This window comes from Geotrypetes seraphini, chromosome 8 (genome assembly GCF_902459505.1).
Source record: "Geotrypetes seraphini chromosome 8, aGeoSer1.1, whole genome shotgun sequence".
Taxonomy (NCBI): Eukaryota; Metazoa; Chordata; class Amphibia; order Gymnophiona; family Dermophiidae; genus Geotrypetes; species Geotrypetes seraphini.
The window spans coordinates 132,527,134-132,639,829 of NC_047091.1; the positions used below are offsets into that span (position 1 = coordinate 132,527,134).

General features: G+C 43.9%; 4 protein-coding genes across 5 annotated transcripts; all 4 read right to left on the reverse strand.

Annotated features, from left to right (window-relative positions):
- Positions 1-4,417: 4,417 nt before the first annotated feature.
- On the reverse strand, positions 4,418-11,325 carry DDT (D-dopachrome tautomerase). Of its 2 annotated transcripts, XR_004540266.1 has the most exons (4): positions 11,034-11,325; positions 9,421-9,596; positions 4,878-5,588; positions 4,418-4,715 (listed from the first exon to the last, which is right to left on the reverse strand). XR_004540266.1 is itself a non-coding variant. In XM_033953776.1 (3 exons), exons 1-3 carry the CDS (start codon positions 11,139-11,141, stop codon positions 5,516-5,518), a joined length of 357 nt encoding a protein of 118 aa, XP_033809667.1. In that variant the 5' UTR covers positions 11,142-11,325; the 3' UTR covers positions 4,418-5,515. The 2 variants fall into 2 exon arrangements, 1 of the variants encoding a protein (XP_033809667.1); XM_033953776.1 differs by having other exon boundaries at positions 4,418-5,588.
- Positions 11,326-25,899: 14,574 nt separating this feature from the next.
- LOC117364422 (glutathione S-transferase theta-1-like) lies at positions 25,900-45,067 on the reverse strand. The gene is made up of 5 exons (XM_033953576.1): positions 44,895-45,067; positions 39,681-39,768; positions 32,199-32,349; positions 29,497-29,670; positions 25,900-27,409 (listed from the first exon to the last, which is right to left on the reverse strand). The coding sequence occupies exons 1-5, from the start codon at positions 45,007-45,009 to the stop codon at positions 27,215-27,217; spliced, it is 723 nt and encodes a 240-aa protein (XP_033809467.1). The 5' UTR covers positions 45,010-45,067; the 3' UTR covers positions 25,900-27,214.
- Positions 45,068-58,608: 13,541 nt separating this feature from the next.
- Positions 58,609-89,799, reverse strand: DDX51 (DEAD-box helicase 51). The gene is made up of 14 exons (XM_033953548.1): positions 89,259-89,799; positions 86,760-86,910; positions 82,360-82,505; positions 79,426-79,497; positions 74,711-74,817; positions 73,926-74,034; positions 68,024-68,166; positions 67,602-67,800; positions 65,401-65,516; positions 61,350-61,466; positions 60,998-61,099; positions 59,860-59,923; positions 59,338-59,472; positions 58,609-58,934 (listed from the first exon to the last, which is right to left on the reverse strand). Exons 1-14 carry the CDS (start codon positions 89,604-89,606, stop codon positions 58,908-58,910), a joined length of 1,836 nt encoding a protein of 611 aa, XP_033809439.1. The 5' UTR covers positions 89,607-89,799; the 3' UTR covers positions 58,609-58,907.
- An 8,183-nt stretch (positions 89,800-97,982) lies between these two features.
- Positions 97,983-111,925, reverse strand: MIF (macrophage migration inhibitory factor). The gene is made up of 3 exons (XM_033955042.1): positions 111,642-111,925; positions 110,960-111,132; positions 97,983-98,203 (listed from the first exon to the last, which is right to left on the reverse strand). The coding sequence occupies exons 1-3, from the start codon at positions 111,747-111,749 to the stop codon at positions 98,137-98,139; spliced, it is 348 nt and encodes a 115-aa protein (XP_033810933.1). The 5' UTR covers positions 111,750-111,925; the 3' UTR covers positions 97,983-98,136.
- Between the last annotated feature and the right edge of the window lie 771 nt (positions 111,926-112,696).

Consider the following 112,696-nt stretch of genomic DNA (forward strand, 5'->3'; position numbering starts at 1 on the left):
GCCAGTCTGCCTGCCTCCTACCCCAGAGCCAGCCTGCCTGCCTACCTCCCCCAGAGTCAGCCTTCCTGCCTCCCCCAAAGCCAGTCAGTCTGCCTGCCTTCCTCCCCCAGAGCCAGCCAGCCTACCTGCCTCCCCCAGAGCCTGCCTTCCTGCCTACCTCCCCCAAAGCCTGCCTGCCAACCTACCTCCCTCCCCCAGAGCTAGCCAGCCTGCCTGCCTCCCCCAAAGCCTGCCTACCTCCCTCCCTCCCCCAGAGACAGCCAGCCAGCCTGCCAGCTTGCCTACCTCCCTCCCTCCCCCAGAGCCAGCCAGCCTGCCTACCTCCTCCCCCCCTACCGCGGAAAACAAAAGGGTCCACCACCGCTGCTCCTCTGCTGCAAACTGCTGGAACCCGGAAGCCTTCTTTCCGACATCAATTCTGACGTCAGAGAGGACATTACGGGCCAGCCAGGCAGCGATTGGCTGGCCCGGAACATCCTCTCCGACGTCAGAATTGACGTCAGAAAGAAGGCTTCCGGGTTCCAGCAGTTTGCAGCAGAGGAGCAGCGGCGGTGGACCTAAATTGGGCCTGGAGGGAGGCTTTTGTGGGGGGTTTTTTTTTGGTGCGGCAGGGGAGGGACAGGAAGCAATCGCCTGTCCCGTTGTCCCCGCGCACAGATTCAGGACGCTGTCTCTGAAAATGGGACATTTTGGGCGTCCCAAAGCTGTGTGTGGGGACAACGGGACAGGGGATCTGAAAACGGGACTGTCCAGTTCAAAATGGGACGTATGGTCACCTTATCCAACAATCATTTGGTTCCTGGTAGTCAGCTATGCTCGTACCAGGGATTTTCATGATTAGATAGATGTTCCAAAGTGTCATGAAACTCGACTGGAGCAATAAAGATTCCAAGCTTTTTCAGATGTGGTTCCTGAGCTATAGAATGCCCCCAAAACAGGGGTATATATAATGTGACTATTTTTTTTTTTTTCTCATCAAAAGGGGACATCTATTAATTGTCAGTCCCGCCCCCCAATCCCACCCTAGCCCCACCCCTAATTTCTTCCATTCATTTTCATGTACACATAATATCTTATTAATTCATAATGGTAACCATAAAATTTTAAAAAGCTACAAAGCACACTATAGGCATAGAAAATGTTAATTATCATTTATATTGGGGGAGTTTCAAAGATGTCAAGGCAGATGACTTTAAAATATGCAGTCACCTCAGTAACTATAGAAAAATAGACAAATATAGTGCAAAATATAGACAGCAGATATAAATCCTCAAAAGTGACACATTTTAATCACTAAATTGAAAATAAAATCATTTTTCCTACCTTTGCTGTCTGGTGATTTCATGAGTCTCTGGTTGCATTTCCTTCTGTCTGTGTATCCTTTCTTTCATTTCTTTCTTTCTGCACTCAGGCCCAACAATTATCCCTTTCTATTCCCTCCCTCCTTCCTTCCCATGTCCTTAGTGCCCCCAGTACCTCCTTCCTATGTCCTTAGTGTCCCATCCTATGTCTTAGTGCCCTCAGTGCCTCCTTCCTATGTCCTTAGTGCCCCAGTGCCTCCTTCCTATGTCCTTAGTGTCCCATCCTATGTCCTTAGTGCCCTCAGTGCCTCCTTCCTATGTCCTTAGTGCCCCACAGTGCCTCCTTCCTATGTCCTCCTCACTGCCTTCCAGACTTTGTCCCACCCCCACCCCTGAAGCCAGCCTGCCTGCCTACCTCCTCCCGTACAATAGAACCCGGCATTTTTCTATCCCTCCCTCCCATCCCCCTGTGCAGTAGAACCCTTGAGCAGCATCTTTCCATCACTCCCCCCCCCCACTACTGCCGCCGTGCAGCCGACCCCACTGACCCTCCCACTGCTGATCCCATCCGACCCTTCCACTGCGAGATGACCGACAAACCTCCCGGCTCCAGCAGCATCCGCAGCACTCTAAACACACTGCTTCGGGGCCTTCTACTGCCCATGATTCCTTCTGCCGTGTCACTGATGATGGGTCAGATGAGAGGGTCAATGGGGGTTCGGGTGCGCCGGGGGAGGGCGACGATAACGATGAACATGATGAGCACACTGGCGAGCCAAGGGAGCCTTTTTTCACGTGGCATGGAGGGACAGGAAGCAATCGCCTATCCCATTGTTCCCGCGCACAGCTTCAGGACGCTGTCCCTGAAAACGGGACATTTCAGCATCCTGAAGCTGTGTGTGGGGACAACGGGACAGGGGATCTAAAAACAGGACGGTCCCATTCAAAACGGGACATATGGTCAGCTTAGATATACATAACATGACCATTTATTTTTTCATCAAAACGGGACATCTATTGTCAGCCCCGCCCTCAATCCCACCCCCAATTTCTTCCATTCATTTTTCATGTACACATAATATCTTATTAATTCATAATGGTAACCATAAAATTAAAAAAACCCACAAAGCACACTGTACGCATAAAAAATGTTAATTATCATTTATATTGGGGGGGGGTTCAAAGATGTCAAGGCAGATGACTTTAAAATATGCAATGTCACCTCAGTAACTATAGAAAAATAGACAAATATAGTGCAAAATATAGACAGCAGATATAAATTCTCAAAACTGACGCATTTTGATCACTAAATTGAAAATAAAATCATTTTCCTACTTTTGTTGACTGGTGATTTCATGAGTCTCTGGTTGCACTTCCTTCTGACTGTGCATCCAATATTTCATTCTTTCGCATCCAACATTTCTTTCACAATCCAGCCCTATCCCCTTTGAGTCCAGGTCTCTCTCTCTTTCCCCTCTGTTACCCTCCCCAGATCCAGTGTCAGTTCTCCTTTGTACCTTTGTTCCATGTCTCCCTCCTCTGTTATGATCTTACATCTCTCTGCTCTCCCTCTCTGTCTATACCTCCCATAGTCCTGCATCTGCCTCCTGTCTTTCCCCGTTTAATAATGTATAGTAACTTAAACTCTAGCACTGAAACCTTAATCTACAAAGCAAAAGATACAGAAATGTACTAAAAGCTGAAAGTAGAGATAAAAGCAAAAGCATATAGCAATCGATAAAGCATCACATAAAAGGAGGGGAGCAGTCACTGTGTTCTTAAAGTGCTTCTATTGGCAGCTCTCGTGTCCACAAACAGAGCTCATTGTAGTCTTACATCAAAGGAAGGGGGACAGTTTTCTAATGCCTGCCAGTAGCTGCAGAGTCCATGGGTACTTTTAAATATTCAGCGGACCTCAAAAGTACTTTTTCTTTGAAAGCTGCACAGCAAAAAGTACCTGCAGGGTTATAGTGGGACTTTTTTCAGGCGCTCCACATTTGGCAAATACATCCAGATGTCTCTCCTTAATGTAATTGATTATGCCAAATAACAATTACTTAATAAAATACATTCAGGGCTCCTTTTACGAAGGTGCACTAGCGTTTTTAGCGTGTGCTAGCTGAAAAGCTACCTCTTGCTCAAGAGGAGGTGGTAGCGGTTAGCACGTGCTATTCTGCGCATTAAGGCCCTAACGCGCCTTCGTAAAAGGAGCCCTCAGTTTACTTAAAAAATTATAGTCTACCATTCCTACAATTCCTTCTTTAGAAAATTACTCAAAACCCACCTATTCCAAGACCAGGACCCTTAATACCCCTTCATTAATCTCCACCTCTCCCCTACTGAACCCCCCCCCTCGACTCCCCCCTCTCCCCCTTACTTCTCTTCACTGTTCGCAACTCTGATCAATCTTGTATGGAACCACTTGTAACTCTGTTTAATTAATGTGAACCGCCTAGAACTCATCGGGATATGGCGGTATACAAAAATAAAGTTATTATATTATTATTCTTGAACCTGTGGATTGTGTCTCTTCTTCTCTGCCTCCCTTCTCTCTGGGCTGGCCTGTAACTCCTCAGTTTTATTCTCTGCACACAATATGATATGAGATTGTTCTGCTTGTTTTTATTTTTCCTTTTAATTTCAGTTTTTTTTTAAATCTGATCATGAGGTTTTTCGGTGCTAAGAGGATCTCTAGCTACAAGAGAACACAGACTCTGCGGGCAGTAGTCTGTAGCCAAAAGGTAGCCTGCTTTGCAGGGCACCTGCATAGCCAACCTGCATTAACAGTCCAGGAGCTCAGGGACCAATCACTTGGAAGCAAGGCTTACTCCAGATTTTTTCCAAAGAGAGCTTGAGTGCAGGCTGAGTGGCCCCGTGGTGGTTTTTCACCAGGATCGAGTGCTGTGTTCCTCCCCCTGACTTCGTGCACAAGTTTCTGTGGGGGTTTGAGGTCTCAGTACAAGATTGATGGTTCACCTAGGGCACGTAATACACTTTCGGTGACCCTGTTTCTCAGTCTAAAATGTAACTGTGGTTAATACAACTTGTCAACTTCTAGAACCAGAAAATTGAATGCAATAGTTAAAGAAAGAGGCATAAAAATAAAAACACTAGCATTCTGTTTAATGTCTCAACTTTATTCTCTGTTTCATAATGTAAAATAAAATCCATAAGACCAGTATCTTGCAAGGAACTGAAAGAATATTTTTTTTTAATGTACAGTACACAGGCTATTCAAAACAGAAGGAAAAGGCTGTTTAACAAGTGAGGGGTTGGTCATCAGGGCATCAGGTAGGCAGACGAAAAGGAGACGTCAAGAAGGATTGAGATGCAGGGGCTCCTACACCACCCCTGCTGATGCTATCCAAAACATTAATTTATTGTGCATCCTCTAAATCAGGGGTGTCAGAGTCCCTCCTCGAGGGCCGCAATCCAGTCAGGTTTTCCCCAATTAATATGCATGAGATCTATTAGCATACAACAAAAGCAGTGCATGCAAATAGATCTCATGCATATTCATTGGGGAAATCCTGAAAACCCGACTGGATTGTGGCCCTCGAGGAGGGACTTTGGCACCCCTGCTCTAAATAAAGGTATGAGCCTATACATCAGCAAATAATAAATTTGCTATATGAGCCTATAAATCAGTAAATAATCTTAAAATTTATTAGTTGTCAAAAGTGAGAACTGGCCCTAAAAATTCAGATCTCAGTAAACAGTAAAACAAATTAGATACTGCACCAGCAGTAGCTAGAACAAGTCTGAAGAGTATTTATCAATAGTTTGCTCTCCTAGAAGAGAGAAATTCTTCCACTATAAAGTATTTCTTCTCACGTAATGATTTCCCACTTTTATTTGATCTTGAACTAAGGTATTGCACAGTTAATAAAATCATTACAAAGAAGATGTGCAGACTGAAGATTTCAGCCAGGGAGGAAGTACTGGGAAGCCAATCATGCGTGACCTTCCCAAAGTCCAGAGAATCAATGAGAACCTGAGATGGAACAGGATTCCATCCCTAGTGCTGACTCATTGAATAGCCTAGTAGATAAACCTCAATTTATTTTACTAATTTAATTTTGGAAGAAGCAAAAAGAAACAGAAGGAAAAAAAACAGAGAATTACAGATATGGACTGAAGATGGGATCTATTAAATTATTCTTGGTCTGAGTGAGCTCTTCCCCACATCTGGGCTTATCTGTCTCTTCAGAAGGTTATAAGAATGTTGCAACGGTTCCTTTCTTACCAATCTGCCAGGACTCCAGAGGATAAAAACGAATAATAATCCTTCAGAAAAAGAAATGAGATTGTGTTTTTATTATATTTTGGAACGGCAGCACATTATCCCCCTCCTTTACAAAGCCACGGTGGTAACAGCTCGGACGCTCATAGGAATTCTGTGAGTGTCAGAGCTGTTACCACGGCAACCGGCGCTAAAAACACTAGCATGGCTTTGTAAAGGAGGGGGTATGTTAAATCACTTTAGAGTCAAAATAAAACTAATCAATTCATTCTATGTTCCCAACACTCAAGAAATATTGCTTAACGCCAACAACTAATTTTTCTAACTGACTGGATAAAAAGCACAGATGTTCCAAAAAATATATAAGATATAAAAGGTTACATTAAAAAATTTCAATATGAACTGGTGAGGATGCAGGCAAATCATGGGTTAAATAAAGCTCGTATGAAACAAGTCATCACCAAGATCCAAGAAGAGCTGTTGGTGTAAACAGTGCTCTCAAACTCAAACCCTTTGCAGGGCCACATTTTGGATTTGAAGGTACTTACATCATGCAAAGTTGTCATTTCTTTAATAAGACATTAACTATTTTTTCTGCAGCCCTCCAAGTACCTACAAATCCAAAATGTGGATTATCTGAAATCTGAAATTATCAGAAGCTTCTGATAATTTCAGCTATACACAGCTGAAAGCAGTGCAACATGCAGAAAGTGAAAACTATCAAAGTATCAACTGCAAGAGGCAAAATTTTGGACCAACTATTTTGAGGCCCTCGGTATTATAAATAATTATTCTTTAATCTAATCTAATCTAATCTAAACCTTAAGTTTATATACCGCATCATCTCCATGAGTATGGAGCTCGACACGGTTTACAAGAACTTAAAATAGTAGGTAGAGAGGAAGAAAAAAAGATTACATGAACTTATGTGAAGAAGGGGGGGGAAAAGGGGGGAAGGATAGAGTTACAATTTGCTGAAAAGCCAGGTTTTCAGTTGTTTGCGGAATAACTGAAGGGAGCTCAGGTTCCGCAATGGGGAGGTGAGGTCGTTCCAAAGACCTGTGATTTTGAAGAGAAGGGATTTTCCCAGTTTGCCTGCATAGTGGATGCCGCGTAGGGAGGGGAAGGCTAGTTTATACCTTTGGGCGGTTCTGGAGGAGTTGGGACTGGAGGAGTTGTAAGATAGTGGGATAAGGGGAGGAAGGATGCCGTGAATGATCTTAAAAGCCAGGCAGAAACATTTGAAATGGATTCTGGGGATTATTGGGAGCCAGTGAAGTTTGGCAAGGAGTGGGGAGGCATGGTCAGATTTGCGTTTTGAGAAGATCAGTTTGGCTGCAGTATTCTGGATTAGCTGGAGTCTTAGAAGACTTTTTTTTGATAGATTTAAGTAGATGGCGTTGCAGTAATCTAGTTTGGAGAGGATGATGGATTGGACAAGGATGGCAAACGTGTGCCTTAAGTGTCCAGTAGCCGCATCCGCAACCGCTTTCAGCTCTAACCTCCTCCAGACACACGCACAAGCTGCACTGCCTCCAATGGTTACCTTACGCTCTGGAACGTTGCCCACCTCACTGCTGTAACCTCATGCAAGAGCTTTCCTGCATTTGTACGCGATTGTGAGGTGGAGTGGAGAGGACAATCGCATATAGACACAGGAAAGCGCTTGCGTGAGGTTACAGTGAGGCGGGCAACGTTCCAGAACGCGACAGCCAGACACTTAAGGCACAAGTTTTCCATAAAGAATCATTATTTATAATACCGAGGGCCTCAAAATAGTATCTGGCGGGCCGCGAGTTTGAGACCACTGGTGTAAAGCGATATTGTATGAGTGTTGGGCACATAGAGTAAATTAATTATGTTAGAAATATAACTGCCCCATTCTACAATTATGTGTCTAATGTTGGGTGCTGTTTATAGAATTTGAGAGAGAATGAGGCTCAATTTCAAAGCACTTAGACACACAAAATTCCATGTTACTATGGTACTTTGGGACTCATTTTCAAAGTACTGTACTTATACACAGGGCCTGATTCGCAAAATGGTGTTCCGACTATAGGCAGTGGTAGGCATCCTACCACTGTCTAACAGACCAATTGGGACACACTATTTTTTTTAACTTGATGCGGCGAACAACGCCTACAAAACAGGCTCCTATAACATGCCGATCACCGGTATTGCGTCTATTTTTGTACAGATGCCTTAAATGTAGGTCAGCAAAAACAGGCCTACATTTAAGGCATCTGACTTGCACCTACGGAAGCACCTAGGCACGCCTATGAATGCTTAAGGCTTATGCCGGAAGTAGCTTTAAGTGTCCACAGGCGTGCCTAGGTACTTCCATAGATGCAAGTCAGATGCCTTAAATCAGGGGTCTCAAAGTCCCTCCTTGAGGGCCACAATCTAGTTGGGTTTTCAGGATTTCCCCAATGAATATGCATTGAAAGCAGTACATGCACATAGATCTCATGCATATTCATTGGGGAAATCCTGAAAACCCGACTGGATTGCGGCCCTCAAGGAGGGACTTTGAGACCCTTGCCTTAAATGTAGGCCTGTATAACGCTGACCTACATATAAAGCATCTGTACAAAAATAGACGCAATTCTGGACGCAGCGCTTACCGGTGATTGACATGTGGTAGGAGTCTATTTTGTAGGTGCTTACTGCAGCAGATGCCATTTCCAGAATCAGGCCCACAATGTCTAGTTATATTCTTGGCATCACTTCATATTCTATTGCAAAATTGATCTGCATCTGTTTCATTACCAAAGACTCTGTAATGCAGAAAAAATACTGCTATGAACACATCCTCCAATACATACAAAATCCCATATCTTGAGATTTTAGTTAAATATGGTAAGAGAGGAGGAAGATGTGCGCTTAGACCAGGGATCTCAAAATCCCTCCTTGAGGGCTGCAATCCAGTCGGGTTTTCAGGATTTCCCCAATGAATATGCATTGAAAGTAATGCATGCACATAGATCTCATGTATATTCATTGGGGAAATCCTGAAAACCCGACTGGATTGCAGCCCTCAAGGAGGGACTTTGAGACCCCTGGCTTAGACCATTGTCTCTGGGTTGGAAAGCAGTTTTCATTGGAAAGATGTGACTTAGAAAATTCAACTCATGAACTTGAAGGTGTGTGGGGCATAAACACTGATCATAAAGTTCTCTGTTCTTCTAGAATTTGTTTCTTTTTAGACATGCAACAGAGCTCATTCAGTGCATTTATTATAATACATGCACAGTTTTACGTGTCAATAACACACAGATGCACTTAGTGTGCTATGTTGCTGTGTGATGTGATTGTATTACACTAAACTCTGGAGCACAAATACCATAAAAACAAATAGCTGTCTTGTGAATGACATGGTAGATCCTGCCCAACATGGTTTGGATAATTTCCTAAACGAGAAGTCCATAGGCCTTTATTGAGATGGCTTGGGGAAATCTACAGCGTCTTCCTAGGATAAGCAGCATAAAATTTGTTTTACTACTTGGGATCTAGCTAGGTACTTTGAACCTGGGTTGGCCACTATTGGAAACAGGATGCTGGGCTTGATGGACCTTTGGTCTGTCCTAGTATGGCAATTCTTATGTGAACCAAGTTTAGGACAATCAAGCCATTGTGACATCACTGATGAGACTGGCTCCTAGGCATTGGTGGAATGAGGCTTTATGACATCACAATCTCAGCTTTGGAATGTTGCTGCTCTTTGGGCATCTGACAGGTCCTTGGGACCTGGGTTGGCCACTGTTGGAAAGAGGATACTGGGCTTAATGGATCTTTAGCCTGTCCCTGTAATAGATGTTTCTGTCACTGCTGGAGTTGTAGTTGGTTGAGTAGCATAGTTCACATGTTACCACTGACCTTTCGTTGCTGAGATTAAGCCCTGGTTCCAGAAACTCAAAGAACTTGGCACTATGGTTTTTGTTCTGCTCTGCTGTTCCTACCACACCCATAGATGAGACAAGCAGCTGTGCACACGGTTCTGCAGAGCCTCCAATCAACATCGTCAGGCCGCTCTTCACCGTCACATTCACTCTCTGCCATACGGTCATGGGGACACAGCAAGATATATACAAAGGGAAGAAAAAGGAGATCTTGTTATTGTCCAGCCGGAAAGCGTCAACCGTTCTCCCTTCTCATTACCTTTGCCTGGGAAATAGAGAATGGCACGGGAACAAATTTATCCCCGTCCCCGTGAGTTTTATCACTGTGGCTGTCCCTGCCCCATTCCTGTAAGCTCTGCCTTAACCGCACAAACCTCAAACACTTATAATTTTAAAGTGTTTGAGGCTTGTGCAGATGAGGATGGAGCTTGCGGGAATGGGGCAGGGACAGAAAAAAAAACAAACTCGCAGGGATGGAAAAATGAGTTCCCGCGGTGACAGGGAAAAATTTGTCCCCATGTCATTCTCCACTGGGAAATAGCCACAGGATCCTTAAGGCTGTGGCACCTACTAACTAAAATAAGCACAGTTACAGTAGAAAGTACAGTGCTAACATATTTCAGTATATCAATAGGGAAAAAGATTTCATTAGTAACTATAGTCCTCAAGAGCTGCACTGCCTCTATTATATTCAAATAGATCTCATGCATATTCATTGGGGGAAATCCTGAAACCCCCACCCCTGCACTAGCCCCCTCTGTCTGACATTATCCTATTGGCAGTGCCCATCCAAATTTTGCTATAGTCTGTCATGCTGGGTCAAACCAAAAGTCCATCAATCCCAGTGTCCTATTTCTCACAGCAGCCAATCCAGATCTCTAGGAAGCACCTGGCAGATCCAAAGAAAGATCCATTCCTTGCAGCTTATTCCCAGGGATTTCCTCAAGTCTACTTGGCTAATACTTGTTTATGGATTCTTCCGCTCTAGGAATTTGTTCAGACCTGTTTTTAACCGAGGTTTGCCAAATGGTTTGATCACATCCTATGCAGGCATAGGAGTCAACTTTTCTAAATTATTAGGGGTGCTAAACTCAACACAAGTTGATGTTCCCTGGTCACAGTAAAGAGGTTTGGTCAATATCAGGGGTGCTCAAGCACAGAGATGACACTTATGAATGCAAACATGCTAGTTTCATCTCTCATTTATTTATGTTCCTTTTAAATTTTAGCCCTAATTGTTTTCAGTAATAGCTTTATGAATTACAGTCATATTTACACTAAAAAAAAAAGTTCTTGGAACATCTTACATATCTTGTAAGCTGCATACAAGGAGCAGGGACTGACTGTATGTGCTACAATAGTAAGTGATAAATGCTACTGCAGCAACCACTGATAGCTAAATGGTATGCCTCGTCCTGCCAGCTTTCCATAGGGAGAAGGACTCCCCCTAATGGAATAGTTTCACTTGCACTAGCCACCAGGTGCTTAAAAAAAATTATTTAAACTGTACTAAGAATCCACAACACGCAGCTTTAGCTCCCAGAGCTCTCCTCCTTCAATCTCCAGTAGCAGAAGCATCTCCTGACTCACCTCCTCAGGTTTTCCTAGGATTGAAGCTGCAGCAGTGGACAGCCTTTTTGCAAAGCCCTCGGGGATCTGGTTGCAAGGCAGGTTTGTCTCAAGGTCTACAAAGGGCATCTTTAGTCAATGCTGCTTTTGATCAAGATCCGGACAGAACAGAGGGCAGGAGGGGAAAGCCCAGAATAAGGACAGAAGGGTGTAGGGGGAAGTAGAGTGCCCTGAATGAGTGGACAGGGGGAAAGCAAGCCAAAGTTCAACTGCGGACGGAAGCTAAAAACATTCCCGGTTGAGCCGAGTGACGTCACAGGAGGGAGAGAGGGAGGGGTAAGTGTTCTTTCACTCTTATTGGCAGAGCTGGGAAACACCCCCAATGTGTGCTCTTAAAGTGAACAGAAAGGACTTTTAGCTTACGCCTTTTTTCAGTGACAGCTCAAGTGAGTTACATTCAAGTGCACAAGGTATTTTCCAGCTGGAGGGATCACAATTTAAGTTTGTACTTGAGGCAATGGATGATTAAGTCACTTACTCAAGATTACAAGGATCCATAGTGGGATCTGAGCTGGGCTTCACTGGTTCTCAGCTTCTCCACTTTATTGGCACGGCTGTTTTATATGTGATGCCAAAAGTAATACAGAGTGATTAAGATAAAAGGAAAAGTCATGTGCAAAATAGAAATAAAGATAAAATAAAGTTACTGGAGACAAACACAATTTTCAGATTCTGTTGTTGGGCCATATTTCTACCGGTCAGATTATGGTTCTAGCCTGGTGGGAGAATGCAACATATTTAACTGCTCTTGCTTTTGGTTCTTCTGTTTCCCCTGGAACTGTAGTTTTTATTACTTATTTTATGGGAAGTTTAGATTTTCTTTCTCAGCTTTGGGAGATGTGTATCCCCTGTTCATATCTTTGTATTTTGCACAATACAGCAGAAAATGTGTTTCTCTTTCTGCAGTGTTGCAGAAAAATGTGTGTGTATAGTAACAAAGTGTATGTAGAGGATTTGAAATGTGATCGAGGGAGCTGATAACTAGTGCTTACCAGTGTGGGGAGTTTGTCACTTTGTTATGGTGGTTATGTTGGTTTATATTTAAGATGTAATAAATATTTTTGAATTGTACAGTATCTACATAACAACATAGTAAGACAGTGATGGCAGATAATCAGTGGCATATTAACGGTGAGGGCGCCCAGGGCAATGGTGCCCCTCCCCCGTTGTATGCACTCCCCCTTCCCTTTCCCTACACCCCGTACCGTCAGTGACATCAGAGAGCACCAAAAAGGTACAGGGGAAGGCAAGGGGCGTGTGAGGCAAGGAGAGAAGTGGGGAGCAAGCAGGCGGGCAGGAAGATTGCGCCCACGGCAGACCGCACCCCCCTTTCTACGCTGCCACTGCAGATAATGATCAGCATGGTCCATCTAATCTGCCCAGTAAGGTGGCTAGAGTAAGGGTTACTAGATGTCTGGGGAAACCCAGACATGTCCTCTTTTTAGAGGACCGTCCCGGTGTCCAGACAGACTTTCAAAATAGAGAGTTGTGCGGGGACAGAAATCCCACCCATCCCCGCCCGTCCCCATCAGAATCCTCTCCGTCCCCACACGTCCCCGCCAGGATCCTCTCCGTCCCCGCCAGGATCCTCACCGTCCCCACCCATCCCCGCAAGGAATTACCTCCATCCCCACACATCCCCATAAAAAGCAGTAATTACTTCTGACAGGATCATCAATTCCACAGTTTCTTTTGTGTTTGCGCTGCTGTTTTCCTTGTGGAATCTCTTTGGTGGAACCCTTTTTTTGTTTTCTGTTCAGGTAATTAACTTATAAACCCCCTCTTTTACTAAGGCTGATGTGTCTATTATATTATATGGACAAACCCTGCTTCCAAAGCCTTCCATCCCCGTGGGAGTCCCGTTGGCTAGAGGGGGGTCCCTGTGGGAATCCCACGGGTTACGGGGGTATTCCCGCGGGACCCCCGCAGGACCCGCGGGATTCCCGCGATCCCCATTACCGTGCAGACCTCTATTTCAAAACCCAGCAGTTTGTCCAGGTTTTGGAAGTCCCTGAGCTTTAGGTTGTGTCTGGAGGGCCTCCGAGCATGCTTGGATGCGAGGCGATGCAATGATGTCACACATATATGCACATGATGCCATTCTGTTGCATTTGTGCATGCTCAGAAGTCCTCCAGACACAGTCCAGACTCAGGGAAGGAAAAGAGTTGAGGTTTGTTTGGGGGCAGAATGGGGTAGGGACACATTATTTATTTATTCAATTTTCTATACCATTCTCCCATGGGAGCTCAGAATGGTTTACATGAATTTATTCAGGTACTCAAGCATTTTTCCCTGTCTGTCCTGGCGGGCTCACAGGACATCATCTAATGTACCTGGGCAATGGGGGGATTAAGTGACTTCCCAGGGCCACAAGGAGCAGCGTGGGTTTGAAACCACAACCTCAGGGTGCTGAGGCTGTAGCTTTAACCACTGCGCCACACTCTCCCCTATGTCCTCTTTTTTTTCCTTGAACAAATCTAGTAACCCTAGCTAGAATTATACATTCCACTGCACACAGGTTTGCTTTTATTTAGAGTTTACCCAATGGTGTAATAAGGGGGGGGGGGAGGTGGACCACCTTGGGCTCTGTCTTCCTGGGGAACGCTGGCGCTTCTCCTCCTCTCCACACCCCCACAAGACCAGGAAGTAACATCAGAGGGAGAGCTGAGGCCAACGTGTTGAAGATGCTGCTTATGCTGGGGAAGTTAAAGAAGTATGGGAGAAGGGAGGGGACGTGCAAGGCAGGGAGGGCGAAGAAGAGGGCCACTACCCTGGGTGCCTCCCACCCTCACTACACCACTGGTTGTACCTGCTGCTCCATGCAGGCTACCCCCCAGCCCCCACCACTTGCATGTTTGTTTAGGGTTTTACCTACTACTCCATGCAGATTAAAGAATGACATGGGAAAAAATTTATCACCGTTCCCGCCCCGTCCCCAAGACCTCGTCCCTGTCCCTGCCCCATCCCCGTGAGCTCAGTCCCCGTCCCTGGCACCTGCCCCATCCCTGCGAGCTCAGTCCCTGTCACCGCCCCGCAAGCTGTCAGATCCAATCCGCACAAGCCTCGAATAGTTATGATTTTATACTGAACTTATTTTATTAAAGTATAAAAAGAGACTATTCTGTACAATTGTCATTTTATAAACACAAATAATACAGAGCAAAGATCAACAAAACCCCTGTCTTCCCTCCCTTTCACAAATATCCCCTCCACTATTGTGAAAACTGAACAAACCAAATTACTATAGAATGCTACATAGAAAAATCAAGCTAACAGAATACGTCATACATGGCAGGAATAGTGTTAGGGGAGGGCAACTACCCCCTGGTCAGAGAGAGCCCTAAGCCAGCTGGAAGCTAAAGAAGCACAGCCTGGATTTTGCGGTCCCCAGTTATGTCTAATACCAGCTCTAGCAGGATACATATTTCAAATCTGAAATATTCTAATCACAAAATATAAAATACATTTATTTTTTCTACCTTTTGTTGTCTGGTAATTTTATTCTTCAAATCACATTGGTCTCAGGCTTTGGTTTTGGGTTCTTTCTGTCTTCATTGTGGCATGGCTGGCTCCTGAAGGTAAAATAGGCCCAAGAGGAGCTGGGGAGGAGATGCCGAGTCTGACACGGGCACAATTGTTTTACCACAGGAGCAAGAGTTTTCACCGCTTCCATGGGGCGGTGAAAGGTCTTGTCCCCATTCCTGCAGTAAACCAGTTGCAAATGATCCCATTACTGCGGATTTACTGCGGTGACCATGGTTTACCGCGGTAAACAGTCCCTGTATCATTCTCTAATGCAGATTACTGTCCTCAATGCCCTTGTGTACGGTTGTATCTGCTACTCATTGCAGGCTGCCCGCCTCCATGCCTTTACCTGGCCATCAGTACAAGTTTCCACCCTCCCACCTGCTGTTTAGGGTTGTACCTTATACTCTGTGCAGGATACCTTCCTCCATGCCTTTGTTTAGGGTTATAGCTGCCATTCTTTGAAGTGTGAAAGTCCATTTAATTTTTGCTTTGATTCCTTCCTTCACTTTGGCCTAGATTCACTAAGCTCACCTTTGCTGGGCGATCCGTTACCGAGTCTTCCTGGGCGACCGATTCACAAAGCTTCTTCATGCAAATTGCAGCGATCGGAGGCATGCCCCACAGTGACCCAACAGATTGCTGTAGAGCGATCCAGATGCAAGCGCAGACCATCTTCTTAGCCTGTAGATGTGGTCCTCACATGCGCTGGCTCTCCACACAACAAGCAAGGTCATAACAAGGGGGGGCTGGAACGGAACACACTACAGTGAACACCAACGAAGGTTGCCGGTTACACGCGAGCCCGTAGTTTTAACCCACGGGTTTAAAGCGGGGCTAAACTACAGCGTGTTCTGTTCTGTTCCAGTCAATAAACAGTCTGGAACAGAACAGAACACGTCATAACGCAGCCTCGCTTTAAACCCGCAGGTTAAAAACCACGGGCTCACACTGCAGGGAAACACAGCAGAGAGCAGCTTCTGGGGTTCATTGTGCCGCAGACTGCCTTTAAACGAACTCGAGTCAAGAGCAGGGACGTAAGCGACTGGTCCTCAGCAGTCACTTCTTTTTGGATCGGCCAGCCCAGTCGGTATTCCTTCTTGAGTTTAGTGAATCGCTGCCTTCCTACTTTGCATGCCATTTCCCCTCATTTGCATGTGCAGATTGGATCGGGTGCGGATCGGATCAGCCAGAAGGTTAGTGAATCGGGTCAGGGTCGTAAACTGGTCAGGACACAATCGGTAAAGTTAGTGAATCTAGCCCTTAGAGGGCATTCCTGGCATTTACCATCCTTTTCTTTAAAATTGTTTCCTGATGTTTGACAGTAAGCAAAATAAAGGCCCCCTTTTAAGAAGCCACATTAAGCCTTTTTTTATCATCAATTCTATGAGTGTCGGAGCTTTTACTGCTGTGGCTGGCGATAAAAAAGCCTAATGTAACTTCATAAAAGGGGAGGGGGGGGATTAAGTATAAAAGAGCTGGCAGAGAGGGAGGAGGTGGATGAACTGGAACAACAGTGGGGTAAACTAGAAGGAAATACTGTATATTAAGAACAGATGGAATAAATCACAAGATATGATCAAAATCTAATGTGGGCACTGAAACCATTAGTGCCCCATAGCAATAAAAGAAAAAAAAAAAAAAAAAAAAAAAAAAAAAAAAAGCTGTCATGCATGTTTAGCGTGAAAACCCCCAAAATAATGCTAGGTCCAGGGCAGTATTAGAAGGATTGGTTGAGAGAAGGGATGTTTTACAACACCCTTTTTTCTCCCACCGACCCAACCATTCTGTCCCTGACCTTAATAAAAAAAATGGCCCTAGTGGACCCCCTCCTGACCCCCTAAACAAAGCCCTGGTAGTTCAGTGGGACCCCTAGCCAGGCCAGGCCAGATTCTACCCTCTTCCCCCAAAGTTCACTCTGGTGGCCCACCCCCCACCCCCACCTGGTGCATTCTGGGATGCACTGGATGGGACATAACTACCAACTAAGGAGAAAACGCCTTTTTCTGGTAGATACTGCTGAGTGCAAACCATAATACACTGGGCTGGGCAGGGTTCTGCCACTTTGATGATGCCCAGGAGAGAAGAGAGAGTATCCGTCCTTCCCTCCTCCTCTGAAGGTATGTCAGGGTTGGGGTTGGAGGGATAGGGGTTGGCTAAGGCCACCAGGGTGGACTTTGAGGGGTTTCTGATCTGGCTAGGCCAAGGGTTTAAGTAGACCACAAGGGCTTTGTCTATGAGGCTCTTTAGGAGGCAGGGTCTACTGGATCACCAGGGCCTTTTGTGAGGGGGCCAGAAGCAGTTCATCAAAACACCAGGGCTTTTTTTTTTTTTTTTTAAAGGTGGAGGGGTCACCTGATGCTCAGGGGGAGTTTGGGCCAGAGCCAGTTTTTATTTATTTGTTTAAATTAACAGGAGGGTTTGGAGTGAGGGATACCATGGCATGCTTTTTTATGTCAACTTTCCTGTTTCCTGAATCAATCAGCACTCATACACTGACAGGAAAATTAGTGGAGAATAGTGAGCAGCTAATTTATACCATGATTATAATGCCGCATTCATTTGCATGCTCATTATTGAGCACGCAGTGGTAATTTTGTTGCACTAGGTTCACGACAGAATTTGATTCTACCACCAACCTTTGAGATTGGTCTGTAAGAAACCCTGCTAGCTTCACTGAACAACCTGTTCAATACATCTTTGGAATGGGAATGGTCACATTGGACTGGAAAAACACGGATGTTATCCCTTTTCAAAAGGCAGTAACAGAGACAGGTTGGAAACTACAGGCTAATAAGCCTTACTTCAGTGACAGAAGAATTAGCAAAAGGAAGGATAGTGAAATATCTAAAGTCTGGAGAGTTGCATAACTTTACCAAAGGCAGATTGTATCAAATGAATCTGATTGGATGTTTATAATTGAGGGCCAGGAGTACTAGGGTCAAAGACATAAGCATGGATTTCAGCAGTCTTCGGTTCAGTTCCTCTTTGCATACTCATAGCAAGGTGGTAGACTGGATTAGGAATTGGTAAACGTCTCTATCATATCTCCCTTCTCCTGCCTTTTCTCAAAAGTATACATATTGAGATTTTTAAGTCTGTCCCCATGCTCCTTATGACAAAGACCACTGACCATTCCTCTGGACCAACTCCATCCTGTTTATATCTTTTTGAAGGTGCGGTCTCCAGAATTGTACACAATATACTAAATGAGGTCTCACCAGAGTCTTATACGGGGGCATCAATACCTCCTTTTCCTACTGGCCATACCTTTCCCTATGCACTCTAACATCCTTCTAGCTTTTGCCATCACCTTTCAACATTTTTGGCCACCTCAAGATCCATCACCTTAAATTGTACTGTTCCCTTGAGATTTGCAGCCCAAATGCAAGACCTTGCATTATGCCAGTCTGTAATATTTCTCTGCTAACACTATAAGCTGACCAATACTTGTGATTGAAAATAATCACTCTAGGTTTCTTTCTGATATAATCTAGCATCTGCACACCACAAGGTTGATGAAAACACTGCATCTTTATCATACTCTGATAAACAAACAATGGTGGAATATTAAAAAGTCCAAATAAACTTTAATGTAACATAAAGGAGTCCATCTAAAAATATGTTATTCTCTGGAAAAAAAACACACAGGCTCTGTTCAAGCAATCATTTTCTCTCGACATAGCCGTGTTTCGGGTGATGGGCCTTCATCAGGAGAAGAAAAACAATCTTACAAATTAAAAACATAAAAGGTAAAAGAACATCGAAACACAGTAAACTTAGCATGGAAAAAAATACACATACATTGTACAAAAATTGCGATATCAACTATAAAAACATAAATATAGTATTGTTACAATGGGTGAGAAAAATAACATGCACATTACGGGCTCCTTTTACTAAGCTGTGCTAGCGGTTTTAGTGCGCGCTACATTACCATGCGCGCTAGATGCTTAGTAAAAGGAGCCCTAAGTATTTTGAACAAACAGCACCATCTACTGTACAAATATAGAAATAACAGTTGTCACTAAAACTGTCGTAATAAACAGTGTTCCAATAGCATTAATAATCTGACGTATATGACAAAAAGAAACAATCAATGAATGAATCCAAAGTGAATTATAATGAATTCTCTAATGCTTTTATGAATTTGCAGAACACCCATGAAAAAAACTTAGGAAAAAGAATAAAAATGTGTATATGCCATTAACCAGTAAGAAAAAACACCTGGGTTACTCTTATAAGCCCAAAGTGAAATAATGAAATGATAAAACGATTATTGGGACCTAAATATTAAAAGGAAAGTTTGCAGGTTTCTGAAAATAAAAAAACATCACTGTCTAAAATTTCAAATACACTGATATGCTGTTTGTGCAAGATCTGTTTGTTTTTTGTTTAACTTTTTTCTTGTTTAGAACTGTCTTCTAAGCATCTGTTAATTTCGTTTTAACCTGCAAGATAAGACAATTTTGTTCTGTATTTTTTAAGTATTTTTGTTGAAGATATATTACAATTCTTGTACAATGTGTGTGTATATTTTCATGCTATGTTTACTCTGTTTTGATGTTCTTTTACGTTTAATGTTTTTAATTTGTAAGGTTGTTTTCTTTCTCCTGATGAAGGCCCACCAGCTGAAACACAACCATGTCGAGAAAAAGCGATTGCTTGGACTAAAGCCTGTTTTTAGATGGATTTCTTTATGTTACATTAAAGTTCATTTGGATTTTTTAATTGTTCTACTTTGTTTATCTGTTGATATCCTGTGGAATTTTTCTTCTGCTCCTTTTGTTTGTCTTTATCGTACTCCCCAGAGACATGAAATTTTTTAGAATAACCCAAATAATATCCAGGACAGTATACAGTAATGAAAGGCCACATTTTACCTCCAAACAAAATAGCCTCTGTACACATGGACCTTAGCTAATGAAAACTGAAGCTAAAAGCCACCGTGCTTTCACAGTGGCAGACTTTGTGCCACATTTGGCATTTCTGAGGGACTAGGTGACTAACAATATATGTGAGGGGGATTAAGAGGTAGTCAGAGTTGGACAACTCTCGAAGCACCACATTTGGAATGGTAACATATGTCATATCTCTACAGAGAGGCTAATTCCTAAGAAGCTTATCATTCCAAATTTAGCTAAATTTCTATTAAACTTTTATATCAAAAGCATTTATTTGAAGCACTCTTATTTATCATATAAACTACTCTGCAATATCATAACTGCATTACTTGCAATTATGTTATTCAAAAAAAGAAAAAGGAATAGCTCTCCCCCCACCCCCTCCTTACAGTTCCTTGTAACATAGTATATGACAGCAGATAAAGACCTGAACGGTCCCATCCAGTCTGCCCATAAGTTAGTCTCATTAGAAATACATGATTAAGTTGACTTGTCTCTTCTTTGATATTTCTGGGCCGTAGACTAAAGACCAGTTGGAAATGTGCTACGTTCCAACTGCTGAAGTTGCCGACCAAGCTCATTCCAGCCTATCCAACCATCCCATTGTTTGCAGGATACCTACTCTGACCTTGTGGTCAGGACAGTAGTGATCCCCAGTTGCTCTTGCACATGTCAGCATTGCTCTCAAAATAGCTAATGTGACTTCTTGCAGCAGTCTCACAAGATTGCCACTAGAGGTCATAGCAGCCATTATGAAAGCACAGCCAACATAGGCATTAGGCAGAATTGACTGTCCTAACTATACCCCTAGACTGCCAGGGATTGTAAAACAGGCTTGGGGGGGCACCTACAGGAGGGCAGGGGGAAAAGACAACTCCTGTTCGTTAGGAGAGAGACTTAACAGGACAAAGCCCATATTTTTTTGCTTCCATTGAAAACACACAGTGTTTTGGCCAAAACCAGGCAGAAAAATGATTTGGGGCCAGTTTCAACATTGTAACTGAAACTCACTCAGGCTCTAGCATGGGATTTGGGGATTTTCCTACCAAACAGGGACATCGTAGGTTGGACAGAACCTCAAACGGATTTAGCAAGGTCTTGTTTTTGAGTGACTAAGCTGATAGCCTCAGCCTGGAAGTAAGTGGTAATTCCTTCTCTGCATAAGAGGAAAGCAGAATTGGGATATATTTATATGATGAAGAAGTTCACTGCTATTGAAAGAAAAACTTTAGTAAAATAGAAAAATAAAAAGATAGGGATGTTTCCGTGTGGCACATCTTCATTCTGTATAGATTTTTTGGGTGTACTTGTCTTGAGGTGGGGAAACTTGCTATGGTTGCTTATCTCATTTGATAAAGAAAGGGGTGAGGGCTAGGGGTGCATTATTGCTTATTTTTGTATGTTAAAATGTAGGCTCTGAAAGTTATAATGTATCCTGAAATGGTCATTTGGAGGCTTTATTTTATTTTTTTTTTTGGGGGGGGGGGGTTTTGTTTAAATTTCAATATCTTGTAGTCATTTGGTAAGCTCTTGGTTGCATTATGCGTTTCCATTCACTGCTATTTTAATAAAGAATGCCCTTTAAATTAAAAAAAAAAAAAGTCAGTAAGGACATGTCTCAGAAAAGGGTGGAGAACTGCTACAGTGATCATAGAGAGGGGAATTAATTTAATCTGAAAAGTTCCTTTCCCAGGGTTTAAAAAAGTTGCAAAGATTGGGCTCTTCAGCTTTTCCTTTTGCTGAGGGTACTGGGTTGGAGGGGTGAAATCCTCCTGTTTCCCCCCCCCCGGGTTGGAGGGGTGAAATCCTCCTGTTTCTCTCCCCCCCCGGGTTGGAGGGGTGAAATCCTCCTGTTTCTCTCCCCCCCGCCAACATGTTTGCTTTTTGAGTTGTAAACTGCATTGGTTATCCTTTGTTGGAAGCATAGAAGCCAGCAATGTGGGTGGGTGTTCTGTTTGAGCACCTCTAAAAGTGAACAAATTCTTGACTTTGTCCAGGGAGAGCTAATTTCCATTGAGTTTAGCACCTCCAATCATTTTGAAAACGATGGCTCCTGCGGTTGGAAGGCTGCTATAGCTAATGTTTAAAGAAATAAAACATGTTCTCTCACTGCAAATATTTAATAGTTCCTAACAAAAGTAGCTTTTGTATTCCTAAAAGCCTACGTGTGTAATCATTAATTTGGCCTTGTAAAGTTAACATCACCATGTAGCTTCTGGATTGTGTTGATGTATCTAATACAGTTCTTATACAAGGGGCCACTGAAAAGTTCTCAACCCAATCAAGAAGAGAAAAATGTGGAGGCACAAAATTTACAAGTTATTCCATTCTTTTCTTGACACTTTTTTGTTTCATTTCACATCACTGAAATGCAAAATGTCAAGAAAAGTGTGGAAAAGCTTGGAAGTTTCGTGACTTTACATCGTTCTCTTCTTGTTTGGGCTGAGAACTTTGCAGCAGCCCCTCAAATTGTAAGAAAAGTTAACCTCCTGTGTACTAAGCAGTCAATACTGAGAATCACTCTATCACACATGTATAAAATGGAACGTACATTTGCAACACAAAAAGGTTATATATGTAATGTAATGTAATTTATTTCTTATATACCGCTACATCCGTTAGGTTCTAAGCGGTTTACAGAAAATATACATTAAGATAGATAAGTTTAAGAAGATTTGGGGACCATTAATAGATCTTTGCAATGAATGATACAATTTTCCCATAATAAGATATTGATAAGAGGGGGTGGGTGGGGGGGGGGTTATTTTAATCATCTTATAATATAAATAATTTATCAATATATCTTCTTGTATTGTATGCAGTTGCATAAGGAAGGGGAGGGGATGGGTTTATAATTGAGAAATAGTTGGTATACTTATTAAATATTATATACTGCTTCAAGATTATATAATGATACGTTATATATATAGTAATGTATGAAGGAATATCAAGTGTGTACGTAATGAAATTGTATAAATTTAAGTGATACATTTGTTGTTATGTGAAAAATGAATAAAAAAACTTAAAAAAAACAAAACCCCAACATGTTAGGGTTACCATATTTTGGGCCGCAAAATCCAGCCTGGCCCCACCCCTGTTCCACCCCAGCCCCATCCCACATTCAGCCCCCACAAAGCCTCCTCTCTTCTTCCCAATAAGCTCCGGCTGCATCTAGAAGGCCTGGACGCTGGAGCATGCGTGAATGTGTGCGACGTCATCCACGCATGCTCAGAGGCCCTCCAGATGCGGCTGGAGCTTGTCGGGGCTTTCCAAAACCCAGGCAAGCTGCCGGGTTTTGGAAGTCTGTCCAGGCACCTGGGTTTTCCTGGACATCTGTTAACCCTAACACACGTAATTTACCTTTAAACAAAAGAAGATAAATCAAGACTTGCACACAAACTGCATTTTATATTTTTCTTTTTATTGACTTCTCAGTATCTTTGTGGTTAGCTTACAATATGTGAACTTCATTTATGCAAAACTGAAAGGAAACCATAGGCTGAATCACAATGGCAGTGACAGTTTTAAAAGCCTGAAAAAACATATTGTGTGAAAAGGGAAGGCTTAGGGCTGATTTGTGCAGTTGTTGCATCTCCAGATTTACAGGTGTGAAGAACTTGGAGCATTCACAAGCTTTTAAAAAAAAAAAAAAAAAATCCAAAAAGGAGAAACATTCAAGTGATCATAGACGCGGCATGCTGTAACTTCGAGCTCCCTGAACAGAGGCACCACAGCTGATTCTCTCCCTGCATTATGGCTTCCTTTGGGAATGAAAATGTGCCCTTTTTTTTTAACCTGCTGAGCTGCTGCTGTTTCATTTTACTGAAGAATTTAGAGGTGGTAAAAGGATGAAGGAGCCAGACAGCATAGGTTGTAGTTATAGCAAGACTAGGGGTCTTATTCATAGCACAAAACTGCACCTTTCCGAATTAAGCTCTGGTAAGAAGCAAGAAGAAAGGCTTATACCAAGACCCCAGGGCATCAATCATTTCAGAGGAGCTGCAATGTTCTTTCTGGAATCCCACCTGCCCACAGTTTGGGCATGTGGATATTTCTCAAATCAGACGTGAACCAGCAGAGATTTATAATAAGTTATGCCCCCACCCTACCCCCTCAGCTAATAAGCAAGGTGCACCTGAAACATATGTTCCACACAAAGCTGTTGGTGCCTCTGTTAGAAAAGGATTTAGCTACTACCAGTCTACCCATACACTTCCTCTCTTTTTTAGAGTACATTTGCCATTCAGCTTGACTTTTTCCCCAGTGAGAGTACTTTAATTTTTAAAAGTACATTTATTTTTATGTATTTCTTTAATGGGCTCCAGAGCCCCACTATGTGCTAGATTCACTAAGCAAACCAATCATGTACCGATCGGTTTGTGACCCCTTTGTGACCCGATTCCCTAACCTCTGATCCGTGCATGCAAATGAGAGGGAACGGCATTCAAATGATGGCAGGCAGCGATTCACTAACAAAAACCCTGCAACACCGACTGGGCTGGCCGATCACAAACATGTGAGTGCTTTCCAACTGCCGTCACCTGCTCTCTGCCTGCTGTCTATCCCAACTTTCCAGCTCTCTGCTCCTCTGCTCCTGACTCTCGTGCGCTCTCTGCCCCGACTATCGTGCGCCGGACTCTGCCTTTTTCTCCTGCCACCCTGCTCTACCCCGAATCTCCTCTCCTGTTCCTTGGCCGGACTCTCTGCCTTTTTCTCCTGCCGCCCTGCTCTGCCCCGAATCTCCTCTCCTGTTCCTTGGCCGGACTCTCTGCCTTTTTCTCCTGCCGCCCTGCTCTGCCCCGAATCTCCTCTCCTGTTCCTTGGCCGGACTCTCTGCCTTTTTCTCCTGCCGCCCTGCTCTGCCCCGAATCTCCTCTCCTGTTCCTTGGCCGGACTCTCTGCCTTTTTCTCCTGCCGCCCTGCTCTGCCCCGAATCTCCTCTCCTATTCCTTGGCCGGACTCTCTGCCTTTTTCTCCTGCCGCCCTGCTCTGCCCCAAATCTCTCTGCCTTTGCCTCTCCTGCTCCCTGCCCCATGCGCTGCCCTGACCGTCCCCTGCAGTGCGAACCCATGGTTTTAAACCATGGGTTTAAAGCGCGTTAAAACCACGGACTCGCTGGGCTAGGTAAAAGTTTTTTAAAAACCCAACAACAAAAAAAAAGTCGCTGCTCTTCGACACATGCGTAGACCATCTACAGATGGTTTGCGCAAGCGTCGGGATTGCTACAGAGCGATCCGGACAGTCGGTTGGGGGCGTGATTCCCCAGACATGGATCGGATCCCTCACAGATCGGATATGATCCGTGCCCTTAGTGAATCTAGCCCAGGGGTAGGGAACTCCGGTCCTCGAGAGCCGTATTCCAATTGGGTTTTCAGGATTTCCCCAATGAATATGCTTGAGATCTATTTGCATGCACTGCTTTCAATGCATATTCATTGGGGAAATCCTGAAAACCCGACTGGAATACGGCTCTTGAGGACCGGAGTTCCCTACCCCTGAATTCTAGCCCAATGATCTAACAGCCTGAACATCAATTATCCTCCAATTTTCACATCAGCAATACATCAGTCAACACTTCTTAACACATTTTTAACCCAATGTTTTCAACTCCCCCCCCCCTTAATTATACAGTATATATTTTATTTTAATTATTTGCTGGAGGTAATGTTATAGAGAGAATCAATTTGTAACAACTCCCTTCAATTATTAGTCAATACATGCCAAAGTTGCACATTGTCAAAGGATAAAATACCTTGTCTTTGAAAATTACCATATTAATAAGACATTTACACCTGGTTAGTGCTCACAAAATTTTCAGAAAAATTAAAATTTAAAAGCATACATGTTATTGCAAACCCCACTCCAGATCTGGTAACAGCCCTGCTTGCTAACATAATATGCTCAAAAGAGCATTAAGTTTGTGCAATTTTAAACAAGCCAATTCTGCACACAAGAAGCTTTTAAAATTAACTGAACAAGGAACTCAGTACTGCAAATGGAGGGAAACCAGGCAGGAACTTCAGGAATAGGGTTACCAGACATCCGGATTTACGCTGACGTAAAAAGTCAAGGGAACCATACTGACAACGTGGTGACATGATCACGTGTGAACGTGCGCGTGGCCTTCGTTCGCCAGGCGCCATCTAGAGGCGCGCTGAATTGTCATTGCGCTGAGTTATCCTTGCACTCAATTGTCTCGCGCGCTATTGTCTTTGCGCGGTATAGTCTTTGCACTGAGTTGTCTTCGCGTTTTTGTCGGCGCACGATTGTCTTGCGCGCAATTGACCTGTCACCTTCCTTTTTATAGAGGACTGTCCAGACGTCTTTCTAACCTGTCCGGGTTTTTGGCTTGGGTCTGAGTCTGGGAGGGCCTCTGAGCATGTGCACATGAGTGCGACATCATTGCATCACGTGTACGCATGCTCAGAGGCCCTCCCAGACACGAGCCACGAGCTTATGAGATTTGTGCGGATGTGGGGCTGGGAGCAGGGCCATGTGTCTGGGCTTTTACTTTATGAAATCTGGTAACCCTACTCAGGAAGCTACTTTACATAGAAGAGCCAGTGTGTGTAAGGGGTAGGGGGGGCCATAAAAGTGCAGCATGCAGGGGGGACATAGGAGGGAGACACCTGGATCACAGCTGTCTCTTGCAAAAGGACAGGAGTTGCAGCTTAACAACACTTGGGGGTAGGTTAGGTTTATTTATACCATATCATATTGTTTCTTATACCATGCAGTTGTCTGCCAGAAATCATTGTGGCTTACATAAGATTAATAAGGTTTTAAAATAGGAACCTCATGGATCAGCCAGCATGAAACTTAAGTCCTGGACTATAGTGGGAACAGATGCGTTTTTAGTGTATTCCTGAATTGAAGATAGGAAGGGATCTGGCACAAACAGGCCAGGAGACAGTTCCAAATTTGGGGGCCTTGGGACTCGAATGATTTCCTTTGGACTTGGTGTGGAGAAGGAAGTGGCAGTTTCCAGCACTAGGTTGTTCTTGAGTTGTGGATGGAATGTGTGACCTGAATGGCAGAAGTTAGTCCGGCCAAATTTTCCCCATATACTATATACCCTTGTGGACCATACATGCGATTTTAAATTGGATTCTGTTGACTGGTAGCCAGTGTGACTCTGCTAGTAGTTGGCTGGCCCTTTCAAATTGAGTCTTATGAATCATGGAATATCTGTGACCAATATGAGCTGCTCTTCTCCCAGGCATTGCAGTCAAGCATGAAGCCAAGTGTTTAAACCAAGGGAAAGGGCACAAAGTGAGGTGCGGAAGGAAGAATTTAAACCTGCTGCTCATTGTCTTTAGACTTGCAGTCTGTGCCGTAGGATACCCCAAACCTTGTTGTTCTTCCTGATGGGACAGGGGGGTGACAGGATATCCACTCTATTATGAATCATTGGGGACCGAGATTTAATGTTCTCTTGATGTGGGGATGTCCTACTCGTTTGTAGATAACACTTGGGTTTTTGATAAATCTGCTTTAAAGCTGGTCAGCCACATGTTCTATACTCATATATTCTATACCTTCAATTAGTTTGAAGGGGTTGGGGGGGGGTTTGCTTGTTTTTCTGGAAAATCTGATGACCGAGAAAATAGCTGCTTCATGATTGTACTGTTTATTTGTTGTTGGCACGGATTGTAATAATGCTAAAGGGTTGAGTTGTCATCAATAAAATTGTTTAAACCTAAACCTGCTGTTCACATACTCAGAGCTATGCCTTTCATATACTCTACCACCTGTGGATCCAGTTCCTGGGTCTTCAGCCCCTTCATCTTCTGCAGGTTCTCATGAGCCTCCTTGACCAGCTCCTTCCCCAGAGAAGCCTCCACCCTCTCACGCCATGCCAGCAGCTTGGGCCTATTTGCAAAGATATCTAATCCAGATTCTGCAGGCTGTAGATGAAGACAGAGGGGGTCAGTAAATAGGCTGGCTCTTCCCTAATATTGCACAGACAGACCGTAGGCAGGAAGGGAATACCCGTCCTGCACCCAAACATGTTAAATGAAAGCAGAGTGAGAGGCTAAGAGAGATACGCTTTTCTTTCATCACAAAGTGTTCCACTATTGTTTCTGCCTAACCAGGATGTTGCTGTAGGTCAGGCTATATTTTAAGTCTGGTCAAAAGCAGGGATTCTTTCAGCAATGGCCAGGGCAAAATGAAGGGCTATATCACTGAAGGTTTTCCTTGTTGCACATGAACACCATTTTCACTGGAAATACTGTAGGAGCAGAGCCCATATTTAAGAGTGTGATCTCATTTTAGATCTGCAATTCATCAAATTGCTAGAACTCGAGCATGAGTTACCAGATAGGGTTACCAGATGTCAATTCAGACATGTCCTCGTTTTGAGGAATGCGTCAGGAGTGCAGGTGGTTTTTTTAATTTTACAACTTTTGTCCAAGGAAACTGGACATCTAGAAACCGTAGAGGAGCGTGCACACCTATCTGGAGTCCTTCCTCCCCCCTGCGGGATCCGGTACTTGCTCACCCTGCGCTTCTGTAACTTTTGGCCATCAGCAGCCTGCGTAAAGCAAACATGCTGCCTTCGGCAACCCGGAAGCTTTCTCTCTGCTACTGCTTGTTGTTCCCGCATAGGCGGGAAGCAGTATCGGAGAGAAAGCTTCTGGGTTGCCAAAGGCAAGGCTGCATGTTTGCTTCACTCACACTGCCGACAGCCACCTGTCCTTTTTTTTAAAGAGGAAATTTGGTAACCCTACATCTAACTAGAGCCCACAGAACCTACACTGCTGCCCCAACGAATGTGGTTAACCCATATGGAAAGGAGGTGACCTGATTTGAACTCTTAGTAATCAATCAACATTATAACCTCTCCTCTAAGCTTAAAGATCAACACCCAAACAAACAGAGCTGAGAGGGGGGCTAGAGAGGCCCCACATCCAATAGGGGAGGAGGAAGCAGATCCCAGACCCAGGTTCAGAATCCTGGGACAAAGAGTCGGCTAAAACACACAGTCTAGCAAAAATCACTTTTATTCAAATGAGAATGACACATGCATGTTTCAGCTTACACTTGCATCAGGAACATAAACAATAATCCTGTAGCCTTAGTCAATTTCCTTGTAGTAAGATTACTTCTGACAGATGTATTCCAAAGAAAATCCACTTATGAAGGTGGGTCTCGAACAACAGGATAATGAAACTCCTTGTCAGGCGCGTTTGAATAAAAAAGACACTTGCCTGGGTTGTTATGTTTTATCTAAGGGCTCCTTTTACAAAGGCGCGCGCTAGCCACTACCACCTCTTTTTAAGCAGGCGGTAATTTTTCAGCTAGTGTGCGCTATAGCGTGCGCTAATCTTGTGTGTGCGCTAAAAACGCTAGTGCACCTTAGTAAAAGGAGCCCTAAATTTCACCTTTGTTTTATTTTTTGTTGTTGTTGTTGTTGGCTCATGCCTAGTTTTTGCTTGTCTCAAAGTCTTGGTACTGCAGCACAGCTAGCAAGGAAGCAGTTTATATATATTTATTTATTCACCTATTGTGTAAAGTCATTTATGTAACTTATGCTCTTTTTTTGTTGCAGTATCACCATTGGTTTATTGTTTTAATTATTGGTTTATTGTTTTAATTATCTTAATTCAATTTAGTTATTAATATATTTACATCTAGATACAGTATGTAAATATTTACAGTAATTAATATACTATTATTCATTTTGTATATTTTTACAATTGTTTATGTATGTTGCTTATATGCCAATGTTATTTCTATTCTGTTTTGTATATATAGATTATGACTCCTGATGCAGTCTTCTAAGTGCCAAAATACAGCCCCATGTTGAGTTGTAGTTTTGTGTTGGACATCGAGAGCTCTTCTAATCTGTTATTTAATAAAACTGTTTTTGGACTCTTTTTTAAAGACCATTTATCTGGCCCTACTCTTCTTGACTGGTTTACCACTATGGGTTCTTTTTGCTTTTGGAGAATTCTTTCAGCATTTTCTTTAAGACAGCTTACGCTCTCACCTGTAGAAGCTCAGTGAGAGCAACTAGGTCTGCCAGGGAGATCTCCTTCCCAGCGATAAACGGCTTGTCCTTCAGGAACTTCTCCTCAAACTGCTGCAGAGTTCTGTTCATTTCAAGGGATGCTGCTTCCATCTTCTCAGGGGACACCTGACCCACGAAGAGGGGAGTCATTACCTGCAGGAGACAAGTCAAGATTAGAACCTCGTTGCCTTCTCCAGTTGGTTTTATTTTCCTTCAGTAAAAACATGCCATTATAAAAAAATTTTGGATAGGACCTTGGCATTCCAAGCAGGAGAAATGAATTCATGTTTGAATGCTCTCATTTCCCCATCCCTTACTTATTATCAATTTCGGAAAGATCTTTAAAAACTTATTTATTTAAACAATACAAAACGCATTATTGATTTTATTTTTAAATTTGTTATTGTAGTCAGTTTCTACTATCTTATGATCATTTGTTTAAACAATTCTACAGCCTATTTTTATTTCTTTTAGTATAATCAATTTGTATTGTGTAATTACTATCTTTTATAAGTTTTATAGGGCTGTTTTTTTGCTATCTAGTATTTTATTCTGAACTGTGTCATTTTCATTGATAATAATTGTTACAAAGCTTTGTATTTCTAATTGCTAAGGGCTCATTTTACTAAGGTGCGCTAGGGCTTTAACGCTAGGATTAGCAAGCGCTCCATTGCCGCACGCGCTAGACCTTAACACCAGCATTGAGCTGGCGTTAATTCTAGAAGCGTAGCATGCGGTAATTTCCTGCATACGCTAAAAACACTCGCAAACCTTAGTAAAATGAGCCCTTAGTGTAATTATCATTGTGTAAACCACCTTGAACTGATGGTTTGGCGGTACATAAAAATAAACTATTATTATTATTATTACCTAAATTAGGAATTTATGAATTTCTAGTCAGCTATTGACATACCAGATACAAAAATATCTAGCTTTCTCAGAATTCAGTGGTTACTCATCTCACAACCACATAGGACACAAGAAGTATAATTCAGCTAAACATTTCAGAACGGACTTTAAAAGCAATTACTCAATACTAAAAAAAAAAAGTGCTTATTTTTCATATAGAAACCAGATTAGAGCCTTATGAAGCCAGGGTAAAAGGAGGAGGGGTGCGTGTTGGGTAAAATCATTTTGACAAAAATTTCAAATCAAAACCACTAAGTACAAAATGAGTTTGAAATTAAAAATAAATAAATAAATCAGTAAGCCAGTTGTGACTTCAGATCAAAAAGTGTCTTTTGAACATAAGCTTTAGACAATGTATTCATTATTTTGTTTCAGTAGTAGCCGTTTTTTCAAACGTGTGGTCTCTTAGGCCCGGATTCTGTATAGGACGCCTGGTCTCAGAAGTAAAACAGGCGTCCTATATAAAATCGGGCCTAAACCTGATTCTCTAACCGACGTCCATGTTACAGATACCAGTTAGAGAATCAGGTTATTGTAGATGCGGCTGCTAAGCTTATCGCTGCAAGGGATCTCCCTGATGCGATAAGTTTAGCATCCGTCAATCCCCCCCCCCACGCAGTAGGAGGGTGCCCAATCCCTCCTTCCGGAACACCCCCACTCTCCCCCCAAACAAAACTGGCAGGAAGGTGTCTAATCCCTCCTGCCGAAACCCCCCCCTGAAGATCGCCAGCAGGAGGGTACCCAATCTCTCCTGCTGGACCTCCCCCCACCCGAACGAAACCAGATTGAGATCATAACTGCAATCACAATTTTATTTATATTCAGGTCAAACTTCTCATGAACACTACTGACAATTCTTGCAAATGGCATCATGATGTATGGCTTCCTTTAAATCACCGACATGTGATGGCTGCAGAATGCCTGTTCAAATGAGAGGTCATGTTCAAGTAGCTTTTCCTATTAGTGGTCCAGATGTCAGCGGTTGTGCGTACATGAGCAGTATTTGCTAGCTGCTGCTTAAGCTAACTAATCATATTGCTATCAGCAGTCGTAATACACACCAACAGCGTTTTTTGACTTATGACAGTTCTGTTAGAAGCTAAGCTGGAATCAAGTCTACACATGACTTTCTCAATAGTGTTAAGTGAGCACATGCATGCCACCCATTGCAATATCAACTGATCAACCTCAGACTATGCCATTACCCCCACCCCTCAAAATATTTCTACACTTCCTAAACATCAAACTGCCACATGTTGCACGGGTCTGTTGCGCCATCATCTCTCCTGTAGCTTCTGTCATTTGCAGTACTTGGGCTGACACGTAGGGGCAGTGTCACAGTGCATGGAAAACAGGAAGAAGAGAACATGGGTGAATGGAATGGACAGAAATGTGGAAGGATAAGGGCAGAGGTTGTTAGGAGTTGGGGGCAGCCAAGGCAAAGGAGTCACATGGGGCAAACTAAAATTAGGTGTCAGCCATTACTATTGTGGATTTCTGGTCTGGCAGGTGAGGAACAATTGGGCAGTAATCCTTATCATGATGATCCTGAAGCAAAAAATAAAAACCCACTTAAATATGTGATTTCAAATCTAAAATTTTAAAAAGGGTAAAAATGACTTCAAATTAAAAAAAAACACCACCCCAAAACAAAATGATTTGGGTTGGCAAGGGGAATAGAAATATAGTAAGCAGGGGAACAAGGGAGGGAGACATCTGGTACCAGTACACATTAGCACACACTAAGAAGCACATTTTGAATTTTTCCCTACTTTCAACCAAAACGTCCTACAACCATTTTGACGGATGGTGCTGTGCTGCCAGGAAAGATACTCATCAACCTGCGCGCGTTTCTGTGGGTCACTTGGGTACCAGTGATCTGGAGTGTTGTACTTGCGGGTCAAATACAGAAGGATCGCAACACTGCAGGGATCAAAGAAAAAGATTAGGTTCTTACCTTACTAATATCTTTTCTAGTAGATAAGTGGGTAATTCTGAATGGACAGGTAGTATCCCAGTGCTTGCAAGCCATGCAGAAGGAATCCACTCCAGCTTTTGAATTCCTCCTTCACTAGAGGGCTCTGCTGCCCCTCTTCAGTTTGCACAAAAGCAGGCTAGCTCCATATAGAAACACATGTGAAAAAAAGGCTACGCCGGGGGAAACTCCCTGAACTACAACTCTGTTCTGCTCTGAAATTATAACAAACATGTTAAACATTGCCATTGAATAATCAAGAGAAAACAAAAAAAAAACCACCCTATGGAGTGACGATGTTCCTAAATGGACTTTATTTGAAAGCATCAAAGTTCCAAAGGTACACTGAAATCATCCACATAAAATAATTCCATCCACATAAAAGTAAATCATTCACATAAGAGCCTTAAAGGACCTAGTCCGCTAGGGATACAGGACCTAACATGGTCCGCGTTTCGACAAAAAGTCTTCTTCAGAGGTCCCTGGGGGTCCTATAAAGGTGAGTACGTGGGAAACAATTGTGTGGTGAGCCGGAAGTGAGACATTGCTTGCATTTGCAATGAAAAGGGCTACGCCGGGGGAAACTCCCCGAACTACAACTCTGTTCTGCTCTGAAATTATACCAAACATGTTAAACATTGCCATTGAATAATCAAAACAGCGAAAAACATATGCCAAACAGAAACCTCTATGGAGCTCAAACAATACCCCAATGTGTTATAGGAATAGATTATTACTTCATACCCTTAAAGTCTGACTGACATTCAAATTTTAGGTTGGATATGAACTTTCTGACTGAGGCAGTAGGTAGGCACAGGACTGACAGGGCAGGACTTCAGAATGACACACCTATCTAATAGAAAAGATATTAGCAAGGTAAGAACACAATCTCTTTCTAGTGCAATAGATGTGTCATTCTAGATAGACGAGACATGCAAAAGCAGTCCCAGAAATCTAGGGCGGGACCACTGCACTGGCCCATAAACACTGAGAACCCAAAGGCAGAGTCCTCCTATGCTGCTACAGCCACTCTGTAAAATTTGGAAAATGTATTTAGAGTGGTCCAAGTCACTGCCCTACAAATCTCCTTGGAGAAGATTGCCCAAGCTCCAACCCACGAAGCTGCCACATTTCTAGTTGAATGTACCTTCATGGAGACTGGTGACCTATCCACAGGCAATATAGTTTCAAGTTTATTAAAAATTTGATATACCACCTTACCAGTCATTTGTGGTATTTTCCGACCGCGAAGGGGAGGCAGGAAAGGGCAGCTGGAGAGGCAGGAGGGGGCAGCTGGAGCACTGGTGAGTGAAGGAAATTACTTGCTGTATGCTCCGACTGCATCTTCCTGTACTAAAGTCGGGCCTCACCAATCAGGAGCTGCTTTGACATGCATGGGAGGACTTTAGTACAGGAAGAGGAGGTCAGAGCATACAGCGAGTGATTTCCTTCACTCGCCGGCGCTCCAGCTGCCCTTTCCTGTCTCCCCTGCCTAAAAACCATATTTGTGGTTTTTCAACATTCACGGGGGTTCCTGGAACAGAACCCTCACGAATATCGGGGGAGTACTGTATACTGCTGAAATGGCTCTATGGATCCATCTAGAGATTGTAGCCTTTGAGGCCGGTGTGCCATGTCTAGCTTGACTACTGAGCAGCAAAAGATGGTCAGATAGCCTGAACTAGTTGGTGTAAGTTGGTGACCTCAAGATATTGGAGAAGCAATCTTCTCAAGTTCAACTTTTTCAGAATCCAGTCCTTCTTGGAACCTATGGACTGGAACCCCGGCAATCTGACTTCTTGATTGACATGGAAAGCTGAAACAACCTTCAGCAAAAAGGATGGAACATGCACAAAGAATCTCCGGCCTCTGTGAATTTGAGAAAAAGCTCTCTGCAAGAAAGAGTTTGTAGCTCTAAGACTCTTCTCACTGAGGTAATGACCAGAAGAAAAACCATCTTGAATGGCAGATCCATCAAGTATGCTTCCTTCAGTGGCTCATATGGAGCCTGACTGAGGCCTTGCAATACCACATTAAGATTCTATGAAGGGAACAGGTGTTTTACCAGGGGGCCTGAGACACAGTGCCCCCTTTAGGAATCTAGCTATGTCCAGATGAGATGCCAATGAAGCCTTTCGGTCTTGAGCCTTGAAACAGGAGAATCCCACCACTTGGACTATAAGGGACATCACTGTAAATCCCTTGTCAAGGACAGCCTGGAGGAAGGCTAACACCATGGAAATCAGAGCAAAAAAAGGCGCCTCCTTTTCCTTAATCCACCAGTGCTGGAAAGTCTCCCATGCCTTAGCATAGGCAGAGACCTTCATAGACTTCTTGGATCTGAGCAGAATAGCAATGACTATCTCCGAGTATCCCTTTCGTGCTAATGCCGCATGCTCAAGAGCCATGCTGTAAGGGCAAAACGATTCAGATCTTCTATGACCACTGGTCCTTGAGAAAGAAGATCTGATTGTACAGCACCTGTCTTGAGACGCACTAGATCTGCACACCACGGTCTGCGTGGCCAATCTGGAGCCATGAGAATAACTGCTCCCTGATGGCTTGTAGTCCTATAGAGGATCTGTCCTATCATGGGCCACAAAGGAAACATGTACAAGAGCTTGCTCTTCTGACACGGCTGGACTAGAGTGTCTAGACTCTCACTTCTGGGCTTAGATCTTTGCTGAAGAATCTGTCCATCTTCTTGTTTGTTGCTGCCAAAAGCACCTGGAGCCACAAAAATTAGACTGCCTGAAGCTTCTAGAGCAGGGGTGGTGAACAAAGGCCGCAAGCCAGTCGGGTTTTCAAGATTTCACCAACGGCTATGCCAGGGGTGTCCAATGTCGGTCCTCGAGGGCCGCAGTCCAGTCAGATTTTCAGGATTTCCCCAATGAATATATATAAGGTCTATTTGCATGCACTGCTTTCATTGTATGCTAATAGATCTCATGCATATTCATTGGGGAAATCCTGAAAACCCAACTGGATTGCGGCCCTCGAGGACCGACATTGGACACCCCTGGGCTATGCACAAGATCTCTTTGCATGCACTGCCTCCATTCTATGCAGATGGATCTCATGAATATGCATTGCGGAAATCCTGAAAACCGGACTGGATTGTGGCCTTCGTTACCCACTCCTGTTCTTGAGGTTTGCAGTTTACTGTCAGGTAGATTTTGGCTGTTGATCTGCCACGCTGCTCATAAGATCGTCCAGGCACTTTCTGAACATTTGTCCCTTGAAAGGAAGTCTGCTGAGGGTAGTCTTAGTGGTGGAATCTCCCATTAACTAATCCAGAGCTTTCTGTGGGCTGAGATCTAATAAGCTGAAACTTTGCTCATGACTGATGATGTCATAGAGAGCATCAGCTATGTAATCCACTCCAGGTAACAGGAGCTGAGGTAAAGGCTCACCCTCCACCAGCTCAAGATTCAGCAACCTGATATGACAGATGCGTATCACAAAGGAAGCTGATGCAGCTGCTTTGATTCCCAAAGCCAGTGTTTCAAATTGTCTTTTAAGAATCACATCCACTCTGTGATCCTGCATATATCTTTTAATACCACACCTCCTTCAGTTGGTAGGGACGTGCACTGGGTGACCTGCGCTACCAAGGAATCTACCTTGGGCTGAGTGAACAGCTGCTGACACTCCTGTGCCATTGGATACAGCCAAACCATTGTCTTGGCTATTTCAAGGGACCCTTCAGGAGCATCCCAATACTCCGTGACCAATACATTGATCTCAGGATGCCAGGAAAACAAAGAAGTCTGGACTCTCACTCAGCTTATTATAGAGGGGACCTGCTGGGAGTCCAAGTTTAACCCCTCACAGAGAGTCAGGGATAAGCATCAACAGAGCCAAGGGTCTGAACATCTGGCGGACCGTAGGGTCATCACCTCGACTGAGGGCTACCACTGTGTCTAGTGCACATGCACCTGCCTGCGACCTTGCATCTCCCGACAGGAAGGACTCGCTCTGTGATAATAAGGGCACAGCAATAGACTCTTCATCTTCTGAGTTTCTTTCGGAAAGGCCATCAGACCCTAGCCAGCCTCTGAAATTGAGGAAGATACGCCTTGGGAGCCTTGGGATTTTAGACATCCAGAAAGATTCTCCACATTAGATTGACAAATTCCAGAGAAAATGCTACATTAGGCAGTGCTGTCTCCTTTAGATGACTCCAGCTTATGTCTCTTGAGCTCTGTGGCCTCCGTGCCCCTGTGTTTAGGATGACCACTTTATTCTGGGAATCTGGAAAGGATTTACTCCCAACCAACGGACCCCCCCCCATCCTTTCCTCAGCCCTAGAGAGCAAAGGGGAGGCTATGCTGACTTCTCCCACACACCCCTTCATGTACCGTGTGGCACTTGGTGCAAAGGCACCCATCCAGCACAAACCAGGCATGAATTAGGGGTACTTGAGCCTCAGGACGCCATCCTTGCCAGTTTAGGGGCAAAATGAGGTGATTTGAAACTTCTGGAGAACTAAATAAAAAAAAATAAAAATTTGGAAATCCAAGATGGCCACTGCAGCAGCATTTTGGTGCAAAAAAAAAGCTCCAAAACGCTTTAACACAAATTTAAAAACCTGCAATTTCAGAATTTTAGAGGTGGGGAAGCCTAAGAGGCAGAAACCTAAAGAAAACAGGTTTTAAAGACCCCTCCCCTCAAAAAAAAAAAAAAAATTTTTCCTCACAGGCTGTAACAGCCTTACTTCACTGTGACCTGTGCTGAAAACGTGACGTAGCCTGCCTCAGCTCAAAAAATAGCTGGATCTGAGAGAAGAAATCACTGCCTCAAAATGGACCACTCCTCCAGTGCTTAATCTTCAGGCTGCCAGTTGGACCGGTGTCTGACTGAGCCTCGAATCCCCGCTGACCCACATATGTGAAAGGGGGGGAGGCAAACTGCAGCCGGCACCCTGCAGGACCCCGCTGAGTCACCTATGGATGCCTGAATCTGCGCTCAAGCCCCTGCAGTGCAGTAGGTGAACAATACTACCAGGGGAATGGACCCCGAGCTTCACAAGGTTTCTGCAGGCAACAGGTACCACAGCCTGTCAGCTGCAGACCTCAGTCTGCTTCTCCTCTGGACCCTCAACTAGGAGAGCTCTTAGCACCAAAATCAGTCAAAACACTGTGAAAAAGACAAAAAAAAAAAAAGAGAGAAATAAACAGAGCAGATCAAAGAGACTTCTTCCGGCTTAAGTGCAAAAGGAAAAACTGAACGGGACAGCGGAGCCCTCTAGTGAAGGAGGGATTCAAAAGCTGGAGTGGCTTCCTTCTGCAAGTATCGCGAGCACTGGGATATGACCCGTCTGACCAGAATGACACACCTATTGCACTAGAACATATGTTAACATGGCCCCAACTGTACACAGAGAGCTTCTCACACTAAAACAGTTACAGTAACCCAAACATCCAACCCTGCTGTGCACCCAACAATAAACATCAGTTCACTCAGCTACTGAACATAGAAGCCCAGTCTATGGACAACTGGAATTTTATGCTTTGCCACCTGAGAGACCTCTACTGTATGCAATCTCTCATATATATTCATTGTGGATAAGCTGAAAACCTGACTAACTAGATGTATCCAGACAACTAGGTTGAGAACCCCTGCAATTAGGCGACTCCTCCAGTGCAAGACTTAGGAGCGGATTCTCTAACACTCGCACAAAAATCTGATGAGCCGCTATCAAGGCCAAAAATGTAACGATTGGAAAAAGACGAGTCATTCTCTTAAAACTGAGCATGCAAATGAGGTTAATGGAGAGTCGTGGAGGGTTGCTACATTTGCATGGGATGAGTCGATAGCGATCAGCATATACAACTCTCCATGCTCCCGATGACCCCCCCGCCTCCTACCTTCTTCAGAAAGAATGATCTGAGGGATGCCTACTCCCTGTTGCTGGCAGGCCCGCCTCTTCAAAATGGCAGGCCTTCCCCTTCCCAGTGCATGCACCGTGGAGGGGCCTATGGCCTGGGCCAATTAGAGCCTTAGGCCCCTCCCTGGCACATCCCAGGATGCACCGGGAAGGGGAAGCCCCACCATTTTGAAGAAATGGGCCTTCCGGCCAGAGGGAATAGGCATCCCTCCGGCCAGCCATCATGAAGAAGGTAGAGAACGGGGGAAGGGGGGGTGTCAGGGGTTGGGTGATGGTGGTAGCAGGAGGGAATGAGCGGGCATCCCTCCTGTTGCCAGGGTTTGTGCAATGGCGGGAGGAAGTAGGCATCCTCCCCGCTGCTGGGGGGGTGGTGTCGGAGGGAGGGTTGTGCAATGGCAGTGGTGGGAGGTAGTGGGCATCCCTCCTTCCAATCTTCGATTTGGAGTCTTTTTTTTTTTTTTTTTAATTTGCTGTTGGGGAGGGGGGGGATGAGGGGGGAGGTGTCTGAGCTGTCAAATCTTACTTTCCTGTCAGTGCCTGAGCCAATCAGAACTCAGGCACTGATCAGAAAATGAGGCTACAACAGCTGAGACCCTGCCAGGAAAATTCGCCTACAAATATGTTATAAGGTTAGGGAATCACCCGGTGATGATAGAGAATTGCCTGGACTAGAGAATGACACAATGACAAAATTTATCACTGTTTTTATCCCTGCGGATAACTGCAGGAAGCCATCTCCATGTCATTCTTTAAGGAGAGAGGGAAGAATCAGAGTTTGAATGGGCACAACCACTGATCCTCAAGCCTTCCATTGAAGAATGCTGGTGTAGAGGGACTGAGGTTGAGATAGACACTAAAGAATGACACGGTATGGCATGGTATTGTTTCCCATAGTTATCCGAGGGGTGATGAATTTTGTCACCATGTCATTCTCTAGCCCGGAGTGCTCATTTTAATATTAATGACCCTGCTGTACTACATTTGCATGTCAGAGTCAGCTAGGAAGCTCAGAAAGACCACAGTGAGCCATTCTGATAATTGGCTGGTAAAATACTGCCCCACCAAACCGGCTGCAGCAGGTTTAGCGACCACGTTAAAGGCACATTAGGTTTGAGAATCTTCCCCTCAGTCACTAGAACTCTTCAGTGCCTGAGTTCCTATGAATGAGCAGAAATATCACTCCTGGGGGACTGCACCACACCTTAAAAGCAACTGCTTGGTGCAAATCTGAAATCAGCAACAAATGAATTCATGTGCCCAACAAATGAATCCTATTTTAAAAAGGGGGGCAATAATACATCTTGCCATATTTCTTATGAGCCAAACCCTCAACTTCCAAAGCAGAGCAGCTCATCCGTCATTCCCATCAGCCTTCTGTTCATCCCCTACCTCTCTGCGAGTGTGAAATCTCCATCCCTCAGAGCCGGCACTTTCTGTAGTGGATTCACTTTTTTGAATGTGGCATTCCGTTGCTCTCCTGGGTAACAAGAATTTTTAAATATCAGCAAATAAAACCACAAAAACAAAGGCAAGATAGTTCCAGTCACACACCTAGTAAGGACAATATTAGTAAAAAGCATAGATAAACATGTGGGGGATGGGAAGATTGATTTGATTTTAATACTTAAAAACCAAAGTGCTACAGCGGTTTACAATTCTAAACAGCTCATAAGTTACAAACATAGAAACAGGAAGTGACATCAGAGGGACAGCTGAGGCCGGCACAGGCAGCAAGTTGAAGATGCTGTGCGTGCCGGCAAAAAGAGGTATAGGGGAAAAAGAAGGGGCACCCATAGCGGGGTGGGGGGGAGTAACAGAGAAGAGGGCAAGGGGGCGCCACTACCTCAGGTGCCTCCTACCCTTGTTACACCATTGGCCATTACCATTCCAGATCTCAGCAAGGTTCTGAATCCATTCTGCAGACACATAGGAGTCACTTCAAATAGTTTCATCCACTGCATTGCATTTTGAATGGGCTGCAGGGACACACCACACACAGGCCTGTTATGGGGATTATCAAGGTCTATGCTGGGACCGCTGCTTTATAATTGATCTAGAGATGAAAATAACTAGTAAGGCAATTAAATATGCTGATAACAATGTTATTCAAAGTTGCTAAATTGCAAGACGATTGTGAAAAATTACAAGAGGAGGACCTTATGAGACTGGGTATCAAAATGGTAGATGTTTAATGTGAGCAAATGCAAAGTGATGCAGATGGGAAAGAGGAACCCGAACCATGTGATGCTAGGTTCTGTGTTAGGATTCACCGCCCAGGAAAAGGACCTAAGGTGTCATCATTGACGATATACTGAAACTCTCTGCTTAGTGCGCAGCAGTGACTAAGAAAGCAAATAGAATGTTAAGTATTATAGGAAAGGAATGGAATACAAAAATGAAAATGTTAGCGCCTTTGTATCAAGCCATGCTGCGACCGCACTGCAAATACAGTGTGCAATTCTGGTCACTGCATGTAAAAAAAAAAAAAAAAAAAAGGTATAGCGGTTTTAGAAAAGGGACAGAGAAGAGTGATGAAAATTAGAAAGGGAATGGGACAACTTCCCTATGAGGAATGGCTAAAGTGGCTAGGGCTCTTCAACTTGCAGAAGAGACAGCTCAGAAGATATGGTAGCGGTCTATAAAATATTGAGTGGAGGTGCACGGGTAGATGTGAATTGCATATTTACTCTTTCTAACAATACTAGGATCAGGGGACACACAATGAAGCTACTAAGTAGTACATTCCAAACACAGTAAATGACAGCAGATAAAGACCTGAACAGTCCATCCAGTCTGCCCATTAGTTATACCCATTAAAAATACATGATTAAATTAATTTGTCTCTTCTGGGTCATAGATTGTAAAGTCTATCTGGTCCTAGGTTCCAAACGCTGAAGTTGCCATCCAAGCTCACTCCAGCCTACCCAACCATCCTGTTTGCAGGATATATCTACCATAAAGTCTGGAAAGTAACATCCTCACGTTTCAAGTTAGTGGAGTCCCCATTGATGCCCTCCCCAGCCCAATCCTACACCAAATCATCACATTTGGGACACAGACCTTGCAAGTCAGCTTGTAATTACACTCTGGAATTTATTACCAGAGACTGCAGTAATAGCAGTTAACTTAGCATGGTTTAAAAAATAAAATAAAATAAAATATATATATATATATACTAGCTGATGCCCCGGCGTTACACGGGTATTTAATTATAGCAATAACACTGTAAATGGATTCAAATAAAGATACTTTATAGTGGTGAATGAAATTATTTTTTTTACAGCTTAATAAAAAGTACAATATTCAAATTATATGGATCCAAGATGGCCACGAGTGGTTGAATTTCGGAGCGTCTCCTGAGCGTTCGGTAGATATTATAATTTACCTTGTCTGGATATTCAGCTTGCTCTGAAGATTTCCTCATGCCTAAGAGGAGAGGGAGAAGTGCCGCCGGAGCCTCGCGGCGTTCTGTAATTCCTCCTCCTCTCACTATTGAGCGCCTATTGACGCGGCTTCAGAGGGAGCCTGCAACTTCGGGGAATCGCCCGCAGGACTTGGCGGTACGGGGTGACGCCGCCAGAATCCAGGGGCTAGAGGTCACGCTGAGCCCGGAAGAAAGAGATACTCCCCCCCAACCGCAGCATACTAGCTCACCGCAGGCACAAGGCACGTCCATAGAGGCAGTGCCGGTAGCCCAGGAGGCTGGTTCACCTTCGAGCGATGTATTAGAACTATCAAAAGACTTTTTAAGTCTGGAGAGAGATACTGCGGCTGGAACATCAAAGGAAAGGGAGACACAACAAGACTCGATTACTACAAGTATGGCAGGTGAGACTTCCTTCTTTTTGGTTGAAAAACCCACTGAAATTACAATGGAGTCTCTCTGGGACTTAGTAGTCAAACTGGGAAATTCACTGACTCCACAACTTAAAGCACTAGAAATGAAAGTTGATAAGCAGGAACAAGAATTGACTCAAATGCAATCAGAATTGACTATAGTCAAAGCTACCTCAGATAAAAATAAAAATGAGATAGTAGGGGTCAAACAAGTACAAGAAACTATGATTAGAGATAGTACAAATATCAGGATGAAACTGGAAATGATTGAAAATGGCCAACGAGCCAATAATTTGCGGTTCCTAAACTTTCCCAGGATATCTTCTATGTCTCCTAGGGAAATGTTAAAAAAATACTTCTTGGAGATTTTCTCAGTTTCAGAAGAATTAATTCCACCATTTACACAAGTATTTTACCTGCCTGATAGAAAATTGGATCAGCAATTGATCAACGAGCAACAACAGGAATCAAAATTGGACATTACTACATTATTGGAAAGTTCAATGAAAGAATTAGTTAAACCTGCGACATTACTGGTAACAGTTGTATTGATGCCAGACAAGAACTGGATTATGAAAATGTTCTTTAAAAATAGAACTAAAGAGTTCCTGGGTCAGAAAGTACAAATTTTTTCTGATGTTACCAAAGAGACTCAAAAACGAAGAAAGTAGTTTTTGTTATTAAAATCTGGTGTAATTTCAGTGGGAGGGAAATTTTTTCCTTAGATTTCCTTGCAAATGTATTGTTCATTATGGTTCTGATAAATATGTTTTCTTTGATCCGACACACCTAACCAAATTTGTGGCATTGAAACGTCTTGAGAAAGGTGAAAAAATAGAAGTAACAACAGAAATACATGATTAGCTCCCCGCGATTTCATCCATTTAGATTTTCTTAAGTATAAGATTAATCTTATGATCTTTTTGTTTTAATCCACCCTATTGAAGTCTAGGATCCAATTATTGTGGACTAGAGATTGTCTTTATAAGGAGAAGATGTTATGATATTTAATATCTTCTATATTGTATTGTAATTTGTTTTCTTTTTCTTCATGTGTATTTAAAACAATCTTACTGTACAAGATGTTTATGCTTGGGAATAATGTATAAAATTATAAATAAATAATAAAAAAAAAAAATATTCAAATTATAATGTGAAATATTTGACAAAATGAATACAATACAACTAACGCAAAACGTGATTATAAACAAAATTTTTAGTTTCACCTCCTGGAGCAAGAACATATAAATTCTTGGGTGAACCCACCCTTGAGCAAGCAACATAGAGTTGTGGGCCGCGAGACCCCCAGAACATATCACCCCAGGTAGTGAGGGATCTGCATACCAAGTTTCGTTCAAATCGGTCAAGCCGTTTTTGAATTAATGTGAGAATGGCAGCTTTTTACATTTTTTCCATTGACATGAATGGGTGAAATCTGATTTTCTGTTTGTAGCTCCGCCCACGTGTGCAGGTGGGCCGCGAGACCCCCAGAACATATCACCCCAGGTAGTGAGGGATCTGCATACCAAGTTTCGTTCAAATCGGTCAAGCCGTTTTTGAATTACAGGGAGAAAGGCAGCTTTTTCCATTGACATGAATGGCTGAAATCTGATTTTCTGTTTGTAGCTCCGCCCACGTGTGCAGGTGGGCCGCGAGACCCCCAGAACATATAACCCCAGGTAGTGAGGGATCTGCATACCAAGTTTCGTTCAAATCGGTCAAGCCGTTTTTGCGTGATCGCGGCACATACATACACACATACATACATACACACATACATACCTCCGATTTTATATATATAGATAAGATATATATATATATATATATATATATATATATATATAAGAAGAGTTTGGCTTATTTTCTAATCTAAAAGAAAAGTCCATAAATCATTATTAAGATGGACTTGGGAAAATTCATCTCTTGTTTTTAGGTTTAGCAACATAAAATCTGTTTTACTCTTTTGGGATCTTGCCAGGTACTTGTGATTGTGGATTGGCCACTATTGGAAACAGGATACTGGGCTTGATGGACCTTCCCTCAGTAGGTTCGAATCCCGCACTGCTCCTTGTGACCCCGGGCAAGTCACTTAATCCCCATTGTCCCAGGTACATTAGATAGAGTGGGAGCCCACTGGGAAAGTTAGAGAAAAATGCTTGAGTACCTGAATAATTTGTAATCTGCATAGAATTGTAGAATATGCAGAATATAAATTATTTAAAAAACCCAAAACAAAAGTTTAAGGGATTTGCTCCTAGTAAATTCTCAATCCTGTGCCAGAGGTGTAGCTAGCAGATCTAATTTTCATTATCCCTAATTTACGCTTCAGATATACATACAGAAATCTGTGTTTCCCTGCATATTCATTTGAGTTCCTCTGAAAACCAGATTTTAGATCGAGGACAGGTTTTGGATATATAATATACCTATTGGGTACAGATAAGGGAGATATCTGCAACAGGCATTCTTTCACTGTTTTATAATGCTTTAGAATATGTTCGTAAATAAATCAAAACGAGTCACTGTCCAATGCCAAGAGAGACCTGTAACAGTAAGTAAGCCACCCCCATCCCTATTTTTCTTTCTCTATTCACAATCCGGAAAGCATACAGAAAGGGACAGAGCACCTCCATCCCATCTAACTTCTTTCCATAGAAATGAGATCAGGACAGATGACACTGAAATTTTAGAAGCAAGCAGTGAGACTTAGCGGGTAACGGAATGCTGGAGGGAGGGGGAGGAAAGAGAAGACCATGTACCCCTGACCTTTCAGCAGCTCCACCAGTCGGAAGTGGAAAGGAATGTGATTTTTCTTGGCAAAGATGAAGACAGACCGGCAGGGCTGCGAGAGTAAATCGAGATATAGCTCCAACGTGGTCATGCTGCAGACAACTTCGGCAGGATCTGGGGTCTGACCCCCACCCGTCGCCTACTACTGTAGCATTCCATGGTGCTCCCGCCTCCCGCTGAACTTTCCACCAATGGGGAGAGGCTATGACACCTGGCTCAATTCAGACTCTGAGCAGGAACTTCAAAACCCAGGGATGGCAATGCTCCAGGACACACTTTCACTGATCCTAAACTGGGAAAGGAGAGAGGGGTTTACAAATGCCCCGATTCTAAACTGGGACCGAGCTATAATGGCCCTATTCTGAACTATTTCTGGTGTCTGAAACTGGAAAAATCGATTTCCTCTTTTAGTTTGACCCCTGTTCCACTTGTGAACTCAGCTCTTTGCACAGAGCTGGGATTGCACTATGACACATTTCTGCCTTCTCTCCCTGAAGGATACTGGCACAGTGCAGTGACTGTATGTGTTCAGATAACTGACCACAAAAAGATACATAAGATTTATCAAACTGCAGCACAGAGCAAGACCCAAACCAAAATCACTGCAGAAAGTACGCTCTTTAGGGCGGTCTTCCCCTTAAAACAAAACAAAAAAAAGATGTATGTAGGATTACTTTTTTTAAAGGTCAAAATATATTTTATATGACAGGGTCTAACTCACTAACCTTATTTTATAATCTAATCAAACTTTTACAAAAATAAATGTAAGAAGACCGTTTGATAGCCAGATGTAAATTATTCCAGAAAAGAACTAGAGGGGAATTCTGTATAGGATGCCCCAAGTTAGGCACTAACCCACCCCCCTTTTACAAAACAGTAGCGTGATTTTTAGCGCCGGCTGCGGCGATAACAGCTCTGATGCTCATGGGAATTCTATGAGCGTCAGAGCTGTTACCGCCGTGGCTGGCGCTAAAAACTGCGCTATAGTTTTATAAAAAGGGGGGGGGGGGTGGAAAGTGTAAATTCTATAAAGATAGTTTTGCACAGAATACTAGCGTAAGCAATTTTCGTGCAGGAACATTTAAGGCTGGTACAAATGCTTGTACCTAACTACCAGAGGATCCGACTAAGGGCTCCTTTTATGAAGCCGCGTTAGCGGCTTTAACACATATGACTTTTTATCACGCGCTAACCCCCGCGTTTGCCGAAAAACTACCACCTGCTCAAGAGGAGGCGGTAGCGGCTAGAACAGCTGGCAGTTTAGCGCATGCTATTACGTGAGTTAAATTGGTACAGCGGCTTCGTAAAAGGAGCCCTAACAGTTGTACAATCTGAGGCCTGTAAGCCTGTTCCGGCATACTGCCGTCTGTCTGAACGCTAGCCTACTGTGTTAAGGTTTGTTTTGAAATGTCACTCAATGTCCATCCGGATGTTCGTTTATTGCCCTAAGGAACCCTGAGGAAGGCAATTTTTTTGCTGAAACACGGACGGTGTAGGGTCTGTTTACCTCAAACACAGTACAATTTTGATGTTTTTATCTTGTCTTTGTCTTGTCGGATTTTGTTTTTATTGTGACATTGATTGGTTGTGAACATTAAATTGTGATATTTTAACTCCTGGACTCCAGAGACTGGTCCCACTGTTTTGTTCCATATCCATTGACTTTTGTGGCACCTAGGTCCACTGCTGTGGAAGGTAGGACCATCTTTGTGGCTTAGGCCACCCCACAGCGTTTTTTTGTTTCTCAAAGGAACACATAAAATGTATGGTCCTTATGAATGTAGGTGCAGGTTCATAGTTTAAGTACAGCTGAAACCCATTCAGGAGCTTTGACAATTAAAGCTCTATGAATTACAGATTATAGTGGTTTATGATTAACTGCTCTGTTTGCTTTGGTTTGTGATTTAGTTCTTGGGCTATGTTATTGCACCCTGTTGTAAATTGCCCAACAGCCTTTTAAAATCTGCCTATAACCTAATTAAATATATTTTTTTCTGAAAGGGAAAGAAAGCAATATTGCGAATCGGGTACTAGGATTATGAGCTTGGTCTGCCTCTGGAAGAAATGAGCAGTGATTCTGTCTGACATGAAGGATGCAGATGCTTCAGGTGGAATCTGTTTCCCTGGATTTAGTTGAGTTTCTTCTTATAGATGGGAAGGCATCTGATAGTCCCCCACCCACTTCCTTTTTTTTTTTTTTTTTACTTTATTTAGTTTTTAATGCCAACAAAAAGTGCAATACAATTTATATACAAATAATGATAATCAACCAAGTATTTATAATCAATCAGTATCTATACAAAAAATAAAAATTCCCTCCCCCATCCATCATTACCATCAGGAATAATACCAAAACAAAAGATATACCCCCCTCCCTCAATGAGTAGACCGACAAGGGATTTTGCAAGTCCTTAGCGGGAATGAGGTTGCAGATTATAGTGGAAATCTGTCAGCTCGTAACTCCCTGTTGGAAAGATTGTGCAAGTTTATTGATTTTCATCTACTATATGGATTACAGGATGTGAAATCATTATTAAAAGATATTTCACTTTTTTTTTTTTACTACTCCTCCAACAAGAGCTCTCCTATTTGGTTACATATGATGTGTCAGCTTTATATACCTCCATTCCCCAAGAAGAGGCTCTGCTGGTTTTACAGGATAGTTTGAATCATAGTCCTCAACCATATTTGATTCTGACGGAGTTTCTTGTAGATTTGGAGATGAGGAGTTTTTTCATGTTTGAAATACAGTAGTTTTTACCAACAATGTTCAGGTGTTACCAGAAGTGCATGATTTGCTCCCCTAGTGAAGAATTTGTATATGGCAGTGTTTAAAGAGAAATGGATATATACTTGTTCATTTTTCCAGAATATGATCTGCTGGGTTTGTTTTCATTGATATCTTTTGCTTAAGGAAAGGCTCTTTGGAATCCCTCCAATGATTTACATAAGGAGTGGAATGCATTTTTTTTTGTGTGTGGGGGGGGTGCAAAACCTCTGCCCTAGTCCCAGCAGAATCCTAAAATCTTTGGGCAGCTGCCGCACAGAGTCGATCAGCAGGCCTGCCCCAGAAATCTTCATTCTGCAGCGACTTCCTGTTTGTTGACACTACGCAGCGGTGGGTAGGGGTAAAACGTGGACCTCACGGACCTCACAGATCTAAAACCACACATCCTTAAAAATCTGTGGTCCGTGCATTGACAAGTCCGCCTTTTAGCTTATTCCACCGCTTTTCCTGCACACTCAGCTCAGGCCCCCGGCTCTGCCTTCCCTAATGGCTAAGAAGGGAGGAGGCGCACCATGGCTTTTGCTAATTAGCCCGATCGTCCCTTCCTCCAGATCTCTCCCTCCGCGCTGATTCTGAAAGCCCCCGCGATATGACACTGGATGGCAAATAGCTGGGTTGGGGGGGGTAAAAAAAATGTGTGCAAAGGGCTGCAGTGCTTCTGACCTTGCGGACCTCATGGATCTGAACTGCACATCCTTAAAAATCTGAGGTCCGTGCCACTTTTAGTCTCTGGCTCTGACAGATCTCTATGACATTTTAGCGTTGATGGATCCTAATGCTTTTCCCTCCCTTTGCTGAGACTAAAAGTGGCACAGACCTCAGGCCAAAAGTTTTGTCGCTAGTCTCAGCAAAGGGAGGGAAAAGCATTAGGATCCGTCAGAGCTAAATTGTCTTAGAGGTCTGTCAGAGCCAGAAACTACAAGTGGCACAGACCTCAGATTTTTTAAGGATGTGTGGATTTAGATCTGCGAGGTCCGTAAGGTCCGCATTTTACCCCTTCCCTGCGGCGGCTACCTGACAATTTAAAATGACAGTGGCTGGGAGGCAGTAGGTGGGAGAATAGAGCTATATCTGACTTTTCTGCCAATTTTTGGGGAGGCCTTGGCCCCTGTGGCATCTCCCATTCCGACGCCTACATTGTACATCATATCTTACTTCATGCCATCAGAATATTAAATTTGATGCATGGGAGATAATGTTTTTGGATGTATGGTGGGTAATCATTTTTTAAACTTTGGTATTTATCAAAGCTACAGTACTGCTAAAAACTCCTTGTTATCTTTTACCTACTCGCTTAAAGCGAATATACCTTTTGCCCAGTTTTTAAGATAGCGGCATATATGTGGAACCAATCAGCAATATAGAGAAAAATCAGTGGATCTGCACAGGAAAATTTTGGGAAGAAGGGTACCCAAGATCCATTGTGTTCAGAGCTTGTAAAAGGGCATTGTTTATCCCAAGAGAAATCCTGTTGGAATACCAGGAACATAGCCAAACTAAAATAGTGATCCTTTTTGTTTCCAAGTATACTAGAATGCAGCTCAATTACAGCATACTATTCAATCTCATTTGATTATGCTTTTGATTATGCTTAAGGTGCATCCAAGTTTGGAAATCCTGATAAGCGATTTTATCAAATTTTTAATATAACTTGAAGATGATATTTTTTCTTTTCAAAGAAATAGTCATTTAGGGCAGTGTTTCTCAACTCAACTCAGTTCTGAAGTACCCCCTTGCTAGTCAGGTTTTCAGGATATCCACAATGAATATGCATAAACTTGATTTGCATATACTGCCTCCATTGTATGCTAATTTCTTTCATGCATATTTATTGTGGATATCCTGAAAACCTGATTGGCAAGGGGGGGGGGGGTATTCCAGGACTGAGTTGAGAAACACCAATTTAGGGGATATGTTAAGCCCTAATATTTTAAGGACAAATGGGAATGAGGTCAGTGTTCTACATGCTTTTTGATTATGAGAGAAGTGCCTGATTTCTACATAGAAATATTGGCACTAACCCCAGCAAACAAAGGGGATAGCACCCAGGGTTTCATCTAAGCCTATACTGTAGCCACAGTTGGTTATGAGCCTGGGCACACCTACAATTCTGGCACCTTTGTTATGGTTTTCAGGGGCTCCCCAAGTCCTGCCAGATGGAAGAGGTCCTCCAGCAGCGAGCAGCTCATTCTCCTACTCACTGCAGCCAGCGCCACGGTCCACATGTTGCTTCCCTCACTTGCTCATGCTCATTTTTTGTGCATGCCGAAGCGGAAAAGCTGGCAGGACTTAGGGATCGCCACCAGCTCCGGTAATTGTTAGAGGTCACCGGTGGAGGAGGGGAAAGAAAGAGAGAATTGTTTTCCCATCCAAAATGTCATGTCTGGCTAAGCTTCTGCTCTGAGCACTAAGGGCCGTATTCTATAAACCATGCCCTAATTGTGGCCACCTAGTGACACCTAAGTTCAGTAATTGACTGCACTGGTTATCAGCCAATCAAAACAACATTAAGCAATTTTCTCAGCTCTTAGGACACCTAGCAACGCCTAAGTGGAAGCACCCTTCTATACCTAATGCTGCCTATGTTAAATAGGAGATGTGGTTATGGGCGGAGAACAGGCATGGTTGAGTTAAGCATCTGATATAGGTGGCCTAATGCAGCAGCACCCCTATCTAGGACACCTAGCAATGCTTAAGTCTGCTTAGGCATGATTCTATAAACAGCACCTAGCGATTTCTTGGCAACCATGCCAAGCAGCACCTACAGTATAGGCAGGCTTAGGTGCCATTTATAGAATCTTGCCCTAAGTACCTCCTGTAAAGCTGTAACTTGCTCCACCAACTCTCTAAAATGATAACCAAATCTTACACCCTTCTCAGGCTAACTGTTTTCTGGCCCACAAACTGGTGCATTTGGCTTCTCCTATTCAGATAACAGAGTGGGAGGCAGTGATGTACCAAGAGGAGGTCCGCCCTGGGTGCACAGCTTCGGGAGGTGCACAGCCGGCCAGGTCTGGGTCCTCCTGCCCTTCCTTCCCCCCGGCCAGCACCGCTGCAATCTTACCTCCCCCCTGCCGACAAGAAGTCTTTCGAGGACGTTCCAGGCTAGCCAGGCAGTGATTGGCTAGCCCGGAACGTCCTCTCCGACGTTAGAATTGACGTTGGAAAGACTTCTTGTCGGCAGGGGGAGGTAAGATTGCAGGCATGGACCGGGGGAAAGGAAGGGGAGAGGTGCTTTTTTTTTCTTTTTTCCATGTCAGGGAGGGCAGGATGTAGGCAGGCAAGCTGGCTGCTTTAGCGCAGCAGGGAGGGAGGGAGATAGGTAGGCAGACAGGCAGGCTGGCTTTGGGGGTGGACAAAATCTGGAAGGCAGTGGGGGGGGGACATAAGGAGGCACTGGGGGCACTAAGGACACTGGAAGGAGGCACTGGAGGCACTATGGACATAGGACGGAGGCACTGGGGGGCAATAAGGACATGGGAAGGAGGCACTGGGGCACTATGCCACAGGATGGAGGCACTGGGGGCACTAAGGACACGGGAAGGAGGCACTGGGGCACTATGGACACAGGACGGAGGCACTGGGGGCACTAAGGACACATGATGGAGGCACTGGGGGCACTAAGGACACAGGATGGAGGCACTGGGGGCACTAAGGACACGGGAAGGAGGCACTGGGGGCACTATGGACACAGGATGGAGGCACTGGGGGCACTAAGGACACGGGAAGGAGGCACTGGGGGCACTATGGACACAGGATGGAGGCACTGGGGGCACTAAGGACACAGGATGGAGGCACTGGGGGCAATAAGGACATGGGAAGGAGGCACTGGGGGCACTAAGGACACGGGAAGGAGGCACTATGGGCACAGGACGGAGGCACTGGAGGCACTAAGGACACAGGATGGAGGCACTGGGGGCACTAAGGACACAGGATGGAGGCACTGGGGCACTATGGACACAGGACGGAGGCACTGGGGGCACTATGGACACAGGACAGAGGCACTGGGGGCACTAAGGACACAGGAAGGAGGCACTGGGGGTACTAAGGACATGGGAAGGAGGCACTACGGACATGGGAAGGAAGGAGGGAGAGAATAGAAAGGGACAATTGTTGGGCCTGAGTGCAGAAAGAAAGAAATGAAAGAAAGGATACAGTCAATAGATGTCCCCTTTTGATGAAAAAAAATAGCGGTATATAAGAAATAAATTACATTACATTACATTATCTCTGACTTACTTTCTCTGCAGCAGAGTCGGCAGCCGTGCTGAGGTGCAGGAAGATCCCGCGATGACTCATCTGCCGGCTTTGCTCCGGAAGAAGTAAGTTACGTCGGAGGGTGTGGACCCAGCAGACGCAGTCATTGCGAGACTTTGCCACAACTCCCTGCGTCTGCCGGAGCAGAGCCAGCAGATGAGTCATCACGGGACCTTCCAGCATGCGGCTGCTGAGTCCGCTCCAGAGCAAGTACGTCGGAGTGGGGTGGACTGGCAGCCGGTAGCTACAGTCATCGTGGGACCTTGCTGCATGAAGGGAGAGAAAAGAGCAGGATTGCTGGAAGAGTGGTGGAGGGAAAGAAAGGGGGCAGGGTGGTATGGAAGGGTGGTGCTGATATAATTGATGTACAGAGAAAGGGGAGAGACATAAGGGGGAAGGATATTGGAGGGAAAGAAAGGGGGCAGATGCTGATTGAAGAGGGGTGGATGGTGAGAAAAAGGGCAAACATTGGATGGTAGTGGGGAGCCTATGCTGGATGGAAGTGCAGATGGGAGAGATAAGGGAGCAAATGCAGGAAGGAAATGGGAGAAAAGGGAGCAGACGCTGGATGGAAGTGGACAGAGAGAGAAGGTACTAGATGGAAGGGTTGAAGAAAGAGGGTACATAATGGAAGGAGGGGATAAATAAAAGGAGGGCACATGATGGGGAGAAAAGGATTGAGTTAGGGAAACACTGGAGGGGTGAGGGAAAGAGATGGCAAGCTTTAGGTAGACAGTAAAAAAGGACATTGATGAGATGGTAGTAAGAACGTAATCTAGACAGATGCAGAAAATAAACTGAAGAGGAAAATGAGGGAAAAAAGAGAAGGGATTGCAGAGGAAAGGTGTGGGAGAGGGAAGGAGAGGAGAGAGATGCCAGACCAATGGGGGTGAAAGGAGAGATGGAAGGGGGAGGCATACAGTTTCTGGAAGGGGCATAGGAGAGAAGATGCCATATAGGGAAAGAGAGACGGCAGACAGTGGATGGAAGGGAGTTACAAGATGAGGAAAGCAGAAACCACAGAAGACAAAGGTAGAAAAAAATTTTCTATTTATTTATTGCTTTAGAAGACATGTGTCACTGTTTCTGTGGTGCACTGTATGCAGAGTCCAGCTTCTTACTGGTTCAATTTAACCTTTGTCTATGTATTTCTATTTTATCCCCCCTTTTACAAAACTGTGGAGCGTTTTTTTAGCGCCAGCCGTGGTGGTAGCAGCTCTGATGCTCAGAATTCTATGAGCGTCAAAGCTGTTAACACCGTGGCTAAAATCCACACTACAGTTTTGTAAAAGAGGGAGGGGTTAGTTTGTGAATACATATTTCATACTAGGCGAAGGTATTTTCTGTGTGTTCAAAAGACATGGTTTTATGTTAGGCTTGACTGCAAGATTGATCTGTACTAGTCTGGCTTGTTTAGTTTTACAATGGGAGTATTGATGTTGTACTGCTCACTGTGGTATGTAAGATGCTGCCTTTTCCTAGGTACTCATGTGTGACATGTGGCTTGTTACTACAAATCATGTTTTTCGTACAGATGGGGGGGGGTCAAAAAAATGATGGGCCCCGGGTGTCACATATGCTAGGTACGTCACTGGTGGGAGGAAGGGCAGTTGTCAGCACTAAAAGTAATAAACACTGTGTGAATGTTTCTAAAGCCTGGATAATGCTGAATCCTTTTTGAATAGAGATTTTCCAAAGCTATGCAGTTTGGCAACTCAAGAGGTATTGGAGCCAGGTTAATGCTGGTAAACAAAATTTCTTCCTGATAACAGCTATTAAGAAATTTTTTCTCCCTGAAGTATTATATGTCTGGGAGGGAATGCATGGATGGGAGAACATCGCAGGGGAGGAGACATAGGCATCCTGGGACTGTCTGCCAAGTCTCTTCCCTGAAGAAGCCCTTTCTGGAAACGTCAATCGCTCCTCCTAAACTTACTTGCTCCACTTCATCACTGACGCTGAAACCGTGGATTGAAGACAAAGTTTTATTTTATTTTTCTTTCCAGCTTATGATTTATCTTTAATCTTATCTATTGTTTTGCCTTTTGTCTTTGTTTTGTTCTATTTCTATCATTTAAATTGCTCCAGAATTCTACTGTTCAACGGCTCCCCCTTCTGCTTCTATTCCTTTCTCTCCTCTCTTCTACCTTCCAAAGTATTTAGATCAATGCTGTCTTGTTAAAATGTTTATTTTATTTTTATTTTTCCTCTAACTCTACTTTTCACTTCTCTATTACCCTCCAGGTACTTTAGTTAGATTGTGAGCCTTCGGGACAGTAAGGGAATTTTTCAAGTACCTTTCTTATTTCTAATCTTAATGTATATTTTCTGTAAACCGCTTAGAACCTAACGGATGTAGCGGTATATAAGAAATAAATTACATTACATTACATATGAAGGCCAGTAAGTGCTGTGGAATATGAAACTAAAGATTTACTGACAGCAGCCCAAATGAATGTAGTATTTAAGTGGCTGGATATTAGCATAAGTGTTAGAGAAGATCCTTCATACACTTTCACTTTTAACTACATGAATTCACGTCAATTCATTTTTGCAGGTCCAGATGAGTCTCTCTTCCACACTGCCTTCTTTAGTCTGTAGAGGAAGGGGGACAGAGCAGAGAGAAAAACATTTTGCAAAGTGCTGAAACTACTATAGTATCTTCACTCTATGTCTCTGCTGGAGGTATAGCTTAACGGTTAGTGCAGTGGGTTGTAAACATGGATTCAATTCCCACTGCAGCTCCTTGGAACTCTGGGCAAGTCGCTTTACCCTCCATTGCTCTAGGTACAAAAATGTAGCTTGTCATCCCACTAGGGAGAAAGTACTTGCATACAATAAAAAATGTAAAGTGCGTAGGTTGTACCACCAAAAAGCAATATATCAAATCCATGAACTACTTTATCCTTTATATTTAAATTCAAGTTCATTTGAGTTAACCTAAGAATTGCCGCTACTGGGTCAGACCAGTGGTTCATCGTGCCCAGTAGTCTGCTCATGCAGCAGCCCTTAGATCAAAGACCAGTGCCCTGAGACTAGCCTTACCTGCGTATGTTCTGTTCAGCAGGAACTTGTCTAACGTCTTAAATCCCTGGAGGCTGTTTTCCCCCATAACAGCCTCCGGAAGAGCATTCCGGTTTTTTACCACTCTCTGGGTGAAGAACTTCCTTACGTTTGTACAGAATCTATCCCCTTTTAACTTTAGAGTGCCCTCTCTACCTTGGAGAGGGTGAACAACCTGTCTTTATCTACTAAGTCTATCCCCTTCATCAATCATGTCCCCTCTCAGTCTCCTCTTTTCAAGGGAGAAGAGGCCCAATTTCTCTAATCTCTCACTGTATGGCAACTCCTCCAGCCCCTTAACCATTTTAGTCGCTCTTCTCTGGACCCTTTCGAGTAGTACTGTGTTGTTATTCATGTATGGTGAACAGTGCTGGACAAGTATTCCAGGTGAAGACGTATCATGACCCAGTACAGTGGCACGATAACCTTCTCCAATCTATTTGTGATCCCCTTTTAATCATTCCCAGCATTCTGTTCACCCTTTTCGCCGCTGCCATGCATTGCGCGGATGGCTTCATTGATTTGTCAACCAGTACTCCCAAGTCTCTTTCCTGGGGGGTCTCTCTAAGTACTGACCAGACATCCTGTATTCGTGTATAAGATTTTTGTTACCGACATGCATCACCTTACACATATCCACATTAAACCTCATTTGCCATGTCGCAGCCCATTTCTCAAGCGTGTTAATGTCATATTGCATATTAAGAAGCCCTTTCACAAAGCTGCTTTAGCCACTAATGAGATCCACATTAGTTTTGGGATGTAAGTTTGGGGGGGGGCAAGCATTTTCTCTCAGTCCCACCTCCCCAAACCCCCCCCCCCAATCATATCTTTGCTGGCAGGGATGCTCAAACCTACTTCTCACTAACTGAGCAGTAGAAGCTGTCAGGATGCTCTGCCTTCTAACACCTAGCACTTCCAAGCATTTGCAGAAATGCCACATCAGCTGCCAGAGCAATCTCACAGTCGCATGCTACCACAAAATGTTATTAAATAGGCCAAAACTCAAACTTTTCTGTGATTAGCATGACTTACTGCATTTGTTATAATGTAACACTGCCTAATTATTTCTCTAACTACTGTAGAGGATCTGTATAAAGGTTTTACAGACACATTACTCTAGAGAACCAGGGCCACTTTGGACAATTTTTGTATGTCTGTAATGGTGAACCGAGAGAGGGGGTGTTTCTATCCAAGACTATTATTTCTTAGAGATCTGTCAACTTGTTTGATTTCAGGGATCACAATTTATGAACACAAGTTTTTGAACATCAAAGAGAGGGAGGTGGTTCACATCTACATTACGTATGAGGAGAAACTGGAAGCCCTGAATATGTATACCTTGGAGGAAAGGAGGGACAGGGGAGATATGATTCAGACGTTCAGATACTTGAAAGGTATTAACATAGAACAAAATCTTTTCCAGAGAAAGGAAAATGGTAAAACCAGAGGATATAATTTGAAGTTGAGGGGTGGGAGACTAAAGAGCAATGTAAGGAAATTCTTCTTTACGGAGAGGGTGTTGGATGCTTGGAATGCGTTCCCGAGAGGTGATGGAGAGGAAAACGGTGACGGAGTTCAAAAAAGCGTGGAATGAACACAGAGGATCTAGAATCAGAAATAATAGTAAATATTGAAGAACTAAGGCCAGTACTGGGCATACTTGCACGGTCTGTGTCTGTATATGGCCGTTTGGAGGAGGATGGGCTGGGCCTCGCTTTAATGGCTGGGAGGGTATAGATGGACTGGAGTGAGCTTTGACAGAGACTTCAGTAGTTGGAACCTAAGAACAGTACCGAGCAGAACTTTAGCTTCTTGCCCAGAAATAGTTAAGGAGAAGAAGAAAAAAAAAAAATACCCAACAAACTTTTAGATTGAATCAGGTTGGGCAAACTAGATGGACCATTCGGGTCTTTATCTGACGTCATCTACTATGTTTCTATGAAAGTAATCAAATTTAAAATATACAAATTTAAAAAGCCTGTTACAGCAACAGTTTTATTTTTACAAAAAAAAAAAAAGTTAAATTTAAAAACATCTAAAATACACCTATCATGTGAGAAAATATCTTATTTTAGAATTAAAATACACTTCTCTTTTTATTAAAAAAACAAAAAAAAAAAGCATAATAGGCACCAGCATTTCAAAATGATGGGAGTGCCTATCAAAACAAATTATCCCGCCTTAGACACAATGAAAGAACTTGCTCATTAGTTGGGGTGTTCAGCTTTAGCTAAATGTCCTTATTTATTTTATTTTTTTCTAAATTCTTTATTCATTTTTTCATCTTACAAGTACACAATATTACATCATTTAAAACTTTTACACATCACTTAAATTTCTTTCTATTGTCATCGTAAATACATAAATTTATTCTCTCCCCACCTACCCTTCCCTCAAATATTTCAATCAAAAATATCATATAAATATTGTATTCTTAACTATTGATTAACCTTTGAATAGAACTTTATACCATCCCCCCTCCCCCCATGTATAAATATATTGTCAGTGGAAAATGATGTCTAATCATTACAATAATTTGCCAATGGCCCCCAGATCTTTTTAAAATTATTAGAATTCCCTTTCTGCAAAGCAATTCTTTCCATTTTGTAAATGTGGCACAATGAATTCCACCAGAATGTATAGCTAAGATTATTGTAATTTTTCCAATACTGGTAATATGTTGCATGGTGACTCCTGTCATAATCAATAGAAGTTTGTTATTGCTTGATGAAATTTGAGTTTTTGTTCTCATTGACATACCGAACAGAATTGTATCATATGATAATGCTACATGGTTTTCTAATAAACAATTTATTTGAGACCAAATTGATTTCCAAAAGGCCATGATACAGGGACAATAAAATATTAAATGATCTAGGGTCCCTGCTTCCAGATTGCAATGCCAGCATCTATTAGACTTAGAGCTATCTAACTTTTGTAATCGAACTGGGGTCCAAAATGCTCTATGTAACAAAAAGAACCAAGTTTGTCTCATAGATGCGGACACTGTACATCCAAGACCAAATTCGTGGCCATTGAGATGCAGAAATTAATCTCAATGCTCCAAATGTCTCTAAGACCATTTTTTGGTTTTTTATTCATAAAACCAGATATCAATTTATACCACTGTGCGGCTTGGTGTCCCAAAAAATCCACCTGAAAGCATAAGAACTCCAGACTATACTGATTATTGAGATTTTTCCATTCAGGGAACCCCTCCTGAATAGCCTGCTTCAGTTGCAACCATTTAAAACTTTGTGATTTATTAAGACCATATTTATGTTGCAACTGTGAAAAATCAAGCAGTTTACCATTTGAAATAACATCATCTAAAGTCCATATACCTGCAATAATCCAATGCTTCCATACGATTTTAAATCCGCCAATTTGAATCTTGGAGTTTATCCATAAAGATCGATTTGTTGATTTATTTATTAGGTTAGGTGTTAAATTACTAACATATCGCAATGTTTTCCATGTATCCAGGAGATGGTAAAAACGTTTGTTAACACTATTAGAGATGCATTGTAATGTAATATCCTAAAGTGATATTGTATAAATGTAAACAGAAACCAAATAGCCATTTCCAACTTGTGCAAATTTACTCAATGCCTTTGCATGGATGAGTTTTGCTGAAGAAAAAAATCCAGGTGATGCAAGTCTTATTTACTAAGAAATAAAGAGCAAAGCAATAAACAGGAGACAGTCAACACCTCTGTTAAGAAATATCTGTTAAGAGATGATGCATTCACATCATTTGAAGAGTTATCCAACCTCCACACTATCTGTCACATGGGACCTCTCCTTTTCTCCAGGGTGTGTGGCCCCAGGACTCTCTTTCTTCCCACAGAGTCTGTAATGAGCTGTCTCCTCAATTCTTACGCAAACATTTCTGATCGTTCTTCCTGTTGAAAATGAGACCAGAGCTATTACTACAAGAGGACAAGACACATAGGAACCAAAGCATTAGGAAAAACTAAACAGACTGTGTGAGCCTGGTCCTGCAGTTAGACAAAAAATAGGAAGAGAGAGAAAAAAAAATCAGTGCCCTGCAGAGCTGAACCATAAAGTTGTTCCCTATAGGAATCCTTGACACTTTGAATGAAAATTGAGGCTACAAGGAGACCCTCACAGTCCGTAAGACACAATTAAGCTATTCTGAAGGTACAACTGTGACAAATAAAATAAATGAACTAGGCCTAATGACTAAGTTCTCTGCACATAGAGCATTCCAGTTTAAAGTCCACTGCACTAACCACCAGGCTATTCCTTGGATCTAGAGTATTCTAGTTTAAAAGCAGAACTCACCTTGACAGATGTCTGCAGCTGTGACAGTGCCTCCTGGTACTGTGGAAGCAGGTACTTTAGTCTCTCACTCTTCACCAGCTGTTTTTGGAGTCCTGGTGTGCCAGCATCCTTCAACATCTGCAGGAACCTTTGCTCCTGCTCAGCACAGACATAAGAAAAAGGTATTTAAGACCTCTCCACTACTCCACAGGGTAATTACAGCACTCCCACATGCTGCTATGAACGGTGGTTGGTTCAAACCCAGGCTACTCCTTGTGACCCTTAGTAAGTCACTTAATCCCCCCATTGCCCAAGGTACATTAGATAGATTGATAGCCTGCTGGGACAAATGGGGAATAAATTCATGGAAACCATTCTGAGCTCCCCTGGGAAAATGGTATAGAAAACTGAATAAATAAATAAATTTAATTTACTCCCATTCCCTACTGCTAAGCAGTTAAGCACTCCATGCTCACCTTTCATCAAGGATGAGAAAAGCCTAGAGCTTTAAGAGGGGTAAGAGATGACTAAGAGATGCTTTACCTGTACTTTCAGCAGCATGGTGAAGGCTAAGCCTGCTCTCCCAGCCCGTGCCGTGCGTCCAACTCTGCAGGAAACAAAAAGAGTCACTTACTGTCACTTCTACACCCTCCACATCAATAGAGGTCAACTGAATTTTGTTTTCAGCTTCAGCCCCAAAACTGGCCCAAAATACATGTTTGGTTTTCAGTCAAAAATGGCTATGCAGTTTCATTTTTCACTTTTGCCTTTGCCCTGCACTGCACCATAGGAGCTCATACAGCTTGCTTAGTTGGTCACCAACACAGTTGTCTCTAGTTGTTATCCATTAAGTTTCTTTGTATATGATAACATTTTAGGACCCCTGAAGAAGGAGTGTTTCTTTGAAACATGGACCGTGTCGGGTCCTGGTTCATCAACCCTTTTGGATACAAACTGTTTTATGATTATATTTATGATTTCATTAAAGACTTGATGCCTTGTACTCCATTACTGTATTTTTTGCTTTTGTTGTACGATTCAATATTTTTCTGCAGTTTTGTTGGACTCTTTGCTTGTTTTTATGCAGTTTAGCTAGCACTGAAATTGTTGAACAGCCACCACTCCTTCCCTCTTCTTCCCAGACCACAATGAGTCCTCCTCCCAAATTCACCCCCTTGCAGCATCCCCACTTTTGGGCCTACCGGGTTTTTGGTAGCTAGTGGGGGCAGGAGCAATTCCCACTCGCTCCTGCTTCATAATGGCTTGCAAAACTGCCGCTGGAGACCATGGCAGTCATTTTGAGACTGAAACCAGCACAGGCAGGAGTGACTGAGGATCCAGGATGGGCTGTTTTGTTTCCAGCTTCCACTGAAACAGAAAGGCCAATTTTGGTCTCAGATTTGGTTTTAGCAGAAACCAAAGATCCTGGTTTCAGTCGGGCTCTACTGTCCAAGTCAATGTATCACAGGCAACACAGTAAATATCTACTACTCCATCCACCGCAAGGCATTCTCGTTCAGAAGAGGCAAAAACATACTTAGACCCTGTTCCTTTCCTGTGCTCACATCATGGAAGGGGTAAGTCACAGCCTGCTTTACAGAGGTGATCTGTGAAATAACCCTACCACGGTTTATTGGTCTACAAAAGGATCGACTGAAATGAAGAAGATTCATGCTCTTACCTGTGGATATAGGTCCGGATATACTGTGGAGCATCATAGTTTATCACACACTTCACTCCTTTGATGTCAATCCCACGGGCTGTGGCATCTGTGCTAATCAATCTGAGGAAAATAAAATGAAATGAGAATTTTTGTCTTAGCATTCAACATCTATGTAAGAAGAGTAGAAGAACACTAGAAATGTATGTCACATCCTGTACATCAGAAATCTATCAGCAGATTTTATATTAGGATTCAGGAACCCCTCCCTATCCCTGCCCCCCTTACACCAAGACATCAAAAAACTTTTCTCTTCCCCCAGTCCCCCCATAGCAAGGCTCAGGAACCCCTCTCCCACAACATTCAGACTTACAGCTGAATCTTTCCCTGCTCGAACTCTTTCAACGTCCTCCTTCTCTCACCAGGAGTCAAGCGGGAAGAGAACTCGGACACACGCACTCCACCAAATGCTTGTACAAGCAGAAAGAGTCTGCAAGAGAAAGGAATATGGAATATTATATATATTTTTTTATATATTCTTTTACAAATTGTTAAACAACAATTTTAGTAGAAATTAACAACTGAATAAGAAACAAAATATAAATTATAAAATAATTTCACATTTATGACTAATTCAAAGTCCACAAACTAAAGAAAGAGAATCCATTACCTCCAAGGGCAATTGGTTCTAAAAATAACTAATAACTAACCACATTACAGAGTGCAGTTGGACTACTTAACTATCTGCCTGGTTTTCGAGGGACTCCATGGGAAGATCTGAAGATCTTCGAGCTGCCTTACCCTCAAAAAAAAAAATTCAATTGATCAGGGTCATAAAATATATATCTAGCATTCTGATAGGTAACGCAGCATTTACAGGGAAAACATAACTGAAAAGTTGCTCCCATACTCAAAGTTAATTGACGATAAGCCCAAAATTTCTTCTGTCTGGCTTGCGTCCATTTTGAAACATCCGGAAATATTGAAACTTTGAAACCATGAAATTCCACATTATCAGTCTAATAGACTAGACGAAGAACTGCCTCCTCATCCTGGAGAAAGACGAAGGTTACCAGTAATGTTGCTCTAGTAGATATTACTTCTTGCAAAGATGTTTCCAACATGCCAGTAAGATCCAATTTTTTTGATATGATTCCTTTGCCTTTATCCTCTTTAGGAATATTCAAATAATATAACTTTTGCAGCAGTGGCATATTATTTTCAGGAAATTTCAGTACTGATTTTAAGAAGGAATTAAATAGATCTCTCGATGTTTGAAATTTGGAAACCGGGAAATTTAAAAGTCTAAGATTCAGGCTTCTATTTGCATTTTCCAAATTTTCCACTTTTCTAATAAGCAAACATTTTTCCTTCAATTGTAAATTAATGGAAACCTTGACTTCTGCCGTTGATTTTTCTAAATTATCCATTCTATCGGACTGTTTTTGAAACTTCTCTTCCAAAGTTTTAAATTGTATGCTAGTGTTTTGCACTGAGGAAACAAATTGAGAGCATATCTTATGTAGAGATTCCAGTCCAATCCAAATTGCCTCCATGTCGATCACCTCAGGTCTTATTAAAGGTGGAGGAATAAATATTCCAGGAACTACCCCAATGGGTCCCTCCTCCTCCTTCCCTGCCTCAATGCAGGCTCCGGTTCCTCCGTTCTCTAATGTCGACTGCAGAGAAGTTGACAAGCTGTTTATTGCATCCGGGGTCAGGGGTGAAATCTGCAGCGCCGATGGAAAAATCAGCTCCGGCGCCTCCTGTACTGCCGACGGCATCCCCAACATCCTCCCGGGATGCGGGGGAACTCCAGGCCCCAATGGGCTGAGTGAAATGTCGCCCTCTAAGACCGAGGTCTGCCCACCTTGGTCAGCGAATGAGCCCAATCCAACTGGGGCGGTGTATTCTGTTATTGCCGCCTGCCACGATAACGAAGTAGCAGAGGAGGCTGAAAGAACGCCCCTCTGTTTGCCCCTGCGCTTAGGCATACTAAAAGGTAAGAAATACTGGTAGAAATATGGGTTACCAACAAAGTGCAGGAGCAACCTTCAGACGCGACTCACTCTGTCGCCATCTTGGAATATGGAATCATATTACCAAAGCACACATACGCGAGTCCCGCGAGAACCAACGGCAGGCACTACGGAAGCAGCGCAGGGCCAGGCCGGATGATGAAAAGATCACTCCTGCCCAGCACCGCTGGCCATGACATTGCAGGAGGCAGCCATCAAGCGAGGGAGCTACAGGTATGGGGGAGGGGAAGATGTATTGTATAGGTCCATTGTATAGGTCGATGTAGGTTTTAAAACTCTTAGATAAGCCGTGGCTAGTAAAATGGAATGGCTTATCTAAGAGTTTTAAAACCTACATCAGCATTTCCTGCAGCCTATACATGGGGAAATATGGTACATCCACTTTGAGAGCAAAATGACCCAGTTGTTGGCAACGGGACCAGACACGGTCCGTGTTTCGGTCCAAATGAATCTTCCTCACTGCAGTCGCTAATTTTCTTACTCGTGGCGCACTTCACATCTATGGAGAATTTCATTTGTTTTATGTTTTAATGTTACTGGTGGATACATCCTACTGAGTATAGCATGTGAGCTGAATCTTGGACCCTTGAGGAAGGTTTATTTGAACCAAAACACGGACTGTGTTAGGTCCCGTTGCCAACAACTGGGTCATTTTGCTCTCAAAGTGGATGTAATTACCTTGAACTTTTACCTTGATTTCTCAATAAACAACATCTCAAGAACATTGTTTTTCCACAGTCTTCTTTTGATTTTTGGTACTCCATATACAACTGCACCTTTGCAATTCTTCATAAAGTTACTGGCTAGAGTATTCTGCAAAAGCATGGCATAGTGGTTTTGGTTCTATATCACAGGTTTAGTGCTGAAGGACTTTCTGCACCCTATAATAGTGGAAGCACATGCCAGGGAGTAGCCAAGGGATAACCTACATGAAGCAGTGGCAGGACTGTACAAAACTCTGATTAAAGGCATGGAAGGAGGCCTTGATATTGGCTTTAGTGGTGCTCTTGTAAGAACCAAAGACGAAAAAGGCTTATAGTGTACTTTTACAAAGACTGGGCAGGTTTATGACCTATTTTGGAGGGGACAGGGGAATATGCAGGCAGTGGAAGGAGGAGTTGAAAATTCAGATAAGAAACATGATATGGGAGGGGGGCCCTGGTGTGGGTTACTTATGGGAATCTGTGTACTTATCTGTACAAAATAGAAGAACCTCAACTGGGTTGACTGGATGAATAATTTGGCCTTTTACTGCCATCATTTACTGGCAATGATGAACTATAGTGGTCAATGGAGATCGCTTTGAGGGAAGGGATGTTACCAGTGGTGTGCCTCAAGGTTTGGTTCTTGGGCCTGGTCTTTTTAACAATACTGCTGAATGGCTGTTAGGTAAGATTTTTTTTCCTTTGTGGATGATACCAAAATCTGCAGTAGAGCAGACATCCCTGATGGTGTGAATAACACGAGGAAGAACTTAGCGAAACTTGAAGAATGGTCTAAAATTTGGCAGCTATGATTTAATGTTAAGAAATGTAAGGTCATGCATTTGGGCTGCAAAAACCTGAGGGAACGGTACAGTTTAAGGGGTGAAGAACTTTTGTGCATGAAAGAGGAGCAAGATTTAGGTGTGATAATATGTGATGATCTTAAGGTGGACAAACAGGTTGAAAAGGTGACGGCGAAAGCAAGACAGATACTAGGGTACACAGGGAAAGGTATGGCCAGTAGGAAATAGGAGGTATTGATGATACCCATGTATAAGACTCTGGTGAGGCCTCATTTAGAGTATTGTTTACAATTCTATAGACAGCACCTTCAAAAAGATATAAACAGGATGGAGTTGGTCCAGAAAAAGGTTTCTAAAATGATTGGTGATCTTTGTCATAAGGTGTATGGGGACAGACTTAAAGATCTCAATATGTACAGTATACTTTTGGAAGAAAGGCGGGAGAGGGGAGACATGATGGAGACATTTAAATATCTATGTGGCATAAATGCGCATAAGGTAAGTCTTTTTCATTTGAAATGAAGCTCCGGAATGAGAGGTCATAGGATGAAGTTAAGAGTCAATAGGTTCAGGAGTAATCTAAGGAAATACTTTTATAACAGAAAAGGGTGGTAGATGTGTTGAATAGTCTCCTGGTAGAGGTGGTGGAGACAAAGACTGTGTCTGAATTCGAGAAAGCATGGAATAGGCCCCTGGGATCTCTTAGGGAGAGGAGGAAATTGTGGATGGGCAGACTGGATGTGCCATTTTGCTTTTATCTGCTATCATATTTCTATGTAAGGATGGTAATGATCATATGATGATAGGTAGCAGGACAGCAGTACTATGGTATTTGCAGGCTGTGAAGGCGATACCACACCCTATGGACAGGCACTTACCTGTGCGATACCTCTCGAGAGTTGGTGAAACACAGCACACAAGGGAACTTCATGGCCAGCAGAAAGTAAAGAAGGATCAGCGGCTTGGAGTTCAGGTTACAGGGCACGTAGTATTGCTGCAGGAAACAACAGCAGCCATTAACTCCTTAGCTACTGTGGCGATTAATAAGACAAATGTTTGCATAAACTTGACATCCTGGGCACGTTTTAAATCTTTTCTGAGGGGATCCACCAATCTCAAAGGTCCCGTATCACAAACTCAAAATGTCTGTAAAACTTGAAAGATGTGCTTATCTTCATTGATTTAAACGGACCAAGTGGTCTCGGCTACCATGCAGTGTGCAACCAGATCATCCTGTGTTCTAATATAGTTCACCACTCCAACTTTTCCTCATCCCCCAACCTTTACTTTCTAGTCTCCCCAGGGTTCACTTTTAGGGCCCACCCTATTTAATATTTTCTTATCTCCTACTCCTCTTTCTGGGCTTTACTTTTTTCATAAATGCCAATGATATACAGCTTTTTCCCATTTTTAACTCTTACTCTACTTAATCTTAATGTCTAACAAACTAGATTCTATCTCTGACTGGTTAACCAAGAACTGTTTGAAACTTAGTTCTACTAAATTGGTGATCATGATGTTGAATTCTCACTCCCTTACTACAAAGTCCACCATGCTTCATTTTTTAAAAGTATTTCTCTTCTCTTTTGTCTTATCAACTAAAATTCTAGGAGTCACATTGAACAGCACTCTCTGTCTTCATTCTCACATCGTAAAAAAACAGCTTCCTCTTTCTTCTTCACATGGACAGCTCAGCATCATTAGTGCTTTCATAGAGCCTAGTTCTCTGCATTCTCCTTCATTCACTTTTACTGTCTAAGCTTGACTATTACAATTCCATCTTTATTGGCTTACCTGCATAACAAATACACAGACTGCAATTAGGTCAAAAAAACCACAGCAAAATTCCTTTACAAATCAAAAGAAATAGAACCGCTTCTTATTGCCAAACATATTCTCCCTGTTGCCTATAGGATTCTTTTTAAGATTAATATCTTATCAAATTCAGTCTTCCAGCTTACCTTCCCATTTTAGCCTGTCTTCTGATTCCCTACTCTCCCACAAGATCTCTTTTGTCGACTAACCAGGGTCTACCAGTACTCCATCCTTCTGTCAGGTTTTTCCTAGATGTCTCTAGAAGTTCCTGCTCTAGCATGGCCTCTCGTTACTTGGGAGGGGCCTTAGGCATTAGAGACAATCAGGGCCTTAGCACCTTCCCTGTGCATAACATGATGCACCAAGGAGGGGAAGGTCCTCCATTTTGGATTGGTGGGCCTTGGATTTGAAGGGACCAAGCTTCCCTCCTGCTCTCTTCAGACAAAGATACAGGGGGGGAGGGGAGCTCAGGGGATACCCGGTGGCAGGAGGGAATGGACATCCATCCTGCCTTTTTTTTTGTGGGAGGGGGAGAGTAGAGGATTTTTTTCTCACATGGGGTGGGGGTGATGCCTCTTGAGCCGTTCGGGCTTCCCCTGCTGGCTCTGTGCACGTGTGAGAGTCGCTCTTACAGCAATCAATCGGACGGGAGAGACAGGGATTATAACGAACCTCTATGCAAATCATTTGCATGCAAAATTTTTAATGCATAAATAGCTCTTTTAGAATCGGCCAAAAATCAGATCAAAGCGGACCCGGTCTTACCGATCTTGTTTAGTGCATCCAGCTCCTAAACTGCTTTGATACCTCTCTGTCTCCTACTTAACAAAGACCTTGGCTTTCTTTCCCACTACAGTACAAATAAATTCAAACTGTTTTCTACCTCTTTGACTCCAACTGCCACTGAAATGCTTTCATGTTTCCCTTATATATACTGATGTTGCCAACATTTGCTTATTTCTGATCCAAGTAAGAAGGGGTTACCTTCGAAAACTAAACATAAACTACATTAAGTTAGTCCAATAAAAAAGGTATTTTTTTCCTTTGTGGTTTTGTTTATTTCTACATATTACCCGGAATGGTGGACTAACATGACCACCACACTTTTTCACTCAATTTTTAATCTGTAAACTGCTTTTGTGTTATTCATAAAGGTGGAATAGAAAGTATTACATAAGTCTGTTCTCTGCTGTCTCCTGCCAGAAGGGCATAATCCATTTGTTCTGGTCTGGTAGACAAAATGGTAATTAATACTGGCCCTTACCGTCAGCCCCTCAGGAAGAGAATAGCTGCTTTCCGTGCCCTCGCCAGTCTCTCTCTCCGCTGTGACTTTCTGTCTCTCCGAGTAGACAGATGTGATAAGGCACGGCTTGTACAGGCCTAGTTGCTGCAGCTTCTCTGGATTGTGGGTGAGGGTGGCAGAGAAAAGCAGCTTCTGCAGTGGCAGGCGAGGAAGACAAGTACTGAAAGAAACATCATAAAGCAAAGCTGTGAAATAAATCCCCAATTTGGAAAGTGTGGAACGAGGCTGCACTACAATTAATATGGCAGGGCATATAAAAAAGTCAAAAAGATGGAAGACGACTACTTGGTTATCTAGATTTCAAAATAGATATGGACTTCAAGTAAAGGGTAGGAGTGTACAACAGCAGTTCAGGGATGACTGTGCAGATTGAGTGCCCTCACCTCGCTGCAGTTACAGGCCCTGGTTCTTTCCGGGTAAAAAGCATGCTAGGATTGGAATCTTCCGCATGGAAGACGGATGAGTTCACATAGGTCAGCCAGTCTTGGTTCATGCTGTCAATCATTCGATCTGCCTCATCGATGACCTGAGCAAGCAGAAAAGGACAGGCTCAGTTATCAGTTATGAGTCTTCTGACACCCAACATTCCAACACCACTCAGAGACTCCATAGTCTGACATGAATACCACATCCTGGTACAACATGTCTTAGAGATCTCAAAAATCAATGTTTGGCTGACGAGGTCAAATGTTTGGAGTTTAAGTTGAAGCAAGAAGCTTTATGGAGAACTAATGTTCAAGATGTTTATTAAAATAACTTTATAGTGGGGAGCAGTTCAAGGGGTTGAGATCTGTTATTGTTCTGTCAAAAGTTTCAGCTCACATATTCTGGTTGTTTCTTCTTGTTGACTTTGCTGTGTGATGTTTTTGGTCTCACACTTGTTCTTTGTATATTTTGAAAATTTCAATAAATATTTAAAACAACTTTATAATCCACATGAAAGTATTGGACCCAATACACTGGGAACATTGGACTCGGTGTATTGGGTCCTAGATACTTTCATGTGGATTATTATATTACATTACATTAGTGATTTTTATTCCGCCATTACCTTGCAGTTCAAGGCGGATTACAGAAGAGGATTTCTGGACATGTCCAGAGGTGTTACAGAGTAGAGTGGGTTGCTTCAGAGGATTGAAATGTTTCATACGGTGTTAGTCTTCATGGATTTCTTGAATAGCAGGGTTTTTATTTCTTTTCTGAAAGTTTTGTAGTCTGGGGTCGCGATTAGTAGATTGGAGAGTTGGTGGTCTAGTTTTGTTACCTGTGTGGCTAGAAGGCTATTGTACAGTTTTTTCCGTTTGATGTCTCTGATTGGAGGGTATGTGAATGGTGTCTGGGTTCTCCTGTGTCTGATTATGGTAGTTTGAATTAGGCGGTTGTTCAAGTAGGCTGGGCTGTCACCATTTATGGATTTAAATAATAGACAGTAGAATTTAAATAGTATTCTTGCTTGAATTGGGAGCCAGTGTAAGTCGATAAAGTTGTTTTAATAAAGCCTACATCTTGAACATTAGTTCTCCACAAAGCTTCTTGTTTCTGTTGATTTTCTTTTTGTGGAGCAACCAAGGTCAATTTTTTGCTTGCATTTTGGAATTTAAGTTGAAACTTCATCCGAAAAACCAAAAAATTTAATGCAAGTAACTTCATTCCTTAGGATCCCATTTTGTGTCCAGGTTGATGGAGTTCTCTCCTTTTCCCTCATTTATGCAACCTGGCTTATTCTTGACTCCAGCTTAACAATTATACACACCTAAAAGTCTGTTCTCATCTATAGTGGGTCTGCATATTCTCTTCTTTAGATAAACTAGCACTAGCCACTGTAATTCATAAATTGGCCATCTCTAGATTATATATGAATTTACCATAAATAGCCATTCAAAGACTCCAGCTACCTCAACATGCTGGGTTCTAACAAGAAGCAAAACCTACCACAGAAACACAGCTCAACAAAAAACAGATGAGGTGAAACAAACCCAAACACCATAGTGATAAAACACCACTATTCAAGTAAAACAGCAAATGGAGAGCCTAATAAAAAAAATCATAAAGATACATTATGTATCCAGTTAAATAATTTGTCACAGTTGCATAACAAAAAAAAGGCAAAACCCGCAAACACACAAAAAAAGACAAGCAAAAGAATAACCTTAAAATGAAAGTATAAAACAAAACAAGTACCGTATTTTCGCGGATATAACGCGCACCTGTGTAAAACGCGCACAGGGGTATAGCGCGCAGAAATCACGATGATATGTACCAAAACTTTTCTATACCACGCTCAGGCATATAACGCGCATGATGCCCGACGCTCCTTTCGCCCGCCCTGACTTTCCGTGCGCTGTCCCGACTCTCCGTTCACCCCCCCTGACTTCCGTGCACTGCCCTGACTTTCCGTGCGCTGTCCTGACTCTCCGTTCACCCCCCCTGACTTTCCGTGCACTGTCCCCCCTTGAAGTCCTGTCCCCCCTTGAAGGTCTGTCCCCATCCTGAAAGCCTGATGCCCCCCCCCCCGACGTCCGATACATCCCCCCCCCGGCAGGACCACTCGCACCCTCACCCCGAAGGACCGCCGACTCCCCAACAATATCGGGCCAGGAGGGAGCCCAAACCCTCCTGGCCACGGCGACCCCCTAACCCCACCCCGCACTACATTACGGGCAGGAGGGATCCCAGGCCCTCCTGCCCTCGACGCAAACCCCCTCCCCCCAACGACCGCCCCCCCCCAAGAACCTCCGCCCGTCCCCCAGCCGACCCGCGACCCCCCTGGCCGACCCCCACGACACCCCCACCCGCCTTCCCCGTACCTTTGTGTAGTTGGGCCAGAAGGGAGCCCAAACCCTCCTGGCCACGGCGACCCCCTAACCCCACCCCGCACTACATTACGGGCAGGAGGGATCCCAGGCCCTCCTGCCCTCGACGCAAACCCCCTCCCCCCAACGACCGCCCCCCCCCAAGAACCTCCGCCCGTCCCCCAGCCGACCCGCGACCCCCCTGGCCGACCCCCACGACCCCCCCACCCCCCTTCCCCGTACCTTTGGAAGTTGGCCGGACAGACGGGAGCCAAACCCGCCTGTCCGGCAGGCAGCCAACGAAGGAATGAGGCCGGATTGGCCCATCCGTCCTAAAGCTCCGCCTACTGGTGGGGCCTAAGGCGCGTGGGCCAATCAGAATAGGCCCTGGAGCCTTAGGTCCCACCTGGGGGCGCGGCCTGAGGCACATGGGCCAAACCCGACCATGTGTCTCAGGCCGCGCCCCCAGGTGGGACCTAAGGCTCCAGGGCCTATTCTGATTGGCCCACGCGCCTTAGGCCCCACCAGTAGGCGGAGCTTTAGGACGGATGGGCCAATCCGGCCTCATTCCTTCGTTGGCTGCCTGCCGGACAGGCGGGTTTGGCTCCCGTCTGTCCGGCCAACTTCCAAAGGTACGGGGAAGGGGGGTGGGGGGGTCGTGGGCTCCCTCTTGCTCCGATCGTGGATGCGGGTGCGGGTGGGAGCACGTGCAAGCGGTCGTTCGGGGTGGGGGTGCGAGCGGTCCTGCTGGGGGGGTGAATCGGGCGTCGGGCGGGGTGGGAACTATGTTTAAAAACTTTTCTATACCGCGCTCAGGCATATAACGCGCGAGGGGTATGCGCGGTAGGTAAAATCGCGTATAACGCGCGCGTTATATCCGCGAAAATACGGTAATGCAATAAGAACAGAACAAAGTGTGTGAAAACATACAGAATGACAATACAGGCCATAAAGCTACCTATCACTTGGTCAGAAGGGCCAGACAGAGCAATCTTCAACCCTGCTCCCAAGCTCTCCAGCTATTGATGCTGTGTTGGACAAAATATTAGTTGGGCTGTGACCCATGGCATTCTGCAGCCTTCGTGCGACAGAACGGTAAGGTCCACAAAATGTCCACCCTTACTACTTTGACTTGGAGAAAAAATGTATACAATACTAACAAAGCTAAAAAAAAAATAGATAAAACTACTAAGTATTATCACTAAAATGTATTGAATATATTGCTAAACAAAATAGAGGAAAAAATAGAAGTTATCAAATGGCCAACAAAATACATTTCTACCTATTTATCACCCTCCTTATAAAACCCTGCTTAACCTCCCTCTGTGCAGTCTATACCATTTTCAGTCCTCTCTCCATTGCTGTAGCTTGCTGATTCTCCTCAGTCATTTTTCCTGTAAATCGCCTCAAACCGAAAGGCTTTCACGGTACGTAAATAAAGACTTATGTTATGTTAAATAACTACCAACCACGTAAAAACAAAACAGGGAGGGGAAAGCAAAGAAGCAACCAATCTCCAGTAAAAAAAATTCTCATCTATGAAACCAGTACAGCCCCCGAAACAGAAGCAGCAGTGGTCCTGACCTGCCAACCCCCACTCCTTCCCTCCCTTTCACGAAGCAGCAGCAGTGGTGGTTCTGACCTCCCAAACCCCTCTCTCCCTTCCTCCAGCCCCGAAACAGCAGCAGTCCTGACCCACCAATCTCCCTCCCTCACTTACCTGAAACAGCAGTGGCAGCGGTCTTGACCTGCCAACCACCCTATCTCTCTCCCTTTCACAAAGCAGCAGTGGCAGCCGGTTAATAGAGGCAGCACTGTAAACAGGCTGACCACTTCTGATGTGGCAGAAAAAAGGCCCTGCTGGGGCTGACCATGAGCAATCTGTTTACAGCGCTGCCTCTGTTGCTTCGAGTGAGGGAAGGAGGGGCGGGAGAAAGTAACTTAGACCAGAAATGAGAGTGGGAAGGGAGGAATAGATGCTGGACCTACAAATGGGATGGGGGGTATGATAGAGAGAGGAAAAGAGTGAGGTGGGAAAGGAGAAAAAACTACATTAGAGTAACTCTCAAGCAACCAGAAACTACAGTTATCATCAGTTTTCAAACAAATTATTTTAATTTTTTTTTCCAATAAGTCTTTTATTGGAACATTTGTTGTTTGCATTTTTATTGTAATCTCTCTCTTATAATTGTAATCTCTCTCTTAACTTACCTATTCCACAAACAAGACCCGAAAGGTTCCCCCCCCCCTGACAATACCTCCCCCCCTCCCCAATCTGGCCCCCTCATGAGGCCTGCCCCTTTTTCTTCCCCTCTTTCCGCATCCTCTGTCTAGTTCAAATTAAGCTGATAAATAATTGAAACTATGTTACTCTGTAATTCTAATAACAAATCTGTAATTCTAATAACAAATCTGTAATTCTAAGAACAACTCTGTAATTCTGACAAATAATTGTAAATCTGCCTGTCTATGCAGATCCTAATGTAACTCAATGTAAACCGCCTTGAACTCACATGGGTATGGCGGTATATAAAAATAAACTATTATTATTATTATTATACAGTTTTACAAGTTTTGTGTTAGTATTGTTTTTACTTTTTACATGTACTGGTACATTGCCTCAAGTTTTCTATTGAAATGACGCAAAGGGGTATAAATAACTATTAATTGCAGTACGCCTGCAGATCACAAAAAACTTCATAGCCTGCAGAATACTCTGCTTCTGAAGACCTCAAGAGCTGATTAATTGAGCTGTTTGATGCCTCACCTCAGTGTAATCCTCCCCAATATAGTTTTGCAAAGAGGGCCCCATACTCTGGTCTGGATATCCCATCACTACTGCTGGGAAAGGTGACTAGCAATTACCAAGACTAATTTTTTATTTTATAGTTTCATACAATCTCTATGTGTTATTTTCTGTTTAAGAATAAAAACTGTTTTTGTATTATTGCAGTTAAATGTTACCAAGGTCACAGTGCAAGAAAATGATCATTAACAAAAGAAAATAATGTTCATAATCTAACAAGCAGAAATTGACTGGCTGATATTCAGTCTGTGGTGGTCAATGTATTTTTAAACACTGGCAGCTGTGGGTAGAAGTTGCCCCAGAAACTTCAGTGCCGGATCACTTCTGGGCACCGGCATTAATATCTAGAGCAGTGGTTCCCAACCCTGTCCTGGAGGACCACCAGGCCAATCGGGTTTTCAGGCTAGCCCTAATGAATATGCATGGAGCAGATTTGCAAGCCTGTCACTTCCATTATATGCAAATCTGGCTCATGCATATTCATTAGGGCTAGCCTGAAAACCCGATTGGCCTGGTGGTCCTCCAGGAAAGGATTGGGAACCACTGCTCTAGAGCTAATATAAGTGGGGCTGGCTGCTCGAGTTTATGCAGATCCCTGTGGATTTTCAGTCAGTGCCACATAAGATAGGCATTCAGACCCCGAAGGTCAAGGCTGAAGAGTTGAACTGCAGCTCATACATTACTTACCAAAAAGCGAAGGTGCTTTAAGCTAAAACCAGGTGTCTGTTCAATATGATCTACCAAACGACCAGGTGTGGCTACAACAATATCTGCTTGGCTGCGATAACCTGCAATCCTAGAGATTGGGAGAAAGAGAGACTTCATCAAGGCACAGAAACCAAAAAAGAGACAGTGTGTATTGGGGTTAGCACTCACCGAGGAGAGGAGGCAGTGCAGAAGCAGTGACATTGGAGGTGTTCATAGTTATTGCAATCGCAGCCTCTCCCAGTAGAAGTTCTCTGTAAGAAAAGGTTAAGAAGTATGTGCAGGGGAGGGGGGCTTAGACATATCAGGAGAGAGATGAAATCTCTGGACCCGCAGTAGTGTGAAAATACCACCACCAAAAATTAAGTGCTTTTAAAGTTATATTCTTTGCGTTATTCTTTTGAATTGTTTAATGTACTATTTGCACACTTTAATATGGAAAGGCTTTTTCAGATGATGTATTATTAGAGCCTGTTTTTAAGCAATAAGTAAAGCCCTGTATAGCTCAGTGAGGCTTTTTCCTTCTTTTTTATGAATAAGTTTGTGTTGTTATGAATCAAATTAAGAGTGTGACGGAGTTTGGGTGAAGACCGGTTTTTGTAACTTAAAGATATACAACACACGACAGTAGAGTAGCCACCAGAGGGATCCATTAACCCATAATGTTTCCCAGAATTCACTCAGCTGAGACATTTCTTTTAATCTGTCAGTCTCTTTAATCTTTCACAAATCAGTATGAAAGACAACATGAAAATCTGCAAACATACGTTTTCTGTACAAGAGCTTCCTGCTCCTTGGCAAAAGATTTCTGTCCTGTCACCATGACAACTCGAAGGCCTGTGCCATTCACATATGCACTGAACACCTTGCATACCTGTCAGAGAAAAGGGGGAGAGGAGGCATAAGAAAGCAGTCAGGCTGAATTGTTAGTCAAATATCCTCCAGTATCCACAAACAGCATCACTATCTGCAGCTTGCTCTGGTTTTGGAAATCTCAGGCGTACGTTTGTTGATAAGAAAAAATACCTCATCCTGAAGTTAATGTCTATAATTTGTTTGTCTGCAGGTAAAGACGGACACAGATGCTGGTACTTTGGAATGAGTAATGCATCAACAATACTGGTGACCCTTCCGCATTCTAGCCCTATAATGGGACATGAGCTGGGAAGGAGGACTACCTCACAGCCGCCATCAAACAGTGTCACTTGGACTGCTTCACTACACTGCTCTATAGCTGAGAAATGATACTGGCATAACAATCTGTATATGTGTGGTCAAGTAACAGAAAAATTCCATACTGGCTGCACAGCTGCAAAAACCACAGGTAATTTCTATCTAAGGATTAAGCAGCAATTAAAAAAAAAAAAGAAAGGTTTTTTATTATATTTTTTTGTCTGCAAATGATGTACAACAGTGGTTCTTAAACTTGTCTCAGGTTTTCAAGATATCCTAAATGAATATGGATGACTGAGATTTGCATGCCCACTACCTATTTTATTGGCACTGATATACAACAAACCAAATGCAAAATTAAACAATTAACCTGAAAGCAGAACATATATATGAATTTTTTAAAATAGCACTCTTAAAAAAGACCCTGAATATTTTTGTAAAATTCTGATAAATCCTAGTAAGACACAATTCCCAGAGATGCTCCAAACATTTTTTCATATATTAAATAGTTAATTTTTTTCCTAATAATTTATAGTTCGCATATCCTACAATTCCATGTGGATTACAAATTATTCAGGCACTCAAGCATTATTCCCCCAACTGTCCCGGTGGACTCCCACTCTATCTAATGTACTAATCTAATATATCTAATGTTAATATTTAATTGCAATCAATAGTACGGGAAGATTAGGGACTTACCTTGATAATCTTTTTTCTAGTAAATAGGCACATCATTCTTGAAGACCTAAGTAGTCACTTTGGGCTGTCCTGCAAGTTCTCAGTTTGAATCAAAGAAGATGGTCAGAAACCTAACAGGAGGGGCATGGGGACACTCCCTGAGAAACAAGTCTTTTCTGCTCATATCAAAACATTTAGCATGAAATAATAATTAACTATTTAATATATATAACGAGGTGAAACAAACAAGTCTGAGCCACTGAAGCGATGACCAACCTTGCCCATTTCCATACGGAAGCGTGGTATCTTGAGGGCCACATTGACCGCTTTCAAATCTAGCATCGGTCTCCAGTCTTTTGAGTCTCTTTTGGAGTATGATAAAGTATATGGCGAATCTGCCTAAGCCCAATATCTGGGACAGGTACTATGGCCGCTAGGTCTAGTAGTCTCTGTACAGTAGCTCGGATTCTGACCTCTTTCTCTGGTTTTTCTGCTGGAGAATCCACAAAGGAGATCTGGGATGGGAAGAAAGAACTCGAGCTTGTACCCCTCCTGAATGATGTCCAGAACCCAGCGGTGATCTCCGTTCATATCTTCAGATAAGTCAACCTCTCGTCTTCCCTTGGAGATACAGCTGCTATCTTGGCATCATAACTGTTTCTTGGGAGCCGCTATGGAGCGGGATTCCGAGGACTGGGGATGCTTGGCCCCTCCAAATCTTTGCCGTGAAGTTTGATTAGACCTCTGGCCAGAAGGACCTCCTGAGTACTGGTGAAAACACCTGGAACCATGAAAATTACCATAAATACCCTTTACTATAAGTACCCTTTTTCCCTCCAATCTACCTCTGACTGGACCCCATCTCTTGCGCATGGCTCTGCTGAGGTGGAAAAAAATTGTCTTAGGTAGGGAAACCCTGGTACAACCAGCGCCACGACTCTCGAGGAGTCACTGCGGCTGCTGTAATTCAAGCAAGCTTCATATATCATACTGATAAATTCTGGAGTAAAACCCTGTCCAGGTCACCCATAGGTCCCCTGTGGGCGCTCCTGTGGACTCTTCTGTGGCTTACTGGAAGACGCAAGGCTGCGCTTCGCCAGGGACTCGCTTTCTCCATTTTTCTGCTCCAACTGGGATTTCAGACTTGGTCCTCGAGTCATCTGTGATCCCATTCCCCCAAAGGGAATCAAGAGATCCGGGTCAGAGAAGAACTCTAGCACAATTTTGAAGCAATTTGAGGCAGATAGAGACTTTTATTTCAAAATAGGGAAATCTAAGATGGCTGCCATGGCAGCGATTTTGGCACTAAAAAGAGCATGTGGGAGCTAAATTGGGACCCAAAAAATTCAGAAATTAGGATTTTAGGGGTGGGGGACCCTGTCCCTACCCACAGAAACCACCAAAAATCAATTCAATTTTAGGAGACACCCCCCCCCTGATTTTGTCTCATAAGATCTTCAGTCTGTACTCACTTGTGCCTGTGCTGAAAGTTGCTTAGGCTGGAATTGCAGCCAGAAAGAAGGGAAGGAGTTGTGCCTCAGACAAGCCTAGAAAGCTGACAGCTTGTTTCTTTGGACTGCTCCACCATCCCCCGACTGGACTGGGCCCTCAACTACCACAGGAACTGGTGCGTGCGCGAATGGAGAGAGTAAACACAGACAGCTCTGATCCCAGCGAATTCCTCAGCCTTCGCTCAAGTTTTCTGCAGACAAAACCTGGAGCGAACCTTGCTCTCAAGGAAATGGTCCCTGAGCACCTGAACTGTTAATGCAGGTGCGTTGCTAAACAGGCTGCCCCTTGGCTGCAGACTTCTACCATTAGAGCCTGCGTCTTTCCGCAGCCAGAGATGTCCTGAAACCAGGAGCCTCTGCAGGAATAAAAAGCCTTGCAATTAGATATAATAAAATCCAAAATTAAAGAAAAGTAAACATGAGCAAAAAAGACGGGCTCCTACCATCTCATATGTAGAGAGAGAATCTGAGGACTTACAGGACAGCCCAGAGTGAAGGGAGGCAGAGTGGAAAAATGTAAATGAGGCTCTGCATATAGGATCTCAAGACCAGGGATTGACTACCCAAGTCTTCAAGAATGATGTGTCTATTGCACTAGAATAAATATTATAGTTGGATGAAACAGAAGGCAAGGATTTGTGCACAAAAAGTAACATTTTTCTAGGTCATACCATTGTGGTTGATTCTCTGAATAAGAAAGGGCACTGGCAGTTTTAAAGTGAATGTCTAACAGAAAAATAGCATGTATATATTTGTGTCTTCTTTGTATGGTCTTGTTCTTCCCAGCCAAAATGTGTGTAATTTGAAAATAGAAGAAACAATTCCCGTTATCCAAGTTATGAAAGGTTACGGAGAGGTATGCAAAATTACTCCAGCCATGTAGAGATTGAAGGATCTTGTTCCTGCTCTTTTCCAATTATTCTTCACCTCCACAATTCATAGCAATTTGGGGCTCCAGCAAATTGGTATTTTTTCACATACAGTGCACCTTTCTGAACCAAACCAGCTCTCCCCAAACAGTTGTTTCAAACCCCAGACATCTCAATCCTGTTTCATTTGTGGGAATGGCTTTGAAGGGTCAGTTGTTTGTTTGTTTTGGTTTTTTGGGGGGGGGCAATTATAGCACAAAAAAATTATAAGCACAAATTATAAAAATTATAGCACAAATTCCGACATTCTAGTCAGTCTCGCCTCTCACTATACAGAAGGTAATTCTGAAAAGTATTTCAGAAAGAAGCCATTTAAAAATTACCCTTATCCTCCCTCCAACCTGTGTTCGGAAATGTACACACACTTTTCTCTGGAAGAGTTGTCCAGCCACATATGTGCAAGAGTCTATTTTAAACACTCTGGTTCTACATCACAGCAGAAGGCTGCACCTGCCAATTCTGTGGATACCTTTAGTATCCACATTTACCCCCTCTTCTACTAAACCGTGCTAGCAGTTTTAATGCAAAGAGCCGCACTAAATGGCCCGCGCTGCTCCTGACGCTCATAGGAATTCTATGGGTGTCGAGAACAGCTCGGCTCTCCATGCTAAAACCACTAGTGTGGTTTAGTAGAAGAAGGGGTTACTGGCAGAGAAGTTTCCTTATAAAAATCAGCAGCAGATAGCCTCATTATGCTTCTCTCTGTCATGATACCAAATACTAGTTTACCTAGGGACATACTACATTATATCTTATTTTCTCTCTCGTCGAATGATTGATTAAACGAGTTAGGGCTGTTCTATATAATATGTTGCATTCTTTTCCTTTTATAATATTTTGTTATATTTTATTGTAAACTACCTTAATTCACGTCTGCATGACGTGTATATCGAGTTTTAATAAACTGTAAACTATATTTTGCTGCTCTTTCTGTAAGGATTAAAATGAGATTTTAGTAGCCATTTTTTGTGCATAATACTTTTTTTTCCTGTCTTCTTTTAGAAACGCATAACTTTTATATCTTTGTATTTTACATAGTACAAGATAATATATATTTCTATAGTGCAATGCTGCATACACAGTTTGAAACTGCAGGATTGCAAGAACTCAAATCAGAACTGAACAGTGCTTCTCTTCAGATGCAGGGCATGGAAAAAGGTCTCCTGGCTCTCTCTCACTCACTCAGCTTACCTGTTGGGCCAATTCTTTGGTAGGCAGCACTACCAGGGCTCGCACTTGACATACAACTCGCTCCAGCAGGGCCTGAAAACAAATACTTGGATGAAAATTCTGCTAGAAAGTGCTCAGGCTTCCTTGCTAGTCCCTAATTTGGTCATACTGCTATTTTAATCTAATCTAATCTTTAGTTTATATACCGGGTCATCTCCCAGTGGAGCTCGACTCAGTTCACATATAATTAAGACTAGAGTACATTGCAGAAAACATCAGAGAAGGAAGAACTAATTAAAAACTAAAGTACATAAGAAAAGCATAAGAAAAATAACTATAATTTTATCATTTTGTTGAGGCTGTAGTTAAACCATTTAAAAATTGCGAGAACAACAAAGTTTTCAGGAATTTATGAAATAATTGCAGCTGGCCTAAAAGCTTAATAGAGTCAGGAAGTTCATTCCAGATCTCTACAAATTTGAAAACAAAAGATCGACTGAGCTTCCCAGCAGATTTAATTCCCTTAAAGGAAGGGAAGGCTAACTTATATCTTTGCATGTTTCTCAAATGGCAAAGTCTAAGGCACTGTTCTTCAACCGCCGGTCCGCAGAAAATTTCTGCCGGTCCACGCAGGGCCGGCAAGATTGAGTTGGCAGTTCAAGTTCCTGCCAACTGCCGTTCCTCCCAGCCTCGGGCGATCAAGACAGGCTGCCGACGTCAGGGCCTTCCCTCTGTGAGTCTCACCTGTTCGGAAACAGGAAGTTGAAACAAAATAGGCGGGACTCAGAGAGTGAAGGTCCCGACGTCGGCAGCCTGTCTTGATCGCTACCCATGCCGAGTTGCTGAAGAGAGCCGTGGGGAAGGTGCAAGTGGAACGGAGAGAGCTGCAGGTACAGGTGCAGGTGGGGGGAGATGGTCAGCGTGTGCAAGCAAGATCCTGGGGAGCCTTCACAGTGGCTGTCTCCCCTCCCAGCAACTCTCCTACTTGCCAGGGCAGTGATTCACCAGCAACTTCCTGCAGGCAAGTACTGAGAGCTGCTGGAAGGGGAGGAAGCCACTGTAGGAGGCTGGGAAGCTGCTGGATAAAGGGAGAGCAGCTACTGGACTTGGAGGGAGGTAGAAGGAGAGATGCTGCTGGGAGGGGAGGAGGGAAAGGGATGGGAAGAGAGTTAATGTTGGATAGGGGGAGGAGTGAAGGGAGAAGGAAAAAAGGAAGGAGGGAAGGGAGAAAGAAAAAGGAAGTAAACAGCTGGCAGGGAGATTACAAGAGGGGAAGGGGGTCAAAATGGAATGGAGAGATCAGATGAGGGAAAGGGGAGAGAGAGGAATGAGAAAGTAGAGAGAGATTGATGTTGAAAAGGGGGTCAGCAGAGAAATGAGAGAGGGATAAAGATGCTAGATCTGGTGTAGGAGAGATAAAAATGAAGAAAGCAGTGAAGCTGGAATGAATGATGTAAAAAGGAGAGAGGAGGCACAGGCTGGTTGGACAGGGGAGAGGGGCATAGAAAGAAGTCAGATACATATGGAAGGGGGAGAGGGCAGACAGTGGATGGAACAGGCAGATGCTGGATTGAAGAGACAGGGCAGACGCTGGAAGAAAAAGAGTGAAAAGAAGATGAAAGCAGAAACCAGAGACAACAAAAGGTAGAAAAAATAATTTTATTTCTATTTTGTCATTAGAATATATCAGATTTGAAATATATATCCTGTTAGAGACATAGCTGGGGACTGCAGTATTCTGTTAGCATGATATTTCTGTGTAGCATTCTATAATAACTTGGCTTGTTCAGTTTTCTTGATAGTAGAGGGGATATATGTGAAGGGGAGGGGAGACAGGGGTTTTGTTGGTCCGTGCTTTGTATATTTGTATTTATAAAATCACAATTGTTCAGAATATTGTTTCTTTTTATACTTTAATAAAATACGTTCAATATAAAATCATGACTGCGGCTGGTGCAGATGGGATCAGATGGTTTGCGGGGACCGAGCTTGCGGAGATGGGACGGAAACGGGGTTTTAAAATTTTAGTCCTAGTAGTTTGCCGGTCCACAAAATAATTATTTTATTTTTGCCGGTCCACGGATGTAAAAAGGTTGAAAAACACTGGTCTAAGGGTATTCCAACATAAGGGGACAAAAGGATCAAATATTCCATAGAGAAGCTTGAAGATTATGCATGCGCATTTAAAGTGGATCCTAAAGCGAACTGGGAGCCAGTGAAGTTTTATCAACAAAGGGGAAACTTGATAATACTTTTGTTTCCCAAAAATGAGCTTAGCTGCAGTATTCTGTATTAACTGATGTCGTTTTAGACTACTCTGCTTAATGCCCAGATAAACTGAGTTACAATAATGTAGCTGAGAAAGCAAGTGGATTGTTTTATTGTTTAAATGTTTCCTCTTTCATATTCCTACATTCTACATTACTCTAAAAAGTGTACACCTATCAAGCCCAAGCCTCATATTTAAAAATCATTGTATGCAGAATAGATAACTGATATGTCGACACAACTAGTAGCACTATAGAAATAATGTAGCTTCATGCTTTCTACACATCAGTGAAATGCCTGAACAGGACTCTGATGTATCAATTAGAATATAGATAATTGAAGAACAGATATTCTTTAAATATATTAAATGGGGTTCTGAAGCTCCATGCTGCACTATGACCAAAGCTGCATCCTCTCTAAAATCTTACCCGCTGCTAGATTTCTACAGCTATCACACCCCCCCATCTCCTCCTTTCTTGTATGTCCTTAAATTATTGGGTGCTAATACTGGCCCAGGATCCAGGGCACTTCTCAATGTATATAAAGCAGCATCAGTATCCCAGTGCTGAAGATATGCAGATACCAGGATACCCACAGGGGCAGACAATGAAGATCACTTGTATACATTCAGCTGCACAAACTGAAAAACATCACATTTCTGTGTCCTTTCACTCTCTAAGTCCTCACCTGCACCACTGGAATCACAAATGCCAGTGTTTTACCACTGCCGGTGGGTGCCGAGACACAGATATCACTGGGCTGGTAGCCACCCCTTCCCACCAAAAATCCATGGGACACAGTATCCAAGATAGTTGGAATTACCTCAGATTGCACTGAAAGAAAACAGGAAAAGAAGAAATAAATCTAGACCAGTACAGAGAGGGGTTGAGCAGGATGCTATCACAAAGCAAGCCAAAATGAAGTAAAATAATGGAACCAATTACTTCTTTCTATGTCCTTGGTCTTCATTCCCAATACCTCGGGCCATAAACAAGTCAAGTTTTCAGAATATCTTTGATGTCTGCATGACTGCTACATTCAGTGTGCAAATCTCTCTCATGGATTTTCATTAAGGATAACCTAAAAACCTGACCTGTTGGTGGTTCTCAAGGATTGGGAGTAAAGATTAAAGCTCTTTTCTCTAGTACAGGGGTAGGCAATTCTGGTCCACGAGAGCCAGGTCAGGTTTTCAGAATATCCACAACAAATATGCACGAGATAGATTTGCATCTCAAGGAGGCAGTGCATGCAAATCCATCTCATACATATTCATTGTGGATATCCTGAAAACCTGATCTGGCTCCGGCTCTCGAGGACCGGAATTGCCTACCCCTGCTCTAGTACAATAAATATCGGAAACAACCTTTTTTTTCTAGGCACAAAATTGACTTCCTGTAACTAAATCAGGAGGAACCCAAATGGTATTTCATCAGCTAGAGGACACCTCTAAGAAGGCAGTGCAGCTGCGGTTTTTACAGGGTCTTTATTGTTACCCAGTCTCTCCTTATACAAATACACATTGGTGCCGATAGCAAAAGAGGAACAGATCCCAACACTACAATTAGCCAACCAGAGGCTGTCAACTTGCTTCTCATGTCCTTTATCTACTTTTTGGGGTATGCCGGATATTTGTGATCTAGCTTGGCTACTGTTAGAGACAGGATGTTGGGCTTAATGGCCCTTGGTATAACTCACTAATATTTCTCAGGATAATTTTGAGTAATCTAACAAAGTATTTTCAAAACACAAGAGTGAACAGCCAAATTAAATAAATAAATGTGGTGGAGGAAAAGACCAAACAAAACCAAGACCACAAAATTACACCAGAACACTGGAAAACCAAAAAGGAAGGTGGAACCAATGATCTGGATAAAATGTTCTTTTATTAAAAACTTGAATCAAAGTGAGAGCAAAACTGTTCACATCATATGAAGATGGTGCCTATGAATACAGATCAATGAGAAATCTGGTTGTATGACTGTTCAGGAACCAACATAGTCTGTGTTTCGGCTTAGAAAAGTCTTCCTCAGGGGTCCCTAGATGAACACAACACCTTTAGATTCCAAGATGTGCTTGGAATGTAAAGAGACTAGCTAGGGAGTCTAAGAAAACTAGAACAGATGTGATAGGTAAACTATATGAGAGTGTTGAGATCTGAGAGTAAGGGATACCAAACAAAAGCTACAGAGAGAAAACGATCTAAATTTAAACGTGGAAATTGTGACCATTATATGACAAGTTCTTTACAGCTTTTGTTTGGCATCCCTCACTCTAAGAACTCATACAGTTCATCATTCATATTCCGTTCTAGTTTTCTTATACTCCTTAATCTCTTTACATTCCAAGTACACCTTACTACCATGTTTCCCCGAAAATAACAGTGTCTTAAATGCACTAGGTCTTATTTTCGGGGTGTGCCCATGATTATCTTTCCCTCCCTCTCCTTCACCCCAATTCTTCCTCTTTCCTTTCTTTCTCCCACATCTGAAGCATCTTCCCTCCCCTCCCTCCCAATCCCGTGTAGCAATGTTTGCCCAGCTTCTATTCTTCCTCGCTCCCATCCCTCGTGCAACATAGCCCTTGTCCAGCTTCTATCCATCCTTCCCTCCCTCCCATCCCTCGTGCAGCATAACCCTTGCCCAGCTTCTATCCTTCCCTCCCATCCCTTATGCAGCAGGACCCTTGCCCAGCATCTATCCTTCCCATCCCTTATGCAGAACCCTTGCTCATCTTCTATCCATCCTTCCCTCCCATCCCTTGTGCAGCAGAACCCTTGAGCACCCCACCCCCACCCTCACCGCACAGCCAAACCCCTGCTGACCCTGCGGTCAGTGGGGAGGGAAGGATGGAGGATCAGCTGGGGTTTGGCTGTGCAGTGGGAGGGGGCGGGTTGAAGAGTTGCTGGCGAAACCCGGGACTAGGACTTATTTTTGGAGTAGGGCTTATATTAAGACCTACCCCAAAAATGATGCCAGGGCTTATTTTCGGGGTAGGGCTTATTTTCGGGGGAACCACAGTATATACAATGGTACCTTGGATTACGAGCATAATCCGTTCCAGGAGCATGCTCGTAATCCAAAATGCTCATTTATCAAAGCGAGTTTCCCCATAGGAAATGGGAAATAGTGGAAACTCGCTTTGATGCGTTCCCTTCTCCCCCTAGAACCGGTATTGCTCACCTCGAAGGCCTCCCATGTGATCCGGCACCACCGCTGCGATCCGGCACTCCCCCGACGCGATCGGGCATCCCCCTGCCTCGATCCGGCACCACCCCGACGCAATTGGGCAAACCCCGCCACGATCCGATACCCCCCCCCGACGCGATTGGGCACCCCCCGCCATGATCCAACATCTCCCCAACACGATTGGGCATCCCCCCGCCATGATCTGACACCCCCCGACACGATTGGGCACCTCCCCCCCCGTCGCTTCTTACCCTCGTCTGGGCACCCCGAAGATCGGCCTCCTCGTCTGCTGGGCCTTGAGCATGCTCAAGGCCTGCGAGTTCATGTTCTGAATCGGATCGTGGTGGGGGGGTGCCGGATCACATCGGGGGGGGGGTGTTCCTTATCGCGGGGGGAGGGTGCCATATCGCGGGGGGGGGGGGGGCACTCGTAAATTGAGCCATGCAAAACACTCGCAAACCGGTGCACTCGTAAACCGAGGTACCACTGTACTTTGTTTTCATCTAGGGACCCCCTGACGATGACTTTTCTAAGACGAAACACAGACTATGTTGGTTCCTGTACAATTATACAACCAGATTTCTCATTGATTTGTACCCGTAGGCACCATCTTCATATGATGTGAACAGTTTTGCTCTCACTTTGATTCAAGTTTTTAATAAAGAACATTTTATCCAGATCATCTGTTCCATCTTCCTATTTTGTGGAAGAAAAGACCTCATAACAAACTTACTGCGCCAACCTCTAAATGATAAATCTTTCAAAATGAGGGAGCTCGTTTATCATCGATTGTAAAAAATTCCACACACTATTAATTTATGTCCAATTTGTATTTGATGTGCAATATTTGTGTATATTATGAGCCACTTTGATGAAAGCCATAGAGCAGTTGGGAGTCCTTAATCCCCTGATGTGGCTCTAGTGAAACAGGGAGCTTTTCTGTTGGGAGGCTCTGTGGAAGGTTGGGAGGGTTTTTTTTGTTGCAGACCAATAAGAGAGTAGGAAGAATTGTTCTATGTGGACTTTGAAAGATAAGTGAACAGTTAAGCAAAAGTTTATGGTCTTGTGTTAATACTTGGACACTGTCCCTCTACATCAGGGTTGCCAAAGTCCCTCCTCGAGGGCCGCAATCCAGTTCGGTTTTCCCCAATGAATATGCATGAGATCTATTAGCATACAATGAAATCATACAATAGATCTCATGCATATTCATTGGGGAAATCCTGAACACCCGACTGAATTGCGGCCCTTGAGGAGGGACTTTGACACCCCTACTCTTCAGGCACAAACTGAAATTGTGGAACTCAAGAGTGAAAGTTGCTCTTTGTTGACATATTATACAGAAATATCGCACACAAATTGAACATAAAAAAACTCCACATGCTATTAATTTACGGTTGATGATGAAACGAGTTTATTGTGAGGTATTTTTATCCATCACAGTTTTTTGAAAATTTGACTGTTCACTCTTGTACTCTGAAAAATATTTTTGAGTGTTACGATTAATATACTTTGATATAACTTGGCATGACTTTTCTACTGTTCTGCTGCACATCTTGTCACTGATTTGTGGTAAAAATTAATAGGCAGTACTGGTCCTAGTCCTAGGAGTCTGAACATGATATGACCCTGGATGTAAATAGAAATACTTTTACAAATCTCTACTGAACTAAGCTGGATTTAAGCTGATGATCAAGAGAAGAAATGCTATCTGACAATTCCTTTGAATCAGTCATCACTGAATCATTTTCTTTTGATGAGCATATTGATAAGGAAGCAGATGCATGAGGAATGTTTTGCAGTTTTGTTTCCATTGAATTGTGTGAATTTTCAAATCTTAAAATGAGATCATACTAGATAAAACTAAGAAAGACTCTGGCATGAGTGATGAAATTTAAGTACCTGGGAAAAAAGAACGTATATTGTTTTCTTGCAGCTTCTTAAGCAGCCGAGGGTGAATTCCCGGCACATTTTGAATTGGAACCAAGTTTTGCTTGATGCCTTTATGAACTAGTTTGGGCTGTGCCAGCCAATGAGGCAAAACACGCTGAACCTAAATACACAAAATGGGAAATGAAAGAAACATTAGTATCAGCTCATACATTATATTTAGGATCAGGGCCAGCTTAAACCAGGGCACCGGTGATAAAGGGTGCCAAATGTCCGAGCCAGTGTTGTCACTGGACTATAAATTAAGCTGCCCCAGAAGCAGAAAAAACTTACTTGGAGCTGCTGGAGGTCACATGTACAAGCCAGAAGTGGAGAAAGGAGTTTGCTTCTGATTTCCTCCCAGCTCTGCTGCAGTAAAGGCAGCAAAGACACCGATGCCCCTCCCACTCTCTAGCACTGTGCCTCTAGAAAACACAGAGGCTGTTTTAGGGCCTCTTCCCTCTCCCTCACAGCAGCTGCACCTCTGATAGGGAAAGAGGTCTTGGAACCACCTCCCATCACCCCCTTCCCCCATAGAAGACACACTAGTTAGGTTCCCAGAATCCAATATCAGCGTGCCTTGCCTAGTTTGATTTTTGAGTTTGTGAAGTGTGTGTCTGTGTGGTGATGTTTCCTTTCTGATCTGCTTTCTCATTTAAACCTTGGGACACCAGCCTAACCAGTTTTTTAGATATCCATCATTAATATACATGAGAAGTTTGATCCATTGCCTTTACTATAAAAAGACCTCTCATGTACTTCATGATGGATATCCTGAAAACCAGAATGCCAAGGTATGTCCCTGAGACTGTGTTGAGAAACACACATAAAAATTATTGAATTGTATTTGACTAACGGGCAGGGTAGTGAGCACAAAAGCAAACATTGGTACAATTGACCTTGTTTAGGATGACTAGGGCTAGTCCACTTTCCAGATGCAAATGATTTGAACTGTTACCCTATGCACTCCACCAAGGAATTACAATACATTAAGTACCTAGTAAATAAATACATTCACTAGTGTATTTAGATTTTAGCAAAGCCTTTGACAGTGTTCCACACAGGTGTCTAGTAAATAAACTGAGTGCTCTCGGTATCGGCCCCAAAGTGACAGACTGAGTCAGTAAGTGGTTGAGAGGAAGGCAACAGAGGGTAGTGGTCAATGGAGATCATTCTGAGGTGGTGTGTGATATTGCTGAAGGCTGTCAGGTAAGATTTGCTTCTTTGCAGATGATACCAAAATCTGCAATACAGTAGACACCCCTGACAGAGTGGAAAACATGAGGAAGGATCTAGTGAAGCTTTTAGAATGGTTTTAAATTTGGCCGCTAAGATTAATGCTAAGAAATGCAAGGGCATGCATTTGGGCTGCAGAAACCCAAGGGAACAGTATAGTTTAGGGCAGTGTGTTGCAAACTTTTTAAGCTGTGGCACACTAATCTTTGGGCTGCGGCTGGATGGCACCCGGAAATGAGTGTATGTTGACGTGATAACATCAGACTTGGAATATATAAATACACAATCTCATCACATTGATGTCCGCGCATGCACAGATGTCCTTCTCACAGCCCTAAGCCTCCTATAACTGCCGGTGTGGGGGTGCTGCAGAAAGAGAGGTGAGGAGAAGGAGCAGAGGCACCAGCGCACTACAGAACATGCCTCTCGCCATGAGAGGCATGTCCTGTGAGCAGTCATCTGGTGCCCCTCCTCCTCGCTGGCATTTCGTGGCACACCTGGAATACACTGGTTTAGGGGGTGAAGAACTTTTGTGCACAAAAAAAAGAAAGATATTTGGGTGCAATAGTATGTGATGAAGTTAAGGAGACCAAACAGGTTGAAAAGGTGATGGTGAAAGTAAGAAGGATGCTTGGGTGTATAGGGAGAGGTATGGCCAGTAGGAAAAAGGCAGGTATTGATGCCCCTATATAAGACTCTAGTGAGACCTCATTTAGAATATTGTGTACAATTCTGGAGACTGACTTTCAAAAAGATATAAGCAGGATAGAGTCAGTCCAGAGGAAGGCAACTAAAATGGTTGATGGTCTATGTCATAAAGCTATGGGGACATATTTAAAGATCTCAATATGTATACTTTGGAAGAAAGGAAGGGGAGGCAAGATACAACAGAGACATTTACATACCCATGTGGTGGCATAAATACATGCGGCCAGCCTCTTTCAGTTGAAAGGAGATGCCAGAGAGTGAGGATATAGAATAAGGTTAAGAGATGATAGATTACTCCTGAGCCTAAGGAAACATTTTTTTTTTTTTTTTTTTTTTACAGAAAGGGTAGTGGATGTGTGTTAAGGTCTCCTGGTAGAGTTGGTGGAGACAAAGACTTTATTTGAATTCGAAAAAGCATAGGACAGGCATGTGGGATCTCTTAGGGAGAGAAGGAATTATCCTTGATCACCCAAGTCATACAAAATGCTACTGGCAGCTATCCTGACCAAGTACCTGCAGCTCCCTTACCTTCTGCACAACCTTTTTTCCAAATCCTCCGAGAACGATAGAGTTGGCTTCGAGGAGAGTCGTCTCCTCAGCAGCTACAGCCATCGCCTGCTCCTCCCCTCCACCACTTCCTCGCACTTGTCCATCAGCATCTGCATTTCCCTCTGCCTCAGCGTCCTGCCGGCTCCTCTTTTCAGCGGGAGAATCCTGCATGTGCTCCTCAGCCTGCTCGACCTCTTTGGCTCGTTTCTTTCTGGAGCTCTTCTTTATCTTTCTGGCAGCCCGAGGGCTCTCTCTCCGGGGCTCGGTCTTTCCCGCATCCTTTTCAAGAGATACCAAACCAGACACATTAGAGTGTGCCACACGCATCTGACTGCCCTCTCACGAGCCAAACACCCGTCTTCCACCCTCTTTCCTTCGCTCTCCAAAGTCCAGCCTGCCTCCCCTTCTCTACCTCGTCCGCGATTCGGTATCTCTCCCTCAAGCTCAATCCCTGCCCCATCCCACCTTCAAAACCATGCCTGAATTCACTCCTGCCGATTTCCTGCTTTGGCGCTCCGCCCCCCCTGTGACGCTACTTCTCGCTCGGAAGTTGCGTCAGAGGAGGGCGTGCTGGCCTCCAGAGAAGGGAAGAAGTTGTGTCGGTGGAGGGCGGGATTTGGGAGCGAGAAAGTTGTGGGGTTTGTTTCGGAAGTTGCGTCAGAGGAGGGCGTGCTGGCCTCCAGAGAAGGGAAGAAGTTGTGTCGGTGGAGGGCGGGATTTGGGAGCGAGAAAGTTGTGGGGTTTGTTTCGGAAGTTGCGTCAGAGGAGGGCGTGCTGGCCTCCAGAGAAGGGAAGAAGTTGTGTCGGTGGAGGGCGGGATTTGGGAGCGAGAAAGTTGTGGGGTTTGTCTCGGTCATCTGAGAGGTTGGAAGGTGGGGTTCGGGCTTTGAGAGATACCAAATGGGGAGGGAGTCGCGGGAGAGCTGTTGAATGTCTGATTCGTCCTCATTGAGTTCTTGTGTTGAGGTTGTCTGTGGCAAAGATACAGGACCCGTCCTTAGAAATCCCAATTTGAGATCAGTCGTGTATGTGTCCGACTTCCGGAGCCTGCGAAATATGCTGTAGACTAGCTTACGTGTACTCACGGACTTTCTCATTCTTACATTACATTAGTGACTTTTATTCCGCCATTACCTTGCGGTTCAAGGCGGATTACATAAGAGGTTATCTGGACATTTCCAGAAGAGTTACAGAGGAGTCTGGATCCAATAAATGTTGGCACTGTCGTTTGCAGGTGGAAACATTAGATCATCTTATATTTCAATGCCCTTTAATTTTAGATTTTTGTAAGTCTATTTGGAGCAAGATAATTCTTATTCTTGACGTTCCCATACCATTGTCTTACAGAATAATACTGTTTGGAACTTCAATTATGAATACGAGTCCACTTAAAAAACAAATGGATACTCTTCCCGATTATGACTGGAGTTGCGCTGCAAATGATAATAAGGAATTGGAAGCAATGGTTGGAATATTTAAATACACCATCTTTCCATGTATTCCCTGTTAGTTTACAAGTTCTTGTTCTATATCTGAAAGTGACGTTTTATAAAAATGTGCTTATGCATTTAAATTTACACGATGTGCCAATCTACTGCTCTGTGCTCAAAGATGTGCAGCCTTATTCCTTCCCCCTTTACTATTGAGGAGCTGGCCTGAATGTTGCTTGGAGTTCCTGGAGTGTGCAGTCCTAAGGCCTTGTCCCACCTGGAAAAGCCTTGCCCCTTAACACTTTTAGAGACACAGCCCAGCCTCCTACCCTGACAAAATCTCCCCTAATCTTCAAGGTCATGACCTGCCAGGCCCAGCATGAGCCAAAGTCATCCAGCATGGCTGGTCATCTGGAAGCTGCTAAGACTTCACTAGCTTCTCCAAGCCTTCCTCAAAGAGAAAGGCATTCACAAAAGGGAAACTTAATGAGCTGCACCTCAGGCTAGTATTCCCGGCCCAGTTATGGAGCCACATACTTATTTGCAATGGGTATTGATGCCCCTGTATAAGACTGGTGCGACCTCATTTAGAATATTGTGAGCAATTCTGGAAACCACCTTCAAAAAGATATAAATATGATGGTCCAGAGGAAGTCTATTAAATGGTTGGTGGTCTTTGTAATAAGGCCACTGACCATTTAATTACATCATAAGGTGTGTAGAGATAGACTTAAAGATCTTAATATGTATACTTTGGAGGAAAGGCGAAGAAGGGGGGAGATAGGATAGAGATGTTTACCTATATGACATAAATGTGCATGAGGTGAGTCTCAATTGAAAGGAAACTCTGAAACGAGGGAGTATAGGATGAAGGTGAAAGTGGATAGATTCAGAAAATACTTTTTGCAGAAAGAGTGGTGAATGCTTGGAACGGCCTCCCAGTGGAGGTGGTGTAGATGAAGACTATCCACATTTAAGAAAGCTTGGAACAAGTATTCTAAGGGAGGGGAGGGGATAGATGGCATTGTTAGGCATCTGATCTTTATGTACCTTCATTTTTCTATATTTCTTACTGTCACCAATGCGACCAACCTGATAAATGTTAACAGGGGAGTTCTTATCTACAAAATAAATGGCAGTAAGTGTTCTCATAGTAATTTTTTAAAATGACCGCATACTAAAATTAGTGCATAGCCATGACTAAAATAAAAGCTTTTTTTTGCCAGTCATGGTAAAAATAGGCTTAGCACACGAGAAAGATCCATGTGGGGGCACACTAAGGCCAAATATTACCACAGCTTAGTAAAATGAATCCTGAGTTTGTTTTTCAGGATTCAAGCAACTGCCTGTGTGAAAGTCCATTTCTGATTTTCCAGTTGATCCCCCTTTGATCTCTGTATTTAGATAAAAGGGAATCTGGAAGGGATTTATTTCCAGGCACTTGTACTGGAAGTGATTTAAAAAGGCAAGCACATGGTTTACAATAGTAGTAAAATCAGGGGGTAGAAACAGAAGGGGGAACAAAAAGACTTATGATTGAGATGAACCAAATGATTCTAGAAACAGGTGGGTCTTGAGTAATGATTTACATTTTGGCTAGGAAGATTCAGAGCATATCCAGAGAGAGAGGTTTAAATAGCCAATATTGGTTTCATGGGAAATAGGCCAAAGGATGGGAGTAAGGGTATTGCAACAAGGTTGGACGATGAGGAACGAAGAGAGTGAGTGATTGTAAGGAATAAAGAGTGAGCTAAGATAGAATGGGGTGAAAGGATATCAAGATTTAAAGCTTAAACTTGATATATGAACAGATACAGAGAACCAGTGCTGTAGATCAACAAGGGGGATGAATGATCAAAATGAGTGGAGTGGAGGAGCTTTACCAAAGTGGACTGGATTAGTTGGAGCCATTTTAGAGTATGAAGAGGGAGAACCACATAAAGTGAGTTACAATAGTTTATTTTTAAGATAACAATAGGAGTGAACAGAGAAGTGAAGGGTCAAGAAAAGGTAAAAGAGGACAAATATGATGGGCAAAAAAAGCAGATAGGACAAAAGAATTAGCTTGAGGTTTGAATGACGATGCAGAATCAAATATTACCCCAAGAATTTTAAGGGAGTCTCGAAAAGGAATGGGGTAAGCTCTTAAGTATGGGGCACAAGGATAAAGGAGTGTGAGGGCAGGGGAGGGTAATGGCTTCACATTTAGAGGTGTTGAGAATGAGGTGGTTCTTTTTAAGCCATGAGACTCAGGAGACACTTGTTGAGAGTGGACTGTGCTTGGACAGGATCAGAAACCTGATAAAATGGCAATATTTCATTGTTCCTGAATCAGAGTGAACAACCTTGTTCCTGAATCAGAGTGAAGGGTGAGTGACAGGACAACACTGACTAAGGTGCCAAGTTTTAGGAGCTATGTCCTTGCCTTTCCCTAAATTCTCATTGCTGTTATTTGTCAGACTTGTAGCAATTTAAAAATTGCAGGACAGCTCTGATATCCTTGTCTTACAGGATGTGTATAAATTGGCACATAATCCAAATGAAAATTCAGCAATCTGTTCAGATTGCTCAGTCACATGCTATCATAAAACATTTTAAAATGGGCCAAACCCTCAAATTTTCTGATTAGCATGACTTACTACATTTGTTATAATGTAACCCTGCCAAGTTCAGTTCTTTTATCTTCTGTATGCTGGTGAAGAGGATCTGTCTAAACTTACAGGGGTGTCCAACCTGTGGCCCCGGTCGAGGGCGATGCAGTGTTTTCCTCTGCTGCCCCTGGGTATTTATCGTCTTGCCGGCTCCCTCCTCTGTCTTGCTGCAGTGTTTGCGCATTTGTGCGGCCCCAGAAACATTTTTTTTCGGCCAATGCGGTCCAGGGAAGCCAAAAGGTTGGACATCCCTGGTCTAAAGGTTTTCATTCTATACAAACACATTCTAGAGCAGCATTTCTCAACTTGGTCCTGAAGCACCCCCTTGCTAGTCATTTTTTAGGATATCCACAATGAATATGAATGAAATAAATTTGCATATATTGGAGGCAGTGTATGCATATTTATTCTGGATTTCCTGAAAACCTGACTGGCAAGGGACTCCAGGATGGAGTTGAGAAACACTGTTCTAGAAAACTAAAGTGTCACACTTTTATAGGGCCACTTTTGACAATTACTGTATGTTTTTGAGGGTGTTTCTATCCATAACTTATCTCTTATAGATTTTTTAATTTGTTTGATGTTAGGATCACAATTTATATGAAATGCACAGGTTAACTTAATTCACTTGGGCAATTAAAAACAATTTATGAATACATGTTTTTGACTATCTAAAAAAAGGGATTCACAATCTACTCTCAGAGAAGAACTTACCCTGATTTGTGTAATCAGAGCACACCATAACTAGAAACATAGAAAAGTGACGGCAGAAAAGGGCCAAGGCCCATCAAGTCTTCCCACTCTATTGACCCTCCCTCCTAGCTACCCTTTGAGATATCGTGCTCTGATGACCCATCCCCTTAACTCTACCCTCCTAGAAATCCGACCTGGGCATCCCATCTGTGTTTAAAATCTGACACGCTGCTGGCCTCGATCACCTGCACTGGAAGTTCATTCCAATTGTCAACCACTCTTTCGGTGAAGAAATACTTCCTGGTGTCGCCATGAAACTTCCTACCCCTGATTTTTAGCAGATGCCCTCTTGTGGTTGAGGGTCCCCAAAGAGAGAACATATCTTCCACCTTGATACGACCAGTGATATACTTAAATGTCTCAATCATTTCTCCCCTCTCCCTACGTTCTTTGAGAGTATAGTCGCAATTCGTTCAGCCTTTCTCCGTACGGGAGATCCTTGAGCCCAGAGACCATCCTGGTGGCCATTCGCTGAACCAACTCAACTCTCAGTACATCTTTACGGTAATGTGGTCTCCAGAATTGCACACAGTACTCCAGGTGAGGCCTCACCATGGTTCTGTACAGTGGCATTAGGATGTCAGGCTTCCGACTTACAAAGCTCCTGCAGATACAACCCAGCATTTGCCTAGCCTTGGATGAAGCCTTCTCCACTTGAAAACTGCCAGTCATAATGCCGTTGTACAGGGCCATGGTGAGACCTCATCTGGAGTACTGTGTGCAATTCTGGAGGCCACATTACAGTAAAGATGTGCGCAGAATTGAATCGGTTCAACGGACGGCCACCAGGATGATCTCGGGGCTCAAGGGTCTCTCGTACGAAGAGAGACTGAACAAATTGCAGCTCTACACTCTTGAGGAACGTAGGGAGAGGGGAGACATGATCGAAACATTTAAGTACCTCACGGGACGTGACGAAGTGGAAGATGATATTTTCTTTCTCAAGGGACCCTCGGCCACAAGAGGGCACCCGCTCAAACTCAGGGGCGGAAAATTTCATGGCGACACCAGAAAGTATTTCTTCACAGAGAGAGTGGTTGATCATTGGAACAAGCTTCCAGTGCAGGTGATCGAGGCAGACATCGTGCCAGACTTTAAGAATAAATGGGATACCCATGTGGGATCCCTACGAGGGTCAAGATAAGGAAATTGGGTCATTAGGGCATAGACAGGGGGTGGGTAAGCAGAGTGGGCAGACTTGATGGGCTGTAGCCCTTTTCTGCCGTCATCTTCTATGTTTCTATGTTCAGGTGTTTAATCACCCAGACCGCCACATCTACTTTTATGCCCTATTCTAGGAAAAAAAAATTGCCCAAGTCCCAAATCATGACCTTTTAGGCATGGGAGGGACCAGTCCTTAGCCTAAAAACACAATTCTCTAACCAGCATCTGTCATAAGCACCAGTTACAGAATCGTGTAACTGTTCCTCCCTCCCCCCCAACAATCGCAGCAGAAGAGATGCCCAATCTCTGCTGTGACTCCCCCTGAATGATCGCAGCAGGAGGGATGCCTGGCACCCCTGAACCCCCCCTGAAAGTTTGCCAGCAGGAAAGATGCCCAGTCCCTCCTGCTGGCCACCTCCCCAAAGGTAGCGCCCCCCCCTTAGGAGGGGGTCTTAGGCACCTGGGCCAACCAGAATCTTAGGCCCATCTCCCAGTGCATTCTGGGATGTGTTTGGAGTGGCCTAAGGTTTTGATTGGTCCCTCCCCATAGAGATAATCACACCTTTAACAAAATGTCTGGGGCAGCATTTAGACATTTGGGGCTAGACTTGTTTTATGAGTAAGTATTGAAAAGATGCCCAAACTAACCAGATTACCACTGGAGGGATTAAGGCATGATCTCCACTTACTCCCCCAGTGGTCACCAACCCCCTCCCACCACCAAAAGATGTGAAAAAACAGTACAGAATCTAGCCTGTATTTCAAAGGGGTGCAGAAAAGTTCTCAGTCCAAATAACCAACTTCCTAAATTTTGAGCATTATTTTGCCACTGTGTTTTATTTACAGTGTTAACTTATTATTTTGCAAAGTGTTAACTTATTAAGTGCCAATATGCCAAAACAAAACTCTATATTTTGATATTGTTTCAGATCATTGATTGAACCATATTCATATCATTGGTTGGGCTGAGAACTTTTCAGCACTCTTGTACAGCTTCAGATTTTCAGAGACAACTGAGCCTAGAAGAGCAAAGGGGCACTCTAGGCCAGTGGTCTCAAACTTGTGGCCCAGGGGCCACATGCACCAGGTACTATTTTGGGGCCCTCAGTATGTTTATGGTAATCACAAAAGTAGAATGAAAGTTTCTTGATCATATGTCTCTTTAGCTATAAATTACAATATTATTATTAAAACCTTAGCCAAAAGAAAAGATTTATAAACTATAAAGAGCTTTACATCATGCAAAATTGTCATTTTTAATAAGATATTAACTATTTTTTCTAAGGCCCTCCAACTGCCTACAAATCCAAAATGTGGCCCTTCAAAGGGTTTGAGTTTGAAATCACTGCTCTAGGGGGTACTGCAGTGAAGGTCACATTTCAAAGTCCCAGGCATGTCACTATAAACTGCTTACATTGTATAGTGAGCCCTCCAAACCCACCCAAAACCTACTGTACCTACTGTACACCTGCAGGCATAAGGATTAATGTTGTGGTGTACAGGTGGGTAAAGTAAGCTTTAGCTGGGTTTTGGAAGGCTCAACATTCAATGTAACTAGTTTATAGTGACATGCCTGGGACTTTGAAATGTGACAGTCACTGCAGTACCCCTCTGCTGTACGCAGCTCTTTGTGAATAATTTGCTAAGAAAGTTGGCTGCTTTGAGGTCTGAAAAACTTTTTGTGCATTTTTCATGTGGACGTCTTTATATTTGAGAACGGCCAAAACATCGTTAGGTCATTTAAAAAAAAAAAAAAAAATAGATGCTGTTTTGAAAATTGACATTTTCTCTACTGGATTTCATGGTTGTCTTTCTAAAACGTCCAAACTCAGACTTAATCGTCCTATCAAAAATGCCCCTCTATGTCAAACAAGCTCTCCCTCCTCACTTGTGCCTTTGAAGAGTGTTTCTCAACATAGCTACTAAATTCACACCCCTCAGGGCTCACTTAGCCATCAGAGACAGGAAGGTGTGTGCAGATTTCTTCCTACTGGGAGGGACACTTGGATTTTATTCTCTTAAGCTTTCCTTTTATATAAGCAAGCAGTGCACTGGCACTGAAGAGCTAATGTGTGAGACAGCCTTCAAACAGGTGTGTGCATGCACACATTTATCTCAGAGAAAGCAAGAATGAACAAGGGAGAGTGAGAGCTTGTTTTGGGGTATGAGAACTTTGTCTATGAGACTGTGTGAGTGTGACTGCAAAATACATATTCTTTTTCTTCCAAATCAATTGTAGGCAAACATTTACATTTAGGCTATTGGCACTATACAGCAACTTGATTCTAGTTACTTTTCACCAAATCTGAAGACTTTTCACAGTGGCTTTGATATAATGGTACCAAGCTATTAACATATATGGCCAATGTGTGGTCTCTTCCCAGTTATTTATTTATTCAATTTTCTATACTGTTTCCCAGGGGAGCTCAGAACGGTTTACATGAATTTATTCAGGTACTCAAACATTTTCCCCTGTCTATCCTGGTCGGCTCACAATCTAATGTACCTGGGGCAATGGGATTAAGCGACTTGCCCAGGGTCACAAGGACGGGCATAGATTTGAACCCACAATCTCAGGGTGCTGAGGCTGTAGCTTTAACCACTGCACCACACTCTCAAGAGGCCTCCTCACTCACTAGACAAAGTAGCCCTAAAGGGAGTCACTGGGCTTCTTTCTGCACAAAGTTCCACACAAGAGACAGAAAGCATGTTTCTTTCTAAGGTTTATTGTTAGCAACAGGTACTGCAGTACACTTAGGAATGTTAACACAGTGCAGAGCCAGCATAGAGGGATGGGCTTGTATCCAGCCTCTGCTAGTCCAGAAGAAAAGAGGATCCATGCAGAGTTAGAGAGCTTTTCTATGCAAAAGTTGAGCCATTCCAGCCTACATTAACAGCATCCATATCAAAATAATTTATATAGGTCCTGCAAAACAAAAATTGGTTATTTTGCTTTCAAGTGTAATGAGTGAATGACAATATAAGATTGGGCCAGTCTGCCCAGATTAAAGCCTTCCACTCTGTGCAGTACAGCTGAACCAAGACATTTATGACTACTAGCATGTGCATTTTGGTATGAAATTTATAGAATAGTGTCACTTGTGCACCTAACTTTTACTAAGCTGGGATAGAGGTTTCTACCGCAGCCCGGAGTGCTAAATGCTCCAATGCTCATAGGAATTCTGAGTATTGGAGCATTTAGCGTTCTGGGCCACGGGGAGGGGGGGGGGGTTGTTAAATTAGATGCACAACTGACATTAAATACGAATAATAGCTCTGAAGTGGTGTTAATTGGTACTAATTTGTAATTACGTGCACAATCACACTTAGGCGCTATTCTACAGCTACAGATAGTGCTGCCCGATTCACAATTTGAATCGGTTCACCAATTCACTTCAGGTGAATCGATTAAAAAACAAAAACAAAACGGCCTCTTGATTAGGTAACTGACCCTCCCCCCTTAAAGCAGGTGCAGCAGCGTTGCCTCTTTCTGGCCGGCCACTGCCACACCTGCTTTAGAGGGTGAGGGTCAGTCAGGAAATGCTTCCCCCTGGCCTCCAGCTGGTGTCCAGCTTCCCCCCTGGCCTCCCACGCACGATTTACCTACTAGCAGCAGCCTGCAGAGAAGATCGCTGGGGCTAGCAAGTTTTGCAAGCTGCTATAGGTCTTCGAAGCTTTTTCCTCTGCCACTGTACCGCCCCTCCTCTGATGTCAGAGGCAGGATTGTGGCAGAGAAAACAGCTCCGAAGACCTATATCAGCTTACAGAGATTGCTAGCCCCAGCAATCTTCTCTGCAGGCTGCTGCTAGTAAGTAAATCGTGCGCGGAAGCCAGGGGGAATACGCAGGCCTTGGGGGAAGGGGGGGCAGGGTGTGCAGTCCTTCGGAGGGTGGTGTAGGCCTTCGGCGAGGGGGGGCCCTGGTGTAAAAGTACACAGAGGGAGGGAGGGAAGGTGGAGTTCAAAGAGACATGCATATGCTGGACTTTGAGGGGAAGAAATAATGGGTCTAAAAAACAGAGGAGAAGGACAGAGATGGTGGCAATGGGATTTAGGGAGGGAAGGAACAGAAAGGGAGAGAAGTTGGACACAAGGGATGGTGTGGAGGGGGGATAGAGATACTGGATAGGAGGGTAGTTGGGAAGAGAAAGGGAGGTATGGTGGACCCTGGGGTGATGGGGAAAGAGGGAGAGATGCTGGATTAAAGGGTAGTTGAGAAAAGGTGGATCGGTGGATGGAGATGATAAAAAAGGAAAGATGCCAGACCTCCGGGGGAGGGAAGGGAAACAGAAGGGGAGGACAGATATAGAAGATGGATGGTTAGCACAGAGAAAGAAGGAGACCCTGGCAAGCAAGTTATCAGAAGACAACCTGAACCGGGGACCAACAAGATTTAAATAATGACCAGACAACAAACGGTAGAAAAAAATAATTTTTTTTCTGTTTTGTGATTACAATATGTCAGATTTGAAACGTGTATCCTGGTGTTAGACCGCAAAGTGAGCTAGGATTTAACAGAGAGAGGAAAAGTCTTTTTTGTTTGTTTACACCACAGCGCCAGTGTGATTAGAAGGCAAAGGGGGTAAAGAGGCTATAAAATAAACCCACCAGGATGTTTGAAAAAACACCCAATTGGGCAGGAGAATCGAATCGAAAAATCTATTCAATAGGTTGATTGAAATTTTTTTTCCTGAATTGGGCAGCACTAGCTACAGAGCTACAAAGGGGGCGCCGTGCAGTTATGTGTGTAAGTTACAGAATACTATCATATGTGCAAATGCCAGCTTTAGGTGCCAGCAATTACAGCAGCCTTTGATATGGCATGCATGCTTGCGCATACATGTGCCAATTTATGCCCTATTCCAGTGTCTCGCAAACTTTCTGGCTGGCAGCACACTAAATCCAGTGCCCTGGCTGGAAGGCACCCAGAAATGCGTGGACGCCCATCTGGCCACAAGCCACTTCAGTAGAGGGATCCTGGAGGTGCGGGGAGAGGAGGAGACACTAGCCAGGAGTAGAGTCATCTGCACAGGCTGACGTCCTACAGGACGCGTCTCTTGCCATGAGAGGCATGTCCTGTAGGCAGTCAGCCGGCATGGACAACTCTTCTCGCCGTTGTGTCGCGACACAAAATTTGCAATAAACTGCCCTATTCTATAAACAGCAATTTTGTGCATAATTGCCGATACAGAATTGGCACATAGTGACCATATTTCTGGCACTCTCTGTAGAATCTATCCCTTAATACCAAATTTGTATTTAATTCATTTCAGTGATTTAATGATCCAGAGTTGCTTTCTAGATCTGTTTACTTTTTTTATCTCCTTTTTAGTGAAAAGAATTCTACATCACATCAACACCAAACAATGTACCAGTGGCATATTATGCACAGTGTTTCTTCACACAGTGCATGACATCAAAGATCTAGCTCCGCCTCTTTATACCTAGGGCTCCTTTTACTAAGGTGCGCTAGTGTTTTTAGTGCATGCTACATTGCCACGTGCACTAAACACGCGCCAAAAACTAACGCCAGCTCATTGGGCGCACTAAGCGCACGCTAAAACTGCTAGCACAGCTTAGTAAAAGGAGCCCCTAGTGTTTCAGAGTGAGAGATCCCAAGTACAGAATGGCACGAGGACAAATTTTTCTCCATCCCTGCGGGAATTCATTTTCAAGTTTATTTAAGTCTTAATATACCTCTTTTATAGTCAAAGCAGTTTCCAATTAATACAAAGTTTTAAAAAATAAAATAAAAGGGAACAAATTCACAATTACCATTCAGACATAAGATGATACATATGGGCAAATGGGGAGGATACATTGCATAAAAAGCACAGTTACTTACCGTAACAGGTGTTATCCAGGGACAGCAGGCATATATTCTCACATGTGGGTGACGTCATCTACGGAGCCCTGATGCGGAAGCATTTTCAAGCAAACTTGATTGAAGATTTAAGTTTGCTCTGCTGCTCCACGCATGCGTGCCTTCCTGCTCCACTAGGGGGTGCATCCCCTCGTGGTCTCCAGTTCACTTAACTAGCAAAGAAGCCAACCTAGGGGAGGTGGGCGGGTTGTGAGAATATATGCCTGCTGTCCCTGGATAACACCTGTTACGGTAAATAACTGTGCTTTATCCGAGGACAAGCAGGCATGATATTCTCACATGTGGGTGACCTCCAAGCTAACTGAAAAGGGATGGAGGGAAGTTGGCAATTTAAGCAAATAGATTTCGTAAAACCGATTGGCCGAACCGGCCATCGCTCCTGGACAGTGAGTCCAGACAGTAGTGGGAGGTGAAGGTATGAACCGAAGACCACGTGGCAGCCTTGCAGATTTCCTCAATAGGTGTGGACCTGAGGAACGCTACGGAGGCTGCCATCGCTCGGACCTTGTGTCCCGTTACTCGACCATGCAGCGTGAGACCAGCCTGAGCGTAGCAGAAGGAGATGCAGTCGGCCAACCAGTTGGACAAGGTGCGCTTGGAGACTGGGTGACCTAACCGGTTTGAGTCGAAGGACAAAAACAATTGTGGGACTTTCCGGTGTGACTGAGTACGTTGGAGGTAAAAGGCCAACGCTCTCTTACAGTCAAGAGTATGGAGCGCCACTTCTCCGGGGTGAGAGTGGGGCTTGGGAAAAAACACAGGCAAGACAATGGACTGATTGAGGTGAAAATCAGACACTACTTTAGGCAAGAACTTTGGATGGGTGCGGAGTACCACCTTGTCGTGATGGAATACCGTGAAGGGTGGGTCCGCTACCAGAGCTTGTAACTCACTAACCCGCCGGGCGGAAGTGAGCGCGAGCAGGAAAATCACCTTCCAAGTGAGGAATTTTGGATGGCATTTGGATGGCTCAAATGGAGGTTTCATTAGTTGAGCCAGAACCACGTTAAGGTCCCAAACCACCGGGGGAGGTTTGAGAGGAGGGTGGACATTCAGAAGACCCTTCATGAAGCGAGAGACTAAGGGATGGAGCGAGAGGGCTTTCCCTTCCAGGGGCTGATGAAAGGCCGCAATCGCACTGAGGTGTACTCGAATGAAGTTGGTCTTTAGGCCGGAATGAGATAATTGAAGTAAATAGTCAAGGACCAGAGGGACGGGGACCGACACCGGGTCCTGGCTGTGGGAGGAGCACCAGGTTGAGAATCTGGTCCACTTTTGGGAGTAGCAGGTTCTCGTCGAGGTCTTTCTAGAGGCCTCCAATATCTCCTTGACTGATTGAGACACGGGGAGAGCAGTCAGGGGGAGAGAAACCAAGCATTCAGATGAAGAGATTGAAGATTGGGATGTAACAGCGAACCCTGACCCTGTGATAGTAGAGAGGGAAACAGAGGCAGAGGCACTGGATCTCTGACACTGAGTTGAAGTAGAAGGGAAAACCAAGGCTGGCGTGGCCAGCGAGGGGCAATCAGGATCAGGGTGGCTTGTACTGTTTTTAGGTGGACAAGCGTCCGCAGTATCAGAGGAAACGGCGGGAACGCGTACAGGAACCTTCCCTCCCAGTTGAGGAGGAAGGCGTCGGCCTCGAGCCGGTCCGGGGAGTACATCCGGGAGCAGAAGATAGGCAGCTTGTGGTTGTGGGGGGATGCGAATAGATCTATTTGAGGCGTCCCCCACTTTTCGAACACCTGTCGTAGGATCTGAGAGTGCAGTGACAACTCGTGTGGCTGGAGGAGGCGGCTGAGTCTGTCCGCCAGACAGTTTTGTTCTCCTTGTATGTACACCGCTCGAAGGAAGGTGTTGTTGGAGATTGCCCATTTCCAGAGGCGCAGGGCTTCCCGGCAAAGGGACCAAGACCCTGTTCCCCCTTGTTTGTTTACGTAGTACATTGCTACCTGGTTGTCGGTTCGGATGAGAACCACTCGGTCGTGGAGCAGATGTTGAAAAGCTACAGCTGCGAGATAGATGGCCCGAAGCTCTAGCACGTTGATGTGGCAGCGACGGTCTTCTGCTGACCACATCCCTTGAGTGCGTAGGCCGTCCAGATGGGCTCCCCAAGCGTACTCCGACGAGTCTGTAGTGAGTATCTTGTTGTGGGGTGGGGTGAGGAAGAGCAAACCTTTGGAAAGATTTGAAGAGTCGGCCCACCAGCGGAGCGATCGTTGCAAAGAAGGCGTCACTGTCACGGGGCGGTCGATCGGGTCCCGGTCTTGACGCCATTGAGAGGCCAGGGTCCATTGAGGGATTCTCAGATGGAGGCGGGCGAAGGGTGTGACGTGGACGGTGGAGGCCATGTGGCCCAGAAGAGTCATCATCTGCCGAGCTGATACCGAGGTCAGCAGGGAAAACCTTCGACTCAGACTTACTAACGCCTCTAGACGCAGAGGGGGGAGGAAGGAACAGAGGCGAACCGTGTCCAGCGTGGCCCCGATGAACTGTAGGGACTGGGAGGGGCGTAGTTGGGATTTTGGGAAGTTTATCTCGAACCCCAGACTTTGTAGGTAGGTAATAGTCTGTTGGGTCGCTGAGATAACCGCTTCCCTGGACGGGGCTTTGATCAGCTAGTCGTCCAGGTAGGGGAATACCTGGAGGCCCTGGGAGCGTAAGGTTGCTGCGACCACCACGAGGCACTTGGTGAAGACCCGAGGTGACGATGCTAGGCCGAAGGGGAGGACACGATATTGTAGGTGCCAGTCCCCTACCTGAAAACGCAAGAACTTGCGGTGAGCGGGGTGCACTGGGACATGTGTGTACGCCTCCTTCAGATCGAGGGAGCAGAGCCAGTCGCCCTCGTCGATCAGGGGGTAGAGGGTCGGTAGGGAAAGCATCCGAAATTTTTCCCGTATCAGGAATTTGTTGAGGTGTCTCAAGTCTAGTATTGGGCGTAAGTCTCCCGTTTTTTTCGGTACCAGGAAGTAACGGGAGTAGAAGCCCTTCCCCCGTTGGTCGGGGGGAACCTCCTCCACTGCTCTCAGGCGAAGCAGGTCTCGAGCTTCGGAGAGGAGTAGGGGTAGCTGCGTCCGGTTGGGAGGGCAATTCCTTGGGGGGTTGTCCGGAGGAATGGTCCGAAAGTTGAGAGAGTATCCTGATGAGATCACACTAAGGACCCATGCGTCCGACGTGACTTGTTCCCAGCGAGGGTAAAAGGCTTTGAGGTGACCCCCGATGGGAAGGAGGCCTGGGACTATGGGGGAGGGGGCCAGCTCCCTTCCGCGCATCCCGTCAAAAGGACGGGGATGGTTTGGTAGTCGCAGGCGGTTGGGATTTGGGCATGGCCCGGTGGTGGGCTTGCGGACGCCTGGGTGGAGGCCGCGAGAAGGCAGGAGTGGATTTTTGTGGGTAGCGGCGCAGAGGGGCCCTATACGGCCTGGACGCGGGCGGTTTGGGCTTTTGTCGGACGAGGGAGGCAAACGAGCGTTCGTGTTCGGAGAGGCGTTTTGTAGCCGCCTCGATAGTGTCATCGAACAGTTCTTTTCCCACGCAGGGGAGGTTAGCCAACCGGTCCTGTAAGTTGGGGTCCATGTCGACCAGGCATAGCCAAGCTAGTCGGCGCATGGCGATAGCGAAGGCTGCCTCTCTGGAGGAGAGTTCGAAGCCATCGTAGGCCGCGTGGAATAGATGGAGGCGTAGGTTGCAGAGGGATTCCAAAAGCAGGCTAAAGGCTCCTTGGCGGGAGGCCGGTAGGTCAGTCTCAAAGGCTCTCAGTAGTCCAATGAGGTGTTTGAGGTAGGATGTGAAGGTGAAAGTGTAGCTTTGCACCCTAGAGGCCATCATCGCATTTTGATATAGTCTCCTGCCGAACTTGTCTAGGGTTCGGCCTTCTCGGCCTGGGGGGACCGCCGCTGAGACCCGGGAGGGGTGAGCCTTTAAGGAGGATTCTACTAACAGCGACTGGTGGGAGAGCTGTGGTTGTTCAAATCCCGGAAAAGGTACTGTACGGTACTTGGCCTCCATTTTGGAGGGCACGGCTGTGACCATATAGGGGGTCTCCAGGTTCCTGAAGAGAGCCTGTTGGAGTATCGGGTTAGGCGGTAAGCGAAGGGACTCTCTGGGCAGTGATGGCATATCCAGTTCCGCTAGGTACTCTTTAGAGTATCTGGAGTCAGACTGGAGGTCTAAATTCAAAGCGTGGCCCATGTCCTGGACAAAGCGTGAGAAGGATGGTCGGGATGTTCCCGAGGCCCCGTGCGGGGTCGGTGAACGAGACCTCCGTCGGGTGGAGAAGGAAGGGGAGGCTTCCCTCGAGTAGCGAGGTTCCTGCTCCGATCCAAGCTCCGAGACCGGGGAAGCACTGTGAAAGTGTTCCGGGGTCGTGGATCTCCGACGTCTCGAGGAGCCCCTCGGAGACGATGCCGGGGTTCGGGGTACCGATTGATGTCGAATCGGTGACCTCGACCCGGACTCCCTTGGTGAAAGCCCGAAACCTCGGATCGGAGCCCCGGTCCGAGGGGGAGTTCGGAGGATGCGTGGGTTGGAGAGTGGTAACTCTGCCACCCTCAGCGGTCCCGTACGAGGTGTAGTTGAACGGCCTCGTAGAGTGGGGGAACCCCGGGCCTTCTTAGAGGTACGGCGGTTCCAGGTTTCTGTTGGTTTAGCCCAACGTTTTGCCCTGTGGCGGTCTGTGGAGGGAGAGCGCCTCGGGTGCCTCGTTGAGGAGTCCGAGGAGGATGAGATGCGGCGAAGTTTGCGCACTTTTCCCCGAGGTGGCTCGACGCGAGGCTCAGGCTGGTCTGGCACATGCAGGGTCGAGGTAGAGGCCGGTTGTAGATGGGCCATTGCAGCGGACAGCTCCGACGAGATCATTGCTCGGAGTAAGTCCTGGAAGACGGGCACGGACAGCATCGAAGGCATGTCCCCTGCCTCGGTGCACTCCACCGGGGGCAACCTCGTATCAGAGTATTCCCGTGTGGTGGAGGCACGGCCCAAAGGCTTGGAGGGCTTCGTCGGGGCTGTAAGCATGGGACTTCCGCCATGCGTCGCCAGTGTCCCCGAGGTTGGTTTCTTCGCTGGTACAGAACCTGAAGAGGGAAGAGGGGACTTACCCGGAGCCGAGGCTTTCTGTTGTCCCGAGGACTTCGGAGTCGAGTCTCGAGGCGATGCTGAGGTATTCGGGGCCGACCTCGAGGCCGAGGTAGAGGGTTGGTCTGGGGCGAAAAGATCCGCCATGCGGGCTTTCCTTCGACGGAGGGCCCGGTTCTGGAAAGTAGCGCACTGGGGACAGGAATCGGTTGGATGAGCGGCCCCCAGGCAGAGGATGCACCGGCGATGCGGGTCTGTGATGGAAAGAAGCTGCTCGCACCGGGTGCACTTTTTAAAGCCGGTCAAAGGCCGGGATATAGAATCGAAAGTGGCCGCAGCTTGAGTAGCCACGCGGTCACGGGGACCCGGAAGCCTCCGGGTCGGTCAACAGAGCAGGAATCAAGTTTAAGAAGAAAAAATTTCGCGCACAGCGACTTAAATGATGAAAAACAAGAAAAATCGCGGTGCTAGAAGGCAGTTGGGGCAGAGCCTGAAAAAACACGACTTCTAGGCTCAGCGGAAAATTTTGAACTGGAGACCACGAGGGGATGCACCCCCTAGTGGAGCAGGAAGGCACGCATGCGTGGAGCAGCAGAGCAAACTTAAATCTTCAATCAAGTTTGCTTGAAAATGCTTCCGCGTCGGGGCTCCGTAAATGACGTCACCCACATGTGAGAATATCATGCCTGCTTGTCCTGGGATAATAAAAGAAAGGGGAGGTAAAAAACAAGATACACAGGGAATCATTAATGTAAGGACTGATATCTGAGATTTTGGATTAAAAAATTAAATTTTAAATTAATTTGGGGCCCATTGACGTTCTTTGTAGAATCTCTGTAGTTATGGTTTGTCATAAGATAATATGCACATCCAGGGGGGGAGGGATGGGAGGTAAATAAGGTTGGAAAATGGTTGGAAAAGTTTTGGTGGGTAAGGGGAGGATATTAATAAGTATGAACTTTTGAGAATTTTAAGTGATGTCTATATTGTAAAATGATAAATTTACTCTATTTCACTTATTGTATATGTTTTAAAAAAAATATTACATATGTTATGGTAAGGGTGGGAGGGAAGGGGTTAAATTTTATGTATTACTGTTAAATATGAAAGAAATTCAAGTGATGTACTTAATTTCAATTGTCAATTTATTGATACACTTGTAAGATGTAAAAATGAATAAAGATTTAAAAAAAAAAGTATAAATCTCAAAAGCATCTCTGAAAAAAATTGTTTTAAGATTAGATTTAAAATTATTGAGATTTTTTTCTTGTTTCAAGGTCAGAGGTAAAGTATTCTCTTCTTGTTTGTTAAGTTTGTATATAGTCTAGTTTATTTTAATGTTTATGTTTAAATATGGTAATACTTTTAATATTGTAAATTTTAAATGTTTTTTTATGTATGTTCATCGCTTTGAAGTATGATTAAGCGATTAATCAAAAACTCTAATAAACTTGATAAACTTGAAACAGTGTAGGAGCGGTTACAGAAAAGATCGTTTCATAAAACAGCAGACTGAAGGGACCGCTAAAAGATATTGTTGGGAAGAACGTAGTATGTGGATCATATGGGATTAACATCCTATCTATAAAGGATGGAATGTGATTAGATTGAACTTTAAAAGTAAGAAGTAGTATTTTTAAAGTAATCCTATGTGAAATGGGTAGCCAGTGAGCTTTTCTGAGGAGTGGTGTTACATGGTCGATTTTTATAGCAGTGTTCTGGATGAGCGGTAATCTGATCTCCTTTTGAGTGATGCCCTGATAAAGTGAATTACAATAATCTAAAGTTGAAATTACTAAAGAATGCATAAGAATATTGATTGAATTCGGGTTAAGTATTGATTTGAGAGATCTGATCATTTTTAGTTTGAAGAAACATTTTTGTACCACAGAGCTGATCTGAGATTTAAAAGATAGCGTTTTGTCCAGGATCACTCCTAGAATTTTGATATTTGGTGCAAATTTGATTGAAATTGAAAAAATGCATATTGGGGAGACAAGAGTTTATATTGTTCCTGGGAAAAAAAGCATACATTTGGTTTTTGGTATATTAAGAGAAAGAAGATTTTGACAGAGCCAGTCAGACACAAGATTTAATTTTTGATTAATTTTCGGATTTCGGCATAATCATTGTGCTGGACTGCGTGGATTAGTTGAATGTCATCTGTGTAGGCATAAACCATGAATCCTACAGATTGGGCGACAGTTAATAATGGTGCAAGAAACAAGTTAAATAACATAGGTGAGAGAACGGACACTTGTGGTACCCCCGAATCTTGGGTATACAACTTTGAAGGAGAGTTTTGGAAATGGACTTGATATTGTCTATTGGAAAGGTAAGAGTTGAGCCATTTGAGAGTGACTCCGGAGATTCCTAATGTTTCAAGACGATTTAAACGGTGTATGGTCAATTTAAGCGAGGTACAAAATTAATAAGTATAAACATATTTAGACATATCATTTAAAATAATGGGTTAGACAAATAGACTTACAGACCGACTAATACACAAGGTAAGAGGGAACAGAACTACAATTCAGTATTTCAAAGTGCAGAGGAGAACCATATATGGAGAAAACGATAGGGAGGGAAAAGTGCAATCAAAGAAGAAAACTAATATAAAATTTAAACATAATTTAAAGATTAAAAGCATCTTTAAAAAGATAACTTTTTTAATTATTTTTAAAACGACTCAAGTCATTTTCCTCTCTTAAATGCTAAGGCATGGCATTCCAAAGCTGCGGTGCAATCACTGAAAACATATGTCATTGTGTTCCAATAACTTTCAAAGAAGGGACTACTATAAGCTTTTGATTAGTAGACCGGAGAGAACGCGAAGTGCTATAAAGGATAAGTAATTTATCAATGAATTGAGGTTCATTAGTGGAAAGAGTTTTGAATACTAAAAGTAAAATTTTGAAGGTAATACGATGGTTAATTGGGAGCCAGTGAGATTTAATCAGAAAAGGTGTTATATGATCATATTTTTTACCATTGTGGAGGAGTTTAACGGCAGTATTCTGAATTATCTGAAGGCACTTTTTATTTTTGTATAATACTTATTAATAAAGAGTTACAGTAGTTGAATTTTGCAATAATTAAAGAGTGTATTAATATATTTAGCGATTTTGGCTCCAGAAACTTGGAAATTGAGCGAATCATTGGCAGCCTATAAAAGCAGGATTTGATAATACTACTTAGGTGTCAAAGGCTGCCTTTAAAATCAAGTGAAATCAGGAGAACTGATTTTATTTGATCCAAATAATTTCTAACTGCTGTGACTAAGCCCAAGAGAGATAGCTCAGTTAAGTAATGTGGTCTAAAACCTGTTTCTCATCCCGTCCCAGAGAGTTATTTTCCTGTCCCTGCGAGCTGTCCTCATCTGCACAAGCCTCAAATCATAAGTGTTTGAGACTTGTGTGGTTAAGGCAGAGCTTACAGGAACAGGGACAGGGACAAAACTCATAGGGATGGGAAAATTGAGTTCCTGTGGGAACGGGGAAAAATTTGTCCCGGATTCATTCTCTAATCCCAAGCTCATTAAATACAGACCCTGTTTTTTAGTTTTCTTTCTGAAGTCTTGGTTTGCTTATTGTTCCCTTATCCTTTCAGGACAGTGCAGCATACAAGTGCATGTCACAAAGTCTTTATTATCAGTACATTTTACCTCATTCAATTTATTTAAAAAAATTTTATGTAACGCTTAAATCAAGCACAAACAAAATTTATCTTTTGCTCTTAGGAATTCAAGATAGGCATGTTTTCTCTGTGGTAGTTACAATTTTTTGAATGCCCTTTCACTAGAAATAGGAATATATATTTTTGGAAGAAGCCAAAAAATGTATCTATTCGGGCATCTGTTTCATGTTAAATTGTTGTTACTATTGTGTTTTATGTCTGTATTATGAATATTGTTTGACTGGTGGGTTATAAGTATAGTAAATGAAATAAAAATGAAACCATTACAAAACCTAGGTTTACTAGTAAAATAAGGCTTAACTTGGGATCTAGGTTGAAAAACAATTCTTAAAAAGTGTTTTCTCCCCTCTATTTTTTTAAAGCTTTTTCTTGGAGAAAGTGAAGTGATCTTTGGCGAGATGTCCTTTGGTTATTTGATCCACTTCTATTCTTGCTCTCACCACCTAATTTCATCTCCTATCCTCTAGGACAGGGTTAGGCCAGACCAGAGTATGGCAGCAGCTGCTATTCTCCACAGCCTTAAAGAGGGACCATGCCAATGACCAAGCATCAAAATCTTAGGAACCTACAAAATTTCCCAATCCCTGTTGGGGAGGGAGGGGGGCAACACAGAGACCCCCCCTTATACACTGTCCTGCCCTTTAGCATACTTGCAATGCCAGCACTTAGAGTCCTAAACCCAGCCTTGCCAATTGCACCTCAGTCCTTCTGCTATTTCAGTGCTCCTATACATAGCTCTGACAATGTATATCAATCTTTTCTGTTATTCCAATAACGAGACCTCCCCCTCCCAAAAAAAATAAAACCCTCTCTCTCTCCTGCTACAGTTCCACACACTTGCCCTGCTACATCCCTTGGTATTCAGATACTGGACTATACATACCAATTCGTCTCACACCTGCTCTACAATACCCACTTACTTCAAGGTGGAGACTGCCCTTCCCTATTCCACTAGAGTTCCGAGCCCGGTCTGTGTACCTTTATACCATCTCACAGCCCCCTTATTGTATAGCTGTAGATATACGCACCTTTCTGGTTGTATGTTCAGGTGTTTTTTAAGCATGTCCGATATCAGTTTGGAATAGGCCTTGTTCTGCGGACCTCCAATCTTGCCAATGCTGTGGAGACTGCAGAGGGCACAGGGCTCCGAGCTTGCCCCAAACGACATCAGCTGATCGGTTAGGATGTGCACCGCTACATACTGACAGGAAATGAGATAACAGGCTTAAGGTTAGCTGCTCTGCAGCTTTCTACCAAACCCACCCGCCTCGGCACATTTCTCTGATCTGCACTGAAAAGAATGTGGACTTCAGCCAACCCAACTACCCGTCGTCTACGTGCACCATCAAAGCGCCACGTTTCCTTCTCGAGTGTGCCTGCTCGGAGTCTATCAGATTCGGGGGGGGGGGGGACGACGACGAAGTAGGACCCAGAGCGAGAGCCCACCCCTGTCCTAGGTACTAAATCAGTGGTTCCCAACCCTGTCCCGGAGGACCACCAGGCCAAATGAATATGCATGAGAGAGATTTGCATATAATGGAAGTAACAGGCAAGCAAATCTGCTCCTTGCATAGTCATTAGGGCTTTGCAGAAAACCCGATTGGCCTGGTGGTCCTCCAGGACAGGATTGGGGACCACTGTACTAAATCATTGGCAGTACCAGGGCAGTCCGCGAGCTGGGGAGAGAAGCCCTTCCTGTCCTCCTCTCACCTGGGCAGGTTTTCCAGTGGCTTTGGCCAGCTGCTGGGTGAATTCGGCCAGCAGAGTCTTTGGAACTGCATCTTTGGCGACGTTGGTGTGCACACTGAGTATAGGCATCTTGCTCTCCCCTCTGCTACTGCATAAAGATGGAGTCCGGCCGTCCAACTTTCTCTGTAGCACATGTGATCTCAAGTCTCTTAAAAAGGCGGTCACATCCGCTTCCTCCCCGCGACCTCTGCCCTTAGGTTTTGTTCTTTACCCGGCAAGAGTAAAACAAATCACAGCGGGCACAAATGATCACAGCTTTATGCAACGGTTTCTCTCTCTTTTTTGTATACTGAGCTAAGACAATAAGCACTTCATAATAGAGTAAAGGGAAGGGGTTACAATCAAAGGTACTTAGGTAGTTTCTGCCTGAGGCAATGGAAGGTTAAGTGACTCATTGAGAGTTACAAGGAACTTTGGGTAACTGTAACATAATCAGTGGTGGTAGATAAATACCAGCATGGTTCACTCAGTCCCCCCCCCCCCCCAGTAAGGTAGTTAGAGTTAGGGCTGGCACCAACCATTACAGGAGACTAGGCAGTGGCCTAAGACAGCTGCTGCTGAGGGAGAGCAATGAGTTGCTGCAGTCAGAGCAAAACAATAGATCATGACTGACACATAAATTAAAAAAGCCATCAATGCAGGATGAGCAATTTCCAAGCAGCCCAGCATTATCTGTGTGTGCATGATACACACACAACCCCAAAGTTTAATATTTAAAAATGTGATGTCTTGGGGGGAGAGGAGAAGGGACCTGAAAGTTAATTAGGAGTGTGTGCTGAAGGTTCACCGTCCTAGGGCACCCAGTATTCTTGCACTGGCTCTGATTAACATTGTATCTGCGGTGCTGCTCCTTGCAGGTTACAGCCCTCCATGCCTGTTTCAGATTGTACCTACTGCTCTGTGCAGGGCCAGCTCAACCACTAGGTGGCCTAGGTATCTGGAGAAGGAGAGAGATGCTGGCCATGGGGGGGGGGGGGGGGGGGGGGGGAGGGGGAGGGGAGGGGGTTAGGCAGCAG

What these genes read in the sequence shown, in the direction of transcription:
- DDT (XM_033953776.1), bottom strand. Translation starts at nt 11,141, where the DNA reads ATGCCCTTTGTAGACCTTGAGACAAACCTGCCTTGCAACCAGATCCCC. An exon ending in TCCTAGGAAAACCTGAGGAG is followed by an intron (nt 9,597 to 11,033) that starts GTGAGTCAGGAG and finishes ACCGTATGGCAG; the next exon opens with AGAGTGAATGTGACGGTGAA. An exon ending in CTTAATCTCAGCAACGAAAG is followed by an intron (nt 5,589 to 9,420) that starts GTCAGTGGTAAC and finishes CTTTTTCTGAAG; the next exon opens with GATTATTATTCGTTTTTATC.
- LOC117364422 (XM_033953576.1), bottom strand. Translation starts at nt 45,009, where the DNA reads ATGACCACGTTGGAGCTATATCTCGATTTACTCTCGCAGCCCTGCCGG. An exon ending in ACTGGTGGAGCTGCTGAAAG is followed by an intron (nt 39,769 to 44,894) that starts GTCAGGGGTACA and finishes CTTGTTACCCAG; the next exon opens with GAGAGCAACGGAATGCCACA. An exon ending in GTAGGACGTTTTGGTTGAAA is followed by an intron (nt 29,671 to 32,198) that starts GTAGGGAAAAAT and finishes TGTCTCCTGCAG; the next exon opens with GTAATGACTCCCCTCTTCGT.
- DDX51 (XM_033953548.1), bottom strand. Translation starts at nt 89,606, where the DNA reads ATGCGTGTGGCACACTCTAATGTGTCTGGTTTGGTATCTCTTGAAAAG. An exon ending in GAAAAAAGGTTGTGCAGAAG is followed by an intron (nt 86,911 to 89,258) that starts GTAAGGGAGCTG and finishes TTGTGTATTTAG; the next exon opens with GTTCAGCGTGTTTTGCCTCA. An exon ending in TAAAGCACCTTCGCTTTTTG is followed by an intron (nt 68,167 to 73,925) that starts GTAAGTAATGTA and finishes CTGCTTGCTCAG; the next exon opens with GTCATCGATGAGGCAGATCG.
- MIF (XM_033955042.1), bottom strand. Translation starts at nt 111,749, where the DNA reads ATGCCTATACTCAGTGTGCACACCAACGTCGCCAAAGATGCAGTTCCA. An exon ending in CCACTGGAAAACCTGCCCAG is followed by an intron (nt 111,133 to 111,641) that starts GTGAGAGGAGGA and finishes ATTTCCTGTCAG; the next exon opens with TATGTAGCGGTGCACATCCT. An exon ending in CTGAACATACAACCAGAAAG is followed by an intron (nt 98,204 to 110,959) that starts GTGCGTATATCT and finishes TTTGTTTTGCAG; the next exon opens with GACCTATATAAATTATTTTG.